This window comes from Ctenocephalides felis, unplaced genomic scaffold, assembly GCF_003426905.1.
Source record: "Ctenocephalides felis isolate EL2017-DRISC unplaced genomic scaffold, ASM342690v1 CF-g0.4_SCAFFOLD_01886, whole genome shotgun sequence".
NCBI lineage: Eukaryota > Metazoa > Arthropoda > Insecta > Siphonaptera > Pulicidae > Ctenocephalides > Ctenocephalides felis.
In genome coordinates, this window is record NW_020538040.1 from 121,192,228 (window position 1) to 121,336,406 (window position 144,179).

Genomic DNA, 144,179 nt, shown 5'->3' on the forward strand with positions numbered 1-144,179 from the left:
TACATAATATATAATATATATTAGTGATGTGCCAAGTCGAATCAAGTGACTCAAATCATTCGAATCAAGCCTTTAACGACTTAATTCAAATCAGATTTTACTTGATTCGAATCAACTCGTATCATGCCGCGAAATATTTACTGTGATAAAATATGTATGAACACAAATTTTTCATAAATATAAAATTTTTCATAAATATAAATATAAAAAAAAGTTTTAATTTAATTCAATATTATAATAATATAAAAAATAAAAATAAAAATAAAAAATAAATATCATAAATATAAAAAATAAATCATGAGTTAAATCATGCGAGCCACCCGACTTTAATATGCTTAAATGTATCAGCCGACTCCAATCGACTTTATATGACTTTAACCGCATTCATCGACTAACTATATTATCCGACTTCATATGACTCAAACTCAAACCGAATCAGCCCGACTTCAAGCGGCTCGAGCGATATAACTTCAATCGACTTCATATGACTCAAACCAAATCATTCTCTTCATGCGGTTCGAGCGATATGACTTCATATGATTCAAATCGAATCATTCCGACTTCAAGCGGCCCTAGCGATATGACTTCATCCGACTTCATATGACTCAAACCGAATCATTCCGACTTCAAGCGGCTCGAGTGATATAACTTCAATCGACTTCATATGACTCAAACCGAATCATTTTCTTCATGCGGTTCGTGCGATATGACTTCATATGATTCAAACCGAATCATTCCGACTTCAAGCGGCCCTAGCGATATGACTTCATCCGACTTCATATGACTCAAACCGAATCATTCCGACTTCAAGCGGCTCGAGCGATATAACTTCAATCGACTTGATATGACTCAAACCGAATCATTCTCTTCCTGCGGTTCGAGCGATATGACTTCATATGATTCAAACCGAATCATTCCGACTTCAAGCGGCCCTAGCGATATGACTTCATCCGACTTCATATGACTCAAACCGAATCAATCCGACTTCAAGCGGTTTAAGCGTTGACTTCTTTATCTTTGCACTGGTTTAGAGAAACTGTCAAGTTTATTGTCCCTAACACTTATTTTGAATTCAATGGCTCTTGCTACTATCAAATTTTTGGGGCGCCAATGGGGTCCCCAGCAAGTCCATCTCTAGCAGAAATATCTTTACAACTTCTTGAAAATACAATTTCTAAAAATTACAATAAACATATTTTTTATTACCGTTATGTAGATGACATTATTACTTGTATCCCTAGTGATTATATCACTTTGATGATTGATCAATTTAATAACGTCAATAAAAAATTAAAATTTACAGTAGAATTAGAGACAATGAACTCGATAAGTTTCTTAGACATGAAACTTATCTGTACTAGTGATAAAAAACTAATAACAAACTAGTACCAAAAACCAACTAACTCTGGACCTTGCCTTAATTATTTTTCTTATCATTCACTCAAAATGAAAAGAGGTACTATAATAAATCAAACTGGCCACGCAATACTTCTATCGGACAAAACATTTTGGGACAACAACATCAATTTAATTACAAAAAATCTAGCTGATAAATCCTATCCCTTAAAACTTATAAACTCCGTAACCAATAACAGACCTTTTTTAACTATTTATAACAATACAACAATAAATATACGGAATGAACTTAACACGCTGTGCGACACAAATCTCTTTTATTTAGATAGTATTTCCAAATTTCTCACAAAGCAATAAAAACGACGCGCAAAGGATTCGCAATTTGTTTCACACATGTGTAGAATCGTGGTAAAAATATTTTTTAAAAGGTCTTTTCTTCATTATATCTTCAACCAGTCTACGAACAACACACTATCAATTTGTGATATTTTAAATTAGTATTTTGTGAAAATATTGTGTAATTACAAGTTTAATGTTTATAATACAAAGTGTAGTGCATTACCATATCTTGATACCATGGATTATTAAAATCTTTCAATTTAACACTAAGATTAACTAATTGTAAGTACTATTTACTTTTTATTTTTTCTTTTCACTTCAATTCAATTTTTTTAGTTTTCAATTTTATTTTTAGTTTTCACCGAATGAAGGCTAGGATTATAGCCGAAATGTAAAGATTTAAAATAAATTTTTAAAAGAAATTCATATTTTTTATTGATGTTATACCCGATTACTAGACTTTGTTAATATATATATATATATATATATATATATATATATATTGTTAATATATATATATATATATATATATATATATATATATATATATATATATATGTTAAAGAAGTTAGTTTTGATGTTGAGAAATATGAGTAAGTTCTTCAAGGGCAATACATCAAATAAAAGGCAAAGATTAAGAAGTTAATCTTTAATTTTTTTCCAAACGTTTCGACATAGGATTTTATGTCATCATCAGTGGATCTACAGAATGAACATTGAAAAATTAATATAAACTAGGAAAAAATGACAGAAATTGGAAAAAGAACTATAGATATAAGTAATATAATTATAACAATAACAATTATAACTAAACAGATAGATAAACAAGACAAATGAAAAGTAAAAAGAAATATATACAAACATACAATACAAAACATATATATACACATATATATATATATATATATATATATATACATATATATATAGATACATACATATACAATACAGACACATACACATATATAAACAACAAAGCTAACTTACATAAATATGGTCTTACATCAGTAGCTAGCGCATGGCACATAATTTTGTAGATCCACTGATGACGACATAAAATCCTATGTCGAAACGTTTGAAAAAATTAAAGATTAACTTCCTAATCTTTGCCTTTTATTTGATGTATTGCCCTTGAAGAACTTACTCATATATATATATATATATATATATATATATATATATATATATATATATATATACAGTGGCGGCGCTAGACCATTCGTAGGCGTCGACCAAATTCGTTTGCGAGGCCTCCCTTTATTTCCAATTAAAATTGACTAGTGATGCATGGCATCGTGCCTTAAGGCAAATTTAAAAGTTTTTTAAAAAAAGGTTTTTTTTATTTGAAATATTTTTATTCTTTGAAATTGAAATTTTCGAATTTTTTTCGAAGCAACCTCTGCGTTAGCTGCTTAAAGACAAAATATCGTACATTAGTATCGAACGCATAGTAATGTAAACAAAATTTGTACTTATCAATAAAAATCTTTATAAAATAATCGATAATTTGACGTGCATATGTCTAATGATCATTTTTGGCCGCCAAATGGCTTTGCTTTTACTTTTTTTTATTGAATCTGCGAAACCGCCTATTGAATCTGCAAACCGGAAGGCGATTGGATCTGCCTTCCTAAAAATTTAACCAGTTCTTCATTTTGTTAATACAAATAATATATTCTTTGAATCATTCAAATCGGGCGCTCCATTTCTTTAAAGACTGAAATACCATTTTTGCACTTTTTGCTCCGTATCTTCGAAACGGCTTGCCCTGCCTTTGCCAAAAACTAATCACCACGTCTTGCCACCAATACAAATCAATTGTTTTCTGAACTTTTCAAATTGGTTGATCCGTGTTCACAAAATCGTCGACGAAAATATGTATTCGCTCATATATACATACATACACACACATGCATCCATTTTTCTTAAGGTATGCAGAAAGGTTTAGAAACCTTCGTAACAAAAAGATGTATGGAAATTTTCATTCTCGATTTTTTGCGATTACTATAACTTACCCTACGGGAAATTAAAAATTACATAAGTTAAAATTAACAAACCCTTTGGCAAAAATAGTTCGTTCTTCAGATATTAGAAAAACGCTGAAATTAAATAATTATTCCAAAAAAAAAATTTTTTTTTTTGCCAAATCATTCGATTAGCCAATTTTATGAATCTTCTTATGAAGTTCTTCTCTACGAAATTATAATCAGCACTGAATACTTTCGAACAGTTTTTTAATTTTCAAAATTGGTTCAGGAATGTCGAAATGTCAAATTTTTTAAGAATCTTTATTTCTTTGTCGACGATATCAAGGTGGATCAAACGATTTAAATGATTCAAAAAACATTCGATTCGTGTTGATAAATTGTCAAAGGCAGGACCAGCGGTTTCGGAGATGCAAACAAGTGTAAAAGGTTATCAATGCAGTTTTTGAAAGAACTGATCATCCGATTAAAGTGATTCGAAAAATATATTGCTTGTGTTGACGGTGTGAAACGATAATTAGTTTAAAATTAACAGTATTTATAATATTTATTTAAAAATATAAAACGATTGTTATATCTCATTGATCAATTCTTACTGATCATTGGTTAATTTTATTTCTATAATATTTAATTACTGTTTGGATACATTATGATACCTACTCATAAGTATTTCCAAAAGGAAAAATGATTTACATTATTTTCACAAAAGAAACAACCGAACAAAAATATAAACAAACAGAGAATCTGCCTTCTCGCGCGAAGTTGCTTAGATTTAATAATCTATAGTGTTGACAGACAATATTAGATAGTGTCCAGTAGATCATAGTGCCCGTAAACCACTAATTATTTTCTTTGCTTGCACATCAGTATTAAAAAAAAACTAAATAAAAATGAAAAAGTAAATTGTTAATAATTAAAATTTTTCCGGGGCCTCTCGCGATGCCCCCTGAAGCGCGAGGCCGTCTATATATATATATATATTAGGGTGGTCCTTAAAATAGTCATTTTCGAATTTCCTTGCTCCCAGGGGCTTAAATGGTTCCAAATTGATAAAAAACAATTCTCTGAAAGTTTTAGCTCTTAATATTAACGTTTAGATAGAGCGCAATTCAATCAAAGTTTTGGATGGAAATAGCATGGAAAAATTTTCAAAAACTTTAAAAATGTTTTTTAGATGTAATTTAACGAACAAATAAATGAATAAAACTCATTCATTTGTCGCTAAGTTATACCTAAAACATTTTTTTTAAATTTTCAAAATTTTTTCTATGGTCTTTCCATACAAACTTTGATTGAAATGCGCTCTATCTAAATGTTAATATTAAGAGCTAAAACTTCCAGAGAATTGTTTTTTATCAATTTGGAACCATTTGAGCCCCTGGGAGCAAGGAAATTCGAAAATGACCATTTTAAGGACCACCCTAATATATATATATATATATATATATATATATATATATATATATATATATATATTAACTATATATATATATATATATATATATTAACTATATATATATATATATATATATATATATATATATATATATAATTAGATTTTTTTGTTCGACGTTGAGACATGTCTTGATATGATTTTCAGCCAGTCGCCAAAATAAAAGAAACACATAAATACAAATTTTTTATTTAAAATATACGTTTCGACACGGATTGTGTATCATAACTCAGCAATTCTTTGTTAACAGTATCACACCAGGAAAAAATAACACACAAAAAAACACATTGTTTTAAAATAATTAGGCAGTCGTTGCGTACAAAACTACATTACATAAAATTATGTTTTAAAAATCAAAAGAAAAACATGTTTTAGTTAATATTGTTAGTTTATATATTTAATTATTATTTAATGCATATGTAACTGTTTTTGAAACAATGTGTTTTTTGTGTGTTATTTTTTCCTATTTATTAAGGTATTTTAAAATTGAAAGATGTTGAAGAAGAATCTAAATTTAGATCCCTTTGCTGTAAAAACCTTTTATCTTTCATAAAGAAAAATTTAAATAAAAATTTTATTCATATGAATTTTGAAATTTTAAGAAATTTGAATTTATGTAAAAGATTTTTGAAGCATAATCCTGATATTATTGTGACAAGAGCAGACACGGGAAATCTCACTGTTGTTCTTAATAGGGAAGATTATGTTTCAAAAACGTATAACTTGTTGAAGGATGAAGTTTTTTATAGCGCATTGTCCAACGATCCCACAGATTACTAAATTATTAGGATATTCTCTTAAAGTTTTTTATACTAATTTTCCTAAATTATACTATCTTCCTAATGTTTATAAACCAGATTTACCTATAAGACCCATTGTTTCTGATATTAACACTTCTTTAAGTAAACTTACCAAGCATATTAGCACTATTCTTTTTAAGGTCATCATGTTGTCGGAATTTAATGTTTCCAATTTTTTCAAATTAGTCAAACGTCTAAATAATTTACAAATTTCTCCTTATTTTTCTTTTGTCAGTTTTGATGTCATATCGCTGTTTACTAATGTTCCTTGGGACTTAGCGTTAGATGCTATCTTAGATCGTTGGAATGATATCCAACCCCACACTTCTATAAACTTATTTTGGTTCAAATACTTTTTAAAATTTATGCTTAGTAATACTTATTTCTGTTTTAAAAATAAATTGTATTCACAGATTTTCGGTTTGCCAATGGGCTCTAGTATTAGTCCCCCTTTGGCTGATTTGACTTTACAACTTCTAGAAAATTCTGTTTTACCTAAACTTCCTGTTCAACCCTTCATATATTTTAGATATGTTTATGACATTATTTTATGTTTAGATAATAACTATATCAACCATACTTTGAATTGTTTTAAATTTTTCGGTAAACAATTGCATTTCACTTGTGAACAAGAGGTTGACAATTCTGTTAGCATTTTAGATATTAAAATTATTAGATTTAACAATAACAAAATTAATACAAACTGGTATCAAAAGCCCACTTGGTCCGGTCGTTACATTAATTATTTTTCCTTTCATTCCCGTTCGATCAAAATTTCTATTATTATTTCATTAATTGATAGAGCTATTCTTTTGAGTAATTACATCTTTTGAAATAAAAAATTAGATTTAATCCGCAAAATTCTTGTAGACAACTCATATCCGTTAAAATTAGTTAATAATATTATAAAAAACCGTATTGAATATTTAATTAATAATAAAATTAACATTAATAATAATAACATTTCGTTACTTGTTGATACTAATTCAATAAATTCTTCATGTTTTCTAAATAAATATAAAGGTATTATTTCTTTAGCATTTTTGGCAGTTTTACTTATTTTTCTAAAAAGATGTTTTCTTAAGAAGGTTTTGTTTTAGTTTCCAAATTTGAAAATACTTTAAATTCTTTGTATACTTCTTTAAAATCAAAAACACCACATAATAGAATTGTTGACTCCGTTTACAAAGTGAATTGTAATGATTGTGAAAAATTCTATATTGGAGAGGGAGAGAGTTCACAATATATATCTAAGAGAATGCTTCAACATAGTTATAATTCAAAAAATAAAAATCAATACAAAACAATGTTATCTGACTATATGCAAAATTTTAAACAGACTTTTGATTTAAACAATCCCGTTATTTTATATAGTGAACAAAATGTTGACCGAACAAGATTTGCTGAATCTGTTTTTATTTTTTTAAATTCACAATGTGTGAAGTGAATTCGCAATAAGAGAAGTTCCTCTTCTTTGCTTTTTGACATCTATCAAAATTTAATTAATGTATGTAAGTCTGATTTTTTTTAATATTTGAACAATTTTTGACCACTTGATATTTTCTTTTCTTCTTCTTTTTCAGAATTCGAAATATTTTGATTACTCGATTTTATTATATTTTTAAATTTTTTATATATATATATATACATATATATATATATTATATATATATATATATATTGTTGTTTTTAGAATGAAATATTGATGTTTTAATTGTGAAATTTTATATAAAATAATTTTAAACTGGTTTAGTACGTATAATTTTAATTCTGTTTTATTTTATTTTGTTACTTTATTTTATTACTCTGTTTGTATTTTAGCTGAATGCTGAGCTAGTACAATAGCTCGAAACATATTAAAGAAGATTTTATATTTAGGTTCTGTTTTTATTTTTTCGATTGTGGCTAAAAATCCTTATCACAATATATATATATATATATATATATATATATATATATTAGGATGTTCCTTAATCTGGACATTTTCGAATTTTCTTGCTGCCAAGGGCTCAAATGGTTCCAAATTGTTAAAAAATTATTCTCTGAAAGTTTTAGCTCTTAATATTGTCTTTTAGATAGAGCTGGCGACGCAAATTCCTTTATTCTCATTCAGAACATACAAAATTTACCTAACAAACTTGATATAGTTCTGACAAAATATAAACCAAATTTTTTATGCTTGACTGAACATTGGTTAACTGACTCTAAATTTTATTAATCAAATTAAATGTTTACAATTTATGTTCCTTCTTTGCCCGGAATGTCTTCAAACAAGGCGGTGTTTGTATTTTTGCTTCAACAAAATTGAAATGTAAAAGTATCAAAACTAATATTTTGCCTATAGAAAAAGTCTTTGAATTTTGTGCTGTCGAAACTCATTTTTCTCGCAGCACGTTTTGTTTTGTTTGTGTATACAGATCTCCTGACCAAGACGTTAAGAAGTTTATAAGTTTATCATATAATCTGTTAGATGATCTTTTTATTATATGATTCAATAATTGTTTGCGGTGACTTCAATATCCATTTAAACAAAAGAAACGGGATTAGTGATAGTTTTAAATTTAGCATGGAATCATTCGGATTATTTTCTACTATTACGTTTACGTTTGATACATTTATAAATTCTTTTTTACATAATTTAAACACTGCTTTTCCTATATCAAAACATAAGATGAACATTTTTTGAAATATAGAGAAATTTTTAACGATTTATGTGAACTAGCAAAAATTAAGTACAATGATAATATTACTTTCACTCCTCATAATAAAAAAGCGATGTGGTCACTCATAAAATCGGAAGTTAACTTTAAAGCAAATTCTACCAATATTGAATGTCTTAATATTAATAATATAAAAATTTATGATCAGCTTTCAATTGCCAACGCAATTAATATTTTTTTCATTAATGAAGCTTTTAATTTGACTTTAAATATAACTATTGATCCGGTCATTTCAAATAAAATCTTTTCTAAAATAAAAACTAATTCAAATTCCTTTTATCTATATCCTATATCCTCCGTGGAATTGTCGCATGCAATTTTTTCTCTTAATAATTCTTATTCCTCGGGACCAGATGAAAATTTATCTGACATTTTAAACAATTTTTTCCATTATTTATTGATAAACTTCTCATATGCTTTAATAACGCTATCGATAGAGGCACCTATCCAAATCATCTTAAACATTTAAAAGTTAAGCCTCTTTATAAGAAAGGGACCATTGATTTAATTAATAATTACAGACCAATTTCATTATTAAATACTTTTGATGAAATTCTTGAAAAAATCTTACGTATTCGCCCTAATAATTTTTTAACAAAAAACGGTATTCTATTTAAAAATCAGTTTGGATTTCGACAAAAATGCTCAATATCCCATTCTATATATACTTTATTACATGATATTGTTCATTCTTTTGAAGATGGTAGCTTTTGCATTACCATTTTTTGTGACTTGTCCAAAGCCTTTGATAGTATCTTCCATGATATCCTTTGTAATAAGCTTGAAAAATACGGCGTGCGTGGTTTAGCTCTTGACTTATTTTCATCTTATTTATTGAACAGGACTCGGTGTCCCTCAAGGTTCAAGACTTGGACCTTTATTATTTCTTATATATATATATATATATAAATGATCTTCCAAATTGTTCAGATCTTTGTAAATTTATTCTTGTTGCTGATGACACTAGTATTATTGTTAAGGGAAATTCTTTAAAAAAAAAGTAACAAATTAAATTTAGTAATGGCTTCAGTTTCCAGTTGGTTTAATTCCAATAATATTTTATTCAATAATGATAAAACCCTAATAATGTCATTTCGTACTGTTAATAGAATTAATAATGAGATAAGCTCGCTGAACGTAAACGATACTTTTTTCAAATTTTCTTCTTTCTCGAAGTTTTTAGGCATACAATTGCTTAAAAACTTAAATTGGGACTATCACATTGATTCGAATTTAACGAAAACGTGTTTTATGTTAAAGGTCCTTAAATCTAAGGTTAGTTTGAATTATCTTCTCTCAATTTACCACTCCAATTTTTACTCGCACATCGCATATGGAATCCAGTTTTGGGGGTTCTCTTCATCTCTTAACCGCATTTTCAAACTTCAAAAAAGAGCTTTGAGAATAATTTATTCTATTAGTTCTTTATCTTTTTGTAAAAACATTTTTCGTCAACATAGTATCCTTACCGTTCCCAGTATATTTTTGCTCATTATTTTATCGTTTATAAAAAATAATCCCGAACGTTTCAATTTGTCTTCGATGTCTATTTCTCATTACAAGACAAGAAACTTAAAGCACCAGTACCTAAACTTGCAACGTCCTTTAACTCAATTGACGGATTTGAAATTCAACTTTTTAACTTACTACCACTTTATATACGAAAATTAAATAATCATAAATTCCACAATACTATACTAAAATTTTTAAAATCTCAATATTTCTATGATGTTTCAAAATTTGTTAATTTTGATATTTGCTAACCAATTATAATATAGTAATCATCTGCCTCTCATTCATGTCATCTTTTCGCTAAATTTTATTATTTAATACATTTTACTAACCCTTTTTATATAAAATATCTTTTATTCAAATTCATTTATTAGTATATTTCCTTTTTGATACTGCGCTTTTTGCAGATCCACATTAGAATAACATTGACGCACAGGATTGATTCAAGTCTATTTTCTATCAGCAACTGTCGACATTGTATTTATTATTCTTGATCTTCTAACGATGCCCAAAACGAAGATATTTAATTGTGCATCTTATTCGGAAACATGCATTGATTATCTAAAATGTTTCAGTTTGTATCAACTGAACATATCTAATTTTTCTTTTCATTCCAGACATGGGATGAACTCAAATCGCGTCACCTGCGCTTTCATGATCTCTGTTGTATATATATATATATATATATATATATATATATATATATATATATGTGTGTGTGTGTATATTTGTTTGTTCAAATTTTAGCTTAAATACGCGTTACCCATGTTCAAAGTCACTCAGAAGTTGAGTGGTAATGCTCCTAATTATGTAACGTACAATGAAGCGTTTAGTGGTGAAATTTCTTTATGTTTGAGATTTTTCACCAAATTATAAACTATAAACACAAAAAATACAATACACTACAATACAATAGTTTTATACATTATTATGGCAAGGCATTAGAAAATTACATGCTAAAATGTTAATAACTTGTTATCCGTTCTTGTTATCTTTCTGTATCTATAATATCCGTCTGGTTACTATGTTTAAATGATAGATGTAAGTTTTCAATAAAAATATTACTGTCTAATATATTTTTAATTTCTTATAGGGTAAATTATAGTAATCGCAAAAAAATCGAAAATGAAAATTTTTGCATGTCTTCACGTTTTGAAAGTTTTTGAACCTTTTGGCATAATTTAGAAAAAATGGATGTATGTGTTTGTGTGTGTATGTTTGAAGACAATTTTTCGTCCACGATTTCGGGCGCACGAATCAATCGATTTGAATGATTAGTCTTTGGTGAGTTAAGCCCAGACTTTCGAAGATACGGAAGCAAAAAGTGCCAAATATGGTAATTCAGTTTTTGAGAGAACGTAGTACCCGATTTGAATGATTCAAAAAACATTTTACTTGTATTGACAAAGTAAATAATTGATAAATTAAACATATCCACATCAAATTACCAGATAATTGATAAACATTTTAACACTGTGTTAATTATATTACAATTTTTTTGGGTTCCGTACCAAGATTGTTAATTTTTAAAGTTTACTTAGACGGTTCAAGCAAATTTCAAAATTTTCAGCATATTTTTTTTTAAATTTTTAAAAATACACAAAGTCTTATACTTCACATATGATGTTTAAGTTTACAAATCAGTTTGAAAATGTATATATTTCAAATGCATTTCTAATCATAAGAAATATATCTTCAGAAGGATTTATTTGGCACATGTAAACCTTTTCAAGTGTTTTGAGCGATAAGATCGTCGCTGTATATTTTATGAACGATAAAATATCTATTTGAAAATGTTTAAAACAATTGTTATCAATCATTGATCAATATTTATTGATAACAAATTTTTTCCCCTCAAATATTTAATTCTGTTACAAGATGTTCCAGCAATTTGCCTCAAGGCACGATGTCATACACTACTAGTTTAAAGTTATATTTATAGATAAACAAGTATAAATATCGTTAACACTTTCCACACGCGACTTCATGCGGCATCCGAGTCGAAAGGGTTAAAATTCTAAACTTCACTTGTTTTTTAGGTCTTTAAGCGGACCTTAAACCCTGCTTTACCCTCTACATTAATCGATATTTTGCATATGTACACACACGCGCATATATATAGTTGGAAACAAGCACCAAATGTCAGTAATTTATTTTTTATAAAGAATAAAAAATAATTAATAAATAGAATATTATACGCAAGCAATCGTGTATCCGAGACAAAGCCAAACGAAAATAAAATTTTTGTAAAAATCCGAGATGCAAAGTCAAAATTTTGAGAACGAAAAAACACATGTGGTTGTAACTGACCATCAGTATGACGCGCTGTGCAAGTGTGCATGATAGTGTTTAGCAAACCGTGGTGTTAGAAATAAATTGGGAAACATTATTTAGAACATATGGTAATTTGTGCAGTTCAAGCTGGTGTCTGATCGATTGATTAAACAATTTTTGTTCAAAAAAATATAGGCCGATTCTGAAAAGCGTCTTTGTGAGAACGTATGGTTATTTAGTTTTAAATAATCTGTGATCATTGTTTGCCCTTGATTTTTTTTTTTTTTTGAGCTATCATCGTGTTGTTTTAAACGTTTAATAAGGTTCTGTCCTGTCCTGTGACATTTGGTGCTTGTTTCCAATTATTAATTTTTTACAAGCTGTATTAATATGTGTAAGTAATAATCTAAAAAATTCAAGTAAGTAATGTTTTATGCATTATTTTAATTTAAGGTGTAGATATAATTAGTCTGTCTTTTTATTTAAATCTTTTTCCTTTTATTTTTGCTTACCTATATTTAGTTTTTAACGTTACTTTCTGTTTATTTTTTTTTCAAAATTGTAAAACCACTGACGATTACGTAGAATTTTATGTCGAAACGTATGGTAAAATAAAGATGTTTTAAAAAATCTTTACTTATTTATATTTTTTACTTGATGTTACGCCCTCTAAAAAATTAATCATACATTTCAACATCAAATTTAAACAATTTCAACATATATATATATATATATATATATATATATATATATTCTTCTTTTTCAGAATTCGAAATATTTTGATTACTCGATTTTATTATATTTTTAAAATTATATATATATATATATATATATATATATTGTTGTTTTTAGAATAAAATATTGATGTTTTAATTGTAAAATTTTATATAAAATAATTTTAAACTGGTTTAGTACGTATAATTTTAATTCTGTTTTATTTTATTTTATTACTCTGTATTTTAGCTGAATGCTGAGCTAGTACAATAGCTAGAAACATATTATATTATATATATATATATATATATATATATATATATATATATATATTAGGATGTTCCTTAATCTGGACATTTTTGAATTTTCTTGCTCCCAAGGGCTCAAATGGCTCCAAATTGTTAAAAAACTATTCTCTGAAAGTTTTAGCTCTTAATATTGTCTTTTAGATAGAGCGCAATTCAATCAAAGTTTTGTATTGAAATAGCATGAAAATTTTTTTAAAAATTTTGCAGGGCGTCGAATTTTCAATAAAAAATGACACGAAATGACATTTAAATTCATTTGTCGCTAAGTGATACCTAAAACATTTATTTTTATTTTCAAAATATTTTCCGTGCTATTCCCATACAAAGTTTGATTGAATTGCGCACTGTCTAAAAGTCAATATTAAGAGATAAAGCTTTCATAGAATTGCCTTTTATCCATTTGGAACTATTTGAGCCCTCGGGAGCAAGAAAATTCGAAAATGTCCAGATTAAGGAACATCCTAATATATATATATATATAACTTCGGCCTTGATACCCGAGCTTTACCTACCCATGCATAGCAAATTTTGAATAAACCCTTAAAAATTTTTTATTTTAGATATTTGAGTTATTAGTATAACTACCTAGTAATACTAAATAACATTTCCAATTTTTTCTCCGAATTCTAACCATACTAACCTAGCCTAACATTACTAATTTCAACTCCGACCATTTTCTACCTACCCGCCCATAACAACTCTCAAAACACGTGTTGGCGTTTATACATGCCTCGGTACCCGCAAAGTACAGAAGTCGTGGCAGAAATTACATAATTCTACTTACATTTTTGTTCAATAAAACTATCATTTTTCTGTTTACATCATACAAAAAATTATAAAAAATGCATAGTGTTGACAAGTTAGTTGTATAAATGTTAGTGCCAATCTCTAGTGCTGTGTACACTTCTCTATATGTAACCAACCAACATAATGTAAGCCCACTTGTATTTTATATGTATTAACCATCTTCATAAATATTTTGTTTGCTTTACATATATACGAGTTTACATATATTGTATGTTTATATATATATATATATATATATATATATATATATATATGTATTTGTATGTATATATGTATATATATGTATATTACTTATTTACATGTATGTTTGTATGTATATACATATGTATATGTGTATACATGTATTGTATATGCGTATATGTATGTATGTATATATATATATATATATATATATATATATATATGTGAGCATTTATGTACATATGTATATATATATATGTATTGTGTGTATATATATATATATATATATATATATATATATATATATATATATATATATATATATGTATATATATATGTGTGTATATATGTGTATATATGTATGTGTGTATATATGTATATATACATGTTTATGCGTATATGTATGTGTATACGTGTATAGCTATAGTTACATAGATAGGTATGAGTATATGTATGTTTCATACATGTACATGTACGTCGTTGTGAATATGCATGCACGTTGCATATATGTATATACGTATATTTATATATGTATAGTCGTACATATATATGTGTACATATATAGGTATATATTGTTGTATCTGTATATGTATATGTGTATTATATGTTTGCATGTGTGTGTATATGTATATATGCATGTATATATATATATATATATATATATATATATTTATATATGTATATATGTGTGTATATGTGTATGTATATATATGTATATATGCGTAGGTTTATATGAGTGTACTTAGATATTTTTGCCTATATTTTTTAATTATTTATTTAATTCTAATCTCTACTACCTTTCCTATCTTTTATATTGGCCTTGTTTTTAAGTGTTGCTGTTTGTTAATTTTTCTCTTATTGTATAGTTACTTTACCAATCCACATATATTATAATTACCTAGATATACTAATTTTCATACTGTTTTTAGATCCACTGATGATGACATTAAATTGAATGTCGAAACGTTTGGAAATAAAGATTATTTTATAAATCTTTGGCTTTTCTTTGTTTGATGTATCGCCCTCAAGAACTCATTCATATATTTCAACATCAAAATTAACTATTAAATCATATATATATATATATATATATATATATATATATATATATATATATATATATATAATATAATAATATGTTTCTAGCTATTGTACTAGCTCAGCATTCAGCTAAAATACAGAGTAATAAAATAAAATAAAACAGAATTAAAATTATACGTACTAAACCAGTTTAAAATTATTTTATATAAAATTTTACAATTAAATCATCAATATTTTATTCTAAAAACAACAATATATATATATATATAAATAAAATTTTAAAAATATAATAAAATCGAATAATCAAAATATTTCGAATTCTGAAAAAGAAGAATATATATATATATATATATATATATATATATATATATGTATATATATATATATATATATATATATATATATATATATATATATATATATATATATATATATCTATATGTTGAAAGTGTTTAAATTTGATGTTGAAATGTATGATTAATTTTTTAGAGGGCGTAACATCAAGTAAAAAATATAAATAAGTAAAGATTTTTTAAAACATCTTTCTTTTTCCATACGTTTCGACATAAAATTCTACGTAATCGTCAGTGGTTTTACAATTTTGAAAAAAAAATAAACAGAAAGTAACGTTAAAAACTAAATATTGATAAGCAAAAATAAAAGGAAAAAAATTTAAATAAAGAGACAGACTAATTATATCTAAACCTTAAATTAAAATAATGCATAAAACATTACTTACTTGAATTTTTTAGATTATTACTTACACATATTAATACAGCTTGTAAAAAATTAATAACAGGACAGAACCTTATTAAACGTTTAAAACAACACGATGATAGCTCAAAAAAAAAACAAAAATCAAGGGCAAACAATGATCACAGATTATTTAAAACTAAATAACCATACGTTCTCACAAAGACGCTTTTCAGAATCGGCCTATATGTTTTTGAACAAAAATTGTTTAAACAATCGATCAGACACCAGCTTGAACTGCAAAAATTACCATATGTTCTAAATAATGTTTCCCAATTTATTTCTAACACCACGGTTTGCTAAACACTATCATGCACACTTGCACAGCGCGTCATACTGATGGTCAGTTACAACCACATGTGTTTTTTCGTTTTTAAAATTTTGACTTTGCATCTCGGATTTTTACAAAAATTTTATTCTCGTTTGGCTTTGTCTCGGATACACGATTGCTTGCGTATAATATTCTATTTATTAATTATTTTTTATTCTTTATAAAAAATAAATTACTGACATTTGGTGCTTGTTTCCAACTATATATATGCGCGTGTGTGTACATATGCAATATATCGATTAATGTAGAGGGTAAAGCAGGGCTTTAATGTCCGCTTAAAGACCTCAAAAACAAGTGAAGTTTAGAATTTTAACCCTTTCGACTCGGATGCCGCATGTATTCGCGTGTGGAAAGTGTTAACGATATTTATACTTGTTTATCTATAAATATAACTTTAAACTAGTAGTATATGACATCGTGCCTTAAAGCAAATTGCTGGAACATCTTGTAACAGAATTAAATATTTGAGTGAAAAAAATTAGTAATCAATAAATATTGATCAATGATTGATAACAATTGTTTTAAACATTTTCAAATAGATATTTTATCGTTCATAAAATATACAGCGACGATCTTATCGCTCAAAACACTTGAAAAGGTTTACATGTACCAAATAAATCCTTCTGAAGATATATTTCTTATGATTAGAAATGCATTTGAAATATATACATTTTCAAACTGATTTGTAAACTTAAACATCATATGTGAAGTATAAGACTTTGTGTATTTTCAAAAATTTAAAAAAAAATATGCTGAAAATTTTGAAATTTGCTTGAACCGTATAAGTAAACTTTAAAAATTAACAATCTTGGTACGGAACCCAAAAAAATTGTAATATAATTAACACAGTTTGAAAATGTTTATCAATTTGATGTGGATATGTCTAATTTATCAATTATTTATTTTGTCAATACAAGTAAATTGTTTTTTGAATCATTCAAATCGGGTACTACGTTCTCTCAAAAACTGAATTACCATATTTGGCACTTTTTGCTTCCGTATCTTCGAAAGTCTGGGCTTAACTCACCAAAGACTAATCATTCAAATAGGTTGATTCGTGCGCCCGAAATCGTGGACGAAAAATTGTCTTCAAACATACACACACACACATACATTCATTTTTTCTAAATTATGCCAAAAGATTCAAAAACTTTCAAAACGTGAAGACATGCAAAAATTTTCATTTTCGATTTTTTTGCGATTACTATAATTTACCCTATAAGAAATTGAAAATATATTAGATAGTAATATTTTTATTGAAAACTTACATCTATCATTTAAACTTAGTAACCAGACGGATATTATAGATACAGAGAGATAACAAGAACGGATAACAAGTTATTAACATTTTAGCATGTAATTTTCTAATGCCTTGCCATAATAATCTATAAAACTATTGTATTGTAGTGTATTGTATTTTTTGTGTTTATAGTTTATAATTTGGTAAAAAGTCTCAAACATAAAGAAATTTCACCACTAAACGCTTCATTGTACGTTACATAATTATGAGCATTACCACTCAACTTCTGAGTAACTTTGAACATGGGTAACGCGTATTTAAGCTAAAATTTGAACAAATATACACACACACACACATATATATATATATATATATATATATATATATATATATTTATATATATATATGGGTTCGCCGTAGGCAAGATCGTTAACGCGTTGACTTTGTATGGACAAGGAGGCGCGTTCGATTCCCCGCTCTGGCAACCTGACATCGGGCAGCGCGATGTCCATTTTCAATTGAAAATATAGATCAAAATATGTTTCCAATTGAAAATAAGCCCATCTCGGGCACTGCGGTGTGAAATGGAAATGGGAAAAACTGTCACACTACTTCTTCCCTGAATCGAGTTGGAGTTTAACTCAGCTCACGGACCTGCCCTATATTGTATATATATATACAACAGAGATCATGAAACCGCAGGTGACGCGATTCGAGTTCATCCCATGTCTGGAATGAAAAGAAAAATTAGATATGTTCAGTTGATACAAACTGAAACATTTTAGATAATCAATGCATGTTTCCGAATAAGATGCACAATTAAATATCTTCGTTTTGGGTATCGTTAGAAGATCAAGAATAATAAATACAATGTCGACAGTTGCTGATAGAAAATAGACTTGAATCAATCCTGTGCGTCAATGTTATTCTAATGTGGATATGCAAAAAGCGCAGTATCAAAAAAGAAATATACTAATAAATGAATTTGAGTAAAAGATATTTTATATAAAAAGGGTTAGTAAAATGTATTAAATAATAAAATTTAGGGAAAAGATGACATGAATGAGAGGCAGATGATTACTATATTATGATTGGTTAGCAAATATCAAAATTAACAAATTCTGAAACATCATAGAAATATTGAGATTTTAAAAATTTTAGTATAGTATTGTGGAATTTATGATTATTTAATTTTCGTACATAAAGTGGTAGTAAGTTAAAAAGTTGAATTTCAAATCCGTCAATTGAGTTAAAGGACGTTGCAAGTTTAGGTACTGGTGCTTAAATTGTTAAGTTTCTTGTCTTGTAATGAGAAATAGACATCGAAGACAAATTGAAACGTTCGGGATTATTTTTTATAAACGATAAAATAATGAGCAAAAATATACTGGGAACGGTAAGGATACTATGTTGACGAAAAATGCTTTCACAAAAAGATAAAGAACTAATAGAATAAATTATTTTCTTTTTTGAAGTTTGAAAATGCGGTTAAGAGATGAAGAGAACCCCCAAAACTGGATTCCATATGCGATGTGCGAGTAAAAATTGGAGTGGTAAATTGAGAGAAGATAATTCAAACTAACCTTAGATTTAAGGACCTTTAACATAAAACACGTTTTCGTTAAATTCGAATCAATGTGATAGTCCCAATTTAAGTTTTTATGCAATTGTATGCCTAAAAACTTCGAGAAAGAAGAAAATTTGAAAAAAGTATCGTTTACGTTCAGCGAGCTTATCTCATTATTAATTCTATTAACAGTACGAAATGACATTATTAAGATTTTATCATTATTGAATAAAATATTATTGGAATTAAACCAACTGGAAACTGAAGCCATTACTAAATTTAATTTGTTACTTTTTCTTCAAAGAATTTCCCTTAACAATAATACTAGTGTCATCAGCAACAAGAATAAATTTACAAAGATCTGAACAATTTGGAAGATCATTTATATATATAAGAAATAATAAAGGTCCAAGTCTTGAACCTTGAGGGACACCGAGTCCTGTTTGATAAATATACAATAAATTTACAAAGATCTGAACAATTTGGAAGATCATTTATATATATAAGAAATAATAAAGGTCCAAGTCTTGAACCTTGAGGGACACCGAGTCCTGTTTGATAAATAAGATGAAAATAAGTCAAGAGGTAAACCACGCACGCCGTATTTTTCAAGCTTATTCCAAAGAATATCATGGAAGATACTATCAAAGGCTTTGGACAAGTCACAAAAAATGGTAATGCAAAAGCTACCATCTTCAAAAGAATGAACAATATCATGCAATAAAATATATATAGAATGGGATATTGAGCATTTTTGTCGAAATCCAAACTGATTTTTAAATAGAATACCGTTTTTTGTTAAAAAATTATTAAGGCGACTACGTAAGATTTTTTCAAGAATTTTATCAAAAGTATTTAATAATGAAATTGGTCTGTAATTATTAATTAAATCAGTGGTCCCTTTCTTATAAAGAGGCTTAACTTTTGAATGTTTAAGATGATTTGGATAGGTGCCTTTATCGATAGCGTTATTAAAGCATATGAGAAGTTTATCAATAAATAATGGAAAAAATTGTTTAAAATGTCAGATAAATTTTCATCTGGTCCCGAGGAATAAGAATTATTAAGAGAAAAAATTGCATGCGACAATTCCACGGAGGATTTTATTTTAGAAAAGATTTTATTTGAAATGACCGGATCAATAGTTATATTTAAAGTCAAATTAAAAGCTTCATTAATGAAAAAAATATTATTTGCGTTGGCAATTGAAAGCTGATAATAAATTTTTATATTATTAATATTAAGACATTCAATATTGGTAGAATTTGCTTTAAAGTTAACTTCCGATTTTATGAGTGACCACATCGCTTTTTTATTATGAGGAGTGAAAGTAATATTATCATTGTACTTAATTTTTGCTAGTTCACATAAATCGTTAAAAATTTCTCTATATTTCAAAAAATGTTCATCTTATGTTTTGATATAGGAAAAGCAGTGTTGAAATTATGTAAAAAAAATTTTTTTATAAATGTATCAAACGTAAAGGTAATAGTAGAAAATAATCCGAATGATTCCATGCTAAATTTAAAACTATCACTAATCCCGTTTCTTCTGTTTAAATGGATATTGAAGTCACCGCAAACAATTATTGAATCATATAATAAAAAGATCATCTAACAGATTATATGATAAACTTATAAACTTCTTAACGTCTTGGTCAGGAGATCTGTATACACAAACAAAACAAAACGTGCTGTGAGAAAAATGAGTTTCGATGGCACAAAATTCAAAGACTTTTTCTATAGGCAAAATATTAGTTTTGATACTTTTACATTTCAATTTTGTTGAAGCAAAAATACAAACACCGCCTTGTTTGAAGACATTCCGGGCAAAGAAGGAGCATAAATTGTAACCAATTAATTTGATTAATAAAATTTAGAGTCAGTTAACCAATGTTCAGTCAAGCATAAAAAATTTGGTTTATATTTTGTCAGAACTATATCAAGTTTGTTTAATTTGTTAGGTAAATTTTGTATGTTCTGAAAGAGAATAAAGGAATTTGCGTCACCAGCAAAGGCGAAATGATTTGGAGTTACTGGAATTTATCAGAGGCAGCATATCTTTTGCAAGAACACGACAAAGCTTCTGTTTAGCACTGGAAATAAAATGAAGGCCGTGCCTAGTGTAGTCCGTTCTGTTTACGTACCTATTTATATCCAAGATCCTAACATTATTGAAAGGAGTATCGGCAGCCGAAGAGTAAAGATCGTCTACAGGTACAAATTTAAATATTGTGAATAATAGTTTGTTTACCAGTTATGGATACCGAGCCGCCGGACACCGGCGGCAGACCCTTATCGCCGATATCTGATATAGATATCGACATTGATAATGTTAGTGAGTCACAGTGCGTAAATAATACTTATTATAAAACGGAAGGAGACAAAATACATTGGGTTAATGACACTATCCATATTAGTGCTATTAATTCGGTAAATATTAGTAAAATAAATGAAGAAAATATTAATTATAATGAAAATAAGGAAACAAATAGTGATAATTTAACAAGTGTCGGTACGGAAAGTGTAAATAAAAAATTAAAAACAGATATATCAGTCGCAAATTCAGAACAAAGTAGTGTAATATCAAACGAAAACAATGGAATCAAAACAAGTTGGTATAATATGTGATTAAAAGATAAGGATACAGCAATAGTAGGCGAAAATATTAAAGAAATTAAATACTATTTAGAAACAGACGAAGGTCCATTCATTATTCATGCTGAAAGCAAAGATAAAAATATCGGTAGACTACACCCGATGGCCGTGGGAAGAATATTTCACAGAAATTTAATTAATATTAGTAAAGATATAGAAAATATTAGCGCTATTGGCAGAAACAAGATAAAAATAACATTTAATAATTATAAGAGTGCAAACAGAGTCATCAGAGAAAATCTGCTGGATATTTTTAATATTAAGGCATTCATTCCCAGATACAAACTAGTAAGAACCGGAATCATCTTCGATATAGATCCAGATCTAGAAGAAGAGGAAATTTTTAATTGTATTAGGTGCGATAGCGAAGTTATAAGTATTAAATGCCTAAAAAGTAAAAATAATGAATCAATGAAACCTAATTCGCAGAGAGTAAAAATTTTATTTAGAGGCAATATGTTACCAGAAAGAGTGTTTATCCATTCAGTAAGTTGTCGGGTTATGCCATATATACAAAGATTAATACAGTGCCACAAATGTTGGAGATTTGGACATATAAAAATACAATGCAGAAGCAAAGAAAGGTGCAAAAAATGTGCAGATGAGCATAACATAAATGCATGCAGAAATGACAAAGAAACTTGCTGCCTATTTTATGAAAACCATCAAGCAGATAGCAAAACATGCGAGGTATATCTGAAGAATAAAAAAATAAAAGAAATCATGGCAATGCAGAATTCATCTTACGAAGAAACTAAAAAAAATATTCAGAACAACGGATATGCAAAAGCAGTTAGCACCTATAATCAATATAAATCCTATCAAAATAACTTTCCAGGTCTTATTAGTAATATGAGAAGCAATTCAGATAAACCAAATGCTAATAAATATGAAATATTAGCAAATCTAATAGAAAAAGAACAGGTTTAAGATACAGAAAACTTAATGAGAATGAATAAACCAACAAATATCTTAAGCAGAAATGATAGAAGAAATTATTATAAAGCAAATTATGAGTATCGAAGAGGTGAATATAGGGTAGATGGAACTGACGTGATTAAGTCTCACAAAAGGACACAAAGCAATGAAGATAAAGAAATTTCAGCAGCGCGAAGGACTCAATTGAGGAGCGACATTAAAAACATAATTAAAAACTAGAAGACAAAAGATATGGTATAAGAGATATAAGCAAGGAAGTTAATATGTCGAACATAAAAACAAGATTAGAAATGATAATCGAAAGTTTGGGTAAAGTAAGTTCTCAAGTAGAAAACACAAAAAGAGTTGGTTTTAAAGAAAATGAGAAAACAGATATTAGTGACAATAATTATAGTTGATTAAAAAAAACAAATAAATAAATAAATAATAAAAATAAAAATATAAATAAATCAATTAAAAATTTTACAACTGAATTGCAGATCACTAGTATCAAATAGTAACCAAATCCACATAGCGGCACTACAAGAAACGTGGCTAAAACCAGATAGGAATTATAACTTCTCTGGGTATAAAATATTTCGTGATGACAGAGATGATGGTTATGGCGGGGTAGCTATTTTAGTAAAAAATGAAATTGCTTGCGAAGAAGTCATTTTTTCTAATGATAACAATAATATACAACTATGTGCAGTTTTGATTAAAACCCACACGCCATTTTATATAATGTCCGTATATTACTCTCCTAATACAAGTATAGATATGACGGGTTTTAAAAATCTAATAGAACAATGTCAAAGAGCAAGAATTTTGATTTCGGGTGATTTCAATAGCCACCACTTTGCGTGGGGCAGCAATTATACAGACAAAAGGGGTGCTACAATATATGAGTTAATAGAAGATTATTCTTTTTGTATACTGAATGATGGAAGAATAACAACAATTCAATCAAAATACAAAAGAAGCTCACCAATAGACGTATCATTTTGTTCCAACAATTTAATTAGTTTGTTGGATTGGAATATAGTTAATGAGAGTATTGGATCAGACCATCTCCCAATAATTATAACGGCGAATATGTATATAAAAACAATGATACACATTAATATAAATAAACGATGGAATATTAGGAAAGCAAATTGGACAAAATTTGAAGAAAATATTGACAAAATGACAACAATCTTTAATCACACAGAAAGCATCCAGGAAAAATATAAATCTATTACAAATACTCGTATAATAGAAACAGCAGCAATAAGTAGTATAAAACAAAATAAACAGAATTACATTAGGACTTTTAGACCTTCTCCATGGTGGGATGAAGAGTGCATGGAAATCATATCCAAAAGAAAAATAGCATATAAAAAATGTTAAATAATTTCAACTATAACAACTATATTAATTATCAAAAAATTAATGCAGAGATAAAAATAATGCTTCGCAACAAAAAGAAAAGAAAATGGATAGACTTTACTAACTCCTTGAATAATACCATGCCTATTACACAACTATGGAAAAAAATCAATATATTCTCAAACAGTAAATCTAAAGTAAATTCTTATAATCAAATATTGCAGGATTTTGGATATAATATTTTAAAGAACTATACGCCAGATTATGTTAGAAGTTGCATCCGTCACTACAAGAATGATAGACTTCGAAATCGAAATATTAATGCGGAAGCAATAAATTGTCCAATAAATACCGAAGAACTTGATAATGTTTTGAGAAATAAAAAAGATTCTGCGCCAGGAATGGATAACATCCATTACTCTATGATTTCTAAATCCCCTAGAGAATTTAAAAAAATCATTGTAAATCTGTTTAACGAGATAATTAAAAATTATATGATTCCCGAAGATTGGAGAAATGTTTGTTTATTACCACTATGTAAGTCCAATAAATCTCCATTCGACGTCAATTCATATAGGCCGATAGCATTAACGTCATGCTTCACAAAATCATTTGAGAAAATACTCAAAACAAGACTGGAATAGTTTATCGAAAACCAAAATCTATTAAGTCCATTACAAATTGGATTTAGAAAAGGTAAAAGCACTATGGATATTATAAGCATTATCTCAAACAATATTCATATCTCAAATTCCAATAATAACTACCTCCTATTTATTGCAGTAGATATCGAAAAAGCATACGATAACGTAAACCAGGAAATTTTACAAAATAAAATGCGAAAGTTTAAGATTCCAAAACTTATAATTAATTGCGTTATGAATCTTATTTCAGAAAAAAAGAATTTATATCAAAACTAAGGATGGAATTATAGGGCCAAGAACAACAAATACGGGCATTCTCCAAGGGTCAATACTTAGCCCACTACTATTTAACATTTATACCTCCGATTTGATCAAAATAATAAAATCAAACGATATCAAAATCTTACAGTATGCGGATGATCTGTTTATATATGTCGCAAAACCATCAATTGAGATATGCATAAAGAAGGCTAGTGAAGCAATAAAGAAACTACAAAATTGGCTGAATAAAAACAATCTAAGTATATCCTCAAGTAAAAGTTCAATAACAGTATTCACCAGACACAACAAGTCATACCAGCAAGACCAAATTAGGTTGGGCAGTTTAGACTTTCCCATTAAAAAATGCGTAAAAATACTCGGTGTTTATTTGGATAACAAAATGAGTTTTAAAAATCACATTCAAGAATTATGCAAAAAGGGTGAGAACGGATTAAACATTTTGAGAAAACTAGCTAATACCGGTTGGGGAGCTCACCCAGAATCGTGCTTGATGATATATAAGTGTTTAATAAGATCTCAAATGGACTATGGATGTTTTATTTACGGCACAATAAACTCTTCTGAAATGCAAAAATTAAATAGATTGCAATATTCAGCACTTAGATTGAGCCTAGGAGCTCTAAAATCAACTCCTACAAATAGCTTACTTGCGGAAGCAGGTGAAATAGCTTTTCATCTAAGAATCCAATTGTTATCAAATAAATATCTTACGAAAAAATTTAATTCGGCATGCAAAGAAATTACAAATCAATTACAAGTATTATCAAATCACCATATTACCAAAAAATTTTGGTTCAAGAAAAATACTCCACCATTATTATCAAGTTTTTATTTTTTCAAAAAGTTTGATGAATATATAACTATAAATAAGATCATACCACTTTTTGAATTTCCTTGGATAATTCAGTTTGAGAAACCCGATACAATATTTACATCGTTTCCAATTGAACCGAATATATTAAACATTGGCGTCAGAAACAGGTAATTGGAGACTTACATAAATGAAAAATGGCCTGATCACATACAAATCTATACAGATGGGTCACGGGGACAAGGAAAAACAGGTTGTGCTATTTACATCCCCAATTTTAATTATAAATAAAAAGTGAGGTTGCCGGACATTGCATCAATTTTCACTGCAAAAGTGTTAGCAATTTATTTAGCATTAGAGTATATCAAGCAAAATAACATCAATAAAGTCATTATTCTTTCGGACAGCAAAGCAGCATTAAAATCTATCAACAAGCCAAATATTAAATCAAATAAACTTATCTTAAAAACTACAGAAATTATAATACAACTAACTAGAGATAAATTTTCAATTAAATTATTATGGGTAAAAGGTCACTCTAACATATGTGGTAACGACATAGCCGACAATCTTGCGAAAGAGGCATGGGATCTAGACGTGAACCCTTATAAAGTTCCATGTACTGATCTATTTTATTGGATAAAATTACAAACTATTAAAACTTGGCAAGAGGAGTTTAAAACCTTATCAAAAAGGAAGGGAAGGCTATATGCTGCAATTAATCCATCTCCAAAATTTAATACATGGTTTAATAAAAGATTAGACATCGATAGAAAATTGATTTCAATATTCTGTAGAATGCGATTCAATCATACATTGTGCAAGGATCAGTTATACCGGTTTCGGATCGTAGATAATAACAAATGCATATGTGGAGCTGCAGAAACAATTGATCACTTATTTTGGCAATGCCATCTTCATAATGAACATCGTAATAAACTATACAAATGTCTGAGTGTAAAGGGAATATCATTTCCAATAAATACATTCATATTAGTCGCTACAAATAATATACAAATTTATAAAATCGTTATGGACTTTATTAGTAAATGCAAAATAAAAATTTAAGTTTCACTTTATTGATATCTGTGTGTATATGTAGGTATGTGTATGTGTATATATAAATATGTATGTGCATGTGTGTATGTGTATATATGTGTCGATATGTATATAGTTAAGTTTAGATATGTTTATAGTTATAATTAATATTATAAATGTCTGTAATGTGCTAGATAACCATAAGGTTGAAGCCAAATAAATAAATAAATAAATAAAAAACATTATTGAATTTACCACGACCAAAGTCACGGAAAATGCAATGATTGGCGTTGAAAATTCTGGAATTCAGAGCATAATCGTCATATCTATAAGGAATTGTAATCATATAAAGATTTGTCTTGCTACATGGATGACGGGCTATCTCTAATGCATCCCGAATAGCATAATTAGATTTAGTGTCATTCGACCCAGCTAAACTGGTATGTACTGGTTATTAACTTCCCGTAGAACAAGTTATAGTAATCGCAAAAAAAACGAAAATGAAAATTTTTATATATCTTTACTTTGAAATGGTTTCTGAATATTTTGGCATACCTTAGAAAAAATGGATGTATGTGTGTGTGTTCGGATACAAATTTTCGTCGACAATTTCGGGAACACGGATAAACCGATTTCCAAATATTTCCAAAAACATTCGATTCGTATTGATAAGGAAACGTGCTGATTAGTTTTTGGCAAAGGTAGGTCCAGCCGTTCAAAAGATACGGGGCAAAAAGTGCCAAAAACGGTAACTCAGTTTTCAAGAGAATGGAGCGTCCGATTTTAATAATTCATTTTACTTGTATTGACAAGATGAAGAATTGATCAAATTTTCATAAGGGTAGGTCTAGCGGTTTCAAAGATCTCACGAAAAAAGTAAAAAAAAGTGCCATTTGGCGGTCAAAAATGATCATTAGACATATGCACATCAAATTATCAGATATTTTATAGAGATTTTAATAATACGTATAAATTTTGTTTACATTCCTATGGGTTCTGTACCAATGTTTATCCGTTAGACAGCGACGCGCCGCTTACGCGCTTTATATTTTGTCTCTATGCAGTTAAAGCAGTACGATTGCTTTGAAAAAAGTTCAGATTTTCCAAAATATGTCAAAATAAAGAAAAACATATTTTTTTCAAAAAAAAAAAAAAAAAATTTTTTTTTTTTTTTAATTTTTTTTTTCAAAAAAAGTAATTTTTTGTTCAATTTATAGTTCCGCAAAAATCTAATTTTTTCGAAGTAAATTTTTTTCCAAAATTTATTCGTTTTTTAAAAAATAATAATTTTTGATACGGGAAGTTTCAGCAATTTGCCTTATGGCACGAAGCCATAATTGCCTTAAGACAGAATTCCACGTACAGCTAGTTATATACTGGTATTGGGATTTGTTGCGCGCCAAAAGCAAATCAGTGTATTTGAATAAAACTCAAAATAATGGGGATATTGATACGTCGATGCAACGCTGATTCAACATAGGATTGTATTTAAAGGATTCTTATTCCTTATTCCTTATTTAGTATTTAATACATTTTCAAAGATTAAGGATCTATTTTAATTTTAAGAACTTTTTTAGTTTATTTCTAAAATATTTTTTGTTTTAATTGAGAAATTGTTTTGATTCTAATTGAACTTCAAACTTATTATTTCAAATTCAAACAATTTTATTTTTATGTTCGATGGTTTTCTGACGCAACCATTACAAAAAAATAAAAAATAATTTTTTCGTTATTTTTCTGAGATACGTGTTTGTCGCAGAGAAAAAATATAACATACGGGATTGCGCAATGTTCTTCTCCTGAATTTTCAACGTTCTACTTCTGAGTACATTTATTTATTATTTTTTTCATTTATTTTATTTTGGAACCGATCAACTTTTTAAATTATTCTTAATAAGAATACAAATGTTATTAAACATTTTAATAATGTTAGTTTATAATTACTACAATATAGTTCCTAGAAATAGCTAGGTACTATATTGTACTTCAATATCTATTTAGCTCTTTAATGGATTTTATACTACTTCGTTATTATAATTTTTAATATTATTTCTCTTCTTATCTGCTTTTAATTCTTTATTTGATAAATTTTCTTGTTGTTTTTGAAATGTTTTTTGAATCATTCTAATCGGAAGCTTTGAAACGACTGGACCAGTCTTTTCCAAAAAACTAATCACCACGTCATCAATACAAATTGAATGTTTTTAAATAATTCAAATCGAATGCTCTGTTTTCTCAATAGGAATCGATTGCTTTTTGAATATTTCAAATCGGATGATCCGTGCTCCCAAAAACGTGGACAAAAATTGTATCCCCACACACACACGTATACAACCATTTTCTTAAGGTATGCCAGAAACCTTGAAACGTAAAATATGCAAAAAGTTTCATTTTCAATTTTTGGAAAATTACTATAACTTGCGGTAAATAACTTTTAATAATAATAGATGTATTCATTAACTATCGTTCATTAAGTTTCAATAACAATTACCTTTATTGAATAATAATTTTTATTAGAACGACTGAACTAAACAACATTGCTGAACTTATACATACATACATATATATACGCCACCATGTATTTTAAGATACGAGGTAGCACATGGCACATTTTTCTGAATTAAAATGCGTGATTGTATTTTTCAAAATAATAAATGTTCGGTTGATTTTTTTTACGAAACTTCATAGATCTATGCGTCTATATTTAGCGATCGATTTTCCGATTAAAACTCAAAATTGTCAAAAATCGAGTTACGAGGTTGCGTCAGAAAACCATCGGTATTAAAGACAATGGTCGATATAATATTATGAGAATCAGCAATCAGCAATTAAATTTTATAAAATGAAAAAATGTTTTGAGACAACAGTATTCAAGAATTATAAAATGTATGATATTCGTCAATATATTTATATACTTATTCATCAACAATTTGTAATTATTGTTTTAAAAGAACAATTATTTTGCAAACTTACTAACTAAAAACGGTACAAATATGTACCTTTATATGCAATATAGATATTAAACACGTTGTTTGTTCATATATATCGAATATCATCAAATATATTGATTATTTTAAGTTTTTGTAAACTTATAAAAATTTACTATACGTCAATTTACCTAAATCGCCGTGAAGTTAATCTAACGATTACTGTATTATCCTATTGAAACTCAATACTATCTTCAAAAATGATTGTAGTAATTAAATATATACAATATTTAGGCACATCATGGATCAATGTAAATAAGTGTAAGTTAGTTTTCAGTTTTATAGAGTGTTTTGCAAAGTGGAATTCGGCTGGAACAATGCGCTGCAGTATTCAGATAGTCACAGACGCCAACAAGCAGCTCTGCAGGAAGTGGCGGGAAGTTCCGTCACGGAACTCAATACGATCGTCGGCATCGCAGGCGCACAGGACATCTCCAGCTGCGAGATAATTGTATGTAATTTCCGCATATTTTTGTAGTGCTCCGGGTGGCCATAAACTTTAGACAATAGACATATTCATTCGAAAAAGATAATCGAAAGAAAGTGAAAGCGAATTAACTATGTTCAACTATCAATATATAAAAAAAGTTAAAGCTCCTCTTACACTGCTTTGAGAAATTAATACAAAATAACTATAACGCAACGGGAAGTTAACTAGTGATGTATGGAATCTAGAATCTTCAAGGCAAACTGCTGGAACTTTCCTCATCAAAAATTTAAATTGTTTTAGTTCAAAATTCAAAACTTTTTTCAAAGCAATCGCATTACGTAGCTAGAGACAAAACATCAGAGCGCGCGAGTATTTTTTTATATTTTTATTCTGTAATCTATAAAAAAAATTACATTTAGCAGAGAATGCTGACAAATTGTTTACAATTGATTGTCTGCAAATTAGTAGATACGTCCAGTGTCAACCCTATTCTTTTAATTATAGGCAACCATTGATATATGTTCTTGAATTGTAGGTATGTCCGTGTCTTTGTGGAGAATCCATGTTGGCGTGTAGTAAAGAGCGTTTAATATTTACCGCAGGAATTTGTTTTTTGCTTGTTGTACTATATTTAAATTGCTCTTTTTAGCAGTTAGGTACACACGGGTTTGATCAGCGCCTCTATATATAAGTAATTTGTTGTGAGTTGATAATTCTGATTTTCTGTTTCGGAGCCAATAATAATTTTTGATGATTAGATCTATTTGTTTTCATTTGTGCTTTATGTGTTTTTTTCAGTTTAGTTTCCTGTCTAAGTGAATGCCTAGATACTTTATTGATTCTTTGGGCGGAATAATTGCATCGTTGAGTAAAACTGCGGGGCAAGTTTGAGTGCGAAGCATGAAAGTCAAATGAACTGATTTTGTGCTATTGAATTCTATCCTACACAACAACAAAATCCATTTCTCAGCTAAGCATAGATGGTGCTGAAGACTGTTGGAAGCTACAGTCGGATCTTTGTTTGCAAATGTGGCTACACTCGTGTCAGTTGAAGTTGGAAAATCAACTGTAAAAATTAAAAAATAGTGTTGGGGCGAGGACACTTTCTTGAGGCACTCCAGAATTAATTTCAGTTATATTTGAATTAGTATCGGCGATGCTGACGGAAAATTTCCTATTTTGTAAATAGGATTTCATTAATAGAAATAAAGAATCTGGTAAACATCTTTTAACTTTATACATTAGTCCTGTACGCCATACCTTGTTAAATGACTGCTTGAGATCCAAAAAAGCCGTAGAACAGTACTCTTTTTTATGTAGTGCATTGTTTATTACGTTTATTATTCTGGAAATTTGCTCAATTGTTGAATGCTTCTCTCGAAACTCAAATTGATGGTTTGGAATAAAACTTTGTTCTTGTAAGATTATTTTATGATGTGTAGCTTTTGATATGCAAGACAATAAACTTATCGGCCTGTAGGAAGATAACAGATAAGGGTCTTTACCTGGTTTGACCATAAGGATTATTTTTGCTCTTTTTCAAGACTGCGGAAAAGTTTTTAATCTCAGTATAAAGTTATATATTATTGTGAGCATTCTAATAGCTTTTTTTGGAAGTTCTTTTAACATTTCAATAGAAATCCTGTCTGGTCCAGGTAATTCTCTAGAATTTGCTGTTGCAATTTCTCGAGTTACTTAAGCCGTAGTAAAACTATTAACATTATAAGTCACTATCGATGGTGAATCCTGAAGAAAATCATAAATGAATTGTTTATCATTAGAATTACATTTACGTGAAAATGGCTGAAATGTGAAAGCGCAGGTGTTCAGCGAATGCATCAGTTTTTTCTTCTGGACTTCTTGCCCACAAACCGTCTGTTTTTCTTAATGGAGGAATTGGTACAATTTGTCTTTTTAATTTTTTGGTTACTTTCCAAAGAGAATAATTTGTTTCACTACATGCAAAAAGATTATGTAAGTAGTTTTTAAAAAAATTATTTTTATAATTTATATTAAATTTTTCAGGTCTATGCACGCACTGTTTAATTTTCTTTTATCTTCCGGTGATAGTTATTTCCCAAATTCTTCTTAATTCCTTTTCTCTGCAATGATTTTTTTAATATTTATGGGCACAAAGTAACTGTGATTGTGATTTAGAATAGGAGTCGATATTTTAGCTGCTGCAGTTAGTGTATTTGAGAAGTTGTTAATACCGATATTCAAACCATTCTCAATTTTTAATGGAACATTACAGTTAATGGTGCTTTCGATGTGTTCTTGGAAAAAATGCTAATTGGTGAATTTGTTTGTAAGCAAATTCATAACTTTGGTTGGAGTATTAGTGGTATATTTAAGAATTACTGTTGAATGATCAGAACTGAGATCTAAGCTTGAATTTATTTCAACACGCTCGTTTTTAATATTTGCTGCAAAAAAATCGAGAAGTTCTGGAATTTTGTTTAAATTAGTTGGCCAGTATGTGGGCTCACCCGTAGAAAATGTCCAAAGATTATTATTATTATTGTATTATACAATTCACGGCCTCTAAGTGTTATTAGTTTAGATCCCCAAAATGTGTGCTTTGCGTTATAATCACCTCCTGCAATGAACAAATTTCCAAGTCTGACAAAAAAGTTTTTAACTGATTTTTAGTAATTATGTGTCTTGGCGGACAAACTGTAATTTTGTGAGTCATTAGGTCAATTAAAACGTTTGTCGATTGTATGTAGTCAGTATAAAAAGGTTTTGTCTTGTAATGTCTTATGTTTGATTTGATGATAATGGCAGTGCCATCGTGAGGTCAGTCGTCCGGGTGATTTGTGGTGAATGTGTGAAAATTTGAAAAACGAATATTATGATTTGTCTTGGTAAAATGCGTTTTGGATATTAGCATAATGTCTACGTAGTTGATAGTTAAAAAAAGCTTGAGTTGATGGAGTTCCATATACAAATTCTTAGTATGCAACTAAGATTATAAGACACAATTATTTTTTATTAGTTAAAGTTGTTGTTAGTAAATTAAGCATTATGCTCATTTGTTCTGTCAATATTTTAATCATGTTTTTGAAATCTGTTAAATCATTAGATTTGGTGTTAGTATTGTTTTCAAAGTTACTATTGTTTATTGAGCTTGTTGAATCAGCAGGTAAAGTTGTGTTGTTTCTTGCAATATCGAAGTAGTTACATTCGGTCTTAAAGTAGCATTTGGATTCCAGTTTTGAATATTAGTTGTTTTCTGATGTAATGAAGTGTTTTTTTTTTCAATGTGTTCTTTATAGGCGTGACAGCCTTTATAGTTAGCAGAGTGATTTTCATCACAAATGTGAAGCAAAAAATCCTTATCATATGAAAGTTTATCAATAACTTTCATATGACAAAGATCTTTTGTTTCACAAAAAAAATCCTTATCATATGAAAGTTTATCAATAACTTTCATATGACAAAGATTTTTTGTTTCACATTCTAAAAGTTGAACTAATAGTTTAATATCACGTACTCCATGTATAAAAATTGGCGTCGGTCTGTTAACTAGGCTGCATTTAGCACTTGAGTCTGCGGTATTAGGATTAGCTAAAACTGCATATATATTGCTGGTCGGAGTTGGGTTCTTCATTTACATTTCTTTTAATTTTTTTGTTTCTTACTTCAATCCATTCTAAACCCTTACTGGAGGTTGCTTCTTGATTAAAATCATTTTGAGAAACTGAGTCAAATATTCTGATGTAAAGAATCTTGCTCAACAATATCTGTTTTACTTGTTAGCACTTGTATAGACCTTTTTCGTTTTGACTAGGGAGCATTCTAAATCCATCTGATCGGTATCCGTATTTAAAATTTTTGACATTTTTAAGTAAAGATTATTGATTCCCCCGTAGGAAAATATTTTTCTAGTACGTACTCACACAGGAATGTTTCTATTAGAATTTACCGACAAAAATCATAAAATTCCTTCAAGTTATTTGCAAATTGAATAAATTTAAAAAAATTCAGTATTATAAATGTCACGATATTTTGTTTTTTGAGAGCGCGTAAGTTGATAAACAGTGATACGAAACCCATAGAAATATAAACAAAATTTGTACTGTTAATAAAATCTCTATAAAACCATTGATCTGTAAAACCGCGGACCTGTCTTTCCAAAAAATTAAACAATTCTTCATTTTGTCAATACATATAAAATGCTTCTTGTAACATTTAAATCGGAACTCCGTTCTCTCAAAATTGCCAGTGTTATCACTTTTTGCCATGTATCTTCGAGACAGCTGGACCCGCCAAAAGCTAATTAGCACGTCTATAGACTATGCACGCCGATCAGACATATTAAATATTTGTTAAAGTATTTAAATTATTAGCTTTATTCTCTATAAAACATTGCAAACATACTTATATGCTTAGATAAATGCATATCAAATAAATGCTATTTTGAAAAATGTTTTAAAATGCTGATGATAATTTGCAACGTGAATATATGAAAAAGCAGTATTGATTTTTTTACTGTTTTAATTGTGTATAATATGGGAAAACATGTTAAATATGCGTATAATACATAATATGGTAAATATACATAAATATTTAAAACAAAATGTGCAGTTTTTACGACTAAATGACCTATCCAAAACTTTCGTAAAGTTTTTTTGTAATTAACCCTGAATTTCAAAAAATTATTGGTAAGTAATTTATTTGAAATAACTTGTCTGAACAAATATATTAAACATATCCAGAATTTTAAAATAAGTTTTCTACATTAGAGAAGACAGGGACTTATAGTAACAGTTTTTTTAATCTATATATGTTGAGCTTCACTGATTATATTTTTGTGAAATATAGTGGGATAGATGCTGTATCTACTCTTCTATTCACTAAAGTAGAAATGACGTCTTCACAAATATTTATTATTTCACAATTATCATTTTTTTAGAAAAAGTGCGGTGTTACAACTTACTCCGTGTTTGGGTAAGTTGTAGCATCTACTAGAGCAGGTAGTAACAATAAGAAAAATAACAATAAAATGTATAATCATTGTTTTTTGTTTATTGTTAATTATGTGTATATCACATTTCTCCTATACCACATCCTACATATGCCCACAACATTCAAATCAAATGATAAACTGCACCCAATCTATTTGTGTTTAATGTTCATCACATAAAAATACTGGTCTTCTAATTTAGTTTCCGAATTTGAAAATCAATTTTTCTTTAGTTTAGTCTACTTTGGTTTCAATTTTGTCGATATCTTTTGGCTTCTCCCTTTGTTTTTCGTTCACGTTTTTACTTACATTTATCATCCTTTTTCTGTTTTTTCATCTTTTGTATATTGAACTTAATACGTCTTTTGTTAAACTTTCCTTTTATGAGGATCCGTCAATACTGCAGATTTTTTTCGTACCAGCTAACTGCATTAGTTTTTCTGTCAAAAAAGTTTTTTGTAGATTAGAACAATTATTTGTAGTAACTAGAGCAAACTAGAGTAGGTTCGTTCACAAATATGATGATTCATAATTTTCGAGGTGCAGGAAACAGAAGCAAGTATCTACATTATAACGTAATGCATATTGTAACACATTACAACTTGCCCGAAGATTTTATTACAACTAACCCCAAGTGTGACTGTTTTACATTAATTAAGATAGTTGTTTAAACAACTTAGCAATCGCAAAAATTGCTACACATACTTAAAGATTGTTAAATTTGAAGCAAATTAATATTTATAAGATATAAAATTATTCAATAATAATAATGCAAATCAATAAAGACTGACCTGCACAGTTCTGTATATTGTGTCTGCCTGCGGGAACATTTTTTAACCTTGGACGTAGTGTAAATTAAGCCTTACATCGTAATAAACCGTATCTCTGCTCAACGTGATCGAACGTCTAAAGTGCAGCAAGCAGCGTTCGAGTATGTGCAGAAAGGCTCCTTTGAGCGTCCGGGGTAGTAACTGGGGCCAACCCGCGGATCGATGTTTCACGATGGTTCATCGCACTGTCCGCAAATGGAAAGCAGGACCGTAATTTATTTGTTTCTGGTTGAATTTTGGGAATATATATATACATATATATATATATATATATATGTGTAGATACATATGTTTATATACATATATGTATATATATATACATACATATACTACATATATATATATATATATATATATATATATATATATATATATATATATATCTTCTTATATATAAAAATGGAGCTCTCGATCAAATGATTCGGTAAAACTCGAAAACCAATTTGGCCAGTCTTGAAAAATTCGTGCCAATCCAGAGATGGTCGGAAGGGTGAGATAATATTTCAAAATCGCGTAGAAACTTTACATTTTTAATTTGAAATTTTTTGTAGAAGCGTAATTTAAATGAAACAATGGACGGTAGCTAATACGTAAAATGTCAAACGTTTTTGAGAGATGATGTTCAATAACGTTTAAATTATGATTAAATTGCAGTAATTAGTTTTGTTTGTAGTTTTATTTATACACAAAATATTATTAAACGTGCCGCAAGTGTTACTAGAAACTCAAAATATCAACTTCTTTGAAATGTTTATATGAAAATGCACTTTTTGGCATATTTTTCTCAAATACGGTGCTCTGAAAGATTTCATTTGTATAATTATATACTCATTGGTATTTATAAAACATTTTCAAGGTTATATTATTTTTTATTTATGTTATTTAAATTCAGAATCTAAATTTGGTATCGATCAAAGGGACATTTTGTCGAATAACATGTTCCCAGTTCGAAGGGACATTTTGTCGAATAACATGTTTCCATTTCCCAGAATTTAATTAAAAATAGATAGTAATATATGAAGGTCCGAAGTTAAAAAGGTCCACCACCGATGTGTCAAAAACCAGTAAAGTTAAGCTTTGTTTAACAACAATATTTGAGAGTAGAGGGAAAAAGATATATAACTAGCTATAACCTTGATTCTTATGACTTTGCTATTGGGAGATAAATCTTTGAAATTTCATAGTAAAAGTATTTTCTTCCGTTGTATTTGGTAAAATACCTTTAAAATGAAATTTGGACAATAAACCTGTTTGCCACCTGGCCGTTCCAAGTTACCCCGTCTATGGGGTAAAAAGGTCTAGATAACAAATTTTTGAAAGACATCAAAAAATCACATTTCTACAATGATCAAGTAGCTGGCAGTTTTACTGAGCGCATCAGATAATTGTTCGTTTGAAATGTGTTGTTCGTTGTGACATAATTGTTATAGTTTATACAATATAGTTTATATTTGCTCAAAGTCAAGTTGGACCTTTGTGCCTCGCCCAACTCTACATATATACTTTTTATCAAACTTACTTTAATTCATCGAATGTTATTTGAAACTTTTTAAAAAGCAGGCCAAAGAAGTAATACTTAATTCATTTTCTATCTCTCCTCGCAGAAATTTGAAAATTTATTATAAGCCCAGTAGTATTATTTACAATTATACACAAAATCCAGAATCCAAAAAGAATCTGAAAAATTTGAAACGTAATTAATAAGTCTAAAGACCAAAAAAGACTTGGATTGGATTATACCATGTTTTTAATAGAAAGTGTATAAAACTTCCAGTTTGATTGTATTAACAAAATATAGACAAACTAATGGCGTATATTGTTTTTATAATTCCTCATTGTATATAGCATTCAAAAAACACATCCTTATATACTTAAAATATTAATATTTTTGATTCTCTAAAAATTGTTTTTAGCAAAACAACGTTTGCCGGGTCAGTTAGTATATATATATATAAATATATATATTTATATATATATAAATGTTATGTTGGTTTTTTTAAGATTGAAAAGCTCTAAAAGTTTAGCACGGATAGAGCTGAAATATTAGCATGATATATAATTCGTTTCTGAAATAGTTATTATCTATTTTTTACAACAGTCACATACCCACAAACGCATTTTTTTATTAACTTTCCATAGGGTAAGTTATTGTAATCGTCCAAAAATCGAAATTAAAATTTTTTACATTTCTTCACGTTTTGAAGATTTCTGAACATTTTGGCATATCTCAGAAAAAATGATTGTGTGTGTATGTATGTATGGATACAATTTTTCGTCCACGCTTTCGGGTGCACGGATTGACCGATTTGAATGGTTCAAAAAATATTCGATTTCTATTGATAGGGAGATGTGCAAAATACATTCAATTCGTAATAAAGGGGAGAAGTGGTGAATAGTTTTTGGCAAAGTATTTGAGTGAACTGAGCGTCCGATTTGAATAATTCAAAGAACTTTCTGTTTGTTTTAACAAATAATTGCTTTTGGGAAAAAATTTTTTTGTTACATTTTTTTTCAAATTTTTTATTTCGTATTTCGAAAATAATCCAGATTTTAATTGTAATTCTGACAAGTTCTAATATACTTTGAATATTTTTATAAATATTAGACAATGTTACAGAATTTATTTATAATAACCTATTTGAAAACATTTAATATTTTTCGAACATATTTCGTTAAGGTACGGGAGGTTCCAGCAATTTGCCTTAAGGCACGATGCCATAGGCACCACTAGTTTTATTCTTTTTTTAATGGTGGCGCTGCGTACCGGTGAGAACGCCATTTTGACATTTGAATAAAAATTTGGACCTAATTCGGATTATTAGACTCTCTTTATTATATCTTTACTAAAATCAATGAACTTTTATGTGATCGTGTCGTGATTAAAATGTGCTATTAAGGGGTTACACCACTAAAAGAACGTATGTTTTTGTCATTTTTTTCGGGCGGAAGGAAATGTAATAAAATCATGAAATTAAAGATGATTATTTGTTGTACTTTAAAGTAACAAAATAAAATATAAATGTAAAAAAAAAATAAAAACGGCGGTACCACAGCCAATTCGGCGTGCCGCGTCAAATTGGAGGCGCTCCGCGGCACGCAAAATAACTACAATAATTTTAATTTTTTTATTCAAATTCTCAATATTATATTTAAAATAACATTTCAAAGTGCCCGTCAAAGCGGATTTGAAAAATAACGATTTTTGTTCGTTTGGCGAGCACTTTATTCAAAATCGTTAAATTCCAACGAAAAAACGGATAGTAATTTGTTAATAATTGATGAACAAATTAACATATGGAATATCTTCTATGATGGGCACTTATAAATGTAATTTTAAATATACTGTAACAAATTAGAATGAAAAAAGTTTAAATTGTAGTTATTTTTTAAAGGTATCTGAATATTTTGGCATACCTTAGAAAAAATTGATGTATGTGTGTGTGTATGTGTGTGTGTGTGCGTGTGTGTGTTTGTGCGGATACAAATTTTTGTCGACGATTTTGGGAACACCGATCAACCGATTTGAATAATTCAAAAAACATTCGATTCGTATTGATAAAGAGACGTGCTAGTTAGTTTTTGGCAAAGGCAGGTCTAGCCGTTCCTAAGATACGGAGCAAAAAGTGCCAAAAATGGTAACTCAGTTTTTAAGAGAACGGAGCGTCCGATTTTTATAATTTGAAAAACATTTTACTTGTATTGACGAAATGAAAAACTGGTATATTTTTTGGAAAGGCAGGTCTAGCAGTTATAGACTCTCAATAAAAATAAGTTAAAAATATGTCATTTGGCGGTCAAAAATGTTTATTGGACATGTGTACATCAAATTATTACACATTTTATAAAATTTTTAATATTGTGTACATATTTTGTGTAATTTTTTTTGGGTTCCGTACCAAGATTTTTAATTTTGAAGTTTATTTATGTGATTCAAACAAATGTCCTCGACATTTTCGACAGTATGGAATAACCGATTTGATCATTAAAAAATCATTAGGTTCGTACTCGATGGCAAGGCCTGTTTACAAAAGGCAATTTTGCCGTTTCGGAGGTATAGAGCGCAAAGGGTGTAAAAACGGTTAAACCGTTTTTAAAAAAACGGATTATCCAATTAAAATAATTCATAAAACATTTTGCTTGAGTAGATGGTGTGCAAAAAATGCATTTACAGAAAAATTACTAATTTTGAAAACTTTCAAAAAAAATCAAAGTACCAAAAAAATCAAAATTTCGAAATTTTCCATAATTTTCAAAAAAAAACTAAATTTTGAAAAATTAAAAAAAAAATTGACAAAAATTTGAGAATATTTGAAAATTGGAAAAAAATCGCATATTTTCAAAAATTTCCAAATTCTCAAAATATTTAAAAAAACGTTTTTTTTAAATTCCAAAAAATTTTAAACTTCGAAAAAAATTTTAAAGTTTTGAGAAAATTGCTAAATTGTCAAAAAATTTTTAAATTATCAAAAAAATCTAATTAAAAAAATGACTCTTGTAAACGTACACATAAGTTATTTATAAAATACGCTCATCGCCTAATTCAAAAAGCACTTACAAATTCACAGTATGTGTTTATAATAAATAATTTATTTGAGAATCTTTAAAACAATTATTGATTATTTTCGTTTCTTACGGTACGGAAAGTTCCAGCAATTTGCCTTAAGGCACGATGCCATGCGCCCCACTAGTTATAATTAACTTTCCGTAGGTAAGTTATAGTAATCGCAAAAAAATCGAAAATGAAAATTTTTATATATTTTTACGTTTTAGAGGTTTCTGAATATTTTGGCATACCTTAGAAAAAATGGATGTATGTGTGTGTATGTGTGCATGTATGTATGTGTGTGCGGATACAAATTTTCGTCGACGATTTCGGGAACACGGATGAAGCAATTTGAATAATTCAAAAAACATTCGATTCGTATTGATGAGGAGACTTTTTGAATAGTTTTTGACGAGGGCAGGTTTAGCCGTTCCGAAGAAACGGGGCAAAAAGTGCCAAAAACGGTAACTCACTTTTTAGGAGAACGGAGCTTCCGATTTTAATAATTCAGAAAACATTTTACTTGTATTGACGACATGAACAACTAGTAAGATTTTTGCGAAGGCAGGTCCAGCGGTTATGGACTGTCAATAAAAATATTTTAAAAAAATGTCATTTGGCGGTCAAAAATGTTTATTGGACATATGTACATCAAATTATCAGATATTTTATATAGATTATAATATTGTGTACACATTTAGTGTAATTTTTTTTGGGGTTCCGTACCAAGATTATTACTTTTAAATTTTACGTAAATGGTTCAAATAAATTTTTTCGACATTTTCGACAGTATGGAATAACTGATTTGAATAATTTTAAAAAAACATTTGATTTGTATTGATAAGGAAACGTGCTGATTAGTTTTCGGTGGAGGCAGGTCAAACCGTTTAGGAGACACGGGGCAAAAAAAACAAAAATAGTAATTTAGTTTTTGAGAGAACGGAGCGTCCGACTTGAATAATTCATAAAACATTCTATTTGTATTGATTAAATGAAGAACTGTTAAAATTTTTAATTGTAATTTGGCGGTAAAAACGTTCAGTAGACACACGCGCATCAAATTATCAGATATTTTATAGAGATTATAATAATGTATACACATTTTATGTAAATTTTTTCGGGTTCCGTACCAAGATTTTTAATTTTGAAGTTTATGTATTGCAAAAAGCACATTCTGCGGTTCCGCAGGTATGGAGCGCAAAGGGTGTAAAAATGGTCATGCAGTTTTTGAGAGAACGGATCATCCGATTAGATTATTTCAAAAAACCTTTTGCTTTAAAAATAGTTTTACAAAATATTCCGTTGTTTTAAAAATTTTCAAAAAAAATTCAAAATTTTCAAAAAATGCATAATTGCAAATTCAAAAATTCTTAAAATGCATAAATTTTCAGGAAACTCAAATTTTTGAAATGTTTCATCATTTTTAAAAAAATATCTAAATTTCGAAAAATTTGAAGAACATCAAAATTTAAAAAAAACGATTTCTTATAAAAATTTGAGAATATTTCGAAATTTTTAAAAAAAAACGGACATTTTCAAAAATTTCCAAATTCTCAAAAAATTAAAAAAAATTTCAAAATTATCAAAAAAATCAAAATTAACATTCATTACACATAAGTTGTAGAATACACTTGTCGCCCAATAAGCACATGTAAATTTACAGTATGTATTTATAATAATAATCTATTTGTAATTATTTAAAACAATTATTGATTATTTTCATTCCTATAATTTTTAATCACGGTACGAAAAGTTCCAGCAATTTGCCTTAAGGCACGATGCCATGCGCCCCACTAGTTGTTACTGAATTTGAGTAATGTCGGTTTGGAGCAGCCCGACGCGCATGGGAAAAACCTCATAATTACAAGTAAAAAAAGAAAGTTTTAGCTATGAAATATTTTTCCACATATTCTAAAAGGTTCAGAGTATATTGTGAGGCAAATTTTTTTTTTGGTTTTTTGTAAAACCTACATTGGTTTAACCCCTTAAACAGATCGTATGTAGGACTTTAATTGAATAAAGTAGTCATTCATTTAAAAAAGAAAAAAAAACAAAAGTTTGTCATTACAGAAAAAGCGAAAATAAATTTGGAAAAAAAATACAGTAAATATTATTAATTTTATCTGTTAATAGTGCATAAATCATTGCATAAGTGTTTGGATATTTTTCGAATGTTTCCTCATGGGGAAAATAATACCAAAAGCCATCAATCTAATGAAACGTTAAAAATGGACTGGGAAAAAATGGATTTAGAAACTCGCCCAATTAAGTCAAGGAAGGTAACAAAAAATAAGAGATCAATTACCGAATCACTTCCACAAGCTTCTTCCGAACCAGTAATCGATTAAGAAAATCAATCTGATTTGAATAAAAACACCAGTAAGGATTCAGACTGGATTGAAATTAAAAATAAAAAAATCAAACGCGCCCAAAACAATGAACCACAGCCGATAAAAACGACAACCTCAGACTATTGGCTAAACCCAATACCAACAAGAAACTTTTATGAAGTTTTAGCCAGCTATGATACTGAGAAAGTTACCGAAACAAAAGCTGTGCACAATAGACCGCCGCCTATATTTATACACGATGTACGAGACATAAAACCATTATCAGTACTTTTAGAAAGCGAAGCAAAAAATTTTTATAAATTGAAAGTTCTTGATGATACAAAAGTGAGAATAAATCTTGACAACCCGCAACTATATAATGAAATTATTAAATTTAAATATTAAATTATTAATTATTAAATTCGGATTATTAGACTCTCTTTATTATATCTTTACTAAAATCAATGAACTTTTATGTGATCGTGTCGTGATTAAAATGTGCTATTAAGGGGTTACACCACTAAAAGAACGTATGTTTTTGTCATTTTTTTCGGGCGGAAGGAAATGTAATAAAATCATGAAATTAAAGATGATTATTTGTTGTACTTTAAAGTAACAAAATAAAATATAAATGTAAAAAAAAATAAAAACGGCGGTACCACAGCCAATTCGGCGTGCCGCGTCAAATTGGAGGCGCTCCGCGGCACGCAAAATAACTACAATAATTTTAATTTTTTTATTCAAATTCTCAATATTATATTTAAAATAACATTTCAAAGTGCCCGTCAAAGCGGATTTGAAAAATAACGATTTTTGTTCGTTTGGCGAGCACTTTATTCAAAATCGTTAAATTCCAACGAAAAAACGGATAGTAATTTGTTAATAATTGATGAACAAATTAACATATGGAATATCTTCTATGATGGGCACTTATAAATGTAATTTTAAATATACTGTAACAAATTAGAATGAAAAAAGTTTAAATTGTAGTTATTTTTTAAAGGTATCTGAATATTTTGGCATACCTTAAAAAAAATTGATGTATGTGTGTGTGTATGTGTGTGTGTGTGCGTGTGTGTGTTTGTGCGGATACAAATTTTTGTCGACGATTTTGGGAACACCGATCAACCGATTTGAATAATTCAAAAAACATTCGATTCGTATTGATAAAGAGACGTGCTAGTTAGTTTTTGGCAAAGGCAGGTCTAGCCGTTCCTAAGATACGGAGCAAAAAGTGCCAAAAATGGTAACTCAGTTTTTAAGAGAACGGAGCGTCCGATTTTTATAATTTGAAAAACATTTTACTTGTATTGACGAAATGAAAAACTGGTATATTTTTTGGAAAGGCAGGTCTAGCAGTTATAGACTCTCAATAAAAATAAGTTAAAAATATGTCATTTGGCGGTCAAAAATGTTTATTGGACATGTGTACATCAAATTATTACACATTTTATAAAATTTTTAATATTGTGTACATATTTTGTGTAATTTTTTTGGGTTCCGTACCAAGATTTTTAATTTTGAAGTTTATTTATGTGATTCAAACAAATGTCCTCGACATTTTCGACAGTATGGAATAACCGATTTGATCATTAAAAAATCATTAGGTTCGTACTCGATGGCAAGGCCTGTTTACAAAAGGCAATTTTGCCGTTTCGGAGGTATAGAGCGCAAAGGGTGTAAAAACGGTTAAACCGTTTTTAAAAAAACGGATTATCCAATTAAAATAATTCATAAAACATTTTGCTTGAGTAGATGGTGTGCAAAAAATGCATTTACAGAAAAATTACTAATTTTGAAAACTTTCAAAAAAAATCAAAGTACCAAAAAAATCAAAATTTCGAAATTTTCCATAATTTTCAAAAAAAAACTAAATTTTGAAAAATTAAAAAAAAAATTGACAAAAATTTGAGAATATTTGAAAATTGGAAAAAAATCGCATATTTTCAAAAATTTCCAAATTCTCAAAATATTTAAAAAAACGTTTTTCTTAAATTCCAAAAAATTTTAAACTTCGAAAAAAATTTTAAAGTTTTGAGAAAATTGCTAAATTGTCAAAAAAATTTTAAATTATCAAAAAAATCTAATTAAAAAAATGACTCTTGTAAACGTACACATAAGTTATTTATAAAATACGCTCATCGCCTAATTCAAAAAGCACTTACAAATTCACAGTATGTGTTTATAATAAATAATTTATTTGAGAATCTTTAAAACAATTATTGATTATTTTCGTTTCTTACGGTACGGAAAGTTCCAGCAATTTGCCTTAAGGCACGATGCCATGCGCCCTACTAGTTATAATTAACTCTCCGTAGGTAAATTATAGTAATCGCAAAAAAATCGAAAATGAAAATTTTTATATATTTTTACGTTTTAGAGGTTTCTGAATATTTTGGCATACCTTAGAAAAAATGGATGTATGTGTGTGTATGTGTGCATGTATGTATGTGTGTGCGGATACAAATTTTCGTCGACGATTTCGGGAACACGGATGAAGCAATTTGAATAATTCAAAAAACATTCGATTCGTATTGATGAGGAGACTTTCTGAATAGTTTTTGACGAGGGCAGGTTTAGCCGTTCCGAAGAAACGGGGCAAAAAGTGCCAAAAACGGTAACTCACTTTTTAGGAGAACGGAGCTTCCGATTTTAATAATTCAGAAAACATTTTACTTGTATTGACGACATGAACAACTAGTAAGATTTTTGCGAAGGCAGGTCCAGCGGTTATGGACTGTCAATAAAAATATTTTAAAAAAATGTCATTTGGCGGTCAAAAATGTTTATTGGACATATGTACATCAAATTATCAGATATTTTATATAGATTATAATATTGTGTACACATTTAGTGTAATTTTTTTTGGGGTTCCGTACCAAGATTATTACTTTTAAATTTTACGTAAATGGTTCAAATAAATTTTTTCGACATTTTCGACAGTATGGAATAACTGATTTGAATAATTTAAAAAAACATTTGATTTGTATTGATAAGGAAACGTGCTGATTAGTTTTCGGTGGAGGCAGGTCAAACCGTTTAGGAGACACGGGGCAAAAAAAAACAAAAATAGTAATTTAGTTTTTGAGAGAACGGAGCGTCCGACTTGAATAATTCATAAAACATTCTATTTGTATTGATTAAATGAAGAACTGTTAAAATTTTTAATTGTAATTTGGCGGTAAAAACGTTCAGTAGACACACGCGCATCAAATTATCAGATATTTTATAGAGATTATAATAATGTATACACATTTTATGTCAATTTTTTTGGGTTCCGTACCAAGATTTTTAATTTTGAAGTTTATGTATTGCAAAAAGCACATTCTGCGGTTCCGCAGGTATGGAGCGCAAAGGGTGTAAAAATGGTCATGCAGTTTTTGAGAGAACGGATCATCCGATTAGATTATTTCAAAAAACCTTTTGCTTTAAAAATAGTTTTACAAAATATTCCGTTGTTTTAAAAATTTTCAAAAAAAATTCAAAATTTTCAAAAAATGCATAATTGCAAATTCAAAAATTCTTAAAATGCATAAATTTTCAGGAAACTCAAATTTATGAAATGTTTCATCATTTTTAAAAAAATATCTAAATTTCGAAAAATTTGAAGAACATCAAAATTAAAAAAAAAACGATTTCTTATAAAAATTTGAGAATATTTCGAAATTTTTAAAAAAAAACGGACATTTTCAAAAATTTCCAAATTCTCAAAAAATTAAAAAAAGTCGTTTTTTTTTAATTTCAAAATTATCAAAAAAATCAAATTTAACATTCATTACACATAAGTTGTAGAATACACTTGTCGCCCAATAAGCACATGTAAATTTACAGTATGTATTTATAATAATAATCTATTTGTAATTATTTAAAACAATTATTGATTATTTTCATTCCTCTAATTTTTAATCACGGTACGAAAAGTTCCAGCAATTTGCCTTAAGGCACGATGCCATGCGCCCCACTAGTTGTTACTGAATTTGAGTAATGTCGGTTTGGAGCAGCCCGACGCGCATGGGAAAAACCTCATAATTACAAGTAAAAAAAGAAAGTTTTAGCTATGAAATATTTTTCCACATATTCTAAAAGGTTCAGAGTATATTGTGAGGCAAATTTTTTTTTTGGTTTTTTGTAAAACCTACATTGGTTTAACCCCTTAAACAGATCGTATGTAGGACTTTAATTGAATAAAGTAGTCATTCATTTAAAAAAAAAAAAAAAAAAAAAGTTTGTCATTACAGAAAAAGCAAAAATAAATTTGGAAAAAAAATACAGTAAATATTATTAATTTTATCTGTTAATAGTGCATAAATCATTGCATAAGTGTTTGGATATTTTTCGAATGTTTCCTCATGGGGAAAATAATACCAAAAGCCATCAATCTAATGAAACGTTAAAAATGGACTGGGAAAAAATGGATTTAGAAACTCGCCCAATTAAGTCAAGGAAGGTAACAAAAAATAAGAGATCAATTACCGAATCACTTCCACAAGCTTCTTCCGAACCAGTAATCGATTAAGAAAATCAATCTGATTTGAATAAAAACACCAGTAAGGATTCAGACTGGATTGAAATTAAAAATAAAAAAATCAAACGCGCCCAAAACAATGAATCACAGCCGATAAAAACGACAACCTCAGACTATTGGCTAAACCCAATACCAACAAGAAACTTTTATGAAGTTTTAGCCAGCTATGATACTGAGAAAGTTACCGAAACAAAAGCTGTGCACAATAGACCGCCGCCTATATTTATACACGATGTACGAGACATAAAACCATTATCAGTACTTTTAGAAAGCGAAGCAAAAAATTTTTATAAATTGAAAGTTCTTGATGATACAAAAGTGAGAATAAATCTTGACAACCCGCAACTATATAATAAAATTATTAAATTTAAATATTAAATTATTAATTATTAAATTCGGATTATTAGACTCTCTTTATTATATCTTTACTAAAATCAATGAACTTTTATGTGATCGTGTCGTGATTAAAATGTGCTATTAAGGGGTTACACCACTAAAAGAACGTATGTTTTTGTCATTTTTTTCGGGCGGAAGGAAATGTAATAAAATCATGAAATTAAAGATGATTATTTGTTGTACTTTAAAGTAACAAAATAAAATATAAATGTAAAAAAAAAAATAAAAACGGCGGTACCACAGCCAATTCGGCGTGCCGCGTCAAATTGGAGGCGCTCCGCGGCACGCAAAATAACTACAATAATTTTAATTTTTTTATTCAAATTCTCAATATTATATTTAAAATAACATTTCAAAGTGCCCGTCAAAGCGGATTTGAAAAATAACGATTTTTGTTCGTTTGGCGAGCACTTTATTCAAAATCGTTAAATTCCAACGAAAAAACGGATAGTAATTTGTTAATAATTGATGAACAAATTAACATATGGAATATCTTCTATGATGGGCACTTATAAATGTAATTTTAAATATACTGTAACAAATTAGAATGAAAAAAGTTTAAATTGTAGTTATTTTTTAAAGGTATCTGAATATTTTGGCATACCTTAAAAAAAATTGATGTATGTGTGTGTGTGTATGTGTGTGTGTGTGCGTGTGTGTGTTTGTGCGGATACAAATTTTTGTCGACGATTTTGGGAACACCGATCAACCGATTTGAATAATTCAAAAAACATTCGATTCGTATTGATAAAGAGACGTGCTAGTTAGTTTTTGGCAAAGGCAGGTCTAGCCGTTCCTAAGATACGGAGCAAAAAGTGCCAAAAATGGTAACTCAGTTTTTAAGAGAACGGAGCGTCCGATTTTTATAATTTGAAAAACATTTTACTTGTATTGACGAAATGAAAAACTGGTATATTTTTTGGAAAGGCAGGTCTAGCAGTTATAGACTCTCAATAAAAATAAGTTAAAAATATGTCATTTGGCGGTCAAAAATGTTTATTGGACATGTGTACATCAAATTATTACACATTTTATAAAATTTTTAATATTGTGTACATATTTTGTGTAATTTTTTTGGGTTCCGTACCAAGATTTTTAATTTTGAAGTTTATTTATGTGATTCAAACAAATGTCCTCGACATTTTCGACAGTATGGAATAACCGATTTGATCATTAAAAAATCATTAGGTTCGTACTCGATGGCAAGGCCTGTTTACAAAAGGCAATTTTGCCGTTTCGGAGGTATAGAGCGCAAAGGGTGTAAAAACGGTTAAACCGTTTTTAAAAAAACGGATTATCCAATTAAAATAATTCATAAAACATTTTGCTTGAGTAGATGGTGTGCAAAAAATGCATTTACAGAAAAATTACTAATTTTGAAAACTTTCAAAAAAAATCAAAGTACCAAAAAAATCAAAATTTCGAAATTTTCCATAATTTTCAAAAAAAAACTAAATTTTGAAAAATTAAAAAAAAAAATTGACAAAAATTTGAGAATATTTGAAAATTGGAAAAAAATCGCATATTTTCAAAAATTTCCAAATTCTCAAAATATTTAAAAAAACGTTTTTCTTAAATTCCAAAAAATTTTAAACTTCGAAAAAAATTTTAAAGTTTTGAGAAAATTGCTAAATTGTCAAAAAATTTTTAAATTATCAAAAAAATCTAATTAAAAAAATGACTCTTGTAAACGTACACATAAGTTATTTATAAAATACGCTCATCGCCTAATTCAAAAAGCACTTACAAATTCACAGTATGTGTTTATAATAAATAATTTATTTGAGAATCTTTAAAACAATTATTGATTATTTTCGTTTCTTACGGTACGGAAAGTTCCAGCAATTTGCCTTAAGGCACGATGCCATGCGCCCTACTAGTTATAATTAACTTTCCGTAGGTAAATTATAGTAATTTAGGTTTTTGAATATTTTGGCATACCTTAGAAAAAATGGATGTATGTGTGTGTATGTGTGCATGTATGTATGTGTGTGCGGATACAAATTTTCGTCGACGATTTCGGGAACACGGATGAAGCAATTTGAATAATTCAAAAAACATTCGATTCGTATTGATGAGGAGACTTTCTGAATAGTTTTTGACGAGGGCAGGTTTAGCCGTTCCGAAGAAACGGGGCAAAAAGTGCCAAAAACGGTAACTCACTTTTTAGGAGAACGGAGCTTCCGATTTTAATAATTCAGAAAACATTTTACTTGTATTGACGACATGAACAACTAGTAAGATTTTTGCGAAGGCAGGTCCAGCGGTTATGGACTGTCAATAAAAATATTTTAAAAAAATGTCATTTGGCGGTCAAAAATGTTTATTGGACATATGTACATCAAATTATCAGATATTTTATATAGATTATAATATTGTGTACACATTTAGTGTAATTTTTTTTGGGGTTCCGTACCAAGATTATTACTTTTAAATTTTACGTAAATGGTTCAAATAAATTTTTTCGACATTTTCGACAGTATGGAATAACTGATTTGAATAATTTTAAAAAAACATTTGATTTATATTGATAAGGAAACGTGCTGATTAGTTTTCGGTGGAGGCAGGTCAAACCGTTTAGGAGATACGGGGCAAAAAAAAACAAAAATAGTAATTTAGTTTTTGAGAGAACGAAGCGTCCGACTTGAATAATTCATAAAACATTCTATTTGTATTGATTAAATGAAGAACTGTTAAAATTTTTAATTGTAATTTGGCGGTAAAAACGTTCAGTAGACACACGCGCATCAAATTATCAGATATTTTATAGAGATTATAATAATGTATACACATTTTATGTCAATTTTTTTGGGTTCCGTACCAAGATTTTTAATTTTGAAGTTTATGTATTGCAAAAAGCACATTCTGCGGTTCCGCAGGTATGGAGCGCAAAGGGTGTAAAAATGGTCATGCAGTTTTTGAGAGAACGGATCATCCGATTAGATTATTTCAAAAAACCTTTTGCTTTAAAAATAGTTTTACAAAATATTCCGTTGTTTTAAAAATTTTCAAAAAAAATTCAAAATTTTCAAAAAATGCATAATTGCAAATTCAAAAATTCCTAAAATGCATAAATTTTCAGGAAACTCAAATTTTTGAAATGTTTCATCATTTTTAAAAAAATATCTAAATTTCGAAAAATTTGAAGAACATCAAAATTTAAAAAAAAACGATTTCTTATAAAAATTTGAGAATATTTCGAAATTTTTAAAAAAAACGGACATTTTCAAAAATTTCCAAATTCTCAAAAAATTAAAAAAAGTCGTTTTTTTTTAATTTCAAAATTATCAAAAAAATCAAATTTAACATTCATTACACATAAGTTGTAGAATACACTTGTCGCCCAATAAGCACATGTAAATTTACAGTATGTATTTATAATAATAATCTATTTGTAATTATTTAAAACAATTATTGATTATTTTCATTCCTCTAATTTTTAATCACGGTACGAAAAGTTCCAGCAATTTGCCTTAAGGCACGATGCCATGCGCCCCACTAGTTGTTACTGAATTTGAGTAATGTCGGTTTGGAGCAGCCCGACGCGCATGGGAAAAACCTCATAATTACAAGTAAAAAAAGAAAGTTTTAGCTATGAAATATTTTTCCACATATTCTAAAAGGTTCAGAGTATATTGTGAGGCAAATTTTTTTTTTGGTTTTTTGTAAAACCTACATTGGTTTAACCCCTTAAACAGATCGTATGTAGGACTTTAATTGAATAAAGTAGTCATTCATTTAAAAAAGAAAAAAAAAACAAAAGTTTGTCATTACAGAAAAAGCGAAAATAAATTTGGAAAAAAAATACAGTAAATATTATTAATTTTATCTGTTAATAGTGCATAAATCATTGCATAAGTGTTTGGATATTTTTCGAATGTTTCCTCATGGGGAAAATAATACCAAAAGCCATCAATCTAATGAAACGTTAAAAATGGACTGGGAAAAAATGGATTTAGAAACTCGCCCAATTAAGTCAAGGAAGGTAACAAAAAATAAGAGATCAATTACCGAATCACTTCCACAAGCTTCTTCCGAACCAGTAATCGATTAAGAAAATCAATCTGATTTGAATAAAAACACCAGTAAGGATTCAGACTGGATTGAAATTAAAAATAAAAAAATCAAACGCGCCCAAAACAATGAACCACAGCCGATAAAAACGACAACCTCAGACTATTGGCTAAACCCAATACCAACAAGAAACTTTTATGAAGTTTTAGCCAGCTATGATACTGAGAAAGTTACCGAAACAAAAGCTGTGCACAATAGACCGCCGCCTATATTTATACACGATGTACGAGACATAAAACCATTATCAGTACTTTTAGAAAGCGAAGCAAAAAATTTTTATAAATTGAAAGTTCTTGATGATACAAAAGTGAGAATAAATCTTGACAACCCGCAACTATATAATAAAATTATTAAATTATTGAAAAAAAGAGACACACAAATGCATTCTTTTCAAGATAAAAGAAATCGCACTTTTAAAATTGTTGTCAAAAATTTGCATCACAGCACCGATGTCAATATTCTGCATGAGGAAATTCAGGCTCTAGGCCACAAGGTAGTTTGCATCGCAAACCTCAAGAACAGGCTTACAAAACATCCATTGAATATGTTCATTGTTGAGCTGGAACAACAACCAAGTAATAAAGATTTTTACAAATTCGAATTTTTGTACAAAACCAAAGTAACGATCGAGGCTAAGCGATATACTAAAGAAATCGTCCAGTGCACACGCTGTCAAAGGCACGGCCATAAGCGGAACTATTGTCACATGATCCCGAGGTGTGTAAAGTGCGCACAAATTCACCTGACAGAGAAGTGTTCATGGGAAGACGAGATCAATGACCAAGTGAAGTGTGTTCTATGTGGTCTTAACCATCCTGCCAACTACAAGGGATGCAAAATCTATAAGGAACAATTTGAAAAAAAAAATTCCATCACCAAGACAGAGAACACCACCAATTCATGGATCAACCTCAAATGTTAAACCAGGTATCTCATACTCACATATTGCACGTAAAAATACTATACTGCCTGAAAACCAGGACATTCCATCAACTACTAATCAGAGCTCGACAAACATTAATAATATCAATGATCTGTCAGAATTGAAAGAAATGATAAAAACACTTACTGAACAAATGAGCACTATGCTGAATTTACTTACAACCATTCTAGCAAATAAATCATGTATTTCAAACTAACAATCTGGAATGCAAATGGCTTGTGTAACCACACTCAAGACCTTAAATATTTTTTAACAATCAACGATATAGATATCATGCTTATATCAAAATCACATTTCACTAACAATAGTTCCGTATGTATACCAAATTATATAGTTTATAATACTCCGCACCCAAGCGGAAAACCTCATAGAGGAACTGCGGTTGCTCTAAGTCAACATAAATCATCATGAAGCTGAACCATTCCAGAAGGACTTTCTTCAAGCAACATCAATTTCAGTTAATATACCATCGCACAACTAACTAGTACTATCAGCCATTTACTGTCCGCCTAAACACAGGATCACCGAAGGTCAGTTTATAATTTTTTTTTAATACGCTGGGCAGTTCATTTATAGCGGGAGGAGATTATAATGCTAAGCACACATTCTGGGGTTCTAGACTGATCACCCTTAGAGGTCGAGAACTTTACAAATCGATTGAAAAAAACAATCTTAAGCCAATATCCACCGGCGAACCTACTTATTGGCCAACAGACCTTAACAAAATTCCTGATCTAATAAATTTTTTCATAACTAAAGGCGTTAACGATAATTGTTTAGATATCAAATCAAATTTAGATTTAAATTCTGATCATTCGCCAATTATTCTGCAATATTCTACAACTACAAAAGTAAATTAAAACTCATATTTTCTCATAAATAAATTTACTAATTGACCATTATTCCAAGAGATAATTGATGAAAAAATTTCTTGCAACATACCTCTTAAAAATGAACAGGATTTAAACTTGGCGATAACAAATTTCACAATTCTGCTATCATCAGCAGCTCAAAAATCTACTATACATTCAAATGCAAGTTGCAAACCTAATTATCCTATTAACATTAAAAAAATTATAGCTCAAAAACGCAAATTGCGAAAAATATGGCAAACCACAAGATCACCGACCGATAAAAACAAATTTAACTGTGCCTGCAGGAATCTTAAGACTTTATTATATGAATATAAGAACGAATGCCTTAAAAATTATTTAAATAATCTTTCAACTACTAAAGACACAAATTATTCTCTTTGGAAGGCAACGAAGAGATTAAAAAGGCCGATAGTACATATACCTCCAGTGCGTAAACTTGATGGTTCTTGGGCAAGAAGTTCAGAAGAAAAATCGGAAGAATTCTAAGAACACTTGAAAAATACATTCCAGCCTCATCCCCGCAGTTGCAACGTAAACAATGAAGATTTTATTCACAATTGCTTACAGAATGAATCTATACCAGGCCAAATTGTAAAACGCATAACGGTGACCGAATTGAAAAATTATGTCAAGGATGCAAATCCTAATAAATCTCCTGGACCAGATAAAATTTTGATAAAAATGATATAAGAACTGCCAGAGAAGGAATTTAGATTATTAACAATAATATTCAATTCAATTCTTAGATTAAAAGTGTTCCCTCAAGCTTGGAAAATAGCTAAAATAATTCTTATACCTAAACCTGGGAAAGATCCTCATTTATTGTCTTCCTATAGACCAATAAGCCTACTTCCTTGTATTTCGAAGATATTTGAAAAATTATTACTCCAACGCATTAAGTCAGAATTGTTGAATCAAAACCTAATTCCAAATCACCAATTTGGCTTTAGAGAACAACACTCAACCATAAAACAGGTTCATCGCCTAGTAAATATAATTAACGAATCGTTCCATGCAAAGAAATATTGTTCGGCTGTATTTTTAAACGTTGCGCAAGCATTTGACAAGGTATGGCACACTGGTTTGTTGTATAAACTAAAACTCTGTTTATCAGAACCGATATTTTCAATAATAAAATCGTTCCTTGAAAATAGAGAATTTTTCGTCAGCATTAACAACGAGGAGTCGACAAAAAGAAAGATCCTGTCTGGGGTGCCCCAGGAAAGCGTCCTTTCTCCAACTCTATTCCTTATATTCACAGCGAATTTTCCTTCATACTCCGGAACAAGCGTGTCGACATTTGCTGACGATACATGTATCATTGCCTCCAATAAAGATCCCGCAATAGCTCCGCAACTATTACAAGAACATCTAGATATTGCTACTAATTATGACAAACGGCTCAAAATCTACGCATATCACTTTCACACTGCGTACTGGTATATGCCCTACAATTAAGTTAAATGGACAGGAAATCTCAGTAAAAGATAGCGTAAAATATCTCGAAATACACCTAGACACAAAATTGAACTGAAGACACACATTAACAAGAAAAAACAGCAGATTGATGAACTATTCAAAAAACATTACTGGCTACTGAATAAACGTTCCAAACTGTCGACGAATAACAAACTAATTATTTATAAATGTATTTTTAACCAGTGTGGTCTTATGGGATTCAACTATGGGGCACCGCCAAAAAAACCAATCTACAGATTATCCAGCGAGTGCAGAACAAGATCATAAAGCAGGCACTGAACGCACCTAGGTACGTTCCCAACTGGTTGATTCACCAGGACAGCAACATAATGACAGTAAATGAAGAAATTCAACAAAAAACAAGCAACTACAAAAAAAGAATCGACGAACACCCAAATTACTTGGCACACAAAGTGCGCTCAACAAGGCTAAAACGAAAAATTCCAAACGACCTCATAAGATTGTAAATTATTATTATTATTATTATTATTATTTTTAATATTATTATTATTATTATTATTACTACTATTATTATTATTATTAATATTATTATCTTACTATTTCTATTATTGTTATTTTGTTATATTTTATTATTTTTCTAGTATTATTTTATCATTCAGAAATTTTATTTATATTATTTATTAATTTTATTTATATTATTATTTGCTTATATTTTATATCAAATCATATTACGGATATTATTTTCATGTAAATTTTATCCTTTGCACTTTTATTTATTTAAATTTTTGTTATTATTTATCAATATTACTTGATGTTAATAATTTAGCAGTTGTAATAATTATTGAAAATATAAAAAAAAATTAAAATATTTAACAATAAATATAATACATATATATATATATATTTTTTACAATGCTTATTATCAATTTATATTGCTGTATATTCTATGTCATATTGTTGTCGAGATAAGAGCCATAAGAAGTTTTGTCATTTTTTTTATGTTTTAGTGCAAAACGAAATAATGCTCCGCAGAAAGTCAAATTTAGGTTGTCGCACTCGCCACACAGAAAGATCAAAAGATGACTTTCGAATATAACTGAGGATGAGCGGCACACGTTCGAATGACTAACAGTTTAAGTACGATCCAGAGAAAGAACGTGGAGACAATGGAAAGACGAGCTTGAGGGTGCACGATTGCGAGCACTTGAATCGCGTTCTGCGGCTACAAATTTGGTTCGCATTGAAAGGAATGAACGCGAAAGGATATATAGCTGAAACACGAAAAGAAAGAGCAGCTAATCTGAATATGCAATACAATTGCCTTGCTTTAGGGTATAATCCAGCTGTTGATTATAGTACAAGTCAGTATGTTGACGTAGGTCATTTGAGTCATGTGTGTTGCTACTGTCAGGCTCTAAAGTTTAAAAATGAAACTAAAGGGATATGTTGCACTGGTAGAAAAATCAAATTGATTTTACTTGATGCATCACCGGAGCTATTAAAAACCTTACTTGCTGGATCAACTGCTGAATCGAAACATTTCCTATCGATCACCCGGAAATATAATGACGTCATTTGGTGCGCAAATTGTTACTAATCAATTCATGTCAACCTTTAAAATTAAAGGGCAGATATATCACAAAACTGGCTTTCTTCTCCTATTTCCAGATAGTATTCATAAGCTCTTACAAATATACTTTATTGTTGATGATAGAGATAAAGTAGATGCACGTTGCGATATATATACGTCACTAAGAAGGTCGATTATTTTGCAGCTGCAGGGGCTTCTTCATGAAAGGAAAAATTTAGTGCGTTTATTCAAAACATCCATTGATATGATGTCATCAGATATCCATGAAATTATTATTCATGCTGACAAAACACCCACCGTAGAACATGCCCGGAGATATAATGCTCCAACTGTAGATGAAGTGGCAATTGTCATAGTCGGAGATCAGTTTCACCTGAGAGATATTGTTTTGCATCGAACGAATAATCTATAAATAAACATATCACAAACTCACCGTGGTTACGATGCTTTACAATATCCAATGTTTTATGGGATGGTGCCGATTGATATTATTTCAATGTGAAAATAATAAATTTTGTAACAGTAACCAATAAAAAGTGCAGCTGAATGAACTTTTATGCATATCGCCTGATGATTTAGAGGAACGACGACAATTATATTCCAAGATGCCGTCAGCTTTTTCACCAGTACATTGTGGACATGTGCGCAAAAACAGAATCGGAACGTTTGCTATTTCTTATTTAAAGTCAGGGAAAGCTACGTTCTGAAGAATAAATACATTTGCGAGATGCGGTTGTAAATGACGGTATTACATTCAATGTTGGTAGCCTAACTATTTTGCCGTCTTTATACATTGGCAGTATGAAGCGGCAGGAGTCTGCTCAAAATGCTATATCATATGTTCGTCATTAAGGGCGGCCAGATTTATTTATTACTTTCACATGCAACTCAGCTTGGGACAAAATACGTCAACTGTTACTTCTGGGTCAATCGCGCGTGGGTAGACATGATATAATAGCGCGTGTTTTGTGACAAAATCACTTATGGATTTCATCGTAAAACATAAAGTATTTGGATCTGTGTGCTGCTGGATGTGTTTAGTGGAATGGCAAAAGAGAGGATTGTCGCATACGCATATCCTAATCTGGCTCCACAGTAAAATGACCATAGATAAAATTGATTATGTAATTTGCACTGAAATACCATGGGCTGATATCAATAAGGAATTGCATGCAGTGATTATCAAAAACATGATACATAAACCATATGGTGCACTAAATCCAAGTTTACCATGCATGGCAGATGGAAAATCCTGTAAGCAATATTCTCGAGCATTTACAGTTAACACTGTAACAGGCGACGATGGATATCTTCGATGAAGAAGACGTTCAACTGAAGCTGGTGGGAGCTCGGCAACTGTACACATGCGAAATAGTGATATAGATGTAGACAACCGTTGGGTAGTTTATTTAAACCACACATAAACGTGACATATTGCAATTTTTAATGTGGAATCAAATAATGAAGACAATAATGCAAAACAAAAGATAGATATAATCGCTCAATACCAGGTTGAAACGTACATAAGCAACAATGAGGCTGTTTGGCGAATTCTGGCATTTACTCTGCATAAACGCAATCCAGCTGTGGTTTACTTAGCAGTTCATTTAGAAAATGGTCAACGAGTTTATTTCACGGATGCAAATATGCAGGAAAGGGCCTTCAATATACCTGATACAACCATGACTACATTTTTTTATCTTTTGCCAAAAAGATAATTTTTCCAGAACACTGATGTATTCAGAAGGTCCCTCTTATTACACGTGGAATGTAACTAATAGCCCGGTCAATTTAAACCTAATATCAGGGTGAAGGTTACTATAATTCATAATGGGCTGTAACTTGGCAAAATTGTTAATACAATTATAAAAAAAATCTCAAAGGTCCTCATCGATTCGATGAAGCTAAAAAAATGGCACAAGGTCAAATGTAAAAAAAGACCCTTTTGCAATGGGTTCTGAACAAAAAAAAAAGTATTGATGCGTTTTTCGTAGATAATTTTATACTCTACGTCTATTACCTCAATTGCCTGGGGTAAATTTGCGATAAAACTGACTATTTAGCTAAAAATCGCAAAAGGTTAATTTTTTAGCTCGCATCGGATCGATAAGGACTTTTGAGATTTCTTTTATAATTGTATTTTAAACAATTTTGCCAAGTTGCAGCCCATTATAAATTATAGTAACTTTGAATGTGTAAATTTAACGGGCTATAAAAAAGAATTCGTACGGCGTAAACGAGAACAACCAATTGAAGGTCAACATGGTATTTTCAAACAAAATACAATTCGTAAACATTATACAGTGCATCCCAATCAAGATGAATGTTTCTTCCTTTGCATGCTCTTAATAAATACACTCAGTCCTAGATCTTTCCAGGAATTAAAAATAGTTGATGGCGCCACACTGAAAATTGTAAACGGACAGCTAACAGTAGATAAAATGTCTCGACGAATATCTTTTACCGATCATTTTGTAATTTAGTAACATTGAAGAAAGAACTAAAGAAAAAAGGTTTTTCTGAAGTACAAGTAAATCACAAAAATCACGATTGGCTTAGTGAACGAGTTGCCACAAAAAATAAAGATGTCTATAAACTCAATAATGTTAATTAATCCTGTATTAAAAGTGATGAAATTATATACAAGTCGATTGACACGATTGTGAAAACAGATGAGGTAGTTAATTACTCAACGGAGTTTCTGAACTCACTTGATCTGCCAGGGATGCGAATTGAAAATAGGTGTGCCAATTATCCTTTCACAAAATATTAATTAACCGAAGCTATGCGACATTTTTTCAAATTTTGAAATCACATTTCTTTTAATATTAATATTCATAATACGGAATTAAAAATGCATACAAATCTAAATTTTCTCCATCCTTCTACAAATATATATTTCATAGTAAACATTTTTGTAATCGAATAACTTTACATCACACTTTGAATCAGAAAGTGTTTTGTACTGTACTCAAATTTTACAAAAAAAAAAACAATTTATTTTTATCAAGGGTTGTCCATCCCTCCTATATTCCCATTGTATAAATATTTTCCGATGCGTAAAATCAGTTGATAAATCATAGTTGATAAATGGTTCGCATAAAGAGCAACGAGATTGAACAATAAAATGTGAAGATACAACAGTTTTTTCATAGGAAACTAGCTATCATACAAATCTATGTCAAAGCTTTAACATTTTCCACATTCTCAATATTTTTAATATGTATCGTCAATACAAGTAAAATGTGTTTTAAATCATTTAAATTGGACGTTCTATTCTCTCAAAAACTGAATTACCCCTTTGGGTATTTTTACCACACATTTTTGAAACGGCCAGACTTGCCTCGGCCAAAAGCCAATCAGCATGTTTCCCTATCAATAGGCAACATTTTTTTTTAAATTGTTCGTATCAGTTGTTCTGTGTTCTCGAAATTGTCGACGAAAATTTGTATCGTCACACATACACACACACACACACACACGTACATCCATTTTTTCTAAGGTGTGCCAAAATGTTCAGAAGATTTTAAAACGTAAAGATTTCAATTTTTTGCGATTACTATAATTTACCCTACGGGAATTAATAAAAATGATGCCATTTGCCAGTCAAAAATGATTATTAGACATATGAACGTTATAATATTAGAAATTATATTATTAGGTACAAATCTTGTGTACATTTTTATGGGTTTCGTACCAATGTTTACACGTGAGACTACGACGCGGCGCTTACGCGCTTTGATATTTCCACTTTAACTAGTTGGTATTGGTATTTTGCATTGAGTCAAGTTACATGAACTTCCTGATATATGTAAATAATCGACTTAATCAATAAAAAAATAGTGCGAGCAAGGTTCACACGCGATTGATGTAAAACTAATTTCCTATTGTACAAGACGGCATTTAAGTAAAAATAAATATATCATACTAGCGGACCCGGCAAACGTTGGTTTGCTAAGTTAGGTATATTCTAAACAATTTCTAAAGAATAAGGATGTGTTGTTCGAATGCTATATACAATGAGATATTATAAAAACAATAAGCCCCATTAGTTTGACTATATCTTGTCAATACAATCAAACTGGAAGTTTTATACACTTTCTTTGGAAAAGATGGTATAATCCAATCCAAGTCTTTTTTGTTCTTTTTACTTATTCATAACGTTTCAAGTTTTTCAGATTCTTTTTGGAGTCTGGATTTTGTGTATAATTGTAAATAATACTACTGAGCTCATACAAAATTTTCAAATTTCTGCGAGGAGAGATAGAAAATGAATTAAGTATTTCTTCTTTGACCTGCTTTTTGAAAAATTTCAAGTAACATTCGATGAATTAAAGTAAATTTAATAAAAAGTATGTAGGTAGAGCAGGGCGAGACACAGAGGTCTAATTTGACTTTGAGCAAATATAAACTATATTGTGAAAACCATAACAATTATATCACAACAAATAACACATATCAAACGAACGATTATCTGACTACGTTCATGTGCTGCTTTCTTGATGTCTTTCAAAAATTTGTTGTCTAGACCTTTTTACCCTATAGGCGGGGTAACTTGAAATGGGCAGTGGCAAAAAGGTTTAAAGCATTATTATAATTTTAAATTACCGTTTATCTCCCCCATTTCAAAGACCGTTTTCAAATCAAGGTTATAGCTGGATATACATCCTTTTTCCTCTACTTTCAATTATTGTTTTTAAACAATGCTCAAGTTTACTGATTTTTGACACATCGGTGGTGGACCTTTTCAACCCCGGACTTTCATATAATGCTATCTAAATTCTGCGAAATTATAACTGGAAAAATGTTATTAGGCAAAATGTCCCTTTGATCGATACCAAATTTAGGTTTTGAATTTGAATAACATGAATAAAAAATAATATAACCTAAAAATGCTTTATAAATACCAATGAGTATGTAATTATACAAATGAGATCGTTCAGAACACCGTGTTTGAGAAAAATATGCCAAAACTTGCATTTTCATATTAACATTACAAAAAAGTTGAAATTTAGTTTCTAGTAACACTTGCGGCCCGTTTACTAACGTTTTTGTATATAAATAAAACTGCAAACAAAACTACTTACCACAATTTAATCATAATTAAATAATATTCACGTAAAACATGCTATTAAACGAAATTGAACATCATCTGTCAAAATCGTTTGACATTTCATGTATTAGCCACCGTCCATTGTTTTATTCAAATTTCGCTTCTACAAAAATTTTCAAATTAAAAATGTAAAGTTTTTACGCGGATTTGAAATAATTTCTCACCTTTTGGACCTTCTCTGGATTGGCACGAATTTTTCAAGACTAAGACTGGCCAAATCGGTTTAGCCGTTTTCGAGTTTTACTTGGACATTTGAAAGAGAGCTCCATTTTTATATATAAGATAACAATTTTGAATAATGTTTATTAGTGATAGGGTACATCGTGATACACAACTTTATTGATGTTAACCAATATACACATTTATATAATGATAAATTATAAATTATATATTTATAATAGCATTAAAAACAATTAGTGGGGCGCATGACATCGTGCCTTAAGGCAAATTCCAGGAACTTTCCGTACCAAAAACTTTTTTTTTGAAAAGATTAACATTTTTGAAAAAAAATTACTTTGAAAAAATTAGATTTTTGAGAAACTATCAATTTAAAAAAAAAAAAAAAATTTTTGGAAAAAAGACTTTTTGCAAAAAATGTTTTCTTTGTTCAGGTCAGTTGTTTGCCTTGCCAATACAAGTAAAATGTTTTATTGTAATCGGTATCTTTGAAACAACTAGACCTGCCTATGTCAAAAACTAATCATCACGTCTCCTTATCAACAGCAATCGAATATTTTTTTAACTAGTGGGGCGCATGGCATCGTACCATAAGGCAAATTGCTGGAGCTTTCCGTACCGTAATTAAAAATTCAAGGAATGAAAATAATCAACAATTGTTTTAAATAATTTTAAATGGATTATTTATTATAAATACTAACTAAAAATTTATAAGTGCTATTAAATTGGGCGACGAGCGTATTTTACAAACAACTTATCTGTATGTTTGCAGAAATTTCTTCAAATTTTTTTGGGATTTTGATTTTTTTTGATAATTTTGAAAATTAAAAACAAATCCACTTTTTTTAATTTTGAGAATTTGGAAATTGTCAAAATGTCTGATTTTTTTTTTGAAAATTTCGAAATATTCCCAAATTTTTTTAAGAAATCGTTTTTTTTAAATTTTGCTATTTTTCAAATTTTTCGAAATTTAGATGTTTTTTCAACATAATAAAAAATTTGACTTTTTTGAAAATTTTGATTTTTTTTGAAAATTTTCAAAACTACGGAATTTTTGTAAAACCATTTTTTGCATACACAAGCAAAAGGTTTTTTGAATTAATCTAATCAGATGATCCATTCTCTCAAAAACTGCATGACCATTTTTACACACTTTGCGCTCCATACCTCCGAAACGGCAAGATGTGCCTTTTGCAAAAACGCCTCGCGATCGAGTACCGTATGTTTATTCAATTATACAAATCGCTTATTCCATACTGTCGAAAATGCTGAGGACATTTGTTTGAACCATATGCATGAACTTCAATATTAAAAATCATGGTACGGAACCTAAAAAGATGATAGAACATGTGTGCATATTATTAAAATATCTATGAATTTTGCGATAATTTGATGTGCATATGTCTAATGAACGTTTTTGACCCACAAATGGCTTTTTTATTGAGAGTTCGAAGCCGTTATACCTGCCTTTTCAAAAATTTCAACTGCTTTTTGCTTACTCAATACAAATAAAATGTTTTTTGAATTATTCAAATCGGACGCTCCGTTCTCTCAAAAATTTAATTACAATTTTTGGTTTTTTTGCTCCGTATCTTCGAAATGGTTAGACCTAAACTAATCAGCACGTCTTATCAATACGAATCAAATGTTCTTTAAATTATTCAAATCGGTTATTGCATACTGTCAAAAATGTCGACAACATTTGTTTGAACCATGTACGTAAAATTTAAAATTAAACTAGTGGGGCGCAAGGCATCGTGCATTAAGGCAAATTGCTGGAACTTTCCGTACCGTAATTAAACATTCGAGAAATGAAAATAATCAATAATTGTTCTAAATAATTTCAAATAGATTATTTATTATAAATACATACTGTAATTTTTTTTTTACATTTTGATTTTTTTTTTTTTTTGAAAATTTTCAAAACAGCGAAAAATGGTTTTTGTAAAACTATTTTTTGCACACCGTCTACACAAGCAAAAGGTGTTTTGAATTAATCTAATCGGATGATCCGTTCTCTCAAAAATTGCAAGACCATTTTTACATCCTTTGCGCTCCATACCAGAGACACGGCAGGATGTGCTTTTTGCAAAAAGGCTTCGCGATCAAGTACCGAATGTTTATTCAATAGTAAAAATTGGTTATTCCATACTGTCGCAAATGTCGAGGACAAAATGTGTACACATTATTAAAATCTCTATAGAATATCTGATAATTTGATGTGCATATGTCTAGTGAACATTTTTACCGCCAAATAACATTTTTTTTAATTATTGAGAGTCTATAAACGTTAGATCAAACGTTTTCAACAGTTTTTCGTTTAATCAATACAAATAAAATCTTTTTTGAATTATTCAAATCGGACGCTCCGTTCTCGCGAAAACTGAATTAAAATTATTGGTTCTTTTTGCCCCGTATCTTCGAAACGGTTTGACCCGCATATGCCAAAATCTAATCAGCACGTCTCCTCATCAAAACAAATCAAATGTTTTTTAAATTATTAAAATCAGTTATTCCATACTGTCGAAAATGTCGAGGATATTTATTTGAACCATATACGTGAAATTTAAAACTAAAAATCTTGGTACGGAACCCAAAAAAATTACACAAAATGTGTACATATTATTAAAATCTCTATAAAATTTTTGATAATTTAATGTACATATGTCTAATAAACATTTTTGACCGGCATTTTTGGCATTTTTTTAACCTATTTTTATTGAGAGTCCATAACCGCAAGACCTGCCTCCCCAAAAATTTAATCAGTCCTTCATCTTGTCAGTACAAGTAAAATGTTTTATGAATTTTTAAAATCGGACGCTCCGTTCTCTTAAAAACCGCGTTACCGTTTTTGGCACTTTTTGCCCCGTATCTTCGGAACGGCTAGACCTGCCTTTGTAAAAAATTATTCAGCACGTCCGCTTATGAATTCAAATCGAACGTTTTTTGAACTATTTGAATCGGTTGAGCCGTGTTACCGAAATCGTTGACGAAAATTTGTATCACAACACGCGCGCACACACGCACTTATATGCACACATTAACCTCCAATTAGCACAACAAAAAAGTGAAGCTGTTCTTATCACTAGTAAAAAAACAATAAAAACCATCAAGCTAAAGATAGGATATCTAGAAATCACGTCAAAACCTTACATCTGTTACCTTGGCGTAATGCTGGATGCTCGTTTGAATTTCAATCAACAGGTGGAACACGTTAGTGCTAAAGCGTCAATAGTTAGGACGAGACTTGCTCGACTGATGCCTAATATTGGAGGCCCTAAACAAACCTGAAGGATATTACTATCGCCAGTGGTTACTTCGGTGGTGACATATGGTATCTCCATATGGGCTGATGTTCTCAAAATTCAAAAATTAAGGGGAATGGCAGGGCCCATATATCGTCTGAGCGCTTTAAGAATTGCTTGCGCATTTCGCACAATATCAAAGGAAGCAGTGTGCGTCATTTTAGGAACTCTGCCTCTCATAGTCTTAGCAGAGGAAAGACGGTCAATTTACCATAGAAGACATCAACAACTGAGTCCTAAAAAGTTGAGATTAGAAGAACGGCAGAACAGCATTGACCGATGGCAGCAACTGTGGAATGTCGCAGTAAAGGGCAGATGGACGCATCGTTTCATTCCAAACATCAAAGTCTGGCTAAGTTGCAAGCATGGAGAAGCAAATTATTATACTTCGCAAATGCTATCTGGGCACGGCTGTTTTCGAGCCTACCTACACCGTTTCAAGCACGATAGCTCACAGGATTGCCCATATTGTTTGGGCGAAATAAAAAATGCTGAGCATGTGTTTTTTGTGTGCCCGCGATTTGGTGCTGCACGGGACGACGTGGAAGAGACATTGAGACGGACAATTACTCCAGGTAATGATGTTGAAGTGATGCTGACAAGTGAAGCTGCTTGGAACGCCATAGACAGATTTGCGAGAGAGGTGCTAATTGACCTACGCTCTATGGAAAGAGAAAGGACGAATGGGATTTCGCCCATTTAAAAGATGAGTATAAATTTAAGTTAAGAATTATAACATTCTAGATCCTCACCCTACGAAGTAATGCCTAGCGGCGGTTTCCGTGGAGACCAGAGGCAAGGGCAAAGCGGAGGTACTAGTCGGTATTATACCAGGGCGGTATTGAGTCCGACATACCCTGACAAAAGACCAGTCTGGGATGCATAAAGGCATTTGCTTCGCTATACAAAAAAAAATTATACACACACACATACATCCATTTTGGAAACGTAAAGATATATAAAAATTTTCATTTTCAATTTTGACAATAGGTGGAAACAAGTGCATGTCAGATTGAATTTTATGGTTTATTAAAATTGCATGAAAAGCTTACAAAAGTGTACAGATAATTAAATAATTGCTTACAAAAAACCATACATAATCGAGACTCTAATGTGCGTTTGTGGAATCAAAAAAATTTCTTACATTTCAATCAAGATATAGAAGCGAATATGGAATCGGACAGTAAACCGTCAGAAATCCCAAAACTACGAAAGACCGTTATTGGATCCAGAAAATACAGCAAGATACCTCGCGAAGAAGGTCGGACAAATATGTTTACATCGGAAAAGGTCTCGCTGCGTTCAACTTCATCAGTTTCTGACTCAAGACAGGAAGTAATATCATCTAGTAATAGTGCATCTAAAAGCCTCACTCAACCACATTCTGATGCCAAGAAACCTCCTAATTCATGGCAAGTAGTCAGTTTCAAAAAAAGAAAAACTTCATTTGAACCATTAGCAATAGATGTCAAAATTCAAAACAGATTTTCGGCCCTTTCAACAATAGAAACAGCTAATGATGACAACTCAGTTAAACCGGCTCCAGTCAGTAAGCCCTCTCCAATATTTATTTACGGAGTTGACGATATTAATGATATGTCTAATCAATTAAATGAAATAATTCCGCACGATCAATATTTCCTGAGAAGTTTAGCTAACAATACATTTAAAATTCTATGTAATTCGGTCGACCATTTTCGAACTTTATCCAGACATCTAAAAGAAACTAATGCCGTATATCATACATATCAATTAAAAGAAGAGAAGGCTTATAGGGTTGTTCTTAGAAATGTACACTTTTCAACAAGCACAGATGCAATTAAATTAGAACTATTAAAACAGGGTCATGTCGTACGTAATATCCTAAATATTAGACATAGAATAACAAAAGAACCTCTTAATATGTTTTTTGTTGATCTGGAACCAAATAGAAATAACAAAAATATTTATAACATTTATAAATTATTCAACTGCATAATACGCGTCGAACCGCCGAGAAAGTCCAATAACATTATACAATGCACTCGCTGTCAACTCTTTAATTACACCAAAAAATACTGCAATAGATCATTTGCTTGCCTAAAATGCGGTGATAATCATAATACTAAAGCTTGTACCAAAGATCCGAATGCTCCGGCATGTTGTTATTTTTGCGACGATGCTCATCCAGCTAATTATCGCGGTTGCTCATACTTCCAAAAAATTAAAGAACAAAAAAACAAAACTCCAGTAAATCAATCAGTCATAAATCCAAATCCAAATAACCAAAATTTTAAAAATTCTAATAATTCTAATTCTAATAAAAAAATAAACAACATTTCTCCGGCCTTAAATCCAACAATTCAAAATTCATCCTATGCAGACATTGCAAAAAACAATTACTCTGCTTCTAATCATTCACCTTCAAATCCCGATTCTTATTCTCTAGCAACACTTATTTTAGAATTTAAAAATATCTTCAATCAGCTTTTGCAACAGAACACCATAATAATAAATATGTTATCCACGTTAGTCAACAACAAAAGCAATGGCAAAAATAATTAAAATTGCTGAATGGAATGCCAACGGTTTAATACCTCACAAAAATGAAGTAGAATGTTTTTTAAAGTTAAACTTAATAGATATCTTATTAATCTCAGAAACTCACTTCACTGAAAAAAACTACTTTAAAATTTATAACTACACTACTTATAATTCAAATAACCCAAGTGGCAGGACTCGCGGCGGTTCGGCTATATTAATCAAAAATAATATAAAGCATTTTGTTCTACCAAATATTTCTGATGATTTTCTACAAGCAACTCAAATTTCTGTTGAAACAAATTTATATAATTTTTGTGTTTTTGCTGTTTATTGTCCGCCAAGATTCAAAATTTCTTGTGATCAGTTTTCTTCATTTTTCTCTCAATTAGGTAATAAATTTATCATTGGTGGTGACTTTAATTGTAAACATATTGCCTGGGGTTCTAGACTGACTACAGCCAAAGAAAAGATTCTTCATGCAGCCATAGGGCAAAATAACCTCTCCTTTTTTTCAACTTGCAGTCCAACTTATTGGCCTTCTGACCCTACTAAAGTTCCAGACCTTTTAGATTTTTTTATTGTGAAAGGTATTGATCTTTCAAATCTCAATATTGAATCTAGTTACGATCTCTCTTCAGATCATTCTCCAATACTTGTGACGTTTAGCACATTTCCTACTCCAGTTATCAACAATCATATTCTACACAACAATCTTTCTAACTGGATTCAATTCAAATCCATACTTGATTCAAAATTATTTCCAAAATCTAGGCCTACAAGCGTTATTGATATAGAAAATAATATAGATTATTTTTCTGAGATTGTACGTGAAACAACCAAGCAGATCACCCCGAACATTATTCCAAGAAATGATAATCTAATAATTCCGCAAAAGATAAAGAAGCTAATTGCACAGAAACGAAGAGCAAGACGTACCTGGCAACATTCTCATCTACCAACGGATAAGACATCGCTTAATCATCTCAATAACACGCTGAGGAAAAAAATGAAAGAATGGAAGAATTATACATTCAGGTCGTATATATTGCAGCTAAATAGGTACGATAATTCCATATGGAAACCAATCAGAAACAAAAGTAAACCCCTACAACAAAACCCTCCTCTGAAAATAACCAACCAAAACGGATTCATTTGGGCAAAAAGCAATGAACAAAAAGCGGAGGCATTTGCTGATCATCTAAGTAGCATTTTTAGCGCTCGAAATATTTCCCAGAATAATTTAATTAACAATTTCGTAAATCAACCCATACATTCTACACCGTTAGGACATTTTTCACCAAATGATGTCTTATGTGAAATAAAAAGGATAAAAAATAGATCTTTGCCGGGTATGGATAAAATTACTCCAAAGATGTTAAAAGAATTGCCTACAAAAGGTATTTTATATATAACAAATATTTTCAACGCCATACTTCAATACAATTATTGGCCCACAGCGTGGAAGACTGCAGAAATTATTATGATCGCTAAACCAAATAAAAACCATCACACTGCTATACCGTCCTATCAGTCTTTTATCGATATTATCAAAAATTTTAGAGAGACTTTTGTTGCAGAGATTGTCAGAAGATCATCCGAATGATAGTTGGATTCCTCACCATCAGTTTGGCTTCAGAAAAAATCACTCTACAATTCAACAATGCAACAGAACGGTGTCTCGTATTCTTGAAGCCATGAATAGAAAGGAACACAGCGTAGCCGTATTCTTAGATGTCAGTCAGGCTTTTGATAAGGTTTGGCACTCAGGACTTCTATACAAAATCAAAACAACTTTTTCAAACTACTTCAATATCTTAAGCTCATATTTGCTTAATAGAAAATTTAGAATCAAAATTAAAGATGTGACTTTGAGCATCAGAAATATAGAATGCGGGGTACCACAGGGCAGTGTGCTAAGCCCTGTACTTTATCTTCTTTTCACGAACGATATGCCCACAGATGATCTTCTAACCATATGCACTTTCGCCGATGACATAGCAATTATTTCATGCAATTCCGATATTAGAACAGCAACTTGTCAGTTACAAAATTATTTATCTAGTCTCGAAAAATGGTTTTTAGATTGGAATATCAAAATCAATATCGAAAAATCTCTGCACTTAATTGTTTCTCTAAAACATCACAACAGTCCACCTATCATCATGAACAATTCAATAATTCCACTATGCAATTTTGTTAAATATTTAGGCATGCACATTGATTCGAAATTGACATGGAGAACGCACATTGAAGATAAAAAGAAACAAATCCAACTGAAAATAAAAGATTTTTACTGGCTTTTTGGGAGGAAATCTGAAATCTCTCTCGATAACAAGGTACTTTTGTATAAAACTATCATAGTGCCCATTTGGACTTATGGAATCGAACTATGGGGTTGCTCATGCAAATCTAACATAAACATCATTCAAAGGTGCCAGAATAAAATTCTGCGTATCCTTACTAATGCGCCTTGGTATATTTCGAATTTTTGCCTACATAAGGATTTAAAAATCTCAACAGTCAACGAAATGATCAAGATTAGAAGTTCATCTTTCAACAACAAATTAATCCAGCATACAAATCCTACAATTCAAGCGATTCAGAGACCGATAAGAAGATTGAGCAAGAAATGGCCTACCGATCTACCAAACACCTAGCCCAATGTCTGCACGCGTCCTGACGTAGTACGCGGCATACATCATCACGTCATCGTTCATTTATGTTATTTTTTTTGTATTACTGTTTTAATTTAATTTTTATTTTAACTTTTTTCATTTTATATTCAATGTATTGCATTTTTTGTTTTTTGTATTTTTTTTTGCTCATATCAATTTTGTAAATAAGACATTAAAGTCTTGATTAACAAAAATAAATTGTAACAAAAAAAAAAAAAATCGATTTTTTTGCGATTACTATAACTTGCCCTCCGGGAAGTTTATTGGACATATGTACATCAAATTATAAGTTTTTTTTTAGAGATTTTAATATTGTGTACACATTTTGTGTAATTTTTCTTGAGTTCCGTACCAAGGTTTTTAATTTTGAAGTTTTTATATGGTTCAAACAAATGTTCTCGACATTTTCGACAGTATGGAATAACCGATTTGTATGATTAAAAAATTATTCGGTTCGTACTCGATCGCGAGGCGTTTCTGCAAAAGGCAATTTTGTCGTTTCGGAGGTATGGAGCGTGAAGGGTGTAAAAACGGTTATGCAGTTTTTGAGAGAACGGATCATCTGATTAGATCATCCAAATTCAAAAAACATTTTGCTTGAATAGACAGTGTGCAAAAAACGCATTTACAGAAAATGTAATAATTTTGAAAATTTTCAAAAAAAAAATTTAAAATTTTCAAAATAATTCGAAGTTTCAAAAAATTCAAATTTGCGGAATTTTTCATCATTTTCAAAAATAAACTAAATTTTGAAAAATTTTAAAAAAAAATTTTCTTTCGAAAATTTGAGAATATTTCGGAAATTAAAAAAAATCGAATATTTTCAAAAATTTTCAATTTCACAAAATATTTAAAAAAAAAACGTTACTTTAAATTCCAAAAAATTTTAAACTTCTAAAAAAATTTCAAAATTTTGAAAAAAAATTGTAAATTATCAAAAAAATCAAATTAAAAAAAACGAACGCCCAGTCATTTGGTGCAAAAAAATGCTGTTGCCTTAAGAGTTTTGCGGATGTTTTGAAAATTGGTGGTTTTATAGATTTTGATGTGATCTTTACGAATTTCAACTTTGCCACCTCGAATTTTTGCCGCTGCCGCCGCTATATTGGAAAAATTGCGTCAAAAATCAGTAAACTTACACATAAGTTGTTCATAAAATACGCTCGTCGCCCAATTTAAAAAACAGTTATCAGTTTACAGTATGTAATAAATAATCTATTGGAAATTATTCAAAACAATTATTGATTATTTTCGTTCCTAGAATGTTTAATTCCGGTACGGGAAGTTCCAGCAAATTGCCTTAAGGCACGATGCTATGCGCCCCACAAGTTTTTATATTTTCGCTAGCGGTATAATCTCATTCTTTGAACAGCTTTAATATCTGTTTTGCCTAAAAAATAATTTCCATTTAAATAATTCAAAGATTTACAGAAACTGCGAATAATATAAAAATAATTTCTAATAAATAAACTTACGTTTAGTTTTAACAACTAATTAATTTTTTTATTATTAATTTCTTTTATTATTTTCAAGAAACAGTGTAAAATCATCTTCTGATTCGGGCAATTTTTATTAAATCAAGATTTTTACTACGATGAAACTTTAAAATGTTTATTTATCTCTGTCGAGTTCCTTGCTGATACTCGTACGCATACAACAAAAGATCTCTATTCACATACACGACGACTAATCACAATCGACTCGTATAGAAATGATTTTATCGAAAGCGAATGACGCACAATGCCGTAACGCATTTACCTTGCATTTGTACGGATTTACACCCTAGTCGCGCCTAAAAAAGTTTTACTTCAAAAATAAATTAACTTATGACTAATTTAAAAAGTATTTCTAGTGGATTTATTACACATAATTGAAAACGAACAAACACGTTAACTCGGGGTATTTTCTAGAAGCAAATTTTCAAAAATCAATAATTTTTATATTGAACCAGTTTCCGTAAAACTTTAATGGTTCAGTATATTCATTAAGACCAAGTACTTTATTGTTACACTAAGTAAATCGTCTAATTTCAATTTTAACAAACGTCAAAAAAACTACTCATTATCTTATAGTTTGATGAATTTTTAAAATTAAACTACTTGTTGTAAGGCATTAATATTTCAGTAAGTTCTAGAAGACCATGATATATATCAGCAAAAAAAGTTTCATAAAAATCAGCTTAAATTTTTTTTTAAACTGTTAATTACAAGAAAACGGCTCGATAGATTTTCACCTAAAACTAATCAGTATCATTCCCAAATAATATCTTTAGAACAGTGCTTGATCTTTTAAAATCGATTTGATAGTATGAGTCTAAATGTGGATGAAAAGTTTAACATTTTTTCCAATTTACAAAAAAAAGGTTCGGCAGATCGTCGCACAAAAGTGACAAACAATAGTACTCATTGAAATACATCAAATGGCTTTTAAATTTCTGAAATCGTTTCAGGCGTTTTCGAGCAAACGTCGATGAAAAATCAAATTTTAACAAATGCCAAAAAAAACGAACCTAATTTTTGCAAACTTGGACAAGTTTTTAAATTTAAAGAACTTGTTGTCGAGCCGTAATATTTTAGTATAATCTATATAAGACTATGGTGTCTACCACCAAAAAAAAATCATAAAAATCGGTAAAAAAAATTTTTTAACACATTACAAGAAAACGGCCCGGCCAATTTTTACCAAAAACTAATCCGCACGAATCCCAACCAATATCTTTCGAACAGTTTTTGAATTTTCAAAATCGATTCAGAACTGCAGGCTAAAAGGTAGACAATTTTTTTTCACTTTTCTGCGATTTACAAAGAAAATCGCACAAATTTGATAAACGCTAGTCCTGATCGAAATACATCAAATAGATTTAAAATTTTTAAAATCGGTCCAGCCGTTTTGAGTAAACGTCGATTTACGGCACATACACATACACACACATACGTTCTACAAATTTGATCTCATTCGATTTATAAACTTGAAACTTCTAAACGTTCAGAAAACATAAAATTAGCCAATCGGATTTTTTGATGAAAACATAAACTTCTTCGGGAAGCTAAAAAAACTATGCGGCGCGATTGATGTTCAAAGTTCAACATTTGCAAAAATTTTGAAAAAAAATAAAAAAACTCTAGTTTTTCAAAAAAAAAACAGATTTTTAACAATTTAAGAATTCTCAAAATTCTAATTTTTTCAAAGTTTTAAATTTTAGTTTACGGTATGGGAAATTCGAGCAATTTAAATAATGTAAATCAATGTTTCTTGTAAAAAGTACATGGTGTCTCCACCGGAATTTTGAATACAAACTGGCAGCAGATTTTTGAGTACAATCTGACATGTAAAAAAGTATTTTCGAAGAAATATCTGATCAGGTGGCACCTTAGATAGTTTGTAATATATATATATATATATATATATATATATATATATATATTAGGGTGGTCCTTAAAATGGTCATTTTTGAATTTCCTTGCTCCCAGGGGCTCAAATGGTTCCAAATAGATAAAAAACAATTCTCTGAAAGTTTTAGCTCTTAATATTAACGTTTAGATAGAGCGCAATTCAATCAAAGTTTTGTATGGAAATAGCATGGAAAAATTTTCAAACATTTAAAAAATGTTTTTAGATGTAATTTAGCGAACAAAAGAATGAATAAAACTCATTCATTTGTCGCTAAGTTATACCTAAAACATTTTTTTTAAATTTTCAAAAATTTTTCCATGCTCTTTCCATACGAAGTTTGATTGAGTTGCGCTCTATCTGAAAGACAATATTAAGAGCTAAAACTTTCAGAGAATTGTTTTTTATCAATTTGGAACCATTTGAGCCCCTGGGAGCAAGGAAATTCGAAAATGACCATTTTAAGGACCACCCTAATATATATATATATATATATATATATATATATATATGAGTGAGTTCTTGAGGGATATATATATATATATATATATATATATATATATATATATCATATATATTAGGGTAGTCCTTATTATGGACATTTTTGAATTTCCTTGCTCCCAAGAGCTCAAATAGTTCCAAATTGATAAAAAACTATTCTCTGATAGTTTTAGCTCTTAATATTTTTTTTAGATAGAGCGCAATTCAGTCAAAATTTTGTATGAAAAAGCATGAACAAATTTTCAAAAATTTTGCAGAGCGTCGAATTTTCAATAAAAAATGACACGAATTTTTAATTTTAATTCATTTGTCGCTAAATTATACCTAACAATTTTTTTTTTCAATTTTCAAAAAATTTTCCATGCTATTTTCATACGAAGTTTGATTGAATTGCGCACTAATCTAAAAGTTAATATCAAGAGCTTAAACTTTTATAGAATTGTTTTTTATCAATTTGGAACCATTTGAGCTCCTGGAAGCTAAGAAATTCGAAAATATCCGTATTAAGGATCACCTTAATATATATATAGTGCGCAATTCAATCAAACTTCGTATAGAGATAGCATGGAAAAAATTTAGAAAATTGAAAAAAAAAATTGTTAGGTATAATTTAGCAACAAATGAATTAAAAATAAAAATTCGTGTCATTTTTTATTGAAAATTCGACGCTCTGCAAAATTTTTGAAAATTTGTTCATGCTTTTCCATACAAAACTTTGACTGAATTGCGCTCTATCTAAAAAAAAATATCAAGAGCTAAAACTATCAGAGAATAGTTTTTTATCAATTTGGAACTATTTGAGTTCTTGGGAGCAAGGAAATTCAAAAATGTCCTTATTAAGGACTACCCTAATATATATTATATATATGTATATATATATATATATATATATATATATATATATATATATATACGATATATATATTATTGTGTAATAGCAATCGATAATGCTACATTGGGTAATAGCAATGCTGATATGCTAATTAACATAAATTCGATATCGATTGCAGTAATTATCACAACCAGCAAATATTTTAATCACGCCATCGTAAGGTGTTTGTAGTCCCACTTAAGTAGTATATAAAGAGTACTGATATGAGTAGGAGCCAGAGTTGTCTTTATTACATCAGAGTTGTTTTAATTATATCATAGTTGCCATAGTCACATCAGAGTTGTTGTAGGCCACAGCATAGTTGCTGTTGGCCTCAGCAGAGTCGCGGTATTAGTCGTATAAAGATCATTGTTAATCATTGTAAGTGGGTGCTAATAAAGTATTGTTAAAAATAGTCAATCAGTGTTGTTCTTTAGAAGTGATAAGATATTTCAGCCAATATCTTAATAAGAACTCAAGGCAATCCGAAGCCTACTATTACTATAACCACCGCTCGGCAAGGCTGTATTGACTAGGAGGTCAATACGAACCACGTTACCAACAACCCCATTACATTTCATGGTGTCCAGCGGTGAGATACCTTGTAGTGAAGAATTAGTCTTCGTCTGCTGGATATTTAGACATTATGGATTATAGTGCAAGAGCGAAGTGAATCGGACCAATCAATGCATTAGATATGGACTAGAAGTCCCAAAATAGCCAACTGTATAAATGCAGCAAAATGTGCACTATGCGCTGAAAATGGAAACTCTGAAAAAGTAGCACATAAAATAAATTAACTTATGAGTGATTTAAAAAGTATTCCTAGTGGATTTATCATAAATAATTGAAAACGAACAAACATGTTAACTCGGGGTATGTTCTAGAAGAAAATTTTCAAAAATCAATAATTTTTATATTGAACCAGTTTCCGTAAAAGTTTAATGATTCAGTATGTTCATTAAGACCAAGTACTCTATTGTTATACCAAGTAAATCGTCTAATTTCAATTTTAACAAACGTCAAAAAACTGCTCATTTTCTTATACTTTGATGAAATTTTAAAAATAAGTTCTATAAGACCATGATATATATCACCAAAACAAGTTCCATAAAAATTAGCTTAATTTTTTTTAAACAGTTAATCACAAGAAAACGGCTCGATAGATTTTCACCTAAAACTAATCAGTATCATTCTCAACTAATATCTTTGGAACAATTTTTGATTTTTTAAAATCGATTGGATAGTATGAGTTTAAATGTGGACGAAAAGTTTAACATTTTTTCCAATTTACTAAAAAACGGCTCGGCAGTACGTCGCACAAAACTGACAAACAATAGTCCTTATTGAAATACATCAAATGGCATTTAAATTTATGAAATCGGTTCAGGCGTTTTCGTGCAAACGTCGATGAAAAATCGAATTTTAACAAATGCCAAAAAAACGAACCTAATTTTTGCAAATTTGGACAAGTTTTTTAATTTAAAGGACTTGTTGTCAAGCCGTAATATTTCAGTATGATCTATAAGACTATGGTATCTACCGCCAAAAAAAATTCATAAAAATCGGTAAAAAAAAATTAACACATTATTACAAGAAAACGGCCCGGCCAATTTTTACCACAAACTAATCGTAACGAATCCCAACCAATATCTTTCGAACAGTTTTTAAATGTTTAAAAACAATTCACAACTGCAGGCTAAAACGTAGACAATTTTTTTTCACTTCTCTGCGATTTACAAAGAAAATCGCACAAATTGGATAAACGCTAGTCCTGATCGAGATACATCAAATGGATTTTAAATTTTTGAAATCGGTCCAGCCGTTTTTGAGAAAACGTCGATTTACGGCACATACACGTACACACACATACTTTTTACAAATTTGGTCTCATTCGATATATAAACTTAAAACTTCGAGACTTTAGAAAACATAAAATTAGCGAATCGGATTTTTTGACTTAAACATAAACTTCTTCGGGAAGTAAAAAAAGCTATGCGGCGCGATTGCTGTTCAAAGTTCAACATTTGAAAAAAATTTAAAAAAAAAATAAAAAAACTCTAATTTTTCAAAAAAAAAACAGTTTTTCAACAATTTAACAATTCACAAAATTCAAATTTATTCAAAGTTTTAAATTTTAGTTTACGGTATGAGAAGTTCGAGCAATTTAAATAATGTAAATCAATGTTTCTTGTAAAAAGTACATGGTGTCTCCACCGGAATTCTGAATACAAACTGGCAGCAGATTTTTGAGTACAAACTGGCATGTAAAAAAGTATTTTCGAAGTAATATCTGATCAGGTGGCACCTTAGATAGTTAGTAACATATATATATATATATATATATATATATATATATATATATATATATATATTGAAATGTAATGGGGTTGTTGGTAACGTGGTTCGTATTGACCTCCTAGTCAATACAGCCTTGCCGAGCGGTGGTTATAGTAATAGTAGGCTTCGGATTGCCTTGAGTTCTTATTAAGATATTGGCTGAAATATCTTATCACTTTTAAAGAACAACACTGATTGACTATTTTTAACAATACTTTATTAGCACCCACTTACAATGATTAACAATGATCTTTATACGACTAATACCGCGACTCTTCTGAGGCCAACAGCAACTATGCTGTGGCCTACAGCAACTCTGATGTGACTATGGCAACTATGATATAATTAAAACAACTCTGATGTTATAAAGACAACTCTGGCTCCAACTCATATCAGTACTCTTTATATACTACTTAAGTGGGACTACAAACACCTTACGATGGCGTATTTAAAATATTTGCTGGTTGTGATAATTACTGCAATCGATATCGAATTTATGTTAATTAGCATATCAGCATTGCTATTACCCAATGCAGCATTATCGATTGCTATTACACAATACGCCACCCCTAAAGTGTCTGTCAGTCCCTTGACAGATTATTAAAAAAAATTACGGGAGTTTGTGCTTCTTCTTACCCCTTGGAAAAATTATTGTCCTCAATAATTACTTGAGCATAATTTTAATCTGATCTTATTTAAAAATTTAATAAACAAAAATGTTCTAAATTTACCTAAAACTTCAATAATGGTTATTTAATTCCATAAAATAATCTGAAATATTTGTTTAGGTAAATTTAAAATTACAAAAATTATGTTATTTAAAAAAATCATTATCAAAATCACAATATTTGCTTTAAAAACACTTAAAAAAATTTCATTGTAATTTGTTGTAATTAATGAAGATTGCATTTGATTCAAATAACACAATATTAAAAATCACAAGTAAATTAATTTCAATAATAATATATGTTTTAAAGGAGTTATATTATATAAAAAGGGAATTAAAGGAATTATATAAAATTCTCGATGTAATAATTGTTTTTATATATGAGTGTAATTTGACTACTATTTTTTCTGTCTCAGCTTATTTTGACATAGTATGCAATTTAATACTCAAGTTGTATAATTCGTGTGTCTGCTATGTCAATGTATGTAGCAAAAAAAAAGATTAGGTAAGCAGAAGAGCAGGTTTTTGGCCTATTCGATTTAAACTGTTTATAGATTGTTTTTAAATATGATGCTTTTGGAAAATTTATGTGATATATGATATAAAATGTGATATATTTAATTTGAATTTTGATTAATTGATCTAATTGCTACATACTTCAACATTAATAATTAACAATAGATTCCTGGGCCCTTTTGAATAATACATTTAGAAATAATAAAATATTAGTGGCCATTCAATTTTGGAATCATTAATACAAAATAACTTTTGTATTTTATTTTCATGCGAATTATTGATACAACGCTTACAAGTTCATTTTTGTTTGTAAGTGTATAAAACTTTAAATGTAATATAAATTTATATTTCTATGATTGGTGTTATAACTGTATTGAACGCTTGAAAATTATAGTAAATTATCATCCATGAAATGCATGAAACACAACTATATTAAATTTTTTAAATAGTACGAAATATATTTTTTTGTAAAATAATTCAATATATCAAAAGGTTTAAGTTATTGGAATTATAATTAAAATAAATATGTTGAAAGTTAGAAATATACTCAAATTTTCAGATAATTACAAAAACAAAGTTTTTGTATAAAGGTAAAGATTCATAAAATTCACAAAGTTAATAAATCATAAATAAATTAAGTCTATTATTGTTTTGAAATTTGTATCGTTCACGTTATATGATATCTCTTCATTTAAATTTCAGAAGAGAAATATGATAAAATATGAATTTTTTAACACTATTAACCCAAATAATCGAAAGTATAATTAGTATGTATAATTATGAAGATTTAACTTGAATGTACTCAAAGATTTAGTTATCGTTAATCAAAAATAGTGAAATAATGCAATTATTATAATCGAAAAGAATTTTACTTAAATTTATTTACTGAAAAATAAAATTTACTTTTATATAGAAGCAGCTAAAGTTTATAACATTTTTCATTCAATAATGTTACTATAACACCATGAAATTAAAAAATCATATTGTATCTATAATTCTAACATAAATATTTTTCTATTTTTTTTTTATTACATTACGGCGATAGTTGTGATTGTATTATTAACATTAATTAAAATTTTCCCCTTCTATTCTATAACGGTTGGTAGAACGGGCAGTTGATTATTTAAAATAATACTATTTTATTATTAATAATTTTTCTAATTAAAAGTTAAATTAATCAGTATATTCATCGGGCGTAAAAATAAAATATTTAGAAAAAAATTGTGCACTTTAGTGCACTTTACAAGTTACTTGACCTCTGAGGTTCTATATAAGCCAAATAGTCATCAATAACATGTTGTTAGCTTTACTAACAAAATTTACTATTATGAAGGATTTTAATACTCCCACAATTATTCTTTTGGGTTTTTAATAACCCTATAATTATTCTTTTGGGTTTTTCTACCCCATTTATGTCCTTTAGTAATTTTAACAGATTTCCCAATAAGTTTACCGGAACTATTAAAAATGTGAAAATCTGAAATGAGAGAACCTTTATGTCTCCTTTATTAATTATTGGCAGATTTCCCAATAAGTTTACCGGAACTATATATGAAATGTGGAAGTCTGTAATAAGAGGACCTTCAGGCACATTGGCCTTAGAAACGGCATTAATAGCCAAATTTGAAGTTATATCATCCTGAATCGACGATATCGACGATGTTGGCGTTAGACCGCTCAAAAGCCGGGTTACTAACTTTATCAACATAAATAAAATGATTCGCGATTGCAGGGAATAAATATCAATTTAAATGAGAATTGTATCATTCTGAACTGCGATATCATCTGTGTTGGCGTTAGACCGCTCGAAAGCCGGGTTACTAACTTTATCAACATACATAAACTGATTCGCAAAGTTCAAGAAATGAATATTAGTTGAAGATGTCTCCTTTACCCTTCAGAGAATTCTATATAAAATTATAAAATTGAAATTATTTTTTCGCTCGTGATTGTTAAAACTGCTGTAATAGTTATTTAATCAACTGTCCCCTGTTATAGAATTATTAACCCAAACTACCATTCTAATCAATATAATTGACATAAAAATAATACACTAACATGATTTTCATCTACATAATTTCTATCTTAAAAATAAATTCTCTAGTCCAAATAAAAAATGGTTAACTTTGCCTGGGGAGAGTTGCTGACATCTTCTGGTAGTGTGGTGTCCGAAAAAGGAAAATAAATTTGTCACTTACTTAGAATGAGTCGCTGTCGTTGCGGGTTGCTTAGGGTTCAGTGTTGGTAGAGCTGCCACCTTACTACCCTTAGTTCCTCGAATTAGTATCGCTGGATTGCTGGAACCGCCCCTGAGTCTGCAGCCTCCGGGGTGCGAAAAACTTGATTTTCACATTCACAGGCAACGTCGAAGACTAATTCTTCACTACAAGGTATCTCACCGCTGGACACCATGAAATGTAATGGGGTTGTTGGTAACGTGGTTTGTATTGACCTCCTAGTCAATACAGCATTGCCGAGCGGTGGTTATAGTAATAGTAGGCTTCGGATTGCCTTGAGTTCTTATTAAGATATTGGCTGAAATATCTTATCACTTCTAAAGAACAACACTGATTGACTATTTTTAACAATACTTTATTAGCACCCACTTACAATGATTAACAATGATCTTTATACGACTAATACCGCGACTCTGCTGAGGCCAACAGCAACTATGCTGTGGCCTACAGCAACTCTGATGTGACTATGGCAACTATGATATAATTAAAACAACTCTGATGTAATAAAGACAACCTTGGCTCCAACTCATATCAGTACTCTTTATATACTACTTAAGTGGGACTACAAACACCTTACGATGGCGTGTTTAAAATATTTGCTGGTTGTGATAATTACTGCAATCGATATCGAATTTATGTTAATTAGCATATCAGCATTGCTATTACCCAATGTAGCATTATCGATTGCTATTACACAATAATATATATATTTATATATATATATATATATATTTATATCAGCATTGCTATTACCCAATGTAGCATTATCGATTGCTATTACACAATAATATATATATATATATATATATATATATATATATATATATATCTATATATATATATATATATATATATTATTGTGTAATAGCAATCGATAATGCTACATTGGGTAATAGCAATGCTGATATGCTAATTAACATAAATTCGATATCGATTGCAGTAATTATCACAACCAGCAAATATTTTAAATACGCCATCGTAAGGTGTTTGTAGTCCCACTTAAGTAGTATATAAAGAGTACTGATATGAGTTGGAGCCAGAGTTGTCTTTATTACATCAGAGTTGTTTTAATTATATCATAGTTGCCATAGTCACATCAGAGTTGCTGTAGGCCACAGCATAGTAGCTGTTGGCCTCAGCAGAGTCGCGGTATTAGTCGTATAAAGATCATTGTTAATCATTGTAAGTGGGTGCTAATAAAGTATTGTTAAAAATAGTCAATCAGTGTTGTTCTTTAGAAGTGATAAGATATTTCAGCCAATATCTTAATAAGAACTCAAGGCAATCCGAAGCCTACTATTACTATAACCACCGCTCGGCAAGGCTGTATTGACTAGGAGGTCAATACGAACCACGTTACCAACAACCCCATTACATTTCATGGTGTCCAGCGGTGAGATACCTTGTAGTGAAGAATTAGTCTTCGACGTTGCCTGTGAACGTGAAAACCAAGTTTTTCGCACCCCGGAGGCTGCAGACTCAAGGGCGGTTCCAGCAATCCAGCAATACTAATTCGAGGAACTAAGGGTAGTAAGGTGGCAGCTCTACCAACACTGAACCGTAAGCAACCCGCAACGACAGCGACTCATTCTAAGTAAGTGACAAATTTATTTTCCTTTTTCGGACACCACACTACCAGAAGATGTCAGCAACTCTCCCCAGGCAAAGTTAACCATTTTTTATTTGGACTAGAGAATTTATTTTTAAGATAGAAATTATGTAGATGAAAATCATGTTAGTGTATTATTTTTATGTCAATTATATTGATTAGAATGGTAGTTTGGGTTAATAATTCTATAACAGGGGACAGTTGATTAAATAACTATTACAGCAGTTTTAACAATCACGAGCAAAAAAATAATTTCAATTTTATAATTTTATATAGAATTCTCTGAAGGGTAAAGGAGGCATCTTCAACTAATATTCATTTCTTGAACTTCGCGAATCAGTTTATGTATGTTGATAAAGTTAGTAACCCGGCTTTCGAGCGGTCTAACGCCAACACAGATGATATCGCAGTTCAGAATGATACAATTCTCATTTAAATTGATATTTATTCCCTGCAATCGCGAATCATTTTATTTATGTTGATAAAGTTAGTAACCCGGCTTTTGAGCGGTCTAACGCCAACATTGTCGATATCGTCGATTCAGGATGATATAACTTCAAATTTGGCTATTAATGCCGTTTCTAAGGCCAATGTGCCTGAAGGTCCTCTTATTACAGACTTCCACATTTCATATATAGTTCCGGTAAACTTATTGGGAAATCTGCCAATAATTAATAAAGGAGACATAAAGGTTCTCTCATTTCAGATTTTCACATTTTTAATAGTTCCGGTAAACTTATTGGGAAATCTGTTAAAATTACTAAATGCCATAAATGGGGTAGAAAAACCCAAAAGAATAATTATAGGGTTATTAAAAACCCAAAAGAATAATTGTAGGAGTATTAAAATCCCTCATAATAGTAAAATTTGTTAGTAAAGCTAACAACATGTTATTGATGACTATTTGGCTTATATAGAACCTCAGAGGTCAAGTAACTTGTAAAGTGCACTAAAGTGCACAATTTTTTTTTAAATATTTTATTTTTACGCCCGATGAATATACTGATTAATTTAACTTTTAATTAGAAAAATTATTAATAATAAAATAGTATTATTTTAAATAATCAACTGCCCGTTCTACCAACCGTTATAGAATAGAAGGGGAAAATTTTAATTAATGTTAATAATACAATCACAACTATCCCCGTAATGTAATAAAAAAAAAATAGAAAAATATTTATGTTAGAATTATAGATACAATATGATTTTTTAATTTCATGGTGTTATAGTAACATTATTGAATGAAAAATGTTATAAACTTTAGCTGCTTCTATATAAAAGTAAATTTTATTTTTCAGTAAATAAATTTAAGTAAAATTCTTTTCGATTATAATAATTGCATTATTTCACTATTTTTGATTAACGATAACTAAATCTTTGAGTACATTCAAGTTAAATCTTCATAATTATACATACTAATTATACTTTCGATTATTTGGGTTAATAGTGTTAAAAAATTCATATTTTATCATATTTCTCTTCTGAAATTTAAATGAAGAGATATCATATAACGTGAACGATACAAATTTCAAAACAATAATAGACTTAATTTATTTATGATTTATTAACTTTGTGAATTTTATGGATTTTTACGTTTATACAAAAACTTTGTTTTTGTAATTATCTGAAAATTTGAGTATATTTCTAACTTTCAACATATTTATTTTAATTATAATTCCAATAACTTAAACCTTTTGATATATTGAATTATTTTACAAAAAAATATATTTCGTACTATTTAAAAAATTTAATATAGTTGTGTTTCATGCATTTCATGGATGATAATTTACTATAATTTTCAAGCGTTCAATACAGTTATAACACCAATCATAGAAATATAAATTTATATTACATTTAAAGTTTTATACACTTACAAACAAAAATGAACTTGTAAGCGTTGTATCAATAATTCGCATGAAAATAAAATACAAAAGTTATTTTGTATTGATGATTCCAAAATTGAATGGCCACTAATATTTTATTATTTCTAAATGTATTATTCAAAAGGGCCCAGGAATCTATTGTTAATTATTAATGTTGAAGTATGTAGCAATTAGATCAATTAATCAAAATTCAAATTAATTATATCACATTTTATATCATATATCACATAAATTTTCCAAAAGCATCATATTTAAAAACAATCTATAAACAGTTTAAATCGAATAGGTCAAAAACCTGCTCTTCTGCTTACCTAATCATTTTTTTTGCTACATACATTGACATAGCAGACACACAAATTATACAACTTGAGTATTAAATTGCATACTATGTCAAAATAAGCTGAGACAGAAAAAATAGTAGTCAAATTACACTCATATAAAAAAACAATTATTACATCGAAAATTTTATATAATTCCTTTAATTCCCTTTTTATATAATATAACTCCTTTAAAACATATATTATTATTGAAATTAATTTACTTGTGATTTTTAATATTGTGTTATTTGAATCAAATGCAATCTTCATTAATTACAACAAATTACAATGAAATTTTTTTAAGTGTTTTTTAAAGCAAATATTGTGATTTTGATAATGATTTTTTTAAATAACATAATTTTTGTAATTTTACATTTACCTAAACAAATATTTCAGATTATTTTATGGAATTAAATAACCATTATTGAAGTTTTAGGTAAATTTAGAACATTTTTGTTTATCAAATTTTTAAATAAGATCAGATTAAAATTATGCTCAAGTAATTATTGAGGACAATAATTTTTCCAAGGGGTAAGAAGAAGCACAAACTCCCGTAATTTTTTTTTAATAATCTGTCAAGGGACTGACAGACACTTTAGGGGTGGCGTATTGTGTAATAGCAATCGATTATGCTGCATTGGGTAATAGTAATGCTGATATGCTAATTAACATAAATTCGATATCGATTGCAGTAATTATCACAACCAGCAAATATTTTAAATACGCCATCGTAAGGTGTTTGTAGTCCCACTTAAGTAGTATATAAAGAGTACTGATATGAGTTGGAGCCAGAGTTGTCTTTATAACATCAGAGTTGTTTTAATTATATCATAGTTGCCATAGTCACATCAGAGTTGCTGTAGGCCTCAGCAGAGTCGCGGTATTAGTCGTATAAAGATCATTGTTAATCATTGTAAGTGGGTGCTAATAAAGTATTGTTAAAAATAGTCAATCAGTGTTGTTCTTTAGAAGTGATAAGATATTTCAGCCAATATCTTAATAAGAACTCAAGGCAATCCGAAGCCAACTATTACTATAACCACCGCTCGGCAAGGCTGTATTGACTAGGAGGTCAATACGAACCACGTTACCAACAACCCCATTACATTTCAATATATATATATATATATATATATATATATATATATATATATATGTTACTAACTATCTAAGGTGCCACCTGATCAGATATTTCTTCGAAAATACTTTTTTACATGCCAGTTTGTACTCAAAAATCTGCTGCCAGTTTGTATTCAAAATTCCGGTGGAGACACCATGTACTTTTTACAAGAAACATTGATTTACATTATTTAAATTGCTCGAACTTCTCATACCGTAAACTAAAATTTAAAACTTTGAATAAATTTGAATTTTGTGAATTGTTAAATTGTTGAAAAACTGTTTTTTTTTTTGAAAAATTAGAGTTTTTTTTATTTTTTTTTTAATTTTTTTCAAATGTTGAACTTTGAACAGCAATCGCGCCGCATAGCTTTTTTTACTTCCCGAAGAAGTTTATGTTTAAGTCAAAAAATCCGATTCGCTAATTTTATGTTTTCTAAAGTCTCGAAGTTTCAAGTTTATATATCGAATGAGACCAAATTTGTAAAAAGTATGTGTGTGTACCGTAAATCGACGTTTTCTCAAAAACGGCTGGACCGATTTCAAAAATTTAAAATCCATTTGATGTATCTCGATCAGGACTAGCGTTTATCCAATTTGTGCGATTTTCTTTGTAAATCGCAGAGAAGTGAAAAAAAATTGTCTACGTTTTAGCCTGCAGTTGTGAATCGTTTTTAAACATTTAAAAACTGTTCGAAAGATATTGGTTGGGATTCGTTACGATTAGTTTGTGGTAAAAATTGGCCGGGCCGTTTTCTTGTAATAATGTGTTAATTTTTTTTTACCGATTTTTATGAATTTTTTTTGGCGGTAGATACCATAGTCTTATAGATCATACTAAAATATTACGGCTTGACAACAAGTCCTTTAAATTAAAAAACTTGTCCAAATTTGCAAAAATTAGGTTCGTTTTTTTGGCATTTGTTAAAATTCGATTTTTCATCGACGTTTGCACGAAAACGCCTGAACCGATTTCATGAATTTAAATGCCATTTGATGTATTTCAATGAGGACTATTGTTTGTCAGTTTTGTGCGACGTACTGCCGAGCCGTTTTTTTAATAAATTGGAAAAAATGTTAAACTTTTCGTCCACATTTAAACTCATATTACCAAATCGATTTTAAAAAATCAAAAATTGTTCCAAAGATATTTATTAGTTGAGAATGATACTGATTAGTTTTAGGTGAAAATCTATCGAGCCGTTTTCTTGTGATTAACTGTTTAAAAAAAATTAAGCTGATTTTTATGGAACTTGTTTTGGTGATATATATCATGGTCTTATAGAACTTATTTTTAAAATTTCATCAAAGTATAAGAAAATGAGCAGTTTTTTGACGTTTGTTAAAATTGAAATTAGACGATTTACTTGGTATAACAATAGAGTACTTGGTCTTAATGAACATACTGAATCATTAAACTTTTACGGAAACTGGTTCAATATAAAAATTATTGATTTTTGAAAATTTGCTTCTAGAACATACCCCGAGTTAACATGTTTGTTCGTTTTCAATTATTTATGATAAATCCACTAGGAATACTTTTCAAATCACTCATAAGTTAATTTATTTTATGTGCTACATTTTCAGAGTTTCCATTTTCAGCGCATAGTGCACATTTTGCTGCATTTATACAGTTGGCTATTTTGGGACTTCTTGTCCATATCTAATGCATTGATTGGTCCGATTCACTTCGCTCTTGCACTATAATCCATAATGTCTAAATATCCAGCATTTAAAGCATCGGATTGGTTTCTTGATGGTTTTAATTCGACAGTTGATCCATGCAATTCGTATTTTGCTACTTGCTCTGCGCAGATCATGTACAATTGACGCTGGTAGAGCTACAGTAGCAATCTGGGTACGTTTGTATGCCTTACAAATTTTAATTGCTTCTGCTGGTGTGTTGCAGGCTCTTCCGGTTGCTTTTTGTAGTGCAGACTGGATATCAATATTTGAGGTTTCATCATCAATATCCCTTATTTCTTGGTACTTCTTATAGATTCCTTCGTCCTCATCCTTAAACACACCTGCAGTAATCTGTTGTAGTCCTTGGCCTTTGTCCGCGCTTTTCTTGGAAATGGTTATCAACAAGTCAACAACATTTCTGGTTTTATTTATTTTGTCTACTGTCGTATTTACCAGGTCATCAGGGACATCATGTTTGATACGACGTAATATTTCGGAATAATTAACTTTTTTGGTATGCCGCATCAATAAGGCATTTGGTTTTGGAAAAATTCTATGATGTTTTATCATTTTATAGTTAGAGTTCTGTTCTGACAGATGTACCCTTGCTTCCATTTTTCTGTTTACTCGGCTGAACTTTATGTCAGTCATTTACTTTGATTTGTTCTTCGTTACATATTTTTATGATCGACTGACGTCTTGGCAAATCAGTTTTTTCATTAACATGATCATCAAAAAAGATCATTCTATAATTCTTCGTTTAAATAAATTTTGTTCTAATTATAGTACAGTCAGGTTAGAAAAGTCCATATTGTGTTTTAAAGTATAAATGTGACCCGCAATCATAGTATTAAACTGTCTGCGATTTTTTGAATTGTTTTTGTGTTGTTGTAAACGTTTAATTAAGTTCTGACTTGTATCATAACGATGTGATGTTTTAATCGAATAAATAATTTTTCTATTTAATATTTTTTTTAATTCGACGATTGGGCTGCAAAAACATATTCAAATATATATGTATATATATATACACACACATATATATTGTGACGAGAAAAGGGGTGACGCCCCCCTTTCTTAGGGGATATGCAACGACTTCCATTATATTACATCTAGCATTGCATTCCCATTAAGAAAGGGTTACACCGACTCCTTAACCCGACTTCTTTAAACACCCTGTAATTACCTGTGGAAAAGCCAACTAACTACGCGAATGAAACAGAATGTACTTTTAGCTTATTTAATCATTACTTATTAATATTACAGATCTCCGGGCATGGCTGTGCCTACGCACAGCCATGTTCTATATTTAAACTCCAACGTACTGATAGATTATTACTAATTACTATACTAGCGGAGTATAGTATCACGGCTATAAAGGAGTATACTAAACGGATAACTTATAACGAATACCGACGGAGAACGGAGGGAATAGCTTTTAAAACAATAATACATCTGACCTTTGCTGGAACGGGTTCTCCTCTCCTGGCACAACACACACACCACTATACACAAAGCGGGTCCAGCGCCTGGCGCGTGGACCCGACCGACCATCCACAGATGATGTTACAAATCTTAATGCTATTTTTCAACCCCAGACTGGACCTTATATTGGCATCCCTAGTAGACGTAGGTGGGGGAGTCCCATTGCACTGGTGGTTATGCAACCCTTTTGACGACAATACCAATTGTCGTTACACGCCCCCCTGTCACACTAGAGCCGGCCTCGGCTCTTAAATCCAAAGTTGAAATTATTGCCATCTCCTGTTTTTTCCGGGTTGTTCCGGTGTTCTTCCTAGGGTCCTTTTTTTCCTTTGGTCCTCGTATTTGGGTTGGCTAGTTTAACTGGGTTGGCTTTGCTCAAGTGTGAGCCTTGGCTGCTAGACGACGATTGTAGTTGTGGTTGTGTGCTGGCCATCCTTTAGGCGTTGTGGTTCCGGTCAGATATTCCTAGAATCCTGGTAAGCTATTCCCCCTTTGTTTACAAACTCAAAACACGTAGCAGCTAGTAAACATAAACTTACATACTCGTATACACAGGTCTGATAAAAAAATACATCAACATCATTAATACAAAAAAAACAACAACAGAATCCTTCAGTAACACAAAAATAATAAATCCTTTTTATTAAAACTACCTTAACCTATTTCGTTCTCAAGGAAATCGTGTTAGGAAAAACTGTACTCAGCAAATTAAAAAAAAAAGGCTAGACTTAGAGAAAAAAAGTATTTATATAACACAGACTAACAAAAGACAAAAACTTAATAAAAAAAAATATTCGAAGTACAATCGTTTTTCGTACAATTTTTTCGTAACACGTTTTCTTGAAACGCAATCTTATCCTATGTGCGTGTGCTGTCACCAATTTTCTTGGTTGTAGTATTAGAATTAATGGAATAACCGTAGCTCAAATTATAAATTAGTTTGCCAGAAACCATGAGCCCGATGATATGGACAATCTTTTACTGTGTAACGCGCGGAAAAACTTTGACAAGAAAAAAAAAAAACAAAACTAATATGACAATAAACAAGAAACAAAAATACACCTCAATTTACAAAATACAATTATTTAAATAACTAGTTTACTTTTACGGACGCGACGTTTACTGTAATTCAGCCTCTACTGGTGTGATTGCCCCCCAAATACAAGACCACAGATGTGGGCTAGGATCTAGTTCTTCTTCATTGCTCCCCCCGCAGAGCCCCATACCAATAATAATATCTCTAGACCGACCGTCTATGCCCACCCAAAAACAAATGGCACTTACACTTAACACCTATGTAAGCGGGACACACCTGGGGTTCCTCAGCCCGGCACAAAGGTACCCCAAATTGCCCCCTTGACGGGAGATGGCGTGCTGCGACCTATGTCCCCATCCTGGTCTTTGCTGAAGGTACCTTCCAAAAAATAATCTATAATACATAATAATTCACATAATAATTCGACGGCTGCGGGGTTGATTAAGGGCGGTTTCCCGGATTGAAACCGTACGCGTCCATCGATTCGGACATCTCAATGGTCCTCGCTCGTGGACTACTGGGCCCAGCTTTCAACTCATATATATATATATATATATATATATATATATATATATATATAACCATAAAACAAAAGCGTAAATCCGATATGGCGTTCCGATATAAGCCTTAATACTTATATTCATACTATGTACTCGAAATGGCAAACCTACTTTCAACAACCATCCTAAATCTGAGTGATATAACAGTCCTTGTATATCATACCTAACTCTAAACTTATTCCTATTTCTTATCTAAGAGTAATATGCAAGAGAGAAAGATTAAGAATGAAAAAGTAATTTTATTTTTTTAACCGCAAATTCTTTATCTTTCGCTTCTAGACCGAAACGATTTCTCGATCTACTAATATAGACTGTGTCGCACTAATTTAAAAATCTTGTGAATCGAATCCAGCTCATTTAACACTACCGTACTGTCGCTTGCCTCGGCCGCCCGGACTAGCGCTACGTCACTAGGCAGCAGGCCTACTCTACGTTGTAGTAGAGAAAAAAAAGGATGATAAGGGTTACGACACAATCTTTCCTTTTACATATTTGTATTTATAAGTATAATTAATTTAAATCTAACGAAGTACGAAGTTAATACTATCTAACAACCTATAGGAGCTCCTTAAATTAATTTTTTATTGCCATCATGCCACCATGAACCATTTTGTTGCCATATCGGATCCCTTAATCTGGATTCGGCGGTCAAAAACACGAGCCAATAACTATTGACGAGACAGAATTAAAGTATTTTCAATAAAAATAAAATCGTAATAGGTCCATATTAAAGGGCGTCACGCAAATTAATCAAAACGCCGCCGGTATAAACGCGGTAATACACTACAAACGTTTGTTTGGTTTGATTTACGGTAACATTATCAGTGAACAAAAAACACATACGACGAAAATAATAGTTTATATCCACTCTTACTCATTATCATACTTAACATGATATAAACCTATTATATAATAATTCATAAACAATAGGGCCACTATAACGCATTCAACTTTTCGACTAAAAATTTGCCCGCTATGCTCTCATTACCTTCAACGCCTTGTAACATAGACCATCAACTCTATCCGTAAACCAAACCAAACCTTTCGCGATGCGCGGTGAAAAAAAACGACACAACGACAAATATATATATAAAAAAAACAAAATTAAAACAAATATTAAAAATGGCGAACAAAGCGGATAATGCAATAATGATATGTCGGATAAAAAACAGTAAAAGTAACAGAATTACGCGTATGATATAAAACAGATTTATTATGAAATAGAAAAAATATTAAAATTAGTAAAATGCAACATAAAACTTAGTATAAAAAAAGAAATTAGTATGATCAACGAAAAAAAAAATATAGTTAGTAAAAAGCGAAAAAGAAAAGAAAGCGAAAAAAAATGCCTTTAGCCGTTCACGCATCATTCCGAACAATACATGAACGTTCATGTAATTGCCGAACTACAAATACGTATATTGCAAATCCGGGTTCTACCTTTGCAATTGTCTCTGTGTTCGTAGAAATACGACTTTTCGAAGGGAAATGTCACCTGCCCGCCCGCTCTATTTAACCAAGGTTTTCTAGGCTTTTGGTTTCCAAGCCACATAATACGTCGGTCGAACTGATCGCCTTAGCTGCCATTATGAATTATGATGAAAAGTCGTATCCTATTATTAATTATTAAATAAGATCAATTAGATGAAGCCGCGAATTGAGCACTAAGCAATGACGTTCCGGCGGGAATGAGAACGCCATTAATACGCGTAAAAAAAACGAAAGAAAAAAAATAGAAAAGTACAATGTTAAAATCGATAAAACTAAACTCATTATTGGATCACCCTACTGAAACAACACGAAAATACACGACATTAAAATATAAAGAATATTAAAAAAGACTATACTAATACTACAAACCAATTACATTATACAAATTTATTACACAACCCTCCAGCTGGTCAGATACAATTAGCATGTCTATGATGTAACGATTAAGAGAAAAAAAGTTACAATAAACTCGAAAATAACATTAACATCTTGGTTCGGCACATTCTGCCTGCTAATACATTTTTTTTTTAAACTCTTTGCGTTCTCTACGCAATTTTTTTCCACATACGCGGCCTTTGCGCCCCTTGTTACCGCGCGTTTCCTCGAAAATTCACTTCATTTCCAAACCATAGACATGCTAACTACTATTCCCTCCGTGAACAACAATAAAAACACAGGAAAAGTTAAGCAAACAAATATACTCCATTTTAAAAATATTTGCTAACTCTTTGGTTAATTCTCGACGATACAAAACTCAACTAATTTCACTTGCAATGATAAAAAAAAACAAAATTTATGCCAATGTTGGATTATAAAACCCATATTTAAATTATATAAAACAAAACTAATCCTAATTATCCTAAACCTATCAAAATCCTAACTAAAATGTTACTAACTTATTAAGAAAGTACAAATAACAAGAGAAAAAAAATCAATCTTTACTACTAGCCTAATAACTTATGTAATATTTTAAATAATCCAATACCTAATAAAATCTTAACTAAAAATATGAAATATTGTTGTTAACTTATTGAGAAAATACAAACTAGGAAAATAATAAAAAGTCTCAATTTTACTGGCATAATCAATTATGTATTATTCTGACTATTCTATACCTATCATGTTCTAATCTAAGTAATTCTGTCTCATTCGCAAATCATCTCGAAAAAATTATGTAATTACAGGGTTTATCAAACATCGCGAACAAGATTAACGAAACACAAACAACACGACAATCAATAAGAAAAATAAAAAATAAAAACAACTCAATACTATTTGCGGTTATCTGTACTTCTTAATTATAATTATATTATTTAGTATAAGAAAAAAGAATATACGAAAAGTGAAAGTTTTTTTTTTTTGAATATGGATTATTTCAAGTATGCGACTGGCGCCGCAAACTGTGCAAAAAAACTTAACGGTTCTGCCGCGTTGCGTACGGCACTACGGCACCCCGTCGATAGGGTCAAAAATTGTCAAGTGCTGAGACATAACAGAGACGTTGGGATTGTCAAAAAAACACAATAAATTTAAGATCTGTATATAAACATGTCAATGAAAAAAAAATACTAGGGATTACTGAAACATAATATTTGCCTATTAACTGTTTTCGAAGACAGAAAAAAATGCGATTTGTGTGTGGCATAGGGTCAAGTGTACGGAATTTGAGATTTACGAAGAAAATGCAATATATTTTGCTGGGCAATGTGTTTAAGATCTTTCGAACTAGACTATCAAAACAAAATACTTGAAACGACTCGAAAACTGTTTGACGATTTATAAATGACTTCACAGAAATTGAAATTGATAGCTAGGGGAAACAAAATGGAACAAACACAACAAGTAAAAAAATCCCCTTTTAAAATAAAATTAATTACATTTTTTGTAATATTATATTCAAAGAAAAAGAAAAAAAAATAGAATCACACACACAACAATTAAATTAAATCTGATTTTAAAATAAAAATAATACTTTTAATATTTTTTGTAATATTATAGACTAAATAGGTTAAATAAATATAAGTTTAATAATTTTTAAGTAAGTTACGTAACTTTAAATTCAATAATTTTATATACTTTTTAGAACTAAACTTAACAAATATTAGGTAACAATTATAATATTGACGCAAACCGCAGCCAAAACAATAGATTTGGTTAAATAAAATTAAACTAGATTATTACATATTCCATACTCAAAACATTAAACAAATAAAAATCACTTATATTTTCAACGTAGTAAAATTCTACTAACAATAAAACTACCACGTCACCGCGAAAAGAACACAATAAAAATACACAGATAAACACAAATAGTAATACACATGAAGAATACAATTATAATTTCCACAATATTTACGCAATAATTAATATTTAGATTTCCTAAATTTACCGAAACACGTACTATAACAAACAAAACATCTATCATAAATATTAACGTAACTTATACACGTAACTAGTGGGAGCGACTCGCTTAGCTTTTAATAAAAATAATTAATTATTAAAATTATTAAAAATTTGTGAGGGGGGTTTATGGGGGATCGAATGCGTTTTCACCATTGTGACGAGAAAAGGGGTGACGCCCCCCTTTCTTAGGGGATATGCAACGACTTCCATTATATTATATCTAGCGTTGCATTCCCATTAAGAAAGGGTTACACCGACTCCTTAACCCGACTTCTTTAAACACCCTGTAATTACCTGTGGAAAAGCCAACTAACTACGCGAATGAAACAGAATGTACTTTTAGCTTATTTAATTATTACTTATTAATATTACAGATCTCCGGGCATGGCTGTGCCTACGCACAGCCATGTTCTATATTTAAACTCCAACGTACTGATAGATTATTACTAATTACTATACTAGCGGAGTATAGTATCACGGCTATAAAGGAGTATACTAAACGGATAACTTATAACGAATACCGACGGAGAACGGAGGGAATAGCTTTTAAAACAATAATACATCTGACCTTTGCTGGAACGGGTTCTCCTCTCCTGGCACAACACACACACCACTATACACAAAGCGGGTCCAGCGCCTGGCGCGTGGACCCGACCGACCATCCACAGATGATGTTACAAATCTTAATGCTGTTTTTCAACCCCAGACTGGACCTTATATTGGCATCCCTAGTAGGCGTAGGTGGGGGAGTCCCATTGCACTGGTGGTTATGCAACTCTTTTGACGACAATACCAATTGTCGTTACAATATTTATCATATACGTATATAGAGATTTAACTCAGCTCACGGACCTGCACAATATCTATTTTTTATTATATATATATATATATATATATATATATATATATATATATATATTAAGGTGATCCTTAATACGGACATTTTCAAATTTCTTAGCTTCCAGGGGCTCAAATGGTTCTAAATTGATAAAAAACAATTCTATAAAAGTTTAAGCTCTTAATACTCACTTTTAGATAGTGCGCAATTCAATCAAACTTTTTATGGAAATAGCATGGAAAAATTTTTGAAAACTGGGCTCTTCATGATTATATATATATATATATATATATATATATACATATATGTGTGTGTGTATATATATATATATATATATATATATATATATATATATATATATTTGAATATGTTTTTGCAGCCCAATCGTCGAATTAAAAAAAAGATTAAATAGAAAAATTATTTATTCGATTAAATCATCACATCGTTATGATACAAGTCAGAACTTAATTAAACGTTTACAACAACACAAAAACAATTAAAAAAATTGCAGACAGTTTAATACTATGATTGCGGGTCACATTTATACTTTAAAACACAATATGGACTTTTCTAACCTGACTGTACTATAATTAGAACAAAATTTATTTAAACGAAGAATTATAGAATGATTTTTTTGATGATTAGGTTAATGAGAAAACTGATTTGCCAAGACGTCAGTCGATCATAAAAATATGTAACGAAGAACAAATCGAAGTAAATGACTGACATAAAGTTCAGCCGAGTAAACAGAAAAATGGAAGCAAGGGTACATCTGCCAGAACAGAACTCTATCTATAAAATGATAAAACATCATAGAATTTTTCCAAAACCAAATTCCGAAATATTACGTCGTATCAAACATGATGTCCCTGATGACCTGGTAAATACGACAGTAGACAAAATAAATAAAACCAGAAATGTTGTTGACTTGTTGATAACCATTTCCAAGAAAAGCGCGGACAAAGGCCAAGGACTACAACAGATTACTGCAGGTGTGTTAAAGGATGAGACCAAAGGAATCTATAAGAAGTACCAAGAAATAAGGGATATTGATGATGAAACCTCAAAAATTGATATCCAGTCTGCACTACAAAAAGCAAACGGAAGAGCCTGCAACACACCAGCAGAAGCAATTAAAATTCGTAAGGCATACAAACGTACCCAGATTGCTACTGTAGCTCTACCAGCGTCAATTGTACATGATCTGCGCAGAGCAAGTAGCAAAATACGAATTGGATGGATCAACTGTAGAATTAAAACCATCAAGAAACCAATCCGATGCTTTAAATGCTGGATATTCAGACATTATGGATTACAGTGCAAGAGCGAAGTGAATCGGACCAATCAATGCATTAGATATGGACAAGAAGTCCCAAAATAACCAACTGTATAAATGCAGCAAAATGTGCACTATGCGCTGAAAATGGAAATTCTGAAAATGTAGCACATAAAATAAATTAACTTATTAGTGATTTAAAAAGTATTCCTAGTGGATTTATTATAAATAATTGAAAACGAACAAACATGTTAACTCGGGGTATGTTCTAGAAGCAAATTTTCAAAAATCAATAATTTTTATATTGAACCAGTTTCCGTAAAAGTTTAATGATTCAGTATGTTCATTAAGACCAAGTACTCTATAGTTATACCAAGTGAATCGTCTAATTTCAATTTTAACAAACGTCAAAAAACTGCTCATTTTTTTATACTTTGATGAAATTTTAAAATTAAGTTCTATAAGACCATGATATATATCACCAAAACAAGTTCCATAAAAATCAGCTTAATTTTTTTTAAACAGTTAATCACAAGAAAACGGCTCGATAAATTTTCAGCTAAAACTAATCAGTATCATTCTCAACTAATATCTTTGGAACGATTTTTTTTAAAATCGATTTGGTAGTATGAGTTTAAATGTGGACGAAAAGTTTAACATTTTTTTCCAATTTACTAAAAAACGGCTCGGCAGTACGTCGCACAAAACTGACAAACAATAGTCCTCATTGAAATACATCAAATGGCATTTAAATTTATGAAATCGGTTCAGGCGTTTTCGTGCAAACGTCGATGAAAAATCGAATTTTAACAAATGCCAAAAAAACGAACCTAATTTTTGCAAATTTGATTTGAAGTCTCATTCGATATATAAACTTGAAACTTTGAGACTTTAGAAAACATAAAATTAGCGAATCGGATTTTTTGACTTAAACATAAACTTCTTCGGGAAGTTAAAAAAGCTATGCGGCGCGATTGCTGTTCAAAGTTCAACATTTGAAAAAAATTTAAAAAAAAATAAAAAAACTCTAATTTTTCAAAAAAAACAGTTTTTCAACAATTTAACAATTCACAAAATTCAAATTTATTCAAAGTTTTAAATTTTAGTTTACGGTATGGGAAGTTCGAGCAATTTAAATAATGTAAATCAATGTTTCTTGTAAAAAGTACATGGTGTCTCCACCGGAATTTTGAATACAAACTGGCAGCAGATTTTTGAGTACAAACTGGCATGTAAAAAAGTATTTTCGAAGAAATATCTGATCAGGTGGCACCTTAGATAGTTAGTAACATATATATATATTGAAATGTAATGGGGTTGTTGGTAACGTGGTTCGTATTGACCTCCTAGTCAATACAGCCTTGCCGAGCGGTGGTTATAGTAATAGTAGGCTTCGGATTGCCTTGAGTTCTTATTAAGATATTGGCTGAAATATCTTATCACTTCTAAAGAACAACACTGATTGACTATTTTTAACAATACTTTATTAGCACCCACTTACAATGATTAACAATGATCTTTATACGACTAATACCGCGACTCTGCTGAGGCCAACAGCAACTATGCTGTGGCCTACAGCAACTCTGATGTGACTATGGCAACTATGATATAATTAAAACAACTCTGATGTTATAAAGACAACTCTGGCTTCAACTCATATCAGTACTCTTTATATACTACTTAAGTGGGACTACAAACACCTTACGATGGCGTATTTAAAATATTTGCTGATTGTGATAATTACTGCAATCGATATCGAATTTATGTTAATTAGCATATCAGCATTGCTATTACCCAATGCAGCATTATCGATTGATATTACACAATACGCCACCCCTAAAGTGTCTGTCAGTCCCTTAACAGATTAATAAAAAAAAATTACGGGAGTTTGTGCTCCTCCTCCCCCTTGGAAAAATTATTGTCCTCAATAATTACTTGAGCATAATTTTAATCTGATCTTATTTAAAAATTTAATAAACAAAAATTTTCTAAATTTACCTAAAACTTCAATAATAGTTATTTAATTCCATAAAATAATCTGAAATATTTGTTTAGGTAAATTTAAAATTACAAAAATTATGTTATTTAAAAAAATCATTATCAAAATCAAAATCACAAATCAATCAATATTTGCTTTAAAAAACACTTAAAAAAATTTCATTGTAATTTGTTGTAATTAATGAAGATTGCATTTAATTCAAATAACACAAAATTAAAAATCACAAGTAAATTAATTTCAATAATAATATATGTTTTAAAGGAGTTATAATATATAAAAAGAGAATTAAAGGAATTATATAAAATACTCGATGTAATAATTGATTTTATATATAAGTGTAATTTGACTACTATTTTTTCTGTCTCAGCTTATTTTTGACATAGTATGCAATTTAATACTCAAGTTGTATAATTCGTGTGTCTGCTATATCAATGTATGTAGTCAATGTCTGCAATAAGTCAACGCGTTAACGACTTTCGCCACGACGAACCTATATATATATATATATATATATATATATATATATATATATCATATATATATATATATATATATATATATATATATATATATGAGTAAGTTATTGTGGGGCGATACATCAAAGAATAAAAAGCAAAGATATATAAATTAATCTTTAATTCCAAACGTTTCGACATTCAACTTAATGTCATCATCAATGGATCTAAAAACATTATAAAAAATTAGTATAACTAGGTAATTATAATATATGTGGATTGGTATAGAAACTATAAATATAAGAGAAAAATTAACAAAACAGCAACACTTAACAACAAACAAAAAATAAAATATAGAAAAAGTAATAGAAACTAGATATTAGATAGATAAAAAAGAAAAAAAGAAAAAAGAGTATATGAGTAAATATATAAGTTCATATATACGCATATACATATAAACCCCACAAGAACTTATTCATATATCTCAACATCAAAATTAACAACCAAATCATATATATATTAGATTGGGCCAATTTTTTGCATATAGAGGCACCTCGCTAATTTAACTTTTTACATCATTTGAAACAATATTGTAAAAGAAAGCATAACCCGCAAATAAATTTAAAGCCAGCGAAAAATTTAAAACATTTTGTTAATTTAAAGGATAAATTAAAAAATCTCATAAAAATTATATTATGACATATATCAAGTTATACATCATTTTATTCGTAATTTTATTCTGCATCTTTTGTACGAATAAAGTTTTTTTTGTATCTTTTACGGTTTAGATAGTATAGAACAATCTGTGTGATTATTCACTATATTATCGCGGCTGCTGGCACCAGACATTTGCACATTGAAATGCAAAGTGCGTTTAAGTTAGAGCAACACACTTCACGGAACGATATTTCTCTAAAGAAAACATATAAAGTATTATACATCATTAGAAAGGTCTCAAAATTCTTAGATCTTTTTCCATACATCACAACTTCGAATTTTGCAGAGTGTGGCCTACAGACGAGTTGCAGTTATGAAAATTGGAAAATCTCGAGAAAATTATATGAACACACTTAACCATTTATATACCATTTTATTCGTAATTTTATTCTGCATCTTTCGTACAAACAAAGTTTTTTTGTATCTTTTACCGTTTAAGAGAAAATCGAGGAAAACTGGTGAGAACATTTATTGTAAAATTAGAAAATTTAAACAAATAATTTAAAAAAATAATATAACTATATATAAATTCGTATTATATTCATTGAGATCTATACAGCGTGCATTGAGCGATTTACAACCGCTTAGCGCGCTTATGCATTGTTGTGAGAGCACTGCCATGTATATCTGCTCGGTATCATCAGATTCCTGAGCGAATAACGAAGTTCGTTGTGAAAACAGCGTTTCTTTTGAATATTATACTCAAACTCGTAGTTCAATCATTTCTCTGGGCGCTAGGCGAACGTCTAGTATTTCAAAATCGATTGTAGTAAACGCTTGCGTTAGTATTCTATACACTCTGCACATTTTACTCAAATTGTGCGAATTTGAACATTCGCTTCATTGCGTTGTTTTAAAAAAATGAAAGATCAACAAACGCAGATTTTTCAATCTCACACACAATGAAATATTCATATTTCAATTTTGAAACGAGATCTTGTATCTCGGACCGAAAAGCGAATGCTTTACGGAGTACTAATTGCAACCATAATAAACATACTAGTTTCAGAATCGCCCGAGTTATCTTAAACGATTTCGAGGGTATCACGATCGAAACATGTATAAATCACTTGGCTCGTGGGTCGATAAAAAACGCAGCTAATTGCGCGTCGACATGTGAACTGCAGGATACATAATTCCCGGACCACCTCTGGCTGAGAGTCGTATAACATTACCAGACTGCCGCTTGCTTTAAACGGCTTGCCGGCGAATGATGGAGTTTCGCGTATATGCGTGCTCTTAAATAATTCACTCAACGCGTGATACAGTCCACTTTGCAACATCGGACATTACCGTTCGTTGACGTTCTGTGAGATTACGGCGGGCTGTGTGTCCTAGAGATTTTATATTCTTGCGACCCTCCTGATAACCGGAAACCCAAACTCTTCGAAATGCGGTTTCGTTCTTTCAAATTAGGACGATTCACAGGTTTCTCGTCGATTTTGTGTGCGCTAACGTTTGCGAGCACATCATAATCGTAATACGACCTCAGAGCAGATGAGATTACCCGCTGAATTTAAGCATATTACTAAGCGGTGGAAAAGAAACTAACTAGGATTCCCTTAGTAGCGGCGAGCGAACAGGGAAGAGCCCAGCACTAAATTCCGCGGCCGGAGACGTACGCTGAAAAATGTAGTGTTAGGGAGGATCCGATTATCTAGGTGCGTTGCGGCGAGTTCAAGTCCATCTTGAATGGGGCCATTTACCCATAGAAGGTGCCAGGCCCGGATCTCTCCTCAGAGTCTAGTTGCTTGAGAGTGCAGCTCTAAGTGAGTGGTAAACTCCATCTAAAGCTAAATATGACCACGAGACCGATAGCAAACAAGTACCGTGAGTAAAAGTTGTAAAGAACTTTGAAGAGAGAGTTCAAGAGTACGTGAAACCGTTCAGGCGGAAGATTGAAAGAAGGGATTCAATGTTATCGTCGTCTTCCATTTATTAGCGTGCGATCGACCGGGATTCGTCCTGCGATACGCCGTCAGCTTATGCGTCAGGCGGCGATGGTATGCACTTCTCTCTCAGTAGGACGCGACCCGTTTGGTGTCGATCTACGACTGCGGCGGTAGCCTGTCACGAATTTATTCGCGTCAGACCCCGCGTGCTCCGGTCGACTGCCAGACGGTATAAACGATATGGTATAGGGTCGCTTTTAAGCGTTCGGCCGGTTGCAAGCACGGACGGACCTGGTCCGGCATCAATGCCGCCTCGAGCTGTTAGCTACCGTGTCCTCGGACGGACTCTATTACCGGTCAGCGATGCTATTGCTTTGGGTACTTTCAGGACCCGTCTTGAAACACTGACCAAGGAGTCTAGCATGTGCGCGAGTCATTAGGAAATACAAAACCTAAAGACGCAATGAACGTAAAGATTTGCTTAAGTAAACTGAGGGATGACGGGCCGCATCTACAGATGCGTGCTTGCAATCCCGGGGCGTCTCACTCTCATTGCGAGAAGAGACGCACTCAGAGCGTAAACGCTAGGACCCGAAAGATGGTAAATTATGCCCGGTCAGGTCGAAATCAGGGAAAACCCTGATGGAGGACCGTAGCGATTCCGACGTGCAAATCGATCGTTGGAACTGGGTATAGGGGCGAAAGACTAATCGAACCATCTGGTAGCTGGTTCCTTCCGAAGTTTCCCTCAGGATAGCTGGCATTCGATAAGCGAGTCTCATCCGATAAAGCGAATGATTAGAGGCCTTGGAGCCGAAACGACCTCAACCTATTCTCAAACTTTAATGGGTGAGATATCTGGCTTGCTTGAATAGTGAAGCCATAGATTTAGATTAGAGTGCCTAGTGGGCTACTTTTGGTAAGCAGAACTGGCGCTGTGGGATAAACCAAACGCCGAGTTAAGGCGCCTAAACAACGCTAATGGGATACCATGAAAGGCGTTGGTTGCTTAAGACAGCAGGACGGTGGCCATGAAAGTTGGAATCCGCTAAGGAGTGTGTAACAACTCACCTGCCAAAGCAACTAGCCCTGAAAATGGATGGCGCTGAACAGTTGTGCCTATACTCGGCCGCCAGGGCATGATAAGCGTTCATAATAGTTTGTTTTGACGCCCTGGTGAGTAGCCGTTGCACACGAGTCAGTCGATCCTAAGCCCCAGGAGAAATCCTATGTTGATGTTGGTGTATTTTATTTTAAATAAAATTTCACACCCATCGGGCGAAAGGGAATCCGGTTCCTATTCCGAAACCCGGCAGCGGAACCGTTTACAAGTCGGGCCCTCGTAAGAGAGTTCGTCGGGGTATCCCAAAATGACTTGAAGACGCCTTCGGGAAATACGGGGAGAGTTTTCTTTTCTGTATGAGCGTTCGAGTTCCCTGGAATCCTCTAGAAGGAAAATAGGGTTTGAAACGCGAAGAGCACCGCTGTTGCGGCGGTGTTTGTATCTTCTCCTCGGACCTTGAAAATCCAGGAGAGGGCCACGGTAGGTGTAGCGCTGGTTTGTACCCATATCCACAGCAGGTCTCCAAGGTAAAGAGCCTCTAGTCGATAGATAAAAGTAGGTAAGGGAAGTCGGCAAATTGGATCCGTAACTTTGGGATAAGGATTGGCTCTGAGTATCGGGGCGTGCCGGGCTTGGTTGGGAAGCGGGCGTAGGCCGATGTTCCGGGCCTGGGCGAGGTGAAACTGTCCTTGTGACTTAGATCCGAGCTTGATCCCGTGCCTAGGCCCCCCGCGAATTTTTCTTTTTGCGAGGTTTCTGTGCCGGCTTCGGTCGGTCAGACGTACTCTTCAGCCGCCATTCAACGGTCAGCTCAGAACTGGCACGGACTAGGGGAATTCGACTGTCTAATTAAAACAAAGCATTGCGATGGCCCTAGCGGGTGTTGACGCAATGTGATTTCTGCCTAGTGCTCTGAATGTCAACGTGAAGAAATTCAAGCAAGCGCGGGTAAACGGCGGGAGTAACTATGACTCTAATCTGCTATTGTGATTGACACACAAATCGTTGGGAGCAACGTAGACATGGATTTAGCTCATAAACGCAAGATAGAGCATTATAAAAGTTTGGACGCCCAGATAAAAGAGAAGTACAACGCATCTGAAGTGATATATAGTACTGTTACCTTAAATAACAGAGGCGTGTGGCACATGGACCCTGCAAACTTTCTGCTGTCAGGCAAAATTATTAAGAAAGATGATTTAAAGATTATTTCTACAAGAGTTTTGATCGGAGGACTCAACGGTTTCAGCGCTTGGACCAAAACAACGTCCTTGAGACGCCAGGGGATAGGGTAGAATGAAACCTGGAATACAGCGTGCTGCCTGCGCACAACATACCGTCAGGCATAATACTAGGAGTTAGGTTTAGTGGGTATTGCCTTCGGGCCTAATCCCACACTACCTGGTCAACCTGGCGACCGGTGCCAAGGGAACGGGCTTGAAAAAAATAGCGGGAAAAGAAGACCCTGTTGAGCTTGACTCTAGTCATTGTAAGGAGACATGAAAGGTGTAGCATAAGTGGGAGATAGTAATATCGTCTGTGAAATACCACTACTTTCATCGTTTCTTTACTCACTCGATTGGGCGGAAAGCGTGCGTCGAGAACTTGCGTTCCGACTGTCACGGTTTTCTAGAGCCAACCGCATAAGAGTGGTGTGAGGCATTGCGCCGATCGCCAACAATATTCTAGCGTGATCCGATTCGAGGAAACTGCAAGGTGGGAGTTTGACTGGAACGGTACATCTGTCAAATAATAACGTAGTGTCCTATGGCCATCCCAGCGAAGACAGAAACCTCGCGTAAAGCAAAAGGGCAAATACTGGCTTAATCCCGTTGTTCAGTGTGCACAGGGACTGAGAAAGCATGGCCTTTTGGCTGGAAGAGCTTTCAGCAAGAGGTGTCAGAAAAGTTATCACAGGAATAACTGGCTTGTGACAGCCAAGCGTTCATAGCGACGTTGCTTTTTGATCTTTCGATGTCGGCTCTTCCTATCATTGCGAAGCAGAATTCGCCAAGCGTTGGATTGTTCACCCACAAATAGGGAACGTGAGCTGGGTTTAGACCGTCGTGAGACAGGTTAGTTTTATCCCACTGATGAAACGTCGTTGCGATAGTAATCCTGCTCAGTACGAGAGGATCCGCAGGTTCGGACATTTGGTTGACGCACTCGGTCGAGCGGCCGGTGGTGCAAAGCTACCATCCGTGGGATTATGCCTGAACGCCTCTAAGGCCGTATCCTTTCTAGACAAAGTAAGCAACGATATCTCTAGGAGTCTCTAGCAACGATATCTAGTGAGTCGAAAGGCTCAATACAATGTAATTTATTAGGTATTCGGCACACACCGTTTATTGCACGAGCCGTTTTTAGCTGAATGAGGCGCTGGACAGTGGCGGTATCCGTCCGTTATATTTGTCTTGCCTATAGCGGTCGATCATGGGTCACTAGTTCGATGTAGAGATTCGGAATCGTTTGTAAACGACTTAGGTACCTGGCGGGGTGTTGTACTCGGCAGAGCAGTTACCACGCTGCGATCCGTTAAGACTCTCCTTGGCTTGGGGATTCGTCATGTTGGCTTGACGTCACCCCACGCTATCAGAGCATAAGCCTTAAGCCGTCGCATTGCAGTATGCCACAATCAGTAGACTTGATAGTCGAAAACTTGTACATGCTGTACATGTGACACTTCTTCGGTATCTACTTAGCTATCTTGTACAACGTGCGTAAGTCAGCATGTAAATCAAAACTTATCGACAAATTCCAATACTAGAAATATTCATTATTTCTTTCAATAACCATATTACTAAGAAAATAGTTATAAAAATTTTGTGAGTTTACAAAATATATGGTTTTAGTATAAATATATGATATAAAGTTTTATTATAAATATATGATATAATTCATTAAATTCTAAATAGGGAGGATGTTTTTTGCTAAATTTCTTGGAAATGCGTACAAGTTACCAATTAAATGAAATGCGTACAAGTTGCTAATAAGCAAAGTACGTATAAGTTATCTATAATGCAAAATGCGTGCAAGATGTCAATGTGTAAAATACATGCAAGTTGTCAATTTGCAGAAGGCGTGCAAGTTGTCAATTTGCAGAATACGTGCAAGTTGTCAATTTGCAGAATACGTGCAAGTTGCTATTTTTATTTAATTTTTGTAATATACTCTAAATAAGTAGTAACTTCCAACCTATAAATATTTCGATTCTTTTATAATAAAATATTTAGTATATTTATTTCTTTTTTAGCAAAATATTCAGTATTTATATATAATTTTAAACTACATCAAGTAAACTTTTAGGGGACATTAGCGAGTAAGCCTAACCTAGAATCTTGCATCGAAGCAGGTTAAAAATATTTTTCGGCTTTTTGAAATCAGTAACTTACGGGTACCTCAAACTACATTAGTAAACTTTTAGGGGACATTTGCGAGTAAGTCTAACCTAGAATCTTGCCTCAAAATAGGTTAAAAACATTTTTCGGCTTTTTGAAATCAGTAACTTACGGGTACCTCAAACTACATCAAGTAAACTTTTAGGGGACATTAGCGTGTAAGCCTAACCTAGAATCTAGCCTCAAAACAGGTTAAAAATATTTTTCGGCTTTTTGAAATCAGTAACTTACGGGTACTTCAAACTACATCAAGTAAACTTTTAGGGGACATTAGCGAGTAAGCCTAACCTAGAATCTTGCCACAAAACAGGTTAAAAATATTTTTCGCCTTTTTGAAATCAGTAACTTACGGGTACCTCAAACTACATCAAGTAAACTTTTGGGCGACATTAGCGAGTAAGCCTAACCTAGAATCTTGCATCGAAACAGGTCAAACGACTTTGGGAGAAAAATATTGTTTTTGGGTTTTTAGGAATGACATATATTTATTCTATTATTTATTTACATGACATGGTTTAAATACTACATTTTTATTTCTTTAAGTTATATTTTTATTTAAAACAAAATTTCTTACATTTAGCTAATACAATTAAAATAAATTAATATCTTAACTCTTGCTTGATTTCCAGTCGAGGATGCTTTTCACGAGATAGTAGTGTCGCTGTCATAACTCCTTCGCGATTTTGCTCTAATACGCGTTTTGATACATTAGCCAGTAATTGAACATGTCTCTCAGTTCTCTGAATGTGGACGGGAATTTTAGGGTCACTCCATGGACACTCATTGCTTTGTAGATATTGTACTAGATGTTCATGAGGAATATTTAGCGTAAAGGCTGGTTCAGATATATTTGAATAATCATCCATATCTATCATATTAGTATAGTCGGTGCATTCGAAATTTATTTCGGGTGTTTTGTAATCTCTTAGTTGCGTCAGGTCTTTCACATTATTACGGTAATATAAGATTGTTATTATAGCTGAATCTCGTATTTCCTTTTTAATATAAAATAACATTGCTAATAAAATAATTTCCGAGTGAGCATAGTATGCGTTTTCTTTAGCAACATTGTTCACAATTTGTCTTAAATTCGAGTCTAAATATTGCGTCCAGCTAATAAATTTATAAAATAATATACTACCATATACCACAGAGTTATAATATTTAATGTTAAAGTACATTGGAATATATACTTTCATTACGTAGTTTGCCAGAATTTTCAAATTTTTGGATGGATTATTAGTAGTTACATATAACCAAAGTAACCTACTAGCCTTCGTGAGCCAACGGGAATGTGCTATTGGCCCTGGTTTCATGTTAGCTAAGTCTGTCGATACTTCTCCAGAAGCAACTGCTTTAGCTATTTTTATTAAATAACTTGAGTCAGTTGTCGATTCAGCAGGACTTAAATCAGCCAAATTTTCAAGTGGGATTGTTTCAAAGTCTGTTACCGGCTGGAAGTAGATAAGAAAAAATAAATTACATAGGGTATTAAAAAATAGTAAATATGTTATAACTCACCGGTATATTTTCGCATGTTTCAATTTGTTTGCTTAATATTCCAGTTTTTGTTCGTGGTCCAGTGGTCAATGATTTTTCCAAATAGTTAAATAAATGGCAAAATAGAAGTTTGTTAAAGTGGAGAAGACACACAAACCAATGCAGTGGCCTATTTAACTGAATTTCAAATCGACTTTTTACGCCTGTATTTGCTGGTTCACCATCGCAACATATGCATATCAAAGAATCAAGAACTATTCTGAAATGATATGGGGTGTTTGTTGAATTGGGTTGGGTTCCAAATGTTGGTTGATTCACTCTCCAATTGGGCGATAAATCCGTCCAACCCTTTCCTGGTGTCGTGGGCAGAGCGTATAGTTATAATATAAAACAATAACACTGGTAGAAATCTCCTCGGAACCGTGAGCACTTTATACCGGTATAGGCTGAAAGAGTCTCATACGCAAAGTCTAATAGAAACACTGAATTTATTTTGACTGTCACTTTATTTAATCTTTAATGAACTTTCAAATCACAAACTGACATAAATTCGTGTTAAAACATACTCTCTGTAAGACATTATTAGACAAGACTCTCTCCTAAGACATCACTGAATTTGCTGGACAATCACTACTCTATTTATTCAGTATAGGACGTGACATATGTGCACTTCCGCATTCGTGCTTTGGCCTTGTACTTTGGTTATTTATTAAAACCGCACGAAATGCATTATTACACAATACGCCACCCCTAAAGATTGTTGCCTGTCCTCAGGAAACATAAAAGAAAAAAAAAATGCAAGTTTTTGAGGTTCTTCCCCTCTTAAAAAATTTATCGTCCCCGATAAATATAAAAAGTTAAAAATAGCAATCTAGGTATAATTGATTATAGCAAAAGAGAGAAGAAAAAATTGAAAATTATTTGCAAAATATGAAACGTAAAAGTATAAAATTTTGTAGTATGTCTGCAATATAATAATTAGTTTACAATTCTGATGATAATTTTGGTTAAAAAAAAATAATATCTAACCTTTTAAAAATCTAATATTGTTGTAACATTTTGATGCATATTGTAATTTTTAATAGTTTATTAAAATTATTTAGTTTCAACAGTTTGTTTAATTTCAAAGGATGGATTTTAATAATACAGCAAAATATTATAAACAATAATTAGTTACAATATTAGGTTATTCTTAATTGATACAGTTTGCAATCTAATACCATATAAATTTGCTCAAGTTGCATAATTTTGTGTGTCTGCTTTGTCAATACACGCAGCATTAAAATGATTAGGTAGCAAAAATTAATGTTTTGACCTATTTGATTTATATTATTTACACATCAATAAAACTTTTAAAAATTTATGTGATATGATAATTATTTGATCGATTATCACTATCATTAATTGATTTTGATACATATGAAGTTTCTACTAGGATTATAAAATAATAAAAACAACTTTTCTATTTGCATAAGAATATTCACAAGGTGCAAGATCTCTCTTTTTTTACGAATCATAAGTTGTTTAATTTTATCTGATAACTTATTTATTTCATTCGAATTTTAAATAATGATCAAAATACTCTGCTCCAGATTCAGTTTACTGTTTGGAATATGATGTTTAAAGAGCTCTCGATTATTTCTAACTGAACCTGTATGAGAATCCTGTATCAATACAAAAATTCTAAAAAAAATAACTTGCACACTTGTTGCTATTCTGATGCATTACATCTAGATAGAATATATGAAAGATGTGATAATTCGTCTAAAAATTGTGTGTTGTCACATACTTCTATATTAATACATTTCTAGGCCCTCTTGATTTTATAACTTTAATTTTCAAATTCTATTTTGAACATTCTATTTGTACTATAAAATATAAAAATATTAAATTGAAATTATTATATTTAGAATGTTAGTATTAAAAAAATATGAGTGGCCATTTAATTTCCGAATAATTGATACAAATTATTATTATATTTTTTTTTAATTATTGGTACTACGCATCAAAATTACTTTTGTTCTAAGTGAATAAATAATTAAAGGTGATAGAAATTCTATTTTTGTTATTGGTCTCATTAAATCTGCTTTGAACGCTCAAAATTCATAGTTATTCGTAATTATTATCAATAAAAATAAAAATACAACTATGAAAATATTAATATGTCAAATATAACAAAATAAATTACAAAAAAATTATTCAAAAAGCAAAATTAAAATATCAAATTAATGGAATTTCAATTGAATAAAAATATGACTCCAATTAATACTTTACCAAATTTTTAAATAATAATAAAATAAAGTTTTGTAAAATACATCAAGATTCATAAAAATTCACGAAGTTAATACATCATAAGCAGATTTCTATTCCGTGCTTTGTTACAATTTGGAACCGAATGCTCTGTGATATTTCTTTACTCAAATTTCAAAATAGAAAGATGACAAACGCTTCTAATACTATTAACGCAAATAATCGAAATTACAATTTAGTATGAACAATTATATAAAAAAAATAATTAGAAAAGATATTATTATTGTTAATCTAGGTAGAAACAAATTTACTCAATCGCTTACTAATTTCCAAAATAAAATTTATTATAATTGTAGAGAAAATTGAGGAAATATTTTTCGTTCAATGTAACGCTAACAAATTGAATTGAATTTAAAATGAAATCATTTTGTACCAATAATTTAAACATGGAATTTTTCTATTTTCCTATTTTTTTTTCAATTTATAATTTATAATTCTGTTCTATGGAGATAGTTACATTGCTATTATTGACATTAATTCAAATTTATCCCCTTCATTTCTGTAACATTTTGTGGTATGGGCAGTTGATTAAATTTAATTATTATTGAAATTTGCATTTTCAAGTTCAATTATTTTCACACCAAACTTCGAAGTTCATTTTATGTAATATTCGATCACAAACTAAAATTTCATTCTTTTGTAATATTTTTAAAATCATTTCTATATCTAACTTTACTAGTTGAAATTTATTTTAATATTATCGATACAATCAACGAGCGTGTTTTGGACCTAAAATGAAAATAACGAAATAAATTCATTTGAAAGCTTTTATTGACTCCTTCCGCGGATTCATGAGTCTCTTAGAAGTCATCAAAATTACGTCAAATATATTTAAGATCTTGCGGTTTTCACTAACCTTACGCGTCTCTATTCGGGTTTTTCCTACCCTGATTAATTAATTATTTGTCAGATACCTAGTGTTTCTTTAAACAATTTAATATTAGGCTATCTGAAATGAAGGATTGGCGCTATCGCCTGAAAAGTAGCACAATGGCTACACTAAATCCTTTAGGCATTTCGCCCTGATACTGGCATTTAAAGCCACCACCAAATCGTGACGTTGTAAAAAGATTTCCAGAAGTAAATTGGAAACTCAAAGTCATTAACTGAAGTCACTTACTTTCAATATTACTTTCTGAGTCTTTTATATTATTACTTGATGACTTTGTTACTAATCTTTACAATTATTTTACTTTGAAATATTTCTGTTATGAAATTCGGACTTGACAATGCTCGTAATTGTTTTAGTTGAACAGTGTTTAATCAACAATATTTACTTGAACTTAACCTTGATGGTTATGTGAAGTCAACAAAATAATAGTGGTGTCAATAATAATCGAACTGCCCATTGTTAGAAATGTTACCCAAGTACAACCAAAATCCTAATACTTAAAAAAAATATTCAAATTGACAAAATATTATTATTTATATTCTAAATGACAAATAAAATCTTTAAAAAAAAATGAAGACTATGATGTTCTGGTCTGGATGTGTAGTTGTTGCCAAAAGAAGGATTGGTTCTTCTTACTTGGGGAGTAAGCCTTAATCGAGAAGTCTGCGTCGCTCTGCGTAGAGTCGCCTTTCTCACGGTGCTATTTAGTATGCCGCCACCTTTAATGCCTCGGGTACCTCGTGCCAGTCTTGATCCTGCTGGTTCTCAGCTATTGCTGCAGCGCCTGATGCGAAATTTCTGGTACTCAGCTTCACTTGACACTCACAGCACTCTCAACACTGCACTTCACCACGAGGTAAAACCACCACTTGACACCATGAAATGATATGGGGTGTTTGTTGAATTGGGCGATAAATCCGTCCAACCCTTTCCTGGTGTCGTGGGCAGAGCTTATAGTTTGTTTAAAATTAGTATAAAATTTTAATCTTGAATACAATATAAAATAAACTTTAAAGTTTTGTGTGAAAATAATTGAACTTGAAAATGCAAATTTCAATAATAAATTTAATCAACTGCTCACAACACAGAATGTTACAGAAATGAAGGGGATAAATTTAAATTAATATCAATAATAGCAATGTAACTATCCCCATAGAACAGAATTATGAATAATAAAAATGTGAAAAAAAAATAGGAAAATAGAAAAGGGCCATGTTTGAATTATTGATACAAAATGATATTGAACGTAAAATATTTCCTAAATTTTCTCTACAAATATAATAAATTTTATTTTGAAAATTAGTAATCGATTGAGTGAATTTATTTTCTATTACATTAATGGCGTAAATTAACAATAATAATATTTTTTCTAATTATTTTTTATAATTGTTCGTATCAAATGTAATTTCGATTATTTGCGTTAATGGTATAAAAAGCTTTATCATATTTCTATTTTGAAATTTGAGTAAAGAAATATCACGTAACATTCGGTTTCAAATTTTAACAAGGCACGGAATACAATTTTGCTTATGATGTATTAACTTCGTGAATTTTATGAATCTTGATGCATTTTACAAAAACTTTATTTTATTATTATTTAAATTTTTTAAAGTATTAATTGGCGACATATTTTATTCAATTAAACTTCCATTAATTCGATATTTTAATTTTGATTTTGAATAATTCTATCGTAATTTATTTTGTTTTATTTGGCATATTAATATTTTCATAGTTATATTTTTATTTATATTGATAGTAATGATGAATAACTATGAATTTTGAGCGTTCAAAGCAGATGTAATAAGACCAATAACACAAATAGAATTTCTATCCACTTAATTATTTATTCACTTAAAACAAAAGTAATTTTGATGCATAGTATCAATAATTCACATAGAAATAAAATATAGAAAAAATAATAATAATTTGTATCAATTATTCTGCAATTGAAAGGCCACTCATTTTTTATTAATACTGACATTCTAAATATAATAATTTCAAATTAATATTTTTATATTTTTATAGTAAAAATAGAATGTTCAGAATAGAATTTGAAAATAAATGATATAAAATTAAAGAGGGCCCAGGAATCTATTAATGTAGAAGTATGTGACAAAACACAATTATTAGATTACAAGACGAATTATCACTATCTTTCATTTCTATCTAGATGTAATGCATCAGAAAGGCAACAAGTGTGCAAGCTATTTTTTAAAATCTTCGAAGATTGATGCAGGATTCTCATACAGGTTCAGTTAGAAATAATTGCGCGCGCATTTTTAAACATCCTATTAAAAATATTGAACTGAATCTGACAGAGTATTTTGATCATTATTTTAAATTCGAATCAAATAAATAAATTATCATACAAAATTTAACAATTTATTATAATAATAAATTTGTGAAAAGAAAGAGAGATCTTGCACCTTGTTAATATTCTTATGCAAATAGAAAAATTGTTTTTATTATTTTATCGAAACTAATTAATGATAGTGATAATGGATCAAACGATTATTTTTATCACATACATCTTTGAAAGTTTTATTGATGTGTAAGTAATATAAATCAAATATGACCTATTTGATATTCAAAATTTTGCATACATAATCATTTTAATGCCGTGTATACAAATCAGACACACAAATTATGCAACTATGCGAATTCATATGGTATTAGATTGCATACTGTATCCAATAAGAATATCCGAATAATGTAACTAATTATTGTTTATAATATTTTGCTGTATTATCAAAATCCTACTTTTGAAATTAAACAAACTGCTGAAGCTAAATCAAAATAATTTTAATGAACTATTAAAAATCACAATATGCAGCAAAATGTTACAACAATATTAGATTTTTTTTTCTTAAAAAAAAAAAGGTTGATGTTAATTTTTTTTATTTATATTATCATCAGAATTGTTATCTAATTTCTATATTTCAGACATATTACAAAATTTTATACTTTTACTTTTTTATATTTTGCAAATATTATAGTTTTCTCTCTTTTGCTATAATCAATTGTACCATAGATTATTATTTTTCATTTATCGAGGACGATAAATTGTTTTAGAGGGGAGGAACCCCAATAAATTGTAATTTCTTTTTTCTTTTTAATTGTTAGAGGACTAACAATATTCTTTAGGGGTGGCGTGTTCTGTAATAACATGATCATACGTGCTTTTAATAAAAATATGAATTCATTGTTCAATGTTGATCAAAGTCCAAGATCTTCGTATGAATGCGGAAGTGCGCCATCCCGAATTTCTCACGTACAATACAATATATAATAAGTCAAAATTACTTGTATGAGCTAGTGATGTCTTAGTCGAAAGTCTAGCCGAGTGATGATGTATTAAGAGTAGTCTTAGATAATCTAAGTGGAGATTATGTCTGTGAATTAAAGAAATAAATATAGTGTAAAACATTACAAGTGGATTTTATTGGAAACCAGAAGTTTGTCTCTTCCAGCGAATACCTTATTGAAAGGACCCATTAATCTGAAGAGAACTCTCATCAAACCAGTCGATCAAACATTATTCCTACTGCTCGACCCAAGGCATCAGGAAAGGTTGGACGGACATTATCACCATATCGCATAAAGAAGCTACTACAGTAACCAATATCCAGGACTGTAGATCTTTCAACAAACGGACCTCCAACCCATACCCAAACCATACTACCAACACATTATCTCATTTCAAGTTATAATATAAAACAATAACACTGGTAGAAATCTCCTCGAAACCGTGAGCACTTTATACTGGTATAGGCTGAAAGAGTCTCATACGCAAAGTCTAATTATTAGACTCTAATAAAAACACTGAATTTAATTTGACTGTCACTTTATTTAATCTTTAATAAACTTTCAAATCACAAACTGACATAAATTCGTGTTAAGACATATTCTCTTTAAGACATTATTAGACTGGACTCTCTCCTAAGACATCACTGAATTTGATGAATAATCACTACTCTATTTATTCAGTATAGATGTGACATATGTGCACTTCCGCATTCGTGCTTTGGCCAATAATTCCTTTATCAGTGAAAAACTCGTTCAAATTGATTACTTTACTTTCCGAACTTTTATTTTCCAATTTTATGTAACCCAACAATTGACAATTCGGTTCCTTTGAAATAACTAAATGCGCTTCTTTAATCATTCGTGGGTGAAACTTCTTATCGATTTTTCAGAATTCAGAAAAATCATATTGCTTCTGTAGAGTTTGCCTATTTTTCTGCCTCCCACAAACGCTTTTATTTTTATCCATAATGACAGGATTGCCCCAATCATCCATTACGCCCAGGTCATGCAGGATTGCTGTCGCCACGCCAGAACCAACTCTATCAGAAATTGCTAATCTGTCGCACATTAAGGCATAGCTTGGAGCCTTATATCTTCGACTATATGGTCCACGTTTTATATGAGAAGTATTATGTAAACTTTCCGAACTGCTTTTAAACTCAAAACCAACATCTGGAGTATATGTCTCACCTGGAGTAATATTGCTAGTTATTGTAGATGCTGATACTTCATCTTCAATTTTTATAATTTATTCTGGTATCGTAAATTTCCTCTCATTATGTTGATCCATCATAAACGCTTGTAAATGTCCTGGGATCAGTCCGCAAAAACACAGCATTCTTCACAAATCGCTTTTGCATTTTCCAATATAAAATAATTTTTTCGTGGATTCTACAAACTCCTGAAATGATGCTTGGGCAGACTTGCTTTTATTTGTACTTTTATATTTATCAATCAATCGGTTCAATTTTCTAGCGATACTTTGTTTCTCCATAATTGGAATATCAATTTTTTCCCACGTCTGAATCAATTTCGTTACCACATTTGGAGTAAATGTTTTATATGAAAACATTTTATTTGGTTTTTTTATTTTTCCGTCAAATAAAAATAATACCTGATAATTTCCACACTTGTCGGAAGATTCACTCCTGTAAATTCTTCTGCTTGTCCAAATGTAATTTGATCATGCGAGCGCATATGATTCAAATTACTGGCACTTGCGCCTGAATTTAAATAAGAATTCGCCATTGATACTTCACGCCCTAGTAAAGAACTGAATGAAGATTTATGCGGATTTGTCACATTAATATATTATTTTCGAAATTTCTAGAATTATAATAAAAAAATACTAGCGCACTCTGATGGAAATAAATAACAACAAACTAAATCCGATTTAAAAACCCCGCACAAACTATTAATAAAAATATAACCCACAATTTGAATTATTCACATACCTAAATTAATATATTTACTTATTCAAAACAGTATTTTATTGAAAATTTCGCTGGCTAAAGAGTTATTTGCGAAATATAGTTTTGCAGTCAAAATTCATTTAAATAACACATATATTTCATATAAAAAGATGCCCATATCGCCTAATTTTACTTCAATAATAAATTGGCTCGACCTAATTTATATATATATATATATATATATATATATATATATATATATATATATATATATATATATATATATATATATTAATATTATTTTTACATTTTTTGACAAACAATTAATATCGACTTCCATTTAAGTTCAATAATTTAAGTATTCACATCCTAACATATAAAAACACACACATACAATCGCATAGTTCTCAAGTGTTTTGTGTATGGCTCAGACTTTGTTAGTTCGTTTCCAATAGCCGGCCTCATAACATCGAGAGAATAATATTTTTTGTGTTTTCAAATAATAATTTTTTAAAAAAGACAAAACATATAGTAATTTTGATTTACAAAATTTACCTATTCGGCTGAAAAATAACTCATAAATTCATTTCTTGTTAATATCTTGTTTAGTGAAAAAGTGCTAACATATATTCAAACATACAGGTGATTAATTCAATTTTTGTCATTAACCTTTTCTAAAAAAAATTCCATAACTTTTGAAAAAAAAAATTATCACTTTTAATATCCTGTTAGATAATCCGCTCATTTATTTTTATCATTTTCATTTTGATCATATTATCATATTTCTGTACATTATTATTTTTTCAACTAATTTATTATTTAAGAAAAATCCATTTTCTTTTTTTAAACATATTGTTTGCTTAAATCTCATCAAGATCATGTTTCTTGACATGTGTCCTGAAGATGGAACGTACCTAGTTCCAAAACGTCAACAGTAAATAAATAAATAAATAAATAAATTGTTTATTAAAAAACTTTTCTTGTTTTTTATTACTTTTTGGATTCTTGTTCGAAACTCTACAAAATATACACAAATCCAAGACTCTACCATTTAATATATATATATATATATATATATATAATATATATATATATATATATATATATATATATATACATATATATATACATATATATATACATATATATATACATATATATATATAAACTAGCTGACCCGGCAAACGTTGTTTTGCCATCAAAAATATTTTGCCGCATTCCAGTGGTTCTTATTATTTGAACAACATGGATTAACCTGGATTAATACTAATGATCAAAATTTTCTTAAATTTATATTAATAAAAGAATTAAAAAAACAACAAATTAAAGTTTAGAATAAATTTATAAAATGCATCATATGTTATCAAATGATGTTTACTTATAAATGTATTCGATTCAATTTTTTTGTGAAGATTTTCTATTAGTATTTTCAATTTCTAACCAGCGATATTTAAATTATATATATATATATATATATATATATATATATATATATTTATATATTATTTAAAATACACTTCTAAATAATTCTCGTTAAAATTACAAATTATTATAATATATTATTCAAACATACAATTAACTGCAAAACATTATCCTAAAATTATATATCACAATATAGAAAAAATCTATACAATATAAATAATTTATTACATTGCATACATGATTTTAATTTCAATTATTTACACGTTTCAACATCTAACATTCCATATAACTGTATCACATATTACTCAATAATTAATGCTTTCATAAATATAGTTTAAAATCCTCTTTGGTCAACATATAATTAGTTGTGCCAAAAACATTTATTTTCTAATTCAAGACCAAAAACGGGCATTGTTTGTCCCTGAGCCTTGCTGATAGTCATCGCAAATGCCAATCGTATCACAAATTGTAACCTCTTAAATTGTATCGTAGGAATCCGTTGTAGATGAATCACTTCTCATTTAAAACTTCCTTGTAGCACATGTCATCTGCTTTATTTCTAAAGTCCATTGCCTGACAATATTGGCATACTTTATCCATTGCACCAATTGCAATCTTTCAATGAGCAGAGTAGTTAAAACTATGTTTTAATACTTACTTGGTTAATTTTCACTGCTGATCAATATATGAACTTACATACGAATCGTAATGTTCTCTGCTAAAACTCTTCAAATAATGATCAATAACATCACTTTACACTTTTGTGCCATGTTATACATGTATGCTTATTTATCTATGTCACCAACCGTTATTATAACTCATAGAAACGCATTGTAAACTCTTGCATTCGAGTCGTTCGTTGCATTCGTTGCTCTATGGTTTTTGGTCTAGACTATAAACTCTCGACAGAACTCAATTCTACGATTTATACTACGAACTATGATTCTACGATTTATTGGAGAAACGTTAAAATATTTTTTTATTCAATAATATAAAATTTCGGCTATAAATTGAAATTTTTAATATACCCCAATGTCCTAAATGGGATCCATAAGCTCACGGTGAGCAAAACAATTTTTAAATCGGCGCAGTATTTTAGGCATCCAAAGCGGACGTTAGGTGTGAGACGAAATTATTATATATGTATTAAGATATATATATATATATATATATATATACATACATACATAACATTTGTGTGTATGTAGAAAATTAAATATATTTATAATTTTATATAATAACCATTGAAGTACTATACTATTATGCATGGTCCTTGATTATGAATTGTTACTGAATAAAAACGTTTGTCTATATATTTAACAGTTGCGACAAAAAGTGGCTCTGAATAAGCAGCCACTTTCGCATATTTTCAATAATATCTCGTCCAAATAATGAGCTAGAGAATTGCAGATTAGTATATCGTTTTCATCGTTTTTTTTTTAAAAAACCCATAAAATAGCATTGAAATATCAGGGCCAATTCTGTATGGAAGCAAGACCATACATTTGTCTATATTGAATTGTAATTGGTTGGTTGTTAGGATTACTTCTGAGATTATGGGAGGTTGTTTGGTAGCTGGAGCTGAGCGGTTGATAATATAAAACACTGGTTGTTGGTTGATCTTGATATTTTATTGTTTACTATTTTTACAATTAAATAATTTGTTGATAACCTTTTGGTTATCAATAATCAGAGACTACATTTTTCAACAATCTAAACAGTAAGCCTGACTTGACTCCTGACTTCTGGCTTGAGTCCTCACTTCTGACTGACTAACTAAATCTTAACTACTTCTTTATATACTAAATAATTGAATACAAAACGTGATTCCAAAATCTAACAGCAAGGCCGGAAGAACTTCGGAAAACCTTCAAATAGCACGTAGTGCTCTGACAAAAACAATAAATAACAAATTATATTTGTGATTACAGAATAACCTCCCCCTTCAAAGGTTTTTCGTCCTCGGAAAACACTAAAAAGAAAAAAAAATTGATAAGATTGAAAAAAATGAGTTCCATCTCTTCCTCCGCCCTTAAGAAAACTTTTGTCCTCAAAAGTATTATTTCTGTTAGATTTCGTTTACAAACAATTAGACTCTAAAAAGAAAACCATTAAAACATTTAATAATAACTTGAATTAATTAAAAAAAAATTGCATAAAATTGCATATTCTTTTTACTTACAGTGTATTATTTTTAACTTGTATATGACCTAATAGCATCTATACCTATAAAATTTAACTTAATCAGCAATCAACTGCAATTAATGGTCTTCGATTATGCAAAAACATTACTGAAATGTAATAAGTTATTTATAGAAGGTAAATCAAGACAATGAAGAATAAAGAAGTTAATAAAATAATTGGAAATAAAATATTAAAAAAAATTATTTACTCATAAAAATTGAAAAAAAAATTATATCTGCAAACAACACTGTTACAAAATTACCGTGCTCCCAAAATTTTGCTTACAAATCAAAATTGGAGAGAATTTGCATTGAAACTTGATAACCTGCATAATGTTTATGTTTACTAAACAATACGAGCTGTTCTGTTTATTATTGCCTTGACTTTAGTTGACCTCGTATTTCTTTCGGTATTTATAATTATATAATTTTTGCAATCGGGGTAATGTCATAGATTTCAATTTGTCCGTCTTCTTATGATGAGTTGACGACGATACCAACTTTTTGCTGCTCGGACTTTGTAAATTTGCAAATTCTTCATTTTTAATTAAATTTATATTCTTGTCATTGAACACGTCTATTGTGGCTGATAAATCATTTTTTGATAGTTTCCATTGTGGCGGTATTTTTCTTATAACATGTATTTTGTGCTCCTTGACCTCTTGTATACTTTTTTCTATAATTTTGTCGTTAATACGACTTCTTTTAATATACTTCTTCTTCTTCTTTTTCTTTTTTGTTTCATTGGAAGCAGTTTTTATTTCTTCTTCATTAATTATTTTGATATCTTCTTGTTTGTTGTATATTTCTTCCATTTCTGGGACCGCATCTTGGATTTCTTCAAATTCAGCCATTCGTATGTTCAAATTTTCTTCATCTTCATCTTCATCTAATATTTCTGCAGTAATTGTCGTCAATTCTTCGGTTTCAGTGTTTTGAGTCAAATTTTCGACTGTGTATTCTTCGGATTCTTCTTCAGTAGATTTGAATGTGTTGTCTATGCCGTCATTTTTTCTTGTATTTTCTAAAATCATAGTATTTCCATAGTTCAAAGCATCGTAGCTATCGTTGTGTTCGCCTTGGTTAATATCTTCATAAATTCCATTTTGTCTGAAACTAGTTTTTTCTTCATATATCGATTTTTGGCGAATTTTTTCACATTTTGAAATGTGGTGTCCTCTTTTCCTGCAATATCTACACACAACGTAGCGGTTATATTGTTTGCCATAGGTGATATTTAAATACTTCTCCTCTTTGATGGCAATATTCTTAGCTTCCTCAAGATTTTTTGGTTTGGCTCCTTTAACAATAGTTTTTATTTCCAACTGGAGGCCTTCAATGAAAACAGCTAGAGCTAAATCGCAATATGAGGCATAAATTGTTTCCTTTTTTGAAAAATAACATTCAATATAAATTAACATTAGCAGATCATCAATTCTCTCAGCAAATTTCTCCGTTGGTTCCTTATTTCTTCTTTTCACTGTAGCTAATTCATAATGCAAATCTGTAATTGATCGGGAATCTTTGAATTTATTAATTAAAATTGGTTTAATATCTTCCCATAACTTATAATCAGACCACCTTATGCAATTAAATGCTGATCCATATAATCTACTAAGAGCAATTTTAGATATTATTTCATATGTTTCAAAATTAACGTCTTCTAAAATTGAATCTACTATGCTTACATATCTAAAGAGATTATATGAATTACCATCAAATTGAGGTATACTTTCAACAGCTGCCTTGATTCTGATTTCTCTTATTGCCTCACTATACTCTACATCTTGCATAAATCCTGAAGAAATGGGTTCCATCTCGAGAGAGTGATGTTGTCCAATTTGCTTATTGTGAATCCGATGAGTCAATGTCCAATCCTGTCGTAGTTTCTGTTGTTGTTCCAAAATTTCTCTTCGGTAGGCGCCACCATCCCCCAAGTTGTGCTGCGAAAGATCCTCCGGGTTACCAAGCTGTGGCGGCTATTTAACTCGATGTCCCCAGATGAAAATTCTTCAGCACTGCGAGGGAAAATTTCCGCTAAGCCACCATGAATTGTAATTGGTTGGTTGTTAGGATTACTTCTGAGATTATGGGAGGTTGTTTGGTAGCTGGAGCTGAGCGGTTGATAATATAAAACACTGGTTGTTGGTTGATCTTGATATTTTATTGTTTACTATTTTTACAATTAAATAATTTGTTGATAACCTTTTGGTTATCAATAATCAGAGACTACATTTTTCAACAATCTAAACAGTAAGCCTGACTTGACTCCTGACTTCTGGCTTGAGTCCTCACTTCTGACTGACTAACTAAATCTTAACTACTTCTTTATATACTAAATAATTGAATACAGAACGTGATTCCAAAATCTAACAGCAAGGCCGGAAGAACTTCGGAAAACCTTCAAATAGCACGTAGTGCTCTGACAAAAACAATAAATAACAAATTATATTTGTGATTACAGAATAATATATTGGCGGATCACCATAGTGTGTACCTGCGGCGACACTTAAGTGCAGCTCTGCATTTAGTACGGCGCTGAATGCATTGTGATGCGCACGCATCAAGACGGCCGTTTCCATCCAGTATAAAAGAGGACAGACCGATAAAAAAGGTCTCTTCCAACATCAACTGCACATATGCCTATACAAATACAATATAAATTTTATCTATATTTCATAACAATAAATAATAGTAAACCATATAAAACAGTTCTTATTCAACAACTGCTTGATTGGTGACCCCAAAGTGAGCATCCAACGTGACCAGGTCAGCTAAGCAAAACATGTATCAACCTGGTGTGAGTAAACAAAACATTCAAGAATTTACATAGTGCGTAAAATCTACGGCTATTGATTTTTTTTAAATATTTGGTGATATGATATGTCTTTTACTAGTGATTATTTGTTTTATTTTATTTGTTTCAATTATTCTTAAAAATCGGTAAAGAAGATAAGACAGCGATGCCGGAGATTTCAACTGACCCATATGCACGCGTAACATATGGAGTTACAACATATTTTTGGTACACAAAACTTCGATTAATGTTCGTACCGATAGAAGCACATTTCAATAATTCTCGAATAAAAGTGTAAGAGCATTTAATCGACAACAATTGCCGCTTATTTTATTAGTTTACACTGTCTACTCAAACATTTGTCCACCAAGAATAAGCAAATCAACTGCATTTATTTTCACCAGCAACGAATTACACTGGAGAAGGCCACACACACTCAACCGCTAACTCACCAGCGAAGGGCCACACACACTCAACAGCTAACTCACCAGCGAAGTACCGCACACACACAACCGCTAATTCACCAGAAGGGGCGTAACTACCGCCGTATCAGCCGTATCAAAAATAATGGGCACCCGAGCCGAAGGGGCCCCCAACGAGCGCAAGCAGAAAGTAAGACAACAATTTTTCAAAAAAATGACTAATTTTAATGTAGTTTGCATTTCTTTTTGTTATTGAAAGGTATTGAATTTCAACATGTAAGATAACGCTTTAAGATAATTTATTTCTGTTGCAATATTTCAGCAAGCCCTAGCAATCAATTCACTAAGTAAAACTTTTGCACATCCGCTAATAGTTAATATTCTTGTCAACTATTGTTGCTGGATCCAGGTTATACATTCTTCATCGAAAATTGGAATTTCATATTTATAGCATTTTTATATTTGTTTTTGTTATTACTTGAAATGTCTGCATGACGCGTCAGTTTAATAGTTAGATTTTCATAAATATGATCAACTAAATCATTTTCAGACTTCTTTCTTTACTGTTTCAAATTATTAGTTTCATTTTTGAAACTTGACAGCATGTCAGTAATAATTTATAAAAAACTAGTATTTCATTGAGTAATCTTTTGAATAGAATTAGTTTGCTAAAGAAGTGCAAATAATATACAAAAATGATGGATTACAATAACTATTCTAAAGAAGAAAAAACAAAAGATAATGGAGCGTTATTATAGTGAGTTATTAAAAGTTATTATGATGAATTATCACAATATGAGAAAAGTTTTGACCCAAAATTTTATTTTAATGTATACTGTTGCTGTTTGGATATATATTAATTTCACAAAGCAAACAAATATTTTAAAACCTTTGCCACGTAAGAAGTAAAATTTGTCCTTTTGAAATCGCGAATTAATAAATATTTCCGGAAAACACGCGACTCAGTTACTGTAAAGAAATACTATAAAAATATATTTAAAGTATGAAGGTTTGAATACAGAAACCTAAGAATTTTTTTTGATTAAGGCAGAATTCAGGCAACAGGCTTGAATTCAGTTTTCTGAACGAAATAACAGCATACATTTTATTCTTGGCCCTTAGTTACAATCGCAACTGCTAAAAGAATTTATAAAATTCAAACTAATTAACAATTATGCTAAGACTTTAGGACAGAAAGATCGACCAGACCTGTATGTTCTTAGAGACAGAAACTTTATAAAATTTAATTACTAAATAATTCAGTTTTTTTTAAAAAAAAGCATGGAGAGTGAATAAATATCTGGAATCATTTGTGAAAAATTCAGAAAATTAGACAAAAATTAGATAGATTAATAATTAGATTGATAAATAAATATTCTTTTAATTTTATGTGTTTTTGTATTTTGTAAAAAAAAAAAAATTCTTTTTGAGGGGGCCCCCAAACAAATTTTGATACGGGGCCCCGCCAAGGCACGGTACACCCCTGTTCACCAGCAAAGGGCCACACACACATTAAACCGCTAACTCACCAGCGAAAGGTCACACACACATTCAACCGCCACACAAACTGTAGCTCATCTGCAACATCAGATATTCAATCAACAGGCAACGCAGCAGTTAGCCAATGCAGAATACGCTAAAAGCTACTTTATTGTACCTTAGAACATTTGCTAAAAGAGAGACTTATATGCTGGATATGTATACTCAATCTAATTCTTTCTTAAATTTCAAAGTACCAAAAATGGTAACTCAGTTTTTAAGAGAACGGAGCGTCCGATTTTAATAATTCAAAAAACATTTTACTTGTATTCATTAAATGAACAACTGGTAAAATTTTTGGGAAGGCAGGTCCAGCGGTTATGGACTGTCAATAAAAATAAGTTAAAAAGGTGTTGTTTGGCGGTCAAAAATGTTTATTTGACATATATACATCACATTATGAGATATTTTATAGAGATTTCAATAATGTGCACACATTTTGTAAAAATTTTTTTGGGTTCCGTACCAAGATTTTTAATTTCGAAGTTTATTTATATGGTTGAAACAAATGTCCTCGACATTTTCAAAAGTCTAAAGGAATAACCGATTTATAAAATTCAAACATCAATCAGGTTCGTACTCGATCGCGAAGCGTTTTTTGCAAAAAGCAATTTTGCCGGTACGGAGATATGAAGCGCAAAGGGTGTAAAAACAGTTATGTAGTTATCATCCGATTTAATTAATTCACAAAACATTTTACTTGAGTAGACGGTGTGCAAAAATGCATTTACAGAGAATTTAGTAGTTTTGAAAATTTTCAAAAAAAAAATCAAAATTTTCAAAAAAAAATTAAAGTTTCAAAAAAAACAAATTTTCGAAATTTTTCATCATTTTTAAAAAAAAATTCAAAAGAAAAATTATTTCTAATAAAAATTTGAGAATATTTTGAAAATTTCAAAAAACAAACGAATATTTTCAAAAATTTCCAAATTTGTAAACTATTTTAAAAAAACGTTTTTTTAAATTCCAAAAAATTTTAAGCTCCTAAAAAAAATTCAAAATTTTGAAAAAAATTCTGAATTATCAAAAAAACAAATTTAAAAAAAATTGAATTGTAAACGTACTCATAAGTTGTTTATAAAATACGCTCGTCGCCCAATTTAAAAATAACTTATAAGTTACAGTATTTAATAAATAATATATTTAAAGTTATCCAAAATAATTATTAATTATTTTCATTTCTCAAATGTCTAATTACGAGAAGTTTCAGCAATTTGCCCTAAGGCACGATTCCATGTGCCCCACTAGTTAATTTTTTTTTTCACCATAGGGGGCAGACGTGCGGCGACACCTAAGTGCAGCCCTGCATTTAGTACGGCCCTGAATGCATTGTGATACGCACGTATCAAGACGGCCGTTTCCATCCAGTATAAAAGGTCTCTTTCATCATCAACTTCAACCGTTCAACCATATAGCAACTGCTCCATACCTATAGTCTATATATATATATATATATATATATATATACATTATTCAGTACAAATAACTAAGAAAAACTAATTTTTTTTGACAAAATTCTTTTCTTTATTCAATATAGTTTTTTTTGAAGACGATATACCAATTATAGCGAACTTCAAACTTTTTGAATTTGAACAACCAATTTAGCCACATCTCATCATTTGGCAAATATTTCCTCAGAGGGAGCATCCTTTTGAAAACAGGATATAGTCGCTGCGGAACAGATCTAGAGCATATAGTGAGTGGCGAAGCAATTCGGAGCCTAATTCATGTTTTTTTGGCCACTGTTTTCACGAATTTGTGCTTTTGATCTTCAAATGCTTCAATAACGTTAAACAATAGTCACTGTTGATGGTCTGACCTTTTTCAAGATAGTTGATGAATATCATTTCTTGCGAATCCCAAAAAAACATAATTTGTTTACTTTTTGGAGTTGGACTGTTTATTTCGATTAAACAACTCCAAATACTCTTACGAATCAACTGGTTATGCTTTTGGTCAACTGTGAGTTTGCGCGACACCCATTTAGTACTGAGGTTTTTCCTATTCAAATATTTGTGAACGATATCCATCAAGTACTATTGATATCTTTGGAGTGTCAGCTATCTCAGGTAATTTTACTTTTCGGTTTTCCAATACGTTTCGGTGGACTTTTTTGATATTTTCCGGTGTAACCACCTCAATTGGCATTCCAGAGTGTTCATCATCGTCAGTGTCTGTATGGCCAGGATTAAAATCAGCAAACCACTTTTCCACCTCCGCCTAGATTTGGCACAGTCCAAATAACACTTATCAAGTGATACTTTGGCTGTGGTGGTAGTTTTACCTATCAAAAATCATTAATAACTCCACACGCAGAATTGCTTTGAAAACATGGTTTCGCAAAACTCGGAAGTAGCGTCACTTGAACCTCTATAACTTGTAAACTAATCGTTCTGTAACTTGTAGAAAACCGTTCGATTGTCAAAAAATTTTGACATATATTTTTTCAAAGTGGTTGCTTTCTACAAAACATATAGATGATTACATAGCTACATCATTTATGTGTAATCCTACGGACTTATTGAGTGACGTTATATATTAGGGCGGGTCGATTTAAATGTCGCGACGATATTAGAGAGCCGTGCAAAATTTTTCAGACTTGAAACTGAAAAAAACTTCAAACAATAGTTTATGGATGCGTTTCACATAGTTTTATTTGCATATATTATGATTAAATAAATGTTATAATAAAAATAAATTGCCGTTTTTTGTCATGTTGAAGTACCCAAAATGATGCATCTTTTGTATGGAAGACCTCTAAATGGAGGTCCCAGGGGGTAAACTGTAAGCATGGGTAAATCGGCCTTCCAAAGTTACTGGGGGTCAGTCATACATTTGGACATTATTAGGGCTCTGTCAATGAGCCAAAACAGGATTTGACTCAATCTTTGGGTAAATGGATGGAACATCAGAATTCATTTTAGAGATATGATATCTTTGGCAAAGTATCTTACCCTATCCAAATAATCAACCCTAGTATACAAAAATCATATGTGCCTTTTACCCATACAAATCGACCAGCCTTAATATATATATATATATATATATATATATATATATATATATATAATATATATATATACATATACATATATATATATATATATATATATATTAAATGTTAAATATGAACAAAGCAACACTCAGATTTTTAACACAACTTTATTTAATAATTACAAACGTTTCGAAACCATGGTATGTCTCATCTTCAGTGTAGTTTCAAAAACAGTTACTAATATACTAAACGCTCTTTAATATTTAATTTAAATTACATTTAATTTTGATATATAAAAAACACCAACTATTCCTTGCAATGCTTGACAAGTGACAATTGTTTCATTCAATGCTTGACACCGTACTAAAACACATATGATAATTACAGAAATATTCGAAACAAACCTGAAGTATCTAGACGGAGACAGGATGGGTAACATTATGTCGTGTGAAATATTTGTGTCGGTTCTCAGATTTATGCTATTGTTAGTCCGAACTGTTAACATTGATTCTGCCATGCTCCGTTTAAATAAGTCTTTTTCATAGAATAAGATTTGGGAACTAATGCTAGAACCCATGGACATACCAAAAATGGGTTCTAGCATTAATCCCCCGTTGGCAGATTTAACTTTACAATTACTTAAAAATTTTGTTCTACCCAAACTTTCTGTTCAAACTTTCTTTTACTTTAGATATGTTGATGACGTTCTCTTGTGTTTAGAAAACAATTCCATCTCCTCCACTCTTGACTCCTTTAAATCTTTTAACAATCATTTAAAGTTTACTTGTGTGTTTGAAGATGACAATTCTATTGGTTTTTTAGACATTAAACTCATTTGACATCAAAACAATTATATTTTAACTGATTGGTTTCAAAAACCAACTTCTTCTGGTAGATATATTATTTACTTATCGTTTCATTCTCGTTCTGTGAATATTTCCATTATCATTTCTCTTATTGATAGAGCTATTCTTTTAAGTAATAAAACTTGTTGGAATAAAAACTTGGATTTAGTCCGCTCGATTCTCAAAAATAATTCTTATCCTTTAATCAATAATATAATTAAAAATAGGTTAAAATTTATAAACATTGCGAATATAGACAATAATAATGTCACATCCGTTGTTCAAAAATATTTTACTGCTGATTCAAATTCTGTTTCTTCTTTATTTAGTAAATATAAAGGCATTATTTGTTCACCTTATTTGGGTAGCTTTTCTTATTTTTTAAACAAACTTTTTTCTGTTGAAGGTTTTCTTCTAGTTTTTACTTTTGACAATAAATCCAAAACAATTTAAGGTTTTCTTCTAGTTTTTACTTTTGACAATAAATCCAAACAATTTAAAACGGAAATAAGTATAGAAAAATAAAGATGTTATAAAAAAATCTTCACTTTACTCATTTTTTACTTGATGTTACGCCCTCCAAGAAATCAATCATACATTTCAACATTAAATTTAAACATTTTCAACATATATATATATATATATAATAAATAAATAATATTTTATATATATATATATATATAAATATATACATATATATATGATTGATTTCTTGGAGGGCGTAACATCAAGCAAAAATAAGTAAAGTAAAGATTTTTTTCAAAACATCTTTATTTTTCCATACGTTTCGACGTAAAATTCTACGTCATCTTCAGTGGTTCTTTATTATCAGCTATAATTCCCTTTTCACCCCCGGAGTCAGCCATTTTGAACACTCACTGCACTAGACACTCTTTGACACTCTTTGAGGCTCTGCTTTGGTCCGCCGATGTTAGGCATCAATCGTGCAAGACAAGAACTCACTACTGATGCCTTGTCACTTACTTGTTTTACATGCTGCTTACAATTTAGTCGGGCGTCAAGCATCACTCCCAAGTATTGGATGTAAGGTTGTGATATAATCTCTTGTTCACCGAATTTCAGTTTAATGATCTCTATGGTTTTTCTGCTGGTGATTAGTACTGCTTCCGTCTTTTGTTTAGCTAGTTGTAGACTAACAGTGTCCATCCACCAATTTACTTTCTCGAAGGTAATGTCGAAAATATGACGTATTTCGTCTACATGTTTCGCAAAGTCACTACGGCTACGTCGTCCGCATATGCCACTAGTTTGGCGCGTCTTGGGATCTTCAATCCCAAAAGCCCGTCATACATAACATTCCACAGAAGTGGTTCAAGAACTGAGCCTTGAGGAACACCGGTGATATTATATTATTTTGGGCCGTTCATCGTGTCGTATTTCAGAACCCTATCCGTAAAGTAGCTTGCCACTATTTTACATATGTAACCAGGTACATTCTTTACTTCAAGAGCTTGCATTATGCAGTCCCAATTTGCGCAGTTGAAAGCGTTCCTGATGTCTAGTCTGGCCACAAGGCTCTTTTGTACCTCCCATCCATCTTGTTCCTTCGATTGCTTTTTTGGCAGTATCGACAACTAGCTTTACTGCGTCCAGTGTTGATCGTTCTTTCCGGAAGCCATACTGGTTGTCCGCCAGAAGTTGGTCAACGACTGCCTCAATTCTTTGGTGAATTATTCGTTCCAATATCTTACTAGCCGTATCTAACATGCAGAGCGGACGGTAAGATGACGGCTCTTCTGGCGGCTTATTTTTCTTAGGGAGAAGTACAAGCCGCTGTTGCTTCCACTTACTGGGAAAAGTCCCTTCTTTCAGGAATGTGTTGTAAACGTCTAGAAATAACGACGGCGCTGCCTTAATAATGGTTTTCAGTGCACTGTTAGGAATACCATCTAATCCTGGCGCTTTATTTTTTCCTATACGGTTACATGCCTCCATTAACTCATCTTCAGTGACTAGTGGGATGCCATCCAGTTTAGTTGATGCCAACTGGTAGCTGAAACTGCGCTGCTGTGGAAACAGCGCAGTTACAACTTTCCGAAGAAAATGAGGACACTTAGGCGACTGCACTTGTTGCTTTTTCAGCAGTGTCATGACCACCTTGTAAGGCCTACCCCAAACGTCTTTGTCCACCTCACTAATGAGATCTTTCCAGCATCTTTGTTTACTTTCTTTGATGGCCCTATTCAATTCTCGACGATATTTTTTGTGCTCTGCGATTAGATCCTCGCTGTTAGGTTGCTTATAGCCACGCTGTGCTATTCTTATTTTTTTTTTTTTGGCCTTCTTTACGAAGGACACTGATGTTATCATTCCACCAACAGGCGGCTTTCGGGGCATACTGGCATCACAAGCCTGGGTCATTCTTTTCATCACGGTTTTGGTTCTTTCTTCCGCGCATTCAGTGTTGATCGGGCTAACGTCAGGGGCTACTAGCAATTCATCTCGGTCAAAAGATTTGGTTTTCCAACCAGCGCAGTTAACTTGCTTGATAGGTCTTTCAAGATTCTGTTTGGACGATATTTCCCAAAGTATTGCGTTGTGGTCGCTGGCTGTGTACATATCCATCACCCTCCAGTTACCTCTGACGAGACTAGTGCTGACAAAAGTGAGGTCTATAACCGAGCTTGCGTCGCCTTTGGTGTAGGTCGGCGTATCGCCACTATTGAGCAGGACAACGTCTAGTTTACTAAAAGCTTCTGGTATTGCTTTTCCTCGTGCATTTGTGTACTTGCTGCCCCAGTCTACTGCCCAGGAGTTGAAGTCTCCGGCTATCGCAACTGGATGATGTTGCTTAGCGTCCTCGGTCAGTCGGTCCAAAAAGTCAGTAAATTCCACAAAGGAGAAGCTAGGTGGTGCATACCAGCTGTAGAAGCGGATGCCATCTATTGTTGCTGATACAAATCCGACGCCGCGTTTGGTAATTGTGCCCTGGAAGGTGAGTTTGTTACGGGACCAAATAACAGGTTGTGTCCTCTTCCCATAGCTCGCCAGTTAGATGCTTGTATGGCTCTGCTAGGAGCACAAGATCAACCTTCAGCTCTCGTACTGTCTGCATAAGCAATATCTTCATGATTTTTTAATAGTGTGTGTGTGTGCGTGTATGTATGTGTGTGCGGATACAATTTTTGTCGACGATTTCGGGAACACGGATCAACCGATTTGAACAATTCTAAAAACATTCGATTCGTATTGATAAGGGGACGTGCTGATTAGTTTTTGGCGAAGGCTAGTCTAGCCGTTCCGAAGATACGGGACAAAAAGTGCCGAAAACGGTAACTCAGTTTTTAAGAGAACGGAGCGTCCGATTTGAATAATTCAAAAAACATTTCACTTATATTGACAAGATAAAAAATTTATCAAATTTTCATAAAGGCAGGTCTAGCGGTTTCGGAGATCTAATGAAAAAAGTAAAAAAAATGCCATTTGGCGGTTAAAGATGATCATTAGACATGTGCGCATCAAATTATCAGATATTTTATAGAGATTTTAACAATAAGTATATTTTTTTTTTTACATTTCTATGGGTTCCGTACCAATGCTTATGCGTCAGACGGCGGCGCGGCACTTGCGCGCGCTTTGACATTTCGTCTCTATGCAGTTCAAGCAGTACTATTGCTTTGAAAAAAAGTTCAGAATTTCCAAAATATGTCAAAATAAAGAAAACATTTTTCTTTTGAAAAAAATTTTGTTTTCAAAAAAAAATTTTTTTTTTCAAAAAAAGTAAATTTTTGTCAAATTTATAGTTTCTCAAAAATCTAATTTTTTCGAAGTAAATTTTTTTCAAAAGTGTTAATCGTTTTTAAAAAAAATAATAATTTTTGGTACGGGAAGTTCCAGCAATTTGCCTTAAGGCAAGATGCCTTAATTGCCCTAAGACAGAATTCCACTTACAGCTAGTTGAATTAATATCATCGGATGATCCGTTCTTTCAAAAACTACATGACCATTTTTACATCCTCCATTCTTCCGAAATGATAAAATTATCTTTTATGATCGAGTACGAACCGAATGTTTTTTCAATCATACAAATCAGTTATTCCATAGAGTCAAAAATGTCAAGGATATTTGTTTGAACCATATACGTTTAATAATAATTTACATAAAATTCGGTATAGACTGCGTACAAGTTATTAAAAAATCTGATAATTTGATGTGCATATGTGTAATGAACATTTTTGACCGCCAAATGGCGTTTTCACCTTTTTTTATTAAGTGTTCATAACAGCTGAATCTTTCTTTCCAAAAATATAAACAGTTCTTTGTTTAGTCAATACAAATAAAATGTTTTTTGAATTATTCAAATCGGACGCACCGTTCTCTCAAAGACTTAATTACCATTTTTAGCTTTTTTTGCCCCGTATCTTCGAAACATTCAAATGCTGTTGATAAAAAACATTCGATTGCTGTTGATAAGGAGACGTGCTGATTAGTTTTTGGCATAGGCAGGTCTAGCAGTTTTGAAGATACGGGGCAAAAAGTGCCACAAACGGTAACACAGTTATTAAAAGAACGGTGTCCGATTTTAATAATTCAAAAAACATTTTACTTGCATTAACAAGATAAAGAACTAATTGATGAAGTTTTTTTTTTTTTAAAAAAAGAAATTTCTGTCAAAAATTTATAGTTTCTCAAAAATCTTTTTTTTTTCAAAAATGTTAATCTTTAAAAAAAAAAATTGGTACGGAAAGTTCCAGCAGTTTGTCTTAAGGCACGATGCCATGTGCCCCACTAGTTACTTTTTCTTATTTATAGTTCATAACCGCTAGATCTGCCTTTCCAAAAATTTAAACAGTTCTTTGTTAGTCAATATAAGTAAAATGTTTTTGGATTATTCAAATCTGACGCTTCGTTCTCTCAAAAACTGTATTACCATTTTTGGTTATTTTTCTCCCTCTGCCAAAAACGAATCAGCACCTCTCCTTATCAATACGAATCGAATGTTTCTTAAATCAAAATTATACAAATCGGTTGATCCGTGTTCCCGAACCGTCGACGAAAATTTGTATTCGCACACACCCACAAGTCACACACATACATCCATTTTTTTTCTAACGTATTTTTTTCTAACGTATGCCAAATGTTCAGATAGTTTTGAAAAAATGGATGTATGTGTGTGCGTGTATGTGTGTATGTGTGCATGTGTGTGTGTGTGGGCGGATACAAATTTTCGTCGACGATTTCGAAAACACCGATCAACCGATTTGAATAATTCAACAAATATTCGATTCGTATTGATAAGGAGACGTACTGATTTGTTTTTGGCGAAGGCAGGCCTAGCCGTTCCCAAGATACGGATTCAAGAACGGTAACTCAGTTTTTAAAGGGTTATACGCAGTTAGAAATTTTAAAAATTTGTTTTTTTTTTTTAATTTCGGAATGTATATTCTCTGGAGATTTGAAGTCAATCCGATAAATACTTTTGGAGATGTACCTGAATTTGTAAAGCCACGTCAGAGCGTTATAAAGTAAAGCGATAGTAAAAGAAAATATATCGGGCATGTTCAAAAGAGAATGGGCTCACGACTCCGACTTTTTAAGAAAAATAGAGCCAATTATTCTATGTGTCTCTACAGTTGTTGAAATAGCGGTTTACATTGCAGCTGCTATATAAAATGAAGGTACAGCATCATTTTTACACATTACGAGTGCATTAGGGCTTTCATTAGGCACCGCAGCTCAGGATCATGCTCAGAAAGAGGACACGAGCGCTAGGGAGCACGTGCGAAGAAAGAATAGCTCGACAACAACATCAGCTGGACATACTGGAAGCTGAGTATCCTATTATGACCCTGGAATCGATGATACCATGAAAGTTCAACGTCTAGTTTACTAAAAGCTTCTAGTATTGCTTTTCCTCGTGCATTTGTGTACTTGCTGCCCCAGTCTACTGCCCAGGAGTTGAAGTCTCCGGCTATCGCAACTGGATGATGTTGCTTAGCGTCCTCGGTCAGTCGGTCCAAAAAGTCAGTAAATTCCACAAAGGAGAAGCTAGGTGATGCATAGCAGCTGTAGAAGCGGATGCCATCTATTGTTGCTGATACAAATCCGACGCTGCGTTTGGTAATTGTGCCCTGGAAGGTGAGTTTGTTACGGGACCAAATAACAGCTTTAGTGGTTGTGTCCGCTTCCCATAGCTCGCCAGTTAGATGCTTGTATGGCTCTGCTAGGAGCACAAGATCAACCTTCAGCTCTCGTACTGTCTGCATAAGCAATATCTTCATGATTTTTTAATAGTGTGTGTGTGTGCGTGTATGTATGTGTGTGCGGATAAAATTTTCGTCGACGATTTCGGGAACACGGATCAACCGATTTGAACAATTCTAAAAACATTCGATTCGTATTGATAAGGAGACGTGCTGATTAGTTTTTGGCGAAGGCTAGTCTAGCCGTTCCAAAGATACGGGACAAAAAGTGCCGAAAACGGTAACTCAGTTTTTAAGAGAACGGAGCGTCCGATTTGAATAATTCAAAAAACATTTCACTTATATTGACAAGATAAAAAATTTATCAAATTTTCATAAAGGCAGGTCTAGCGGTTTCGGAGATCTAATAAAAAAAGTAAAAAAAATGCCATTTTGCGGTTAAAGATGATCATTAGACATGTGCGCATCAAATTATCAGATATTTTATAGAGATTTTAACAATAATTATATTTTTTTTTTACATTTCTATGGGTTCCGTACCAATGCTTATGCGTCAGACGGCGGCGCGGCACTTGCGCGCGCTTTGACATTTCGTCTCTATGCAGTTCAAGCAGTACTATTGCTTTGAAAAAAAGTTCAGAATTTCCAAAATATGTCAAAATAAAGAAAACATTTTTCTTTTCAAAAAAATTTTGTTTTCAAAAAAAGTAAATTTTTGTCAAATTTATAGTTTCTCAAAAATCTAATTTTTTCGAAGTAAATTTTTTTCAAAAATGTTAATCGTTTTTAAAAAAAATAATAATTTTTGGTACAGGAAGTTCCAGCAATTTGCCTTAAGGCAAGATGCCTTAATTGCCCTAAGACAGAATTCCACTTACAGCTAGTTGAATTAATATCATCGGATGATCCGTTCTTTCAAAAACTGCATGACCATTTTTACATCCTCCATTCTTCCGAAATGATAAAATTATCTTTTATGATCGAGTACGAACCGAATGTTTTTTCAATCATACAAATCAGTTATTCCATAGAGTCAAAAATGTCAAGGATATGTGTTTGAACCATATACGTTTAATAATAATTTACATAAAATTCGGTATAGACTGCGTACAAGTTATTAAAAAATCTGATAATTTGATGTGCATATGTGTAATGAACATTTTTGACCGCCAAATGGCGTTTTCACCTTTTTTTATTAAGTGTTCATAACAGCTGAATCTTTCTTTCCAAAAATTTAAACAGTTCTTTGTTTAGTCAATACAAATAAAATGTTTTTTGAATTATTCAAATCGGACGCACCGTTCTCTCAAAGACTTAATTACCATTTTTAGCTTTTTTTGCCCCGTATCTTCGAAACATTCAAATGCTGTTGATAAAAAACATTCGATTGCTGTTGATAAGGAGACGTGCTGATTAGTTTTTGGCATAGGCAGGTCTAGCAGTTTTGAAGATACGGGGCAAAAAGTGCCACAAACGGTAACACAGTTATTAAAAGAACGGAGTCCGATTTTAAAAATTCAAAAAACATTTTACTTGCATTAACAAGATAAAGAACTAATTGATGAAGTTTTTTTTTTTTTTTAAAGAAATTTCTGTCAAAAATTTATAGTTTCTCAAAAATCTTTTTTTTTTCAAAAATGTTAATATTAAAAAAAAAAATTGGTACGGAAAGTTCCAGCAGTTTGTCTTAAGGCACGATACCATGTGCCCCACTAGTTACTTTTTCTTATTTATAGTTCATAACCGCTAGATCTGCCTTTCCAAAAATTTAAACAGTTCTTTGTTAGTCAATATAAGTAAAATGTTTTTGGATTATTCAAATCTGACGCTTCGTTCTCTCAAAAACTGTATTACCATTTTTGGTTATTTTTCTCCCTCTGCCAAAAACGAATCAGCACCTCTCCTTATCAATACGAATCGAATGTTTCTTAAATCAAAATTATACAAATCGGTTGATCCGTGTTCCCAAACCGTCGACGAAAATTTGTATTCGCACACACCCACAAGTCACACACATACATCCATTTTTTTTCTAACGTATTTTTTTCTAACGTATGCCAAATGTTCAGATAGTTTTGAAAAAATGGATGTATGTGTGTGCGTGTATGTGTGTATGTGTGCATGTGTGTGTGTGTGGGCGGATACAAATTTTCGTCGACGATTTTGAAAACACCGATCAACCGATTTGAATAATTCAACAAATATTCGATTCGTATTGATAAGGAGACGTACTGATTTGTTTTTGGCGAAGGAAGGCCTAGCCGTTCCCAAGATACGGATCCAAAAACGGTAACTCAGTTTTTAAAGGGTTATACGCAGTTAGAAATTTCAAAAATTTGTTTTTTTTTTTAATTTCGGAATGTATATTCTCTGGAGATTTGAAGTCAATCCGATAAATACTTTTGGATTGAATTTGTAAGGCCACGTCAGAGCGTTATAAAGTAAAGCGATAGTAAAAGAAAATGTATCGGGCATGTTCAAAAGAGAATGGGCTCACGACTCCGACTTTTTAAGAAAAATAGAGCCAATTATTCTATGTGTCTCTACAGTTGTTGAAATAGCGGTTTACATTGCAGCTGCTATATAAAATGAAGGTACAGCATCATTTTTACACATTACGAGTGCATTAGGGCTTTCATTAGGCACCGCAGCTCAGGATCATGCTCAGAAAGAGAACACGAGCGCTAGGGAGCACGTGCGAAGAAAGAATGGCTCGACAACAACATCAGCTGGACATACTGGAAGCTGAGTATCCTATTATGGCCCTGGAATCGATGATACCATTAAAGTTTAAAAAAACAAAATTTACCTAAGTGTAAACTACTTCTGAAATTTTAAGGGGTTACATGGGTTTCCTCGGGTTTTTTGGTCTTTTTTCAATTTTTTTTCCATTTAAAGAATGAAATATTCTAATGATTTTTTTATTTAAAAGATACATATTTAATAAACATTTTGTAAAATTTTCAACAAAAATATCAAAATGGCGGTCATTACGACGCCATTTCCGGCAATCTCTCGGAAAAAGGTGCCTCCGCGTTGTCAGCCGAACTTCTTTCATAATCATCCGCATTAAAAATAAAAATACGTGTTTTCGTAAAGACAACAAACTAGATATTGGACGAAGGAAACATAAAAAAAAATAAAAATGGGATTTTTGGCAGACGTTTTTATAAAAAAATGCAAATATTGATGAAAATTTCTCGACGTTGTTTTATTTTGAAATAGTCGTAATTAAAAAACAAACTACTGGTGTATATGGCATCGTACCTTAAGACAAATTGCTGGAACTTCCAGTACCGTAACGAAGTGTTCGAGAAATATAAAATATTTTCAAATAGATTATGATAAATATCGTAATATTGTCTAATATTTATAAGAATTATATAAACGGAATTGCAAAGTTGAAAATATTTGTTTAAAGTATATAGAACTTAAGTCAGAATTACAATTAAAATCTGAATTATTTTCGATATACAAACAAATTATTTTTTCCAAAGAAAATATTTTGTTAAAACAAGCAGAAAGTTCTTTGCATCATTTAAATCAGACGCTTAGTTTTCTCAAAAACTGCCATTTTTGCACATTTAGCTCTATATCTCCGAAACCCCTATACCTGCCTTTGTCAACAACTAATCACCATTTCTCCTCGTTATTACGAATTAAATGTTTTTTGGATCATTCAAATCCGATGCTCTGATCTCTCAAAAACTCGATTTTTATTTTCTGCATTCTTTGCTCCGTATATCCGAAACTTGAAAATTTAGGACAATATTCTAGAGATGCTATAGAATTTAATAAGACAACACATGTTTATTGGATATATGTACATTAAATTATCAGATATTTTATAGAGATTTTAATAATGTGGTTCCGTACCAAGATTTTTAATTACGCTACGGGAAATTCCAGCTATTTGCCTTGAGGCACGATACCATGCAGCCCACTAATTTATGAATAAAATTAAATAGAATATTATACAAGGCTTAACAGCGCAAAAAACATATAGATAAATATCAGATATAATATTATAGATAAAAAAGTATTGCATATAATCGAATAATAAAGATTTTACTAAAAGTCCGCAATTCTTCCGAAAAAAAAAGATTTATATAAAAAACTGTTATTATATATCCCCCATTCCGGATTAGCATAACTAAAAATTGCCGTTCCGCTTTTGACTTAGAAAAATATGATCACCTTAACCTAAAATCCAGTATTCATGCAACTAAATAAAACAAATGTACATTTTATATTAAAAAAAAGTTTTTATAAGAAAGATTTTTTTAAATATTTTTATATAAAGTTAAGAAAACTAGTTAAAATTATTACATTTAAAAAGTGCAATAGTAAAGTTTACTCCACATTTATTTTTCTTACTAATAACTTCAAATTGAGAGGAATGCACATAGTCGAATGAACTGGACGTCAGGCATGAATTGGTATAATTGGTGTAAAATTTTCACCATGCTGGCTATGAGAATCGATTGAATCTTAGTTAGTCCTCACTTGTAGATATATTTGACATTATGAGATCAGTCATATGATTTCTGGCAAAATCCACTAATTCTAGGATGAAAGTGAAAGTCAAGCATCTTCGATTTTAGGAGTGTGTTTAGATAGCATTTGACGTTCCGATCGATAAGACTTTATGTCGGTGAGCCTTTCTTGCATTGTTCTGATCCGAATAGGGACTGCGATAAGGTGAGCAACGAAGGTGGCGATCTATGGTTGCTGCAACTTTTCTAATCCAATGAAGGACGTAGATTACCTTCTGTACGTCGTCAATCAAATTTACTTAATTTGGGTTTGGAGGTCCATGAATATACTGTCCTCCTTTATCTATGGTCTACACCATAGATTAAAATTAGCAAACTTTAATTAATATGAAGTATTAATGTAATTGTAACATTTTTTAATAATTTATAGTTTTATAATTCGAAAGCAATTTTATTGTATTGAAAAAAGAGTAAATAATATGTAAAATATATACTAAAATATGTATAAAATATTGACTTTGGTTTTTACATTCCTTTTTTATGATTTCTGTTAGTGTTATTTCTGGTTGTGATGCCACCTGATGAATGAACGTTGCGAAGAACCGTTGAATACTCTCGACTGCTACACGAGCTCACCATAAACCTTATACATATGTTTAACAAAGTCTATGGAGCTCACCCGGTGACGTTACTGTCGTTTTCTATTTTTTGACACTTTTGAATATGGGAAACATACGAGGACTAGCAGTCCAGGTCTTATAAGATCTATGATTTTTTTCCGGAAAGTATATACGTTATTAACTGGCATTTTAACATTTAACGCATTGATTATTTCATTATTGTTTCATATCTTCATATGAACTCTTCAATTCAATATTTCTTTACTATTTACATTACATATTTTTATTAATGTTGTGCTATCCTTATTTATTATTTACGATTTTTATATTATTTTTGCCACAAACTTAATATTAACAAGATTCACAGCAATAATAAAGTTAAAGTTTATGAAAGTTCAAATACTTGTTTTTGTAACTTATAACAAAAAAACAGGTATTCATTAAAAAAGTACGTTTTATATAAAAAAAACTTTATGCAGAAACTTCGGTTTGATAAGTATGACTTTATCAGTAGAAAAAAGTCATTGGGTAAAGTATTTTTATCTTATATAGAAGTCCTGTATGTCAAACTTTTTCAAATGCTTGTGTGGTGTCTAAGAATAAAGCTGAGCAATAATTCTTTTCTTGTAAAGTTTCGTTAACCTTATACTCCAATCTGTGGGTTTGTTCAATCGTTGAATGCATCTTTCTAAAGCCGAACAAGGAATTGTATTATTAATGCTCAATGTAACAAAAATTCTTTTAAGTAGCAATCGTTCGAGTATTTTGGAAAGGATGGGTAAAAAACTTATTGGCCTCTTTGATGTTATATAGATTGATCCCTGCCAGGTGTTGGAATCAAGATTATCCTAGCTCTTTTCCAAGCTTGAGAAAATTTTTGAAGTCTACATATCAAATTGTATGGAATTGTCAGAAACCTTATAGACTTTGGTGAAATGTATTTCAGCATTTGTATCGAGATCTTGTCGTATCCTGGCGATTTACCTGATTTGGAATTGGTTATTTCTTTCTTTACTTCTGATAGGGACAGACGGACATGTTACGAAGCTCATGGTAAATAAATTCTTCTTCTTGAGAACTGCATTTTTGCGGCGGACATTGAAAAACTTCTTTAAAATGATCTGCAAAGTAGTTGACCTTATCCTCATGGCTTATAGCCTAGAAGTTGTTGGCTTTTTTAATTGGTACCGTTTGAGCGGCTGGTTGTTTAGATTTCTTTGCAGCTTTCCAAAGTGGTAGTTAGTATGTTTGGTAGAAGTTAAGTATTTTAATATCTCTTCAAAAACTTGCTTATTAAAGTTCCGGAGCATGAGGTTCAACTTTTTGCAGGCTCTGTTAAAATTAGATTTATCTACAGGTGATCGAGCGGTTTGCCCGATTTTCCTTAGTCTTCTTTTTATTGCGATATGCCGTTTGATTGAAGTTGGACAATTAAAAAAAATGTTGTTGCCGATCGATAGAGTGGAGTTTTGTGCGGCGATATAGAGTGAGTTATTAAAAAAGTTTACTGCCAAATTTATATCACTTTCAGATTTCAGTGGTAAGTTTAATTCTAAATTATTGTCTAGAATATCTTCAAATTTGCTCCTATTGGTATACTTGTATTTAAGGTAAAGGTTGAGATTGCTGATTGATCAAGTATTGCTAAAAGATACAATTACTGGAAAGTGATCTGAAGACAAGTCCAAGGTCGAAGTATAATTGGTATAATTGGTGCTGGTTCTAAAGACATGTCTTTTCCATGCTGGTCATGAAAATTGATTGAATCTTCATTGGGACTTTTCTTGTAGATATTACTTGCATTTTTTTAAGATAAAGCATAGGATTTCGGACAGTTCAAGAAAGTATGACTTATTCAATGCCATTATATGAATTCAGTCCATAGTCGGAAGCAAAATCCACTGATTTTAGGATGAATGTGTGTGGTTAGATAGAATTTGACGTTCCGCCTTCATGTTGGTGAGCATTTTTTGCATTGTGTTTATCCGAATAGAGACTGCGATGGGGTGGGCAACCAAGGCGGGTAACTATGGCTACTGCAACTTTGCTAATCTAATGAAGAACAACAATTATCTTCTTCATATCGTGAATCATATTTATTTAATTTTGGCTTGGAAGTCCATCAACTGTCCACATCATAGATTGAAGTTGGCAAACTTTAATTAACATAAAGTATTAATGAAATTGCAGCAATTTTTTAATAATTTTTAATTTCCAACTTTAAAAGCAACAATAATTAGCGTATTGAAAAATCTGTCTAAAATATAAATATATAAAAACATGCATAAAATATTGACACGTGTTCTATTTCTTTTGTTTTCTATTATGATTGTGAGCAGGGAAATAGTGACTTTACCGATTAAACTGGCGTCGGGTACATTCGATTGCTACGTTCTTAAGCATTCACTTTACTAAAATATTTATAATTATTTTTGTATGAGTTTTGAATTTAGTATAGCTATCTATAATTATTTGGTTGTAAATAGAATGATAATTGAGTTGAATTCAATTTCAAAGACTGGTAGATCTCGAAATGTGGAAATTTATGGAATGTACAACTTCTTCTTAGCAAACTGATGATAAATTTTTGCAATATGTTTTAGCTACTTCGTTAGTTTCATGTTTCCTGATCATATAAAAATACATATTTACAGCATAATTAAAAAAAGCTTGTGTTAGATTCACATATGTATTCATATACAAACATCAATCATGATCAATGGTAACCAATTTGTCAAAATAACTGTATTTTATATTATGAAATTTTATATCACAAAAAGTGAATAAAGCTAAAATTCAATAAATAATGTGTTTTCTAATGAGACTCGGAGAAAGTCTAAAGATGCAACAAATTTAGTTTCAAAATATTGAAAATTAATATTTTGTTTCAACAGGTCTTTCGGCCTTTGCCTTTTGTTTATACAGTATTTTGAAGATAAATACAAATCTAGGAGCCAATACTTCGTAAAGTAGACTGTATCATGGCATTGTTATGGCAACGCTATGTTATACGGCGTTCGTCATATAAAATGGTAGTAAAAACTGTCAAAATGCTATGTATTTGCTGTGCAGTCCGGCGTTTCAGATAGAAAACCTTGCATATAAAAAGCACAAATGTGGAAAAACATTTTATCAATATCTGCATTTTTCTGGTGTGCATTTATAACTGAGGTAACCATACGTCCCAATTTGGCCGGAACAGTCTCGAATTTCAAATTAGTGTCACGAGTTTTTGTAAAAGCAATGCTACAGTAGTAGCATGTGATTGTTGTGTTTATATATATATATATATATATATATATCAAAAATACGTATGGAAAAATAAAGATGTTCTAAAAAAATCTTTACTTTACTTATTTTTTACTTGATGTTACGCCCTCCAAGAAATCAATCATACATTTCAACATCAAATTTAAACATTTTCAACATATATATATATATATATATAAATAATATTATATATATATATATAAATAATATTATATATATATATAAATATATATATATATATATATATATATATATATATATATACATGCATACATTAACGCTAATATTCTACGTTTTTTTACATAAGAATAATAATAAGCTATGTAACACAAAATTGATAGTTGCATGTACATTTGTCATAACCTAAATACCGTGAACAAGTTTTTATTGTTTAGTTAATTTAATTAAAACGTAACTAGAACGGTGCTCTAGTGGCCAAGCGAAAATGCCTATAATGTATTTCGACTTCACACACGATGCAAGAAAACACATATATAATAACACAAAATAATACTTAAAATACTTGTTGGATTCCATAAACTCGCACGTGAAAGCGGTAACAATAAATATATTTACAATAGTGTGCAGTATCAGCATTGTATCAGCATTGAAATTACATCCTGATTGCTACTTACATCATGATTCAGATATCGTAAATTGAAGTTACTCGTAAAAATTTTTGTGAAGTAGATAATGTTATTAATTTGGCATGTTCAGTAAAATTTAGAAGAAATATTTTTTGCATGAAATGAAAATTAACTTTAAATTATGCAATCAAGAACTAATTTTGTTATGTAAATATTACAATTTCAACATTCATTATTAATTATATTTAATTGCAGTCTATACCGAAATGTAGATATCAATTAGAGTGATGTTAAATGCAGAACTGCGTTAAATAAAATTATGAGTAATTGTAAGTACTTGCA

General features: G+C 30.7%; 1 non-coding gene across 1 annotated transcript; it reads left to right on the forward strand.

Annotated features, from left to right (window-relative positions):
• Positions 1-101,706: 101,706 nt before the first annotated feature.
• LOC113378973 lies at positions 101,707-105,742 on the forward strand. The gene has a single exon (XR_003367292.1). It is a non-coding gene; the product is annotated as a large subunit ribosomal RNA (ribosomal RNA).
• The last annotated feature ends 38,437 nt before the right edge of the window (positions 105,743-144,179 follow it).